This window comes from Oreochromis niloticus, linkage group LG16, assembly GCF_001858045.2.
Source record: "Oreochromis niloticus isolate F11D_XX linkage group LG16, O_niloticus_UMD_NMBU, whole genome shotgun sequence".
NCBI classification, from domain to species: domain Eukaryota; kingdom Metazoa; phylum Chordata; class Actinopteri; order Cichliformes; family Cichlidae; genus Oreochromis; species Oreochromis niloticus.
The window spans coordinates 22,345,104-22,468,159 of NC_031987.2; the positions used below are offsets into that span (position 1 = coordinate 22,345,104).

At 42.6% G+C, this 123,056-nt stretch overlaps 4 protein-coding genes and 1 long non-coding RNA gene across 15 annotated transcripts; all 5 read right to left on the minus strand.

Annotated features, from left to right (window-relative positions):
* Window positions 1–19,382: 19,382 nt before the first annotated feature.
* impg2a (interphotoreceptor matrix proteoglycan 2a) lies at window positions 19,383–43,637 on the minus strand. Of its 2 annotated transcripts, XM_025904109.1 has the most exons (21): window positions 43,325–43,637; window positions 42,994–43,224; window positions 41,733–41,899; window positions 41,619–41,644; window positions 41,473–41,505; window positions 39,931–39,977; window positions 39,545–39,606; window positions 39,302–39,457; window positions 38,177–38,235; window positions 35,206–35,414; window positions 32,873–32,916; window positions 30,747–30,918; window positions 29,658–30,598; window positions 29,276–29,563; window positions 28,950–29,169; window positions 27,984–28,194; window positions 26,258–26,446; window positions 24,105–24,306; window positions 23,543–23,622; window positions 22,893–22,956; window positions 19,383–21,901 (listed from the first exon to the last, which is right to left on the minus strand). In XM_025904109.1, exons 1-20 carry the CDS (start codon window positions 43,401–43,403, stop codon window positions 22,914–22,916), a joined length of 3,459 nt encoding a protein of 1,152 aa, XP_025759894.1. In that variant the 5' UTR covers window positions 43,404–43,637; the 3' UTR covers window positions 19,383–21,901; window positions 22,893–22,913. The 2 variants fall into 2 exon arrangements, with proteins under 2 accessions (XP_025759894.1, XP_019207978.1); XM_019352433.2 differs by lacking the exon at window positions 41,473–41,505.
* A 1,535-nt stretch (window positions 43,638–45,172) lies between these two features.
* LOC100709622 (SUMO specific peptidase 7) lies at window positions 45,173–64,196 on the minus strand. Of its 10 annotated transcripts, none has more exons than XM_025903856.1 (23): window positions 64,058–64,196; window positions 60,609–60,693; window positions 59,689–59,754; window positions 59,497–59,610; window positions 58,477–58,733; window positions 57,951–58,075; window positions 57,497–57,600; window positions 56,229–56,562; window positions 54,158–54,306; window positions 52,996–53,136; window positions 52,874–52,907; window positions 52,064–52,291; window positions 51,551–51,945; window positions 51,267–51,394; window positions 49,312–49,428; window positions 49,082–49,198; window positions 48,569–48,664; window positions 48,285–48,472; window positions 48,130–48,176; window positions 47,999–48,042; window positions 46,973–47,041; window positions 46,707–46,857; window positions 45,173–46,623 (listed from the first exon to the last, which is right to left on the minus strand). In XM_025903856.1, exons 1-23 carry the CDS (start codon window positions 64,159–64,161, stop codon window positions 46,468–46,470), a joined length of 3,249 nt encoding a protein of 1,082 aa, XP_025759641.1. In that variant the 5' UTR covers window positions 64,162–64,196; the 3' UTR covers window positions 45,173–46,467. The 10 variants fall into 10 exon arrangements, with proteins under 10 accessions (XP_025759641.1, XP_013130767.1, XP_005475542.1 ...); XM_013275313.3 differs by having other exon boundaries at window positions 58,477–58,731; window positions 59,489–59,610; XM_005475485.4 differs by having other exon boundaries at window positions 58,477–58,731; window positions 59,489–59,610; window positions 64,001–64,175.
* A 3,969-nt stretch (window positions 64,197–68,165) lies between these two features.
* LOC112844219 (uncharacterized) lies at window positions 68,166–69,655 on the minus strand. Its single transcript, XR_003216950.1, has 3 exons — window positions 69,510–69,655; window positions 69,153–69,242; window positions 68,166–68,797 (listed from the first exon to the last, which is right to left on the minus strand). It is a non-coding gene; the product is annotated as an uncharacterized LOC112844219 (long non-coding RNA).
* Window positions 69,656–70,422: 767 nt separating this feature from the next.
* atp6ap2 (ATPase H+ transporting accessory protein 2) lies at window positions 70,423–75,576 on the minus strand. The gene is made up of 9 exons (XM_003451603.3): window positions 75,420–75,576; window positions 72,949–73,079; window positions 72,711–72,839; window positions 72,523–72,618; window positions 72,292–72,429; window positions 72,133–72,186; window positions 71,887–72,036; window positions 71,671–71,790; window positions 70,423–71,281 (listed from the first exon to the last, which is right to left on the minus strand). The coding sequence occupies exons 1-9, from the start codon at window positions 75,493–75,495 to the stop codon at window positions 71,087–71,089; spliced, it is 1,089 nt and encodes a 362-aa protein (XP_003451651.1). The 5' UTR covers window positions 75,496–75,576; the 3' UTR covers window positions 70,423–71,086.
* An 8,148-nt stretch (window positions 75,577–83,724) lies between these two features.
* Window positions 83,725–117,611, minus strand: bcor (BCL6 corepressor). Its single transcript, XM_025903729.1, has 14 exons — window positions 117,591–117,611; window positions 106,618–106,699; window positions 103,278–106,424; window positions 101,722–101,778; window positions 101,017–101,176; window positions 99,636–99,974; window positions 98,272–98,556; window positions 96,662–96,945; window positions 94,887–95,171; window positions 88,037–88,203; window positions 87,126–87,271; window positions 85,117–85,194; window positions 84,790–84,943; window positions 83,725–84,686 (listed from the first exon to the last, which is right to left on the minus strand). Coding segments are annotated over exons 1-14 (5,517 nt in total). The 5' UTR covers window positions 117,593–117,611; the 3' UTR covers window positions 83,725–84,355.
* Between the last annotated feature and the right edge of the window lie 5,445 nt (window positions 117,612–123,056).

Sequence of the window (123,056 nt, forward strand, 5' to 3'; positions counted from 1 at the left end):
AGATAAAACAAGAGCTTTTAGTCAAAAACTTGGGTGTGCAGTGCGTCCTTAAAAAACTGGGGAAGCTGGACAAGAGGAGGAAAAAGAAAGAAGTGACAAAACTATCTACAACAGACGAACAGTATCTAAAAGCCCTCTCCTTGGGAAATAGGACAAAAAAAATCAGCAATGACTTGACATGGGACCTGGGAGATACAGCTGGACCTTCATTGGATCTACTATCTGCTGTTCACTGAATACTCATCAGACATGGTCTCAGTGGAAGGGTGGCTGTCAAGAAGCCATTCTAAAGGAAAACAGGGAGAAAAAGATCAAGAACGCCAAATTACGCAAGAACTGGAATGAAAACCAGCAGCAATAGGTCTTATGGATCCAAATTTGAACTTTTGGGTGAAATTGTCATCAATATGAATGAAGGAAGTCAGAAGAAAGGTACAACAATGAGTGTCTACAGCCATCTATAACAGCAGTCCCCAACCTTTTTTGCGCCACGGACCGGTTTATGCCCAACAATATTTTCACGGACCGGCCTTTAAGGTGTCGCGGATAAATACAACAAAATAAAACTAGTACCGGTACCGAAAAAAAGAAGATTTATTCATAACACACGTGAAAAGACCCAGGAAAACCGAGTTAACGATAAAAACGATAACAAAATAACGCTGAAAACCATACATTTCACACCCGAGCCTCAACTCTCGCGGCCCGATACCAAACGACTCACAGACCGGTACCGGTCCGAGGCCTGGGGGTTGGGGACTGCTGATCTATAAAACATGATGGAGTTAATGCATTTCACTCAGTGATGCTAGAGATCTTGTCCAAAGTGATGGTATGGATGCAGAACCATCAGACTTCACCCATCTGGAAATCATCTGATTGGCAAAGGCTTAATTTTTCAGGATGACAATGAGAGCGTAGAAGGATAGATAAACATAGTGGAACACCATCAGTTATGGATTGGCATCCCCAGAACCAAGACCTCATTGTTGAACCAGAACCAAACATTGTTGAAGCAGTGTGGGATCATCTTGATAGAGAACAGAACAAAAGGCAGAATCTTTGAATCTCCTTCAAGACGTCTCGAGAACTATTCCTGAAGACTACTTAAAGAGATTATAAGAACACTTCCCTAAGAGAGATTGTGTTGAAGAATAAGGGCAGTCATACCAAATACTGACTTTTGTAAAGTACAGTGTGAAATTTTGAATGTCACTAAAAGCACTATAAAATTCCAGTCCATTTAGTCTATGATCCTGCCACAAAAACATAAACATTATTCTCAGTCACACAAACACTGAAAACCCTATCACACTTCCATAAAGATTAAAGCATAAGGATAAAGTAAATGAGCACTTCTAAATCAATGAGCTTTAAAGTTTAGATTCCCATATGTCCTTGCACTTGCCAAAAACAAAATACTGTATTACTGTACACTAATGCTGCTGATGCCTTTGAGAAAAACTTTCTTCTGTAAAAAACACAAGTGAACCATTAGAGTTCTGGCACAAACCCTAACTTCACCTAAAAATGAACAACTGTATCCAGTAAAAAGAGCTGTGAATAAATACACACCAGAAAGGCCCCTACGTAAAGGGAAGTACAGTAGATTGCAATGAACTGCAGACAACCTGACAGCATGTCCAGCATGTGGGAGATATTCTCCATGGCAGCATTCAGATCCAGGTCTGTAACGACCATGCTAATGCTTGATTGCGTTTAATTTGATACAAATGAGGACATTATCCAGCAATTTACCAGGAGCAAGTTTTACACAATATCTCACTTCATTACCAAACGGGATAATATGACTGGCAGGTCATCTCTAACATATGTGAAAACTGAACTGTGAATTTCTTTAAACCTTTTTCTTTCCCGCTCTCTCAGGGGACTGTACTCGAGAGATGTGGTGCTGGTGTCATAAAGTATGCTTCCCTGAAAAACTGCTGAAAGATTTCTGACAGAAACAGGCCAACATCTAATTGGACCTGGAGAAAAGGAGAATTCTAGCTCTTAACTCTTTTTTTATTCATCCCTGTGTTTCCCATTAAAATAGTTTCCAGCCACTGAAAAGAGGATTTGAAACAGCCAGCCTCAGGTAGTACCTGCTAGAGCATTTGCCAGACCATTGGGATGAACTCTAGACCTGGTTCTGACGTTTAACTCTTTCCAATAACATTTAAAGCACATTCAACCCCTATTTTTTAGGCCACCACACACTGAAAGTAGCCTTTTTTTTGTGAAAATATGTAGTGGTTATCTTCAAAATCAGAGAGCATAATATATGATATAAACAATAACAACAGACAACACAAAAGTCTTACTTTCATTATCTGTTCTGTCACTTAGAGCTCTAAACATAAGGCTTCAGTAAATCTAAATCTAAGTTAGACTAGCAACAGATGTTTAAACGTTAAACAGAATGCGTCTCATTGTATCTGAATTAGTCTTAGTGCAGTTGATAGCCATGTGGAAAATGTGTTGTGTGTGAAAATAGGACATTTGACAAAGGAAAGAATGTACAGTAAATGGTTCCAGTTGTGGGGGGGCTCATGATTTTGATCCAGCTGTCAGAAGAAAATTATGTTTATGGGGCCATTTTTTCACTAATTTGAATCAGCACATTAGAAATGCAAATAAACAATAACTGTAGGAAAAATGAAAAGTAAAATAAAATTAGAAAGTAAAAGTGATAGATTTCAGTTTAAAATGTTCAGGTAATATCCTATCCCTCACAAAAATAAGGAACCACGGACCTTTTATTCTCTTAACGTGTAGACATCTGTTTCATTACAGCTCAGTGTGAAAGTCTCTAGTGTGGTAGTAAGCAGGACATAAGGGTAAAACATACATGCTACCCCTCAGCCCCTTGCAGACACACCTATGGTAGCAATTTCAAAATCCTAGGTGACTTCGTTCTTGAGTTATTGAATTCACAAGATTTTCAGCAAACTTGACACCTGACCTTTAATAAGTCGAGATCAATGAGATTCAAACTCGTCCCAAAAATTTTGGTAGATACGCCTAAATTATCAATTTGAAGTTTGAGGGATTCCTCTTTCACTCTTTCTCACTCACACACACACACACACACACACACACACACAAGCAGCAGTTGGAGACCCAGTGTGTCTCTTTACTTCATCCTCGACTTTTTCCCCCACCCCCATTCTTCTTTCTTTTTTTCTCACCCTTTACTTTTTCTATTTCAATAACAAGAGGAGGCTACAGAAAGTCTACGGTGTCCCTCTTGGGAAAGCAAATATGTTTCGAACAACAAAGCAGGAAAGGACAGGTTAATAAAAAATATATAAATAAATTTTAAAAAAAATTGAAGCTCCTACGTCACCTCTTTTTCCAGTTATCGCATTTACAAAGTGGGTCCACGCCACCCACCGGCTATTTAGGGCTGAGAGGTAAAAAGGAGTGAAGCAAAAGAGCAGCTGAAAGAGAACCAGACAAATTTTATGACAGCTTTACCTTCAACTGAAATTTCCCTACTTCTTTTCACAAGTTAAAGTACGGTGAATCAGTTGTGGCTGTATATAATAAAGGTTTGCTGTGATCTGATGCTCTCTTGCTGCCACAATCATTACTTTCTGTTGATTCTGGAAGCAGGAAATAAACTCACTTGTGTGTCTTCCTCTCTACTTACACCAAAAATAGTTTGTTATGTAGAGTACAGAGCTATTTTAACCATGTTCACTGTTAATGTGCTCGTAGAGTGAACTCAGCTTTGGAATATTCTTAAACTACATTTGCAGCATGCATTTTGTCCCAGTAAATAAAATATTAAAATCTCTGTGAAAGGTTTCAGAGAATAAACAATTTGAAACCGAATATGTCCATACTCTGTCTACATGTACATTTAGTAGTTGACAATGTGTACATTAGGTACAGCTGTTTAATTACTCATTAATGTATATATGGAATCAGCCAATATAACATGGCTGGAATTTAATGGATATAGGCATGTAGAGATGGTCATGACAAGTTGCTGAAGTTCAAACTTATCCGAGTATTCCAGAAACAGCTGATCTACTGGAATTTTTCCACACAACCATCTCGAATGTTTACACAGAATGATCTGATAAAAAGAAAATTTACAGTGAACAGCAGCTCTCTGGGTGAAAATGGCTTGTTTGTGCTCAATGGCAGGTAGAGTGGCCAGACTGCTTTTAGCTAAGGAAGGTAATAGTAGCTAAAATTCAACTCTACCTGTTTAATTAAATTTTATTTATGTAGCGCTAAATCACAACAACCGTTGCCTCAAGGAGCATTATGTCATACAACCACTTGTCGCGACTGAGGTATGCAGAAGACGGTTTCCAACGCTTATTCCTGTCAGCTAAGAACAGGAAACTGAGGCTACAATTTATACAGGCTCACCAAAATTTAACAATAGAAGGCTGTAAAAGTATTGCTTGGTCTGTTAAGTCTTGATTTCTTCTTTGACATGGTATGGTCAGAATTTAGATGCCTTGTATCAACAGCTCAGATATTTTTTTGGCACGCTTTGGGCATCTTAGTACCAACTGATGATCGTTTAAACTTCCAGTAGGATGACATGCCATGTCAGACAGCTCAAATAATCTTAAACTGATTCACTGAACATGACAGTGAGGTCACTGTACTGATTTAATGGAACAGGAGATTCACATCATGGATGTGCAGCTGATGAATCTGCAGCAACAGTGTGATGCTGTTACATCAATATGGACCAAAATCTCTGAGGAATGTTTCCAGCACCTTGTTGAATCTGTGCCATGAATAATTAAGGCAGTTTTAAAGGCAAAAGGGGCTCCAACCATACTAGCCTTGTATGGTGTCGATATATGTTTGAAAGCACAACCATGTCGCTACATGACTTAATATGAAAGTTTAATTCTTTGAGTTAGTATGGTTAGTAGTTTCTGAACACACAGAAGAAGCATAGAAGAGGAAATACATCTAGGTCTAATTGTAAGCAGGCGATTAATGTGCAGACTGGAAAAAGTGTCTCTGCTTCCAAGTGCCACAATCACCCCAGCTGGCCCTTCTCTCTCGCAGGTCTTTTACATTTTTCATAACATTCTTTAATCCACCTGGCCGACTATGCACACAGCATATCCAGACACATGCAAACATATGCACGCGCACACACACAGATGCAATTACTTACTGTAAGTTTGCACTGTATTCCCAGTAGATGGATCCGTGACCTCGCAGTGTCAACAGACCATAGAGAAAGATCCTTCAGCAATCAGTGAATGAAGGACGATGAGGACATGAAGAGGTCGCACACATAAATATATTGTGTTACATTATACATGATACATCACACAAGTGAGTTGTTTATCTCCAGCTGACAGGTTGGTGTGCAAGCGGCAATGTCTTGATTTCATACACACACACATTGGTTGAAGACTTGGAAAATGTATTTGGGCACAGGATCATCTGGTTTCAATATGTCTGTCACAAACAACTCTTAATATTGGCCAGACAGCAAAAAGATTTTTTAGCACTGCTAAGATCAGCAGTTGGCTAAAGAGCTCATCACTTCCTAAACTGAGCAGAGAAAAAAGAAATATATGCCTTTATTCATTCCACATAACAGCACATATATCATATCAAATGAAAATGTGTATTAGCTTCAGGTACTTATTATACATTCAAGCTTTTTTTAACTCTTAGTAAGATATGAAGATCGCTTCCACTCTCATTTCTCATCATTCTAGTTACTGCTGATTTGGAATAAACAAGGATGATTTTATTTCTATGATGCTAGTAAAATCCATCAATATTTTTTCAGTTTTTCTCTTATTTGAGTAGGCCATGCATCTATAGTATTGACCGTCCATGTATATTGTGGATCAATGTTAGATTTTTTTTTTAATATGTCAGAGAACAATGGTATTTATCACCGATTTACTTGTTTTCTACCCTTTCACTCGAATTTTGAATGTTCAGTCGCTTACCCCTGGCCCTTCTCATCTTGTGCTTTCCCTACTGGCTGCCTCGCTGGCTATGTTGTTGTTGTTCGTATCCTTAAAATCAGCTGCTTCCCCAGAGAGCATCTCATCCCACCATCAGATGCACTCCAACTCAGCTGCCATGGACAGCAGCTGGAGGCAGCAGTCGTTCATCTTCTTCTCTGGAGATGTGCTGAGAGCTGGAAAGCCACCCTAACGTCATCCGCTGCAGTCCAAGACAGTGAAGCTGTTTGCTTAGGGTTGGTTATTTTTTGAAGGTTTTTTTGGATAAAATAATAGCAAAAAAAGAAACTTTAATGTAATGATTTGATAAATTATTTAAGAAAGCATGTACAGCACATGTAAAAGTATACACATGCACCACTCCCTGACTTCCTCCCAAAATCTAAATCTGTGTGAAATAATGAAAGACACACTATTTTTTTAAAAACATAATCCACCACATAAACCACGTGCTGGCTTCTGTTTAATTATGTGTTATGTTCTGGCATTTCTCCTGGTTATCTACCAAGCCAGCAGGAAGTCAGTGCACTCAACCAAAACCCAGTCAGACACATAATCCCCAGTAAAACCACAATGTGTCAACTTCAGTGGAGAGACTTTATTTTATTTTTTAAAATGCAAAACCCTCAGCCTAGACATTAACATGTACTATTAAACCAGATGAATGGTACCTAATTGTTATGACAGTTGAAAATCTGTTAAAACACACCTTAAAGTAATTCTGCCTTGCTTAAGGTTACATTGTCTAAGGTTAAGATAAGATCAGATACATTCTGCAGATACCATCCCTTTATCACACCCTTTTATCATGTCCTTTTTTACAAGGGAGTGTAGGCAATAAAAGACAAAAGAGACTTGGGCAATTACAGGTGGTAGGAAAAAGGGTAAAAAGTTAGAGGGAAAAGCTACATGAACCATGATACTCTTTCAAACGGTTATTGTAATCACTGCTGATGTAAAACATCCCCTCCTGTTGAGCCCAGAATGTGTTTTTATGTGTTAGATTTGTTGGTAAGCTATGGTTTCCTCCACAAAGCACAATGTATCTAAAACATTATCACTCTTGACCGCAGATATGATGAGACGTACCTTAACAGAAGGGCCAAGCAAAACAAAGTGAGGGTCTGAAACAGAGCAGTGGTACAGAATCTGCTTTCCTTCACCTCTCTGAAGTGCTCCGTAAGTGAGATCACATGTCCTCCTTAATGTCTCTGCTCTTTTTTTAGACAGAGCCTGCACTCAGCTACCTTAGCTTAGCATAGCAACTGGAAACAGGAAAAACAGCCAGCTTGGTTTTATCCAGAGGTAACATCTGACTAGGACACACTCAAAAGCTCACTTTATATCTATATGCAAGGCTAGTTATGTGAAGTAACTTCCTGTCAAACCGTTCCTTCCAAAGAATTCACTTTCCAAATATTCCTGGCAAAAGGATTCATTTTGTTCTGATGTTTGTGGTGTTACAAACGATGATGTTATGGCCTATTTGTTGATTAGTGAACTTAATATGACTGTCCCAAACATCAGTCATCATTAAGCATGCGATTTTTTACTTTTGCAACCATACCTCATGATACAGATCTAGGGAAATTAGTTTACAATGGGGACATTGCAATATGGTGATTACAAACAGTGGCAAGTGCCTAGTAGAGAACCATGATTGGCTGGTCGATGCATGTCTAAAACAAAAAAAAACACAAAAAACTGACTGTAATGTGACATGCATGGTTATTTTGTGTTCAGGGTAAGAACACACAGTAGTGAAGCAGTGTGAGCGTGTGAGAGTTTTCTAATAATGAATTTTGTCAGGTTATAAAATATAGTTCAGTTTTCCAGACTAAGAATAAATTCATAATTTTAAGTGTTAGGTGACTATACAAAAACAAAGAGATCTGCTTTCTATAACTATTGTTCGTTTTAACACTGGCCAATAAAAGATTAATTCCTTATGCACTTTTGGTGGAAGTAAATAAGAACTCAATGTGAATTTTTTTTAAAAAAAAGAAAAAAAAAAGAAAATACTGATAATAAACTATGGGGAGAAACTTTATTCTTTCAGAAATAATGGTTTAAAAAAAGAAGAAGTGAATGGAATTAATTAACCCATTTCACCCTGAAATAAATTTGGCTCTCGATGGTTTTGCGTGACTAGTCAACGTCAAAAATCTGTTACAGCAAACAGAGGCTGAGCTTTGGCTTTGATCATCGTTCGACTTTAATTTTAAACACAGTTTTCTCACAGATAAACTATACTTAGGACAGACATTCATCCACTGATCCACTTTCTGCCGCTCATCCTAGGCTGGGTCGTGAAGGCAGCAGTCTAAGCAGAATACCCCAGTTCTCTCTCTCCCCGGCCACCTCCTCTATCTCATCCAGGGGGACATCAAGCAGTTCCCAAGGCTGCCAAAAGATATCATCTCTGCAGAATATCCTGAGTCTTCTACAGGCCCTCTCCCTGTATGGACATGTCTGAAACACCTCAACCAAGAAATGCCCAGAAGATTTCAGTGTGGTGAAATAGCAGCTCTCCCCAGTGACTGAGCTCCTCACCCTATAGCTGCTTGTATTGGCATTCTCTTTCTTTCAGTCACTACTTAATGCTTGTCACCATACATGAGGGTAGGAACATAGACTGACGTGTAAATTTACAGTTTTGCTTTCACACTCAACTGCACCAGTCAAAGTTCTCAGTCACCCAACCCTGAGATTCTTAAGCTCTTCCACTTGGGGCACTTTGGGGCATTTTCCAGCTAACGTCTATGGGCTCACATTTGGAGGTGCTGATTCTAATTCGAGCCGAGGTCCACAAAAGCAGGGATGGGATCCTGAGACCACCTGAGTGGAAACGTATCACCACTTGGTTACACCTAGATATTTTATCCATGGAAGCCATGAATCCTCAGACAGAGTTTTGTAATTTCACTCAGAAAGCTGAGTAAAAAAGGAAGAATGTTTGAAACTTTGATCTCACTTTGAGTGACCGTCTTCCCTCATTAACAGTACGGAGCAGACTGTTCCAACCAAAAAGAGATCCAGATGTCATAAAGCCATTGCTTTAAAAAACTATAACCTCACATTCAGATGTTATTAAGGAACTTTGTTACTTTGTTATTAGGGATTTTTTCCCCTATTTTTAGGATTTAACAGTGTTGCTACTGAAATCTAAATAGGATAAGACAGTGAGCTCAGAGGCCATTTAAGCAGCTTCTTCCTAATGCAAACAAGCAATACGTGTCTCCCTCTATAAGCTGATGCGTCAGAGGTTTCCCTGCAGCATCCTTTTCCCTATGAACCATTTCTTCCCACTCGCCCCTGAGGACTCTGCTGACAGAAAGTCTGGAACAAGATAGCTGAGATCATGTTTTTCACACTCTTGTATTTCCAGTTCAGTTATAAATAATGCAGTCTCCATTACACACATGTAACTGAAAAGGATCATAATTGGAAAAAGTGTCGGAAAAAAGTATTCACTTTGCATTTTTTATGTCACTGGGGACAAATCCCTCACTACATCAAAGGTTTGGGTTTTTTTTTTAAACCTGTGACTATTCCAGCCTATGACTGAACCTTTAGTGTTTGAACAACATACCAACAATCACCAAAACAAAGGGACAAATGGTGCCAACAAATCAAACTGATACTGAAAAATGCTCAGCTGGTTAGTGTTGCTGCCAAAAATCCTGCTCCGAGTCTACCCCTGATTAAAGAAGGATGAGAATCAAAGCTGTTTGTGACAGAAAGACTTGTGACCTAAGATAAGCCTGTGCTTCTGTAGTGAAGGTATAGCAGATAATCTTAAAAAAATCAGTTACTACATGAAAATTAATAACACCAAATCAGTGTTAGCGAAGAAAAATGACTTCCTGCGAGCTCCACACCACCTGTGTGGGCAGCTGGACTGGAGCATCGGACTTGTGAAAGGTCAAGCACAGGTGAGGAAAGCGCAAAACTACAAGTCAAGTATTTTCTGAGTGGACACATCTCACTCAGAGTGTGGCTTGAGTTCATCTGACAATGCTATACATTTGTGATAAAATCTTTGACTCTAACAATGCACAACCGCACAAATTTGCTTTGTCTGGATGCTTTTAGGATGGAATCGCATTCCTCTGAAGAAGAAAAAAAAGAGTAGAAAACAGTATCCTAACTGTTTTCCTTTCCGACTTCTTTGGACACCTCTGTTTCACAGCTAAAGGCATTACACTCATCACACAGACACTGAACTACTTCCCAAGAGCTCATCCCAGAACATCTGTGTCATATAAATCACTCGCAGAGAAGTTACCTCGCAAAACACCAGGTCTCAGGGTGACAGAGCGAGAGCGAGAGAAGCCCTTGGCTGTGACTGCCAAGCAAGAAAAGGAATCTAACACGCAAAATGCAATACATCATTTTAATCGCCAAAATACTGGAATTATGCTCAGAGAGGGATTTGTGGATGAGAAAGTAGATTCAGGCTGAAAAATGAGGGATGCAACAACAAAATGAAATCAACACGTTGTTTTGCTAAAATGTATCTCCAGAGGCCTGCGTGACTCTAGTGCAGAGACATCCAAGGCAGATCCAAGGCTAAACTCTATAATGAATTATATCAAGCAAATATTCTACCTGACTGATATCTGGATGAAGCCCATCTACTGCCTAAGATTCAGTGTCAGCATTATGATCCAAAAAAGTTTTTATGGAAAATCAAATGCAGAATGACACATATTTATGTGAGTTCATGGGCCACGGAGCAGAGGGGCAATACAGAAAAGAGTGAAGAGTCTGATGATGGCTTACAATATTATTATTATTATTATATTATAACTATTATTATTGTTTGTTAAACAAAATAAACTTGACCAGTCCCATTAGCAAGCAAATCAGGAAAACTCTTACACAGTCCAATGCTATCACATCACCTACCAATAGGTTAAAATGGGCCATTTTAGCATTTATGCAACACACATTATAAAAGTATACTGTCCATGTCTATTAGGGAGCAGTCTTCTCTCTTTTCCTGCCTTTCTGGGCACATTCATTCCAACTCATGGTACCACCAGTAGGACACTGCCTCATTTCAACAACATATAGCTAAGATACAAACAAAATAGAGAACCGCTTATGGAAACATGAGTCCATAGCGCCGCTGGATATATTTTTTCTCTTTTTCTTTTTTTAAATACTGCAGAAGTAAAAGGCCATTTGTTTCCCAAAGTTCATCCACACGTAAGGTTTGTATGCTTTGACAGTGATTAAAGAGACGTGAAACAGTGACCTAAACAATGCCAATTCATACAACCATCTGTTGAAACTGAGGCGCTTGTTCTGGTTTTAAAACTGAGAAGGCTGTGGCCTGTGGCAATGTCCATCAACTCAGTGAGACAGCTAAAGGTGACATAGATGCATATGAACTTTTGGTTACCCATTACATGCAATACACTGCTGGTGAAGCACGTGGACTGAAACAGAGAAGTACTAAAGCCATGTGCCTTTTCTGACTCTTTCCTTGATCTGATTTGCTCTCGCCTTCCATCTCTCACACTCACTCCCACAAGAGATACACTGGAAACAATTATGGGTCTTGATCAGGCATACGGAGAAAAAAAAAGTGATGACAAGAAGGGACCTGGTGAAAGGAGCAGCAAAGACTGAATAATGAAGAAAGACAATGCTATTAAAAGTGATAAAGTTCTAATACAACTTGATCATAAATGTCTAAGGCTGACCCGAACACCATTTCTTTGGCTCCAGATATTTTCGCACAGCAGGAGTGCAGACTGACAGGAATATCATGGAATAATAAGTGTCCACCACCAGCCTGCATGTAGGAAACAGCTTCAGCTAGGAGGAAACTCTTTTTCACATCTACAGGAGACAAAATGCAACATGTTTCATAAAAGGGTTGTTCACATTTTCCAAAATTTCTAGTGGGGCTGATTTGGAGTCTTTGCTGGGCCATTTTTGGCCTTATGTTTGACACCCCTGATCTGACTGCAGTACTTCACTGACAAGCTGCTAATAACCAAAAAAAAATGATGCAAAACACCTGTTTATGCTTCAAGGGATGCTGTGAATTATAGTTTGACACGATGGATGCTCATGTGCTGTCCCTGTTTGATGTGTGTGAAATTACTGATCCAAAGATAATATAAATTGAAAAGAGGTCCTGCAAGTAGTTAAAACTGCTCTGGAGTCCAGCTGCTCTGAAGGCCAGCCACTTTGAAGTATAACATACAACACAGTACATTAGCAGGCTTCCTCCTGCGGTACTAACCACCACCTACTAAAAGAGGCCAACACAAAGGAAATTGTTGGATTTTAGAAGGAGGCTTAATTTGAACCCCATTCTAGAAAAGGTAGAGGTGGTGAAGAGCTGCAGACACCTGATTGTTCACCTAAAACAACAGAGTGGACTAGAAGTACAACACTGAGGCTGTGTACAAAAAAGGACAGAGCAGGCTCAACTTGACAAAGTTTAGATCTTTTAATGTGTGCAGCAAAATGTAAAATGTTGCATATTTTCTACTAATCTCGGTGTTGCCAGTGCAACTTTGCAGATGGGGTAGCATCACAAGAGCCAGTGACACCAGGAAGCTAATCAAGCTGATTAGAAAGCCTGGCTCAGTGTTGTGTAGCCCCTACACTTAGCAGGCTCCCTAAACTACAAATAAGCACAGAAAATAGGAAATCTAACTTAACTATGTAAGGATTTTAAGACACATTAGTTCATTGGGAAAGAAAGCTGTAACTCACTGTTTGATGTTAAAGTCCGTTTTCTTCTGTCGTTGATGGCCCTGCTGCAATGGTTGTTGGTTATTTTGGTGACAGCATCCCAACACTGCTAGCTAAAATACAAAACAAAAAACCGACGCTAATAGCTGCCTGTTTCTGTTTTTGTTAGCTTTCTTTTGGTAATAATGAGGCCACAGACTGACTTATTTCACATTTAACTTTTTATTTTTCTCCACAATTTCACACTGACGTGGTACTTCTCGCGCCTGATAATTTAATTCACAATTGCCACAGGTTGTTAGTACACTAGTGGTGGGCGGATCAATCCAAATATCGATAGTATCGATCCCAAGTCGGGATCAGTATCGGAGCGATACTAGCCTGGTTAGATCGATTCTTTACTTTGAGTTCTGCTTGTTTGCTATGCTGTGCTTTCAGCAAAAACGAAACAGCCAGGTCGCTGGACTAGCCGCTCCTGTGTCAGCGGAGAGCAGGCACACTTTGCTCCCCCCGCCCCCCCTCTCTTATGTTTCGGCGTTGCGCTGACACGTCACGTGACTTAGACACTTTGGGGGTTATTAAGTTCTTTACATATTAATTATATTTTTACCAATTGTTTTTGTTGTTGAGAATTTTAATTGTAATTTTCGTATTATAGTTTATCAACACTATTTGTTTTAATTTGTTTACTGGTTTGCATGCACTTAAGATTAAAAAAAAAGAAAGAAAAAAAAAAGATCGCCACCACGGCAGACCCGATGGCATTTTCATGCTTCGCCGCATCATTTATTCTTACAATAATCACTAGTGGTGTGCGATACTGCATATTTTGGTATCGATCTGATACCAAGTAAATACGGGCCAGTATCGCCGATACCAATACCGATACCGATACTTTTCAATAAATCAGGTGGATGCCTCATTGAATTGCTAAATCGCAATTAATTTTCATGACCTTAAGTGTTTTTTGTGATTTTTCCTTTTGTATTACTAATTACTTAAAACCCAGGACATAATTAGGAGAAATAATTTATTTATAATTAAATAAAAAATGCTTTATTATTGTGGCGGGCCGTGGTCTGCGATGCTGCTGCAGATGAGGTGGACTCACCTTCACTGCATCTACAATCATGCCTCACCGGCTTAAAACCTGTGCGCTGCTTGTGCTGTTGTTGTTTTTGGTGTTGATGTGTACAGCTGGCAGCAGGAGGGCTGCCGCCATTGAATGTAGGCTACTGTTACAGCAACCGTGTGATTATTGTAAGAATAAATGATGCGGCGAAGCATGAAAATGCCATCGGGTCTGCCGTGGTGGCGATCTTTTTTTTTTTTTTCTTTTTTTTTAATCTTAAATGCACGCAAACCAGTAAACAAATTAAAACAAATAGTGTTGATAAACTATAATACGAAAATTACAATTAAAATTCTCAACAACAAAAACAATTGGTAAAAATATAATTAATATGTAAACAACTTAATAACTCCCAAAGTGTCTAAGTCACGTGACGTGTCAGCGCAACACCGAAACATAAGAGGGGGGGGCGGGGGGAGCAAAGTGTGCCTGCTCTCCGCTGACACAGGAGCGGCTAGTCCAGCGACCTGGCTGTTTCCTTTTTGCTGAAAGCACAGCATAGCAAACAAGCAGAACTCAAAGTAAAGAATCGATCTAACCAGTCTAGTATCGACCCGATCCCGACTTGGGATCGATACTATCGATATTTGGATCGATCCGCCCACCACTAATAGTCACACGGTTGCTGTAACAGTACATTCAACGGCTGCAGCTCTCCCGCTGCAGCCGTACACATCACCACCACCAAACCTGCAGCGGCATCGCAGAACACGCCCTGCCACATACCCCCATCGCCCACTTCACCCCACCCCGCGCGCAGGCGAGGGAATCGGCCCGGACCATCGGCACCCCATGCCCCAGCCCAGCGACGGGGAAGTGTCCACTCTGGCGGTCGCCCGTGCCTCCAGCGGAGGCCTGATGGCCACCCATATGGCAAGCAGAGGCGGCGGAGCAGGAGTGGAAGTGAGCCGGGGCTCAGAGGCAGCTGGGCAGACGGCCGGCACACAGGACCATGCAGCCTGCGTGCCGAAGTGGACAGCATGCCGCCCTCAGGCAGGACCCCGCGCACCTCGCGCACCTCGACCTCCATCTCCAGCTTGGCAGATCCCGCTGGCACGCCAGCCTCCGGCTCACCCCGAGCCGCGCGCTGTCCACCCTTACAGTGATCACCCGGTTGCTGTAACAGTAGCCTACATTCAATGGCTGCAGCCCTCCTGCTGCCAGCTGTACACATCAACACCAAAAACAACAACAGCACAAGCAGCGCACAGGTTTTAAGCCGGTGAGGCATGATTGTAGATGCAATGAAGGTGAGTCCACCTCATCTGCAGCAGCATCGCAGACCACGGCCCGCCACAATAATAAAGCATTTTTTATTTAATTATAAATAAATTATTTCTCCTAATTATGTCCTGGGTTTTAAGTAATTAATAATACAAAAGGAAAAATCACAAAAAACACTTAAGGTCATGAAAATTAATTGCGATTTAGCAATTCAATGAGGCATCCACCTGATTTATTGAAAAGTATCGGTATCGGTATTGGAATCGGCGATACTGGCCCGTATTTACTTGGTATCGGATCGATACCAAAATATGCAGTATCGCACACCACTATAGTACACCTCCCCTCTCTTAGATAGAGGTCGGTTAGGGTTGCAGTACCAGATCTGACCACACGCCGGCTGACTGCTACTTGCCGTTACACTCGAGAGGGGCGCTGTTTCACTAATTTTGCAAGTTTTGAAAAAGTTGTAGAGTCGCGAAAAGAAAAGAATTATTTCATGAAAAAACGATTCAGTAAGGAGAAAACCAATCTTAAAAATTTAAATTTGTAATGTACTTATCATATCAGTAGCTTTTTAAAACAAAATGCTCAGTATTCTCTAGGATTTTAAGCGTTTAATTTAGTTTTATGATATAGAGCCAAATCACAACAGCAGGGCATTTTCTACATAAATGTAAGGATTTGCTGCTCTTCAATATGTGATATTAAATTAAAGGCACCCTCCAAGCATGGAGAAATAATCCAGCCAAGAAATTCTAGAAATTTAATTATGTTCATCTGGGTTCAGCAGTTTCTCATGGGAGAAATCCTTCATCACTCATCCAGGTAGTTCTTCAGTCTCAGCTGACAGCAGGTTTCCCCAGCCTAATAAACAGTAATCTTTTCCAGGTTACAGGAAAAGGGTGATATATTTTCTGAAGCAGTTAGAACAGGACATCGCTACTGACCGGACCCTCAGAAGAGGGCTATATTATCTTTGATATGCTACCACAGAACACCACCGAGCCACTGTCCCAGGCATGTGGATGACACCTGTGTGAAAAACAAGTCATTGGACATGCCACACTGAACACATTAACTCGGTGGACAAACATATCAAGTTCACCAGAGAGGATATAAAAAAAAGACAGACTGGCATGACTAGAGTGTGAAATTACCATTTACCATTACCATAAACCAATGCGTACAGTATTTGAAATTTGACTCTTATAATCCATTGGATCACAAAGTGGGTGTCATCTGGACACAACAACACAGAGACACAGTGGCAAGGGAAGCAGAATATCCTGTCAAAAAGGCCCTGAGTAAGTGGTTATCCCAGCTGGCCATTTGTCAAAACTGGGAAAATGCCTAAAGAATGCTCCAGGCAATCCAGGAGAGAAAAGGGGCAACTCCTGCCTAAGTTAGAAACTAGGAAAACCAAACAACTTCTGGCTAAGCAGATATCACAACACAAAAGAGCTGCCTCATCAGAGCCGGTTTAAAAGTACATCTTTCCTGACTTTACGGTTCTGTGATTGCTGCCATTCCCCAAATCTGTGTGAACAGTACTCATAGCCAGTTTGGCAGTTTGCATATTGACAATAACGAAACTGAGCTCGTTGTTCATTATTAGGCAGGGGTGCTAGTTTGAGTCATTGTGAAACTGTAGTGTTCGTATGGCTGGGAAAACCTTCAGTAAACCGAGACTGAAAAAGGCAAATGTTCAACTGAGGAAGCTTTTCTCCCACTAAAACCACTGCGTCCAGATGAACAAAATCAACTTTCTGGCACCTGCACCTCAGCTAAAATCCATAATGAAACAATATAATACATGTACAATAGAAACATACATGCAAATTATTTCAAAACTGATGTCAAGTTTAAGTGAACTCAGAGAAACTATGAAACAGATAAAATACACAAAAAGGCCATCTAGTCTCAAGACTGAATCTCATATTCCCCTGTTTTCACATTTTATAGGCGTTGACACCCACTGATCTTCACCCAAAGCCACCAAATGGTCCGAAGATGATAATTTATTACTCCTCATTTTACTGTGATTACTCATACAGCAGGGTTACAAGGTTTACGAAAATCCAAACTTTTTTTTTCTGAAGAAATTGGTTTGTCGTAAATTAGAGACACCAGCATAATTGGCAGTAGGTTGAACAGACGTCAGCCACAGCGGTTCAGGAGTTTCCCCTCACTGCTGGAACTTCACATGTGTTTGTCAATCTTCTAATAAAATTACTTGGTGTTTTCCCTTTTTCACTCATGTTGCCCAGCTATGAAGCAACATCAACCTGATAAACAGACCAAACTGGAAATGATCAAGATTCATTCAGTGGTCCTTCCCATTTTTCATTAATATTTAACACTCTGAGACCCAAAGTAGGCACACCCTCCTGCTTGATTACCATGGCGATTCAGCTTTTCTAATATTAAAATTAAGTGATGTTATTGCTGGCAGCTAGCACACTGACCTCACCAAACCACACCAAATGCAATCCAAACCTCTGGAACAATAGCTCATACCAAAAACATAACAAAAAGAGGGCAGCTGGATCCAATTTTCTATGTATGCAGCACATTGACACGCTGTTCAGATCTGTATTGTTTCACCAGACTAATGGTATGTTTACACAGTGTCCCGGGCTTGCGCATAGGCGTTAAATTACGCAGCCAGATCCTGGCACATCTGTATATATGTGTGTGTCACAGACTGATTACTCATACATACTAATTTAGAAACTGTCATGTAGTAGACAAACCTGCAGTGCTGAGGTTTGTCTGCTCTTCAGATTATGTGGGATAGCCTCATACTCTTCAGGAGAAAGTAAAATTATTAGCGAAATCTTTGTATAAGCAGCAATGGGAATATTAATATTTAAGTGTCTGTTCAGAACTGTACTAATATAGTCAAAGTTCTATCTCATTTTTCTCAGAGTCAAAAGAGACTAAAATATAGTGTTCAGAATGTCGGAGAATTATTGAGTCTGTTATAGGACTGTTGCTATTTCAGCTGTGTCAACATGCAAGCAGCATTTTTTAAACATACTCCAGACAACGTCAAACTCACCTCTCAGTCCTGGCAGATCAACTAATAAAAGCTGCTCTCAGTGCCAGCACACATCATGTAGTCATTCAGCTTCTTCTACATTCCTTCTTCATATCCAACTGGCAAATGCTATATAAGGCACACAACTTCAGCTGCCTTAGACTTCCTGCCAGCAGTCGCTGCACATATGCAAGCCACTTTGCAACCCACCTCCTCCTTTTGATGTCATGTCTGACACCTGCGAGGTCCGCTGAGCTCAGTATGTTTGGGTCTTGCTTCAGCTGCTGTTCTGTCTAAGGACAGAGCCATGCCACCAAATATAAATGAAAGCAGATATTCACTCACTGCCCACTTGAAAAGGTACATTTTGCTAGTACTGGGTTGGACCCCCTTTTGCTTTTATAACTACCTTAATTCTTCATAGAATAGATGTAACAGGGTGCTGGAAACAATTGTTCCATACTGGCATGATAGCAGTAGATAGATATGTCAGCTCCACAAGCAGCAGCTTGAACTGCATAGATCCATGCTTTCGGAATGACTCATCAGACCAGCCAACGTCTTCTTTGTCCAATTTTGATGAGTTGGTGAAAATCCTTACTTTCCTGTTTTTAGCTGACAGGAGCGATACCAGGTGTGGTCTGCAGCTGTAGCGCATCTGCTTAAAGATTTGATGTGTTTTGATGCAGTGATGCTCCTCTGCATACTTGTAACGGGTGGTTATTTGACTTACTGTTACCTTCCAATCAGCTCAAAGCAGTCAGGGCATTCTTCTCTTACTTCTGAAATGAAAACATTTTCAACCAAAGAACATGTAAGATATTTATTCCCTTTTAGAGCATTCATTGTAAACCCTAAGATGGTTGTGTGGGAAAATCCTAGTAGATCAGCAGTTCCTGGAATACACAGGCCAGCCCATAGGACACCAACAGTCATGTCACGTTCAAAGTCACTGAAATCACTTTCCTTTCTGATGTTAGGTTTGAAATTCAGCAGGTCATCGTGACCATGTCTGCTTAGCTAAATGCACTGAGTTGCTGACATGTGATTGGCTGATACACATTTTCATTAACTGCAGCAGTTGAATAGGTGTACCTAACAATGTGGCTGATGAGTATAAATAACAATGTTCTTTTAACAAGATTCCTGCTGGCTGAAATGACATCGTAATTTGCAGACAGTGTGTAAAGAACGCGCAGCACAATGGTGCTAAATGGAAACTAAAATTTTAACATAAATGTGCTTTGTGATTCTTCACACAGGAGTGGATTCTTCATTTTATAATAAAATATTTTATTTTTGTACTTGTTACACCTTATTAGTCCTTTACACAGCTGCACAGCATGATAACACTGTTAACATGGTGTCATCAGTATAAAAAGAAAATGTTGAAACACTGCAAACACACACAATTTACATCCTACAGGACAACTGCTATTTTAATGGCAGGACACTGTATGTGATGGTTGGCTTGTTTGTCCAGGTAGCGGATGTTATAAATGGTGGTGATAAAAACTGTATGCAGACAAAAAAAAGCATGCATATACAAATTGAAAATAAGTTGCAAAAGGCATGACAATATCATAAGAGTCCGTTCCACCAGTGTTGTTTTTTTCACTTGTGTAGCGCTCTAACAGAAGACCAAAGGACGGGATATGTGTTATGTAAACAAGAAGCTAGGACATTATTTCTATCCAACATTATATTATTGTGGCCTCCTATGACAGAAACAGCAGACAAACTGGCCAATGATAAAAAGTAACTGGGTTGTAGCTATTAGGGTCCTCTAAAAGGACCAAAAGGGTCAAGTCCAACAAATCCAGGGAGGAATGGATGGGAATGCCAAAGAAAGCACTGGGTTTAGTCTGTCAGAAGGTTTCAGATTAAAGAGGAGTATCATGGCCAGATAAGCAAACAAAGGACAGATCACTTTTTTTTTTTAAACGTACAGCTTCTCTCGGCAGAAGACACAGCTTGAGGTCATCGTTCCAAAGAGCATATGTTGTTTATCAGTCTGCTCTTCCTAGTTTTTCCTGTTCTTCCAGTTTGCATTGCATTTGACATCTGAAAGCACACCATTTGGTCAAATCCCTGGGCCGCTTGCCTTGGAGCATTTTTCCACTGAAACGTGTTTTCACTTATTTCTGAGCTGTAGAAGGTTCATGCTCTCTGCCTTTCTTCCCTCACCAGCGTTTTTTTCACTCTTGTCTGCCTTGTCATACATTATAAACAAACACCAAAGTTTGTCATTTATGAAGAGAAACAGAAACAGTCTAACACTTAACAACTTCGCTGCTTTTGGCCACCTTAAAGGAATAGTTTGATTTTGTCGCATACATTGTTCCTGGAGTACATTTAGAGGATATCTCTTCAATATCTGCACATCCAAACGTACAAAAACTGAATATAAGCAGAAACCTTATTGCCTGGCTCTGTCTGGAGCACCGCTAAAGGCAAATCCACATATAAAGTTTTTCAAGTGGTGAAAACCCTCTTTTTATGTTTTTGTTCTTTGATGCACATAGTGAAGCAGATTTTTCTGTAGACAGCTATAAAAATGTAACAAAGCTTCAATATTTATATAACACTATATGTAGAAAAGTACTTGCCCACCTACACATTACATCTGGACGACCTGCTCAGCCAATGAGACCTATGACACAAAGCTCTTGGCGCACAGTTACGGTGCTGATGTTAACAACAGAGGAGGTTTGGAGTTTTTGTTATACCAACTTCAGTTGATTGTAGTGGGAAGAAATTTTATGAAGTGATTTGTTGTACGGTGGCATCATTTTCTCAAATTCAGAGAACTCATTACAAAGACCCATTCTTTCACCAATGCTTGTGAAGGCAGACTGCATTACTATTATTCAGCTATTTCACCTGTCGCAATCGGACTGAAGACAAATGAACTCAAAGATTAATACTGTTCTCTTTACACATAGTTGTAGTTGTGGCCTTTTAGCTTTTTTTCAGGAATGACTGATCAGAATTCCACTGCCAGCTTTCTGGTTTCACTTTGACAAGTAAATTTCCCAAATAAAATGAATGAAACTCCACGTAAAAACACTGCTAATTTGTTCCTCTTGAGTTTATATGTTAAAGCCAGCCTGACAGACTCTGTCAGAAACTGAGAAGCGTACATCTGAAAATGCTGAACCATCCTTTTAATGTAGGATAATATCCAAATATACATAATTGATTTATTGGTGTTGCTTTTAAATTGTAAAAGCAAATCATTGCACACCTACGTTTCATATTTCATTTAATATTAAAATAGCACCATTTACTAAAAAAGTTGCTTTCTCTGAGAATCCCTACTGTAAAGAGAAAAATCTTCCCTACCAGACATCAGTTTAGCTATTTACATACAATACATACATATTCACATGTATTTATGTTCTTCCCTTTTAAGAATGGACAGGTAGGCGTGATGAAAAGAGCCCATTATGCCACACTAAATAAAAATACTACTTGGTGCAGTTCATCTGTCAAAATTTCAAGTAACAGGATGCGGTCCACTTTTCCTTGCAGGGAAATGTCCGATAAATAAGCAGCAGACGCATCCCGTGATGTCACAGCAAGCTCACCCAGTCAAGAGAAGGCACTGAGGGCGGAGGAAGAAGCATCAGCACCTCTGCCCTCACACAGGCAGAGACGGACGCAGACTTTTTGTGGAGATTGTAAGAGACGTATGCTGTGAGACAGTCCAGTTTAAACAGTGCAATCCAGGCTCTGAGAATTGTGGCAAAGAAACGATGACAGTCTTGACGGGGAGCTGTGACGTTAAGAAACACAGGTGCGTTTCTGTGAAGGGTGAGAGGAGTGTCAGTATGAAAGTTACAAACAAAACAAAATATACAGTATGGTACACACTCAACACTAAATAGTTATTATATTTTGCCTTTGAATGTATTATCTCTAATGATTGAGCACATGCTCTTGATTCAGCAAAATGAATTTACTATTAAGCTTCAGGAAATGCCTTATTTCTCTGTGATTCATGTGCAATATGCTGTGAGTGCACTGGTGAGCCAGGCTTTAATAGTTTGGAATTGTTGGAAATATGTAAACTTGCTTTTTGGGGACAGATGAAAAGACTGATATCGATCTGATTTCTCCATATAAAATATCAAGCTGAATCCAGCCGCCACTTAACTGCTCCTAGACCAGTAATAGTGCGGTACTCAACCACTCATAAAAAAAAGAAAACAGTCCAATGTTTTACATGTTATTTTAGTCTGCACTAAATTAAAAAGAATATAAAAAGCATACATTAAAAAATGCTGAACAAGTTCTTGAAAATCATTTAAATCCTGAGTCATTTTAATTTCTTCCACATCTGCAGAGAGCCAGTAACCCGTGGGTCATTGAAAATGGAAAAGCAAAATGGAAAACTATGACGTCATTTATCATTATCTACTGCATGCTCAGTTTCTTCCCATCTACAGTGCGGTTTACACCAACCTAGGCAATCTGGTCTGGTAATCCATCAATTCGCTTGGAGTATTAAACCCCCCTTGTCATTTACTTGCCCTTTATCTTTATGTTTTGTTTTCCTGCTCTTATGTACAATATAGATAATAATCAGTTTCCTGAATTCTCTTTATCTAAATTTTATTTACTGAAAAAGATAAATTACATTGATATTCCATTAATAAGTTCAGAATTAACCTCTGGTGCTGTTCTTAAATGTATGAGAAATTACATTTCTTTTCTTACTTGATCACCATTCTTAAGAACTATATCGAGGAGTATTGTTAAAAAAAGAACAAGCGTTCAGATTAAGGCAAAATACCTCACTGTTCACAGGACAGCTTCATATCTGTGTAGAGGAGCTCTCTCTCTGGGTATCCAGGACACTGTAGTAAATGCAGAGGCAAAGAAAAACATATATTAACCTTTATTTATGCAAGAAGTGAAACTCTTATTTTTGGGAAAGTCTTGGGCTTGGATGGGCAGGATTACATGGGGGAGAGCACACACACTCCACACAGAAGGATCAAGCTTGGGTTCAAATCCAGGACCCCTTTGCTGTGAGAAAACAGTGCTAATCACTGAGCCACCATGCTGTAACATTAGATAATATCATTAGATACTTCTGAGGTTGATAAGTTACTTTATTCCATTAAACATGGACCTACAATTTCACTCAGCTTGGTTTGGAGGTGATCTTTTGCCAGATACGGCTAAAAAACAATCAGTACCACAGGGAAACTGCTATCGCCAGGCAAGCTGGCAGTGGAATACATGTCTGCATCTTGTAATGGTTTCAACCTCACTGTATCAGTTCCAGGTCTGGCTGGTGACGATTTAGGAATGATAAATGTGTCCTGTCAGCCTCCTGTATCTCGAACTCGCTTCCCCTTCTCCTCACAGCCTGGTTTGTTTGGCCCGTTTCTTTATCTGATCATAGTCCAAAAAGAGGATAACAAGTGAGCCGCTTACGCTTGGTGCTGCCGTACGAAGTCTGCAAACTGCCGGTCCTTAGCGTAGAGCTCAATGATGCGTATCCTGTCTTGGATTTCCTACAGAAAAACAGGATATATGTCCAGAAGGAACATTACATCACAGGCAGATAAACAGTAAACTCAACAGGCTGCAGCTTAGTGAAAACATGACATCACAAAAAAGCCACAAAGAATTCTAAGTCAACAAAAGGCAGATGGGGATAAAAACCTGATATTAATTAATTTGATCATAGACAGGTAAAACGTGTAATTAATATGTATTGCCCGTGGTGTGTAACTTCCCCAAATTTCCCAACTGCACTGCACTCTTATTTTGTTTTTTGGCCCAAACAGCAACAGCAATTTTCTCACAAAATTCGAGCCAAACAGTCTTCAGAGTGTTGTATAAACTTAAGCCTGGTGTTTTATGTGTACAGAGTAGACAGGGTGACTTAGGAATGACCTCTGCTTACTAATCCAAGAGTTAAAAGAAATAATGAGGTAAAGAAAAGACACCCTCTCTTCTAATTCAACCACTGGATTGTAGTTCTCTCACGAACCTCCCTAGTCAGTTCGCTGTTCTCATAGATGTGTCGTATCTCCTCGCTGCTGAAGTCAGTGGAGGCCTCAGCGCTGGCACTGCTGTACACGGGAGCTTCAGGGTAGCGGCGGTAGTAGTGACTGTAGCCTGTGGTCGCTTCACTCTCATACATGGGGTTGTACTTGGTCGCCCTCTCTAAAGATGGGAGACTCTCTGCTCGCCTGCAAAATGACACAAACAGTGAAGTCAGTCGCATGGTAGAGAAAGGGTGGGAAACAGAGTCACACATCCAGGCGGAAGAAGCCAGGAAAAGAGCTCCGCGGTCATGAAAAATGTTATTGTATGTTTCATCAATAACTTGTGCCCATTAGAAAGTAGCACATGGGAATAAGAAGTTGTAGCACTTATTGATGAGTGGCTATGAGAAATGCAGTCTGTTGTTGACTCACTATAGCAGCCAAGCTCCATAGGGCTATTACAACACGTAAGGCATGGATGAATTTGACAAATGTTGTTTAGCAGAAGCTTTAAATAATGACAAAAACAGATGTGGAACAGATATGAAAATATTGCATGCAATATGCTGCAGTTTTACAAAGGAGAAATGAACCTTGTCTACTTCTCGCTCGCTGAACTAGCACACTCTCTCTAATGAGGGTGTTCTGATTGCTCTGTATAGGCTCCAGTGTGTGCCAAATTCAAGCGACTGCCTTGACATGTGATAGGGTCAAATGAATTCAATAATAAAGCCTCTCAAAATCAAAATATAATGGAATTAAAACTAATTTATCCATGCTTCATGCGTAATAATAGCATTATAGAGTTCACCCAGTGTGGCCAGTAAACAACAGACTAGTTATCTTGAGGCCATGCATTATTAACACACACATACACACACGCATTTGTATTCATCAGCTACACAATGATTTACATCCTCCGTAACACTGTGGGTCTCAGTAAATAAGATGTTATTGTGGAATAGCCTTTATTAAGCTTAGATAAGCCAGCGTGCTTGTGCCAGCAAGTCAGATTCCAGACTAGTAGAAAGCCTAATGTGTTATGTGTTTAAGGCTTTTTAGAAATAGATCAGCACCATATCTGATCAGTTAATTGGCTGAGGTCAGCACAGTCATTCTCCATGGACAGGTCTGGGATTCATGCCAGACAGATCTTTGTGTGTGTGTGTGTGTGTGTGTGTGTGTGTGTGTGTGTGTGTGTGTGTGTGTGTGTGTGTGTGTGTGTGTGTGTGTGTGTGTGTCTTTAAAAGAGAGAGGAATTCAAGAAAGGAGCAAAGCAGGACACTCCAACATCCAGGCAGCAGGAGACGATGGCTGTACCGCTGTAAGTTAAGAAGGATAAAGAGATGGTACAGTGGAAACTTTGACTGTGGAGACTGGCCTGGGATTTCTCAACTTAGTCTGTCCCCTCAAGAAAATAACCACGCTGATTGCATGGAAGAGGGTTGGTCATCAAACAGTCTAAATTTAAGTATTTCTATTCACTATCAAACAATAAAGTATGGTTTCTTTCCATTTAAGACTGACTGACAAAAGGATTTTGTGTTAATTTTCCTATTTTAATCAAATTTAATATTCATTTAAAGACTGAACCATGAAATAATTGTCAGAAAATTCCATTATTTTTTTGAACAAATAAATAATAAATTGCATATATGATTTTTTATTTGTATCACACAAAACTCAGGTATCAAATACGACAGACTAGGTGTTAAAGGTTAACATTTTCCACTATAGCATGCACCATGCGCATTAAATACAGCTCCAAATCTTAACTGAAACTCTATTTAAACTGTTAAATGTGGCTTCAGTGGATGCATCTTTAAATGAAAAACTGAAGTTCTGTAAAATATGCATTATATTGATACTCAGGTGTGGAGTGCACTGAAAAGCTGGTTTCTCAGTCGTGAACATGCCCTTGAGCCTTCTGAATGTTTTGCCCACTGTAGAAATCTGAATCCAACAGCTTTACAGAGAGGCAGCGAGATTAAAAGCACAGTCATAATTACTAAAGTCAAACAACATTACAAATATCCTGTAAACTCTTAACTGCAACAGAAATCCCAAATTCTTTCATTATTAAACCATCCCCATGTGCTCTGTGGTGCTGAAATGACTCTTTGGGTACAAACAGCATTTGACGTGCACTCCTTACCGTATGGGGTCCTCTGACTCATCCTTGTCATACTGATCCCGTAACGTCCTGGCCAGGAAGAAGATGACTCCAGAGGCCACCAATAGGAAGCCAGCTACAGAGGCAATCGCTATGCCAACAACCAGCGGCTCGGACACGTACTCCTCGCAATGTTCTCCTCTGTACCACCAGTTCTCCCCGACGCGACATCTGGGGATGACGATGGAAATTTTTCAAAACTGCGATAAAATTTTTTTCCAATGCTCAAAGAACGACAAAGACGAGAAGCATTGGAAACAGCAGAGGATGAAAATGCTGCATCCCACATCATGATTCATACATACGCATCATGCATCATTTTGTAACGTCTCTTTCTTTCACTGAATAACAAAAATCTTTAAAAAGTCATCACTGACGACAACAAGTCATTAAATCATTAACACTTTTGGAATAAAGACTCAACAATTCACACCACTCGCTTGGAGCACCACAATACTTTTGTTGGACGGTGTGAGGTAAACAACGATCCAACAGCATCTGGAGCTGCCTGTGTGTTTTATGATGTGGTAGTGGGTGTGAAACAAATGTTAAGCACTCATCTTGGAACAAAGGCCCGTCTTTGTCTGTTCATAATCACTCAAGTTAAGCACACCACATACAAAATCGTGAACATAGCCACCGGACATATTTCTGTCACTGATGTTGGATTGTTCTTGGCACGTCATCTTGTGCACAACTTACACACCACATGCAAATTTGCATGTTTGGATATAGATGCATATGCACAGATCTTTACTCACACAAAACAAAACCTGTGATCATCAGGAATGTCTTGGAAAATATGTAAAAGCATCTAAGGTAGTACACAATTTAAAAAAGGGTTTGGACCTTATTGCATTAAACTGAAATCTTGTATCCTGGAGCAGAGAAAATTAATCACCATGTTAATCACATCTTAGCATTACTGTTTTCAAGTATGTCCAGGGCGACCACAACGAAAATAATGTCTTCTGGTGTAGATATTAATATCTACATATATATATATATTAAGACTGAATATTAACTGCCAAAGTTTTGAGCCTTTGCAGATTTGCTAAAATCTAATACATTTTATTTTTAGGCACCTTTAAAAACCCTCAAGGACAAATTACATTAGTACAGCAAATTAAAAACATATACACAACAATGATCAAAGTAACAATTGACTAAGACCATGTTACAATGAATGGTATGCATTTCTGAACAGATGGGTTTTGACACATGATTTAAAAATAGAAAGAGAATTTATGGTGCCGAGATGTGGTGGAAGTGCACACCAAAGTCATGGGGCAGGGCAACGAAAGGCTCCGAGTCCCAAAGTTGTCATATGAGCAGATGGAATAGACAAAAGAGAAGCTGAAGCGGAGTATTGGAGAGGGTGAGTATTTTGACCCAGGTCAGAAAATAAATCTGGGCTGGTCTAATTATATTTTGTACCCAACAAAGATATAAAACATAATCTTCATTTTATTTACTTATTTATAATTTGTAAGGCCAGCTAAATTTATGGGGAGAAAGAAAAAAAACAGACATAAATCACTACCCAAGCAGACTAGCTTTAAATTTAGAAGACTCAGGCTTACTGCATGGACCCAGCTTGAAAATCTGCTTATGTGATGGAGTACTAGCCTCACAAATCTGCAAACTCAGACACTCTTTCCAGCACACACTCTCAGATCACTTCCCCTAATCCCCGCCTGCCACCCACCTGCAGATGGCTCCCTGGCCAGGGATGACGTCGCATTTGCCGTCATTGAGACAAAAGTCAGTCTGCAGCTCACAGATGCTCTGACAGGGCAAGCCATCCACGCTGAAATACCCAGCATTGCAGACGCACTCTGCCTCCCCAGACCACTTGTTCACTTTACACTCAGCGTACTCGTTACACGCCTGGAACTTACAGGGATCGGCCTGGTCACCTGTAAAATAAAATAACCTTCTCAAATGTGCATGGTCAAGAGAACAAAGACTACAAATGAACTACAAATTGAAATAGCTAACAACAAACGGTCACGTACTAGTTGGCTTATGTAATCCAGCTGAACCCTGGAGTTAGTTACCATACCGGGATATGTCATTCTACTCACACTAATCGGTTGGTCAGAGTGAACAGTAGATAATGATATGTGTCAACATGGCTGCAGTCCAAGGAAGCCTGATTATCTCATTCCAGCTTATCTGTTTGTGACTCTCAGCTCTGCCACAAGTCACAATAATTCAGTTCAGTTCAGTTCAATTCAATTTTATTTACATAGAGCTAATTTTAAACAGGAAGAAACCTTCAGCAGAAGCAAACTCAGCAAGGGGAAAAGGGGTTTGGCAAGGTTTTGTAGGCTTTTGCGCACTGTGTCTTGATGCCTTAATACTTTGCAAAGCAATATTCTAAGGTGACAATAAAGTAAGTGTTTAAAATTTATGGAAATAAGCCAATTGCCTTCTTTTCATGAGTTTGTTATGCAATGCGAGCATGAAAGCATTTAAAAAGGCTAATTTAGATCCCCAAATACATGCCAGGAAGTAGCTAAAGATAGCTGGTGACAGGTTAGACCTTCTCATAGAACAGTGGTTCTTGGCAACAAAAACAGAAATAGTGATTTCTTTAAGAGACCTTTGACAGGAATCTCAAGAAGAAGTGCTGTCCTTATGACAGCACTGGTTGTCAGTGAGAACATACCTGATTCAACATCCAGTGAATACTTGTCAATGGCCAGGTTCATGGTCTGGTAGGCTGTGTTACAGAAGTCCTCCAAGATCAAGTAGACAGTTGTTGTGACACCACGAGCCACAGGCTTCCCGAATTTCATCCGGCTGTTGACTACAATGCTCCCATTTCGGAAGTTCAAGATCTCCAGGTTCTCAAAGTGACTGAGGTTGGATTGTAGGTAGGGCACAAGCTAGGGAACAGTTGAAAAATGTGCAGTTTGATGTTACAAGCAAAAGGATTTTACACAGGATTGTGAATAATGAAAATAACAAATACTACAAGATGCAGGCATTTACCAGTTCAAGGAAGCGTTGCTCCAAAGCCTTGTACTCTGGGGAACTCTTGTTAAAGAGATCCTCTGAGAAGATCATGTTGGTCACCCTCAGACTAAAGAAAACCATCAGTGCTCGTCCAGGGTTTACAGGCATGGCAATACTAGCCTGGTCTGTGCCGTGGCCCACACCTATTGGGAATCCGGTGCTGCCCTCCTCTGTGTGGTTAACCAAACCATAACCATACTGAACCACATTATAACCATGGTCTCCAGTGGTGGTATCATCCAAGCCATCATCAGTAGTCTGGATCTAGGCGATAAGAAAGTAAAATGATTTGGTTATCAGATGCAGACAGCATACATTTTTTGTTCAAAATAAATCTTGTTTGATTCTATTGCTTTACCTCCACCAGTAAAGGCTTGTCTGTGTCAGGCTCATCATCAAAATCAGGGTTTACGTCAGAGATACGGGTAAAGGGTGACTCCCTCTCTGGAGACAGAGCAGTCGGTTGGGCAGGGCCCAGAGAATCTATCACTGGTGGTTCAGGAACATCTTTGTTAACCAGTAAGATTTCATCATCTGTAAGATCTTCTCCTGAGATCTCTGGAGTTTCTGGAGGCTCTTCTAGTACAACTGGAGCTTCAGACAGAGCCTCTTCCTTTCTTTCCTGATTCTGATTTTCTATTGATTCCTCCAAGCCATTCTCTTCAAATACAGGTTCCTCGGGGCTGGCCGACAGCACAGTAATGGCTGCATCCTCAGGTTTTGGGGTGTTAGCCTCCTCATTAGCAGGTGGAACATCTGCAGGGTTAGACTCTTCTGATGTCCCCTCAACGGAGTTATCGCCAACAGGAAGAAGACTCATCTTCGTTGGCTCTGGCTGTGATGCTTCACTAGTTATATCTACAGCACCTGGAATTGGTATTTGGGCAGGTAGACCTTTTTCTTCCTTGGTTTCAGTTATGACAGTAGAGATTTCAAGCTCCTCTATAATCTCAACAACATCATCCGGATTCTCATCTTCCATAGGTACAGCTGTAGGTCCAAATGTCTCTTCCTCAGCTCCAGATGTAACATCTGCATTTATGGTGATTTCTTCTGTTTTCACCTCTTCCTCTGAAGCAGTTTCCCCAAGGGACATTTCCTCCTCTTCTGGAGTGGTTGTAGATGGTTCAAGCAGCCCCTCCAAAACATCTGGGACTGAACCAGAGGCTTCAGTTTCTACTGGGGGTTCAGGCAGGGTGAAGCTTCCTGGCAGTATAGCTGGGAGGTCTTCGGGTGGAGGAGGTTCTACAGAAGGAATCTCCACAGTATCCTCCAGCAACAAACCCTCCTTCTCGATCCCTGAAAAAACAAAGATAAGAAGAAACTCACTATCTATTATAGAAAATATCTGACTTAAAGAACTAATAAAAAAAGGTAGTCTTGTATAGCTGGAATGCTATGACAGAAAAATAAAGCATCATACGTAAAGTTGCCCAAATAAACTTACCGGCAGCTTCAGGTATAAGGAAGGTCGGAACAAGAGCAGGAGATGCAACTTCACTCTCCTCTAGAACAATAACATTATTTTCTGTTGTTGCCACTGTGTTGGTTTCTGAAGATTCACTTTTGATGTCCTCTTCCAGGGTCAGGACCTCTGGCGGCTTATCAACAGCACTGATCTGCATCACAAACAGGAGCTCTGATTGGCCAGTCACCAGAGGCAGAGATTTTTAATCTTATCCCCAAACACCCTTTGTACTTTGGTGACAGTGGGAAGGAAAAACTCCCTTCCAACAGGAAGACGCCTAGATATATCATGAAAGTTAATTACAGTAAATGCCTGACTTAATGCAAAGCCAGACACATCAGGAGGATTATGTGTGAGCCATGGCAGAGAATGGAGTGATTGCTTAATGCCAACTTTAAGGATACTGCTGGTATGTTAGCCAAGCTTTGTTGTGAAATACCGCTTAATCATCTTTTATTAGAACCACATCTAGTGTTGAGGTAAACACTGTGTGTGTAATTAAAGACTGAACAAAGTTAGTTGAGAGTTAGTTGATGGTGATGCGGTGTTTAACACTGTTGCCTCACATCAAGAAAGTCCAGGGTTTGAATCCATTCTGGGGCTTTTCTGTGTGGGTTTTCTCTGTGTCTGTGTGGGTTCTCTCCAGGTACTCTGGCTTAGGTTACATGGTGATTGTAAACCAACCTTAGGTGTGAACGTGAAAGTAAGTGGTTGTCTGTCATTCTGTATTAGCCCTCCAACAGATTGACGGCCTGTGCTGTGACAGGTAAGACAAGCTCAAGCCCTCTTGCAACTCTGAATTGAGTAACAGAAAGAAAGTGGATAGATGGAGCTTTCAATATGTATTCTAATTAATGTGTCTTTGCATTGCATATACTTGTTAACCAAGAGGAAATGTTGGTGCCTGGTTAAATCACGTTACTTTAGTGAACTGTGTAATGATTAAAGTCTGCACAGCTGAAAATTGAGCTACTTTACAATAATGATCATACCACATGTATATGTATATATGTCTGTACATCTATGTGTCCTATCACCTCCTTATAGGTTGGCATATCTCAATGAAAATTTGCACAGACATAGTCACACATACAGCTATCATTAACATTTTTTTTTAAAGAATTACATACAGTTTTTGTGAGTTTTTGAGTGTGTGTGTGTGTGTGTGTGTGTGTGTGTAGTGGGGGGGGGTCCCACTCGAAAAACCAAAATAAATCGCACAATGCATTTTTAAACAATAGCTTTGACAAACCTCTGCAGGTAAATTTAGATTTTACTCTTTGTCCAAAAGCAAAAGGTATAAGCAGCTTAGGTGATTCCTTGTACTCTTTCTATTAGCTGCTGCTAAATAACCCAAGTCTTTCTGAATCTTGAGTTTTTTTTCAAGATCTGGATCAATCTATATTTCAGGGAATTATGTTCTTGTTCCTGTGCTTCCACATTAAGTCTTGCTTTTGCTCATGGACCTTGTGTTTTTGTAGTGCATTAAGCTAATTCCCTAATTCCTTTTTATAGTTAAAGAATTTCTACTATACTACTTTTGCTATTGTATCTATTTAGTTTGATGGCTTATCATAAGATTCATATTTCTCATAACAACCAAATGAAATCTTTATTTAAACCGTTCCAACTTCAAATCGGGGTAGAAACCTCATACCTCATACCATGTGTCAAATTATCAGGCTATGCTGAAAATGTGACCAAAGCAAACCGAACTCTGATTATCATTAAAAGCACACTCAAACACAAGAGAGCACGAACAGAGACATACTTTAGATGGTATTGCTTGTCTAGATAAATTCTCATGTGCAGTCTATGTTGACTCATGGCGCTGTGGCGCACTGCAGTCTCTGCCCGAGAATAGCAGTGGATTATTACAGCAAGAACCAAACTAATCCTCAAAGCTTCACTTCATCCTTGCTAGTGAGCTCATCCCCTACCTGCGCTGGTGTAGTCTGGATAACATCTCAAGGCAGTTACGGGTCTTCACAACAGCAGTTATACCAAGGTGTCTTTTAACAAAAGCGATGTACAAATTCCAAGCAGCTGGATCTCCTGGAGAGAGATTGTTTTCATGAAAGCTGTGGAGGTAACTTGTTACTCACCACGGCTCCGTCTTCAGTGTTGATCGAGTGAGGAATCTCAGACACTGTGGAACCACAGAAGAAACAAACATTAACAAAAACTGACATACAACACACAAACGTGCCAAATAGCCTAAATATTTCTGCCTGCTGGCGTATTCAAAATTCTGTTAACTGTTAGTGTTTCAGCACAGACTGCCTGCTTTTTGACGGCGTCACCTCCAGGGGTAAATATCTACAAATCCGTGCTAAAATCTGGAATAAATATCAGCCACTGTGGTCCAAGGCTATTATTGCATCACCACCAAGGCAGAAAAACAAAGCCAAAGCTGTGTCTTTAAGTCCCCAAACCACATGTGTCAACCATATGAGAATGTTTAGCCATTATTTTAGATGTCACAGCCTATAACTAATATGGAAAGGAGAGGGCATCCATCTTTAAAAGTGCTTGCCTTCACAGTAAACTAATGACCTGCAGTCTTTAAAAACACGAGGCTGAAGAAATCTCACAGGAGATTTCTTTAATTATATGTTAACATATAATTAAATGACCAAATAAAAGGTAGGTAGGATATTGACTGCCTGAGTTTTTAGGTGGCTGCGTCCCAGGTGGTGGAGCAGGCCATCTACCAATTAGTAGGTTGGTTCATTAAGCCTCGGCTCCCACAATCCATGAGTCAAAGTATCGATGAGTGTGTGTGTGAATGTTAGATAAAAGTGCTTAGGTACATATTTTTAAAAAAAAATAAATCATTGTATAAAGGTGTGTGTGATTGGGTGAATGGGACGTGGTCACAGGTGAGGCAACGTCTGTTTGGCTAAAGACAAAGATTTCTCCATTGCAGTGTCGCCAACATTTAGACATGTTGACTACTCAGTAGTACTTTCTGCAATATTACCATCTGCAATTTTGTTTTCACTTTGTGAGTCTGTTTGCATCTCTATGTTGAGATCATTTGGGGGAAATGAACAGCTCAAAACACTTACTGCAGCAGAAACTACCACAAAGCTGGCTGCACAGCTGGATCAACGCCTTTGCAAGATGGACTGTAGTTACCGTATATATGTACTCATGGATCGGAAAGAGACATTAGAAGACAGATGCAAGGGATTCAAAGAGCCTAGAATTGAAATATGGTATGCATTTTTTTTTTTTTAATCAGACCTGACCTGTGATTCTGTATATGCAGTTTTTATATCCCACTGTAGTCTCACAGGACTGGCTTATAGTTTCAGTTGGACCAACCAAAGTTTGTGACCCAGTTTTGCGCTGTTGTCACGTCTTGGCAAAGTCTACAGACAACATAAAGAATTGCAAAAGTACTCAAAACAGTCGTTGAGATAGTTCTTGCCACAGAAGGTGTCTCCAGGAGCATATCTTGCTCGGATAACATATTCACAGACTCACAAGGTCAAAATAATCCCCGCTTCAGTGTCTCAAAACTCAGACATCTGCATAAATATGTAGAATCTGTAGACAAGGGACGGGATTTTGGGGAATAAGTGAAGTAGTGTGAATGCTATTGATTAATATCTATGATAAACTTTAGAGGAAAGCAGGTAAACAGTCCACATGGAGAACAAAACAGCAATGACATTAATACACACCCACTGATTAACAATGACTGTACGTATGTATTCCTGTATTCTGCTCTCTCTTATTGTATTTTCAGCACCATGGTGCATCGTGGGTAATGTTATCATCACGTTTCGACACTTCAAAAAAACATAGGGAATAAAATAAACCATATCTTTGCTTTTAATATGCCTCCTTCCAGTCTGACTATCTTTAAAGGAGAGCAATGCTAAGTAGGTGAAGTCATTTTTTTAAGAGTTCACTGTGAGATCCAAAATATGTAAGCCCAAAAAAAGAAGGATTACAGTAAAGCCCAAAAAATTTAAAGCTCAGATTTCAAACATCCTTTCTGCTAAATTCTCCTTTGCTGACCATTTAATGACAAGGATTTAAGTGACACACTGAATAAATACACAGTTCCTATAACTGATGACTGTTATTTGTCCATTAAAAATGGCCCAATGGTGGGACTGAAACTTGTCTCCGTCCATTTGACAGAAAGAGAGTCAAATAAAAAACAGATGAGACTATTAAAAGCCTGGAATGTTTTCTCAAGTGGCGAACGGTGTGTTTTAATATCAGTGCAATGTCAACAGCGTCTCTATTTGACATGACACATGTAGGTTTGACCTGCGATGCACGCAACACCTTTTCCAGTGCATTCCCAGTGACTGCACTGCCATGCTGGCAAAATAAATCACTGCAGTATAGTGGAAATATGAGCGTATCAGTTTAAGGAATATCTTTAGGAGACTGGCAGTAATGCCCATCATCTTACCGCTCTCCAGCTTTTTGTCATCTAGGGCTTCAATGAAAATGTTGTTGTCCTCACTGATGGTGAGGACCACGGTGGGGTGCTCCTTGATCTCCCGATAGGAGTTCTCCACTTGGTTCGACTGTAGGGTCAGGTAGTTCAGTTGTTCAGCGGTCACTCCTGCTCCATTCACCACCACTGTGACGGCATAGTCCACCACCAAACCACCAAACCTGCTGACACAAATATGATGTTGTTATATTATATCCAGTTCATATAGTGATCCAGGTTAGGCCTGGGGAAAAATTTGATATAATTTTCCTATATTTTCCTATATTTTGGGTAACTGCACTCTCATATTGTGCTTATGTTATGCTGATTATGATTTAATTCTTCGCTATTAATATATTACTTTATTGATAATCCCCACCTCTAATCTCTCTCCTTTAAAGCTCCCATTACCGCTCCACTACAGCAGCAAATGAGTAAGACGCCTTGTTTAAATATTTAATTTAAAATAAGCAGAGCAGGTTTCTCATCCGTTTTCATGAGCAGTATATTATTATCCCATTCAATAGTTTACATTTATCCTTTACACACAATTACACTAAAAGTATTAGAGGGAAAGAGGAAGAAAATTGTTCAGGCATTAGCTTGATTTAATGATAAACCTTTAAAAAAAATTGTAGAACGCTAACATATGACTGATGAATCGTGTGATTTATTCTTGCTTGGAACGCAGGAGTGTGACTGTATAGCGCTAAAGGAGCCGAGTCAGCAGAATGATCAATATCATCATGATAAACATGGAAACCTCACAAGAGATTCCAGAGCCTGGAAAAAGCCATCTATCAGGCTTCATTTGACTACTGGGAGCCCTCCATGCTGACCTAGTTTGTTGGGTTACTGGCAGACAGCTGAGCACGTGCCGACCCAAAGTCAGCCCCATTTAGAAGGAGATCCAGTTTTCCCCCCCTGTTAGTTTCACAAATGGGCAGTCAGGCAGCGCTCTGCTCCTGCTGCGCCCTGTAATTTGGAGTTAGAAGTTGCATGCAAGGTTGATTACAGCAATAAATTCATTTCTTACTCACCTATTTAATGTATGTCCATAATTTCATGAATATATAATATTCAGAGTACAGTTACCAAAAAACTAATGACTGCTTATAACTATTATTATTCTAACTTTATTCAGGTATTGAATGTGAGCAAACATACAAGGTTTATAAACTTTGATTTCATTGCACCTCAACAACAAACTTTGTACCCTACAACATTTATCAGTTTGTTGTATTTACAGTGTTCTACACAGACTCATACATTGAATAATAAATGAATACTTCAAACATTTTAGACAACATGTGTTGTTTTCTCTTGTTTTCCAGAGGTTGTGAGAGACACATTACTCTCAAATCTTACTGTTAAATATGAAGCCCTGACCAGTTAGCGTAGCTTAGCTGTAAACAGCAGGAAAGATTGTTTTTATACAACCCCTTTGCAAAAATGTTTTGGCGCTGTGTAAAATGTAAATTAAAAACAGAATGCAATGATTTGCGGATTTCATAAACACAAATTCACCGCTGTGTAAACAATCTTTAAAATGCCTGTGAACTGAGCTCATGTCTACGTATGGCTTCTTTTGTGGATGGCAGAGCTTTAACTTGTATTTGTGGATGTGCCGGGGAAATGTTCTGGAAATGTTCCTGAGCTCTTGCATTAATTTCCATGAAAGAATCGTACCTATTTTCATGCAGTGGCATTTGAGGGCCTGAAGATAAGAAGCTTCCAATACTGATTTTTGGCCTTGTCCCTTGTGTACACCCAGTCTTTGTATCTTCGGATGGTATTATTCCATCAAATTCAAAATTATTTAATATTTGTCATGAAATAACCTGACTTTAAGTATTTGATATGTCTCCTGTGTTCTGCCATGACTTAAATATGGATTTATGAAATTTAGAAATGTTAGCGATTTGTGTCCCAACCCTTTACACAGCATCATAAATGTTGTGGAATTGGGTTTATATGTCCAATGATAAAATACCAGCACACCTAAAGCTCAATAATCAGTGCATAACAGCCAATGTGTTTAATCTGCACACAAAAAATGTCTAACAAAGTTGCATTTTATGAAAAGTTGCATCAAAGCTTCTAGACGCTGCTGGATTTAACGATTCCTGGAAGTTCCTCGTTCCAGTCAACGATCCAGCACAGCATATTGCAAACTAAATTCTTAAACTGTCATTTATCCCCTTCTGCTTTTGTTCAGCTCAAACAAACCAGATGAGTTTACCTTTCCAAATAGCCATTTCCCTCTGTTTCCAATTTTTGTTAAGCTAAACTAACATGGTGCTGGCTGAAGCTTTTGTACCAGTCCCACATAAGCATGAGACCTCTCATCTAAATCTCCACGAGGGAACGTACAAGCAGATTGTTTTACCCTGCATTCTGTTTGTTGTCCATTCACTTGCCTTTTGTAATTCCCTTATTTTTCTCCATTTCACCACACAAACAGGTTATTTTTGCCGATAACTCCACTCATTTCCATCCTTCCAGGTAAAGCTCAGATTATCGTCTCTATACAGGAGCACCTGCTCACTTGGTTCGACCCACCCTGATCCCACTTAACAGGTGAGTGACTGCGCTAAGTCCATTAACACAGGCAACTAGTGACACAGCTTAACACGTGCCGACGCTCACAGGTAAACACAGCGTGAGATGAAGCTGGGGACCACACACATACACAGTTCTAGTTAAGGTTGATAGGGATCTGTGGGCTTAAACACAACACAGGATGGGGAGAGCTATTCAAGGTCGAAGTACCGGAGTGACTACTGATGACTCACCCCTCTGCGTCATTTTGCGGTCTGTGCGAAACAAGCGAGATCTGTTACACTTCTGCCGAGAGCTCAAATTGTGATACAAGTGTTACAAAAAGAAGCGGCTTTAAAAGGCCATTTGTTGCGACAGCCATAATCATTGGAGAGAAGCTGACCTGAAGTCAGTTACAGACACACTTTTAAATCCAGGAAGCCCCTCCAGCGCGTCCTCTATCTGCAAAGACAAAGTTGACCAGGCATCAGAGTGGAAACCGCAGTTAATTTGTTTCTTATTTCGAGCGGTTTACAATGAACTCGCTTCCCAAAATAAATCTCGTTTATTGTTCCAAAAGGACTCGTTTTGTTCAAAGTAGTTGAAAGGTCGTCCCCGGATTATTTTCCTTAAAAGACAAACTGCTCATAGAAAACAGCTTGTAGTGGTTTTCAAGGCCTTGCTTCACCACACTAACATAAAAAAAGAAATAGATATAGTCGTGTCGTCCTCCAGACTCACTGACCCAGTTTATTCAATCTTCCAGAGATGAAGAAGTATGCGTACAGGTCTCCAGGGTCTTTCGTCTGCTGACTTCTCCTCCACTTCCTCTTTCTTTACACTCATTTACCATCAGCCCCTATCCTACCCTGCACTCCACTTTTCTTCTTAATCTCTTCAAGGCACGCAAACTTGCTTGTATGCATGACGTTTCTTGGTATAGACTACGGTATGTCAAGGTGTATGCAGATGTTGGTTGTCCAGGAAATCCCCGCAGAGAATAAAAGCAGCTCAGAAATCAAAAGAAAAAAAATACTGAAAGCATTCATCAAACGCAAAAAAAGTGACATGAAATAACACGTGTGCGCAAAGACACGCACAAAAAAATGCACCAAATGGTCTGTTTAATGTTTTCATTTGCAAGGTTTTGTGCACTCGCTGCCAGGGAAAAGGCCTGTAGTCATGTTTACTGAATCTTCCGAGTACCTGTAAAACCGCTGAATACCTGTGCAGCGGCGTGCATGTGCGGAAGTTTATGTATTCTCAAGACATGAGTCATAAAGCTGGATTTTCAGCACATTGTTATTTCACCCAAACCAACTGTGTATCATAAAGTCAGTGTGTTTTGAGCCCTTGCCTAACAGTTTGAGTTTAACTACTGCTGTCATTAAAGTGTGCGTTATTAAAACTAACAATGCATCAATCACAGACCATAAACCAGTAGATATAGAGAGTCCAGGCCAGCGCCAAGACACAGAGGGGAGATATAAAAGGAAACAGACACGAGGAGCCAGAGCTAGAGGCAAACCTTTGCAGCGAGCTGTCTGCTGAGTGTTTGGTACTGGAGGCTGGCCGGATCAGCGAGGCTCTCGTTGTACATTTCTCCTGACAAGAGGATGCTTAGCTCCACAACCTGCTCCAGTGGAGCAGGAGTAGGCGGTTGTACAGTTATATCATTGTAAAGCTGAGTAGTGAGAAAGAGATAAAGACACACTTTAGTTAAGGGCAAATGATCAATCCCAGTCTGCAAGCAATCTGTGTTTACACTCACAGGACTCTCCTCTACTCCTGGTGAAATGGCAGGGGAATCCTCCTCGTTTTCAGCTGTGTCTTCTAGGTGGTTAAGTTCATATGCAAAAGAAAAAGGGATTGCCGGTTTATTTGAGGTGGATGTCAGCTTAAACGTTTGGCAAGTGCCACGATTAGTGATAGTTATATGGATTAGACTGTCCTTACCCTGACTTCTTGCTAAATCTAAGGGCCAGCTGGCCTAAAGCCAAGCTCACATACCGAGCACTTAGAAAGATGCACACTCCAAAATACAAATCTGAACACTAGACAAGGGCCAGACACAAAAACAGCAAGTCTATGTCAGGGTGGTTAAATAAAAGGGGTATTTTTGCTACAGATGCCAGTATGATCAGGTGTAACACTGACCTAGCTCAGGAGCTTCAACGGATTCTGGTGTGTCTGGTGTTGGAGTGCTGTGAAACACAGGAGGATCATGTTAACGACCCCGATACAACGTTACACAATTATGATTTAATAAAAAGGCAAAAAGCACAACTAGTAATGGATTATGCACACTGCATGTAGGGTCGGAAGAAGAAGTTAATGGAAGCAAATCCAGTTTCCCAGTGTCTGAAAATTGAAGGTTAGATTTTTGTCTATTAATTTAGTTTGTTAAAAAATTTAAAAAGAAGAAAGTATAGCCAGAAAGGCAAAGACTGAGATCCAAGCAAGTCAGAAGCAGTCAAGCTATTTGTATTTGTTTATTTAAATTAGATAAACTGCTGCACCATTGGCTAACGGGACTCGACCATATCGATATATAATCACTACACTATAAAATAAATAAATAAATAAATTCTTTCTTAACTTCCTTTCAACTAATTCAATTATTTGCATATTGTGTATGCAATTGTGTTACAGAAGTACGGAGTAAAATGTTAAATTTATGGAATCTCGTCAAATGAAATGTACTGGAGCAAATTTAGAGCATCTGAATAAACCTTTGATTTTATATATTTCAGATGAATTTGACTTTGTGTTTATTGGGGGGTGAAAAAAAACATTTTTTAAGTGTGCTGTTCAAATGAGCTGTAAAAGATAATAACTATATTATTCTGGAAAAAAAAAACATGTGTTTCATGTGTTTACCAAATACCTTCAAACATTTGGTGAAATCGATGCTGTTTATACAACTGTGAATGTTACTGCAGACACATTGTTTGGCATTTCTGGGCACGATGTGGAACATGTGATATCCAAAGCATGTGAATGTTGCTAACATCTGATTGAAGACTAGGGGAGATGCATGTATTACGAGGTCCTAACTTTCAAAACCAAATTTTGTACCAACTCAAACTCACTAACCAAGAAAAGGTAAGCCTTCAGCAGATACTTCAACGATTTTTTTTTTTAAATTCCCAAGATAATCCTGACTCAGTTTTAGGACGGCTGGTTTAGTGGTTTCTGTTTAAAGAGTCAAAAAAATAGTTTTTATGAACATGGTGAAACAAAACGTTTTTTTTAATAAAAATCTCATATTCTTTAAACATCAGACAGCAAAGATGTAGCTGGAGTAAGAAAAAATAAAATGATGGAAGACAGCTGACTTCAGGCCAAGCCATTTTACAGAACACTGCAAAGACAAACTGGAGTTTCAGAGTCTGAGCATATGGGACCTGGTCAAACTTCATGTTTCCAGATGACATTAATAATAAAAAATGATGAGAGAACAGGTACGGTTGTATTTCAACTGCTTCTTTGCTTGGACCCCTGTTAATATTATCCTTTAAAGAGGGAACTCAAACAGACAGTGAGCATAAAGACACATACCTAAGTCTATGACACATAAATTTAAAAAAAAAAGAAAAAAGAAGAAGAAGCCAAAACAAATAAATGTGAAAAATCATGTTTGGTAAGTGATGAGTGGGAATATGAACAGGTAAGGTTGGAGAGCTTTGACAACCTTACCTGCACATATGTTGCCAGGACCTGGTGGGCTCACTACAGATAGTGGTAAAAATGACACATTTACAAAACACAGACTTAATAATGAGATCGTGAATGCATCATTAAAAGGTCACTTTGGGGAGAACAAAGCAGAGAGTTTCTTTTACCTCTTCAAACTGGGCAGCGACATTCTCTGGAAGTGGAAAACAGTTTCGTGAGCCAGCTCCAGAGAAAATGATGTTTTGTACTAATCGCATATCCTTTTATTGTTATTTAGTTACCTTTTTAGCCAGAGTCTGATGCTCCTCTGACTTACTAAAGTAGCTGCCAATATCCCGTGCAGAGACTATGCCCTCCTGACATCGACTCATCCAGCTTTGGTACTCTTCTTGCTCTGGGAGGCGGTCCCAGAAGATCTTAAATGCCTCCCATATGGTCTCCTGGCACACTGGTTAGACCAGAGAAAGACAGCACCCACTTAAAAAATAAATCTGGAGAACTTTCTTTCAAGTTATTTTTATTGGGGTGAAACTTGAACCCTAACTTAAATGTATGCTTGTTTGACAAGGAAACCGCGAAACACGTTCATTAGCTGAGAAATAAGATCATATTTTATGAGTTTGACTCATTTACAATCTTGATATCATTAGTTAGAGTTTCTGGGGATCCAAGCTAAATCATAAATCTATCCATTTCCATGTTGATGTCGTGACATAACTCTCATGAGTCAGCCTACTGGGCGCTGATCCAAAATCAGTGCACAGACATATGCTCCAATCTTCCTTCTAATTAACAGTGTCCACAAGGCTGCAGTGATCACTTCCAAATCCATATCTAACTTACATAACAAACCTGCCCCTGCACACATATAAGAAAGAGTTAAATGTCTGTTTTTACTGTAACTTGTGACTTTTTAGAAAAAATCTTTTTTTTGTTGTTTGTGTAATATTTGTACTCTTTGTCAGCGTGAATTGCTCATTTTATGAACTATTCCAAGCAAAGTGCTTCAAAGCAGCATTACCTACTAATATGCAACTTGGCTGTCAAATTGCATTGTGGGTAACTGGTGGGTAATATAAAAATATATAATGCAGTGCTAAATGGTGCAATAATCCTTTAAAAGCACACCAGAACTCATCTGCAGGGCTGGTAAGACGCAGTGTAGGTAACAATGGCTTCTTTTAATGGAGACCTGGTGTTGTGTAGATGCTACCAGTGTATGCGGTGTAATGTTATTTCAGTAAACAGGCCCAATAAGTGGAGCAATCTGTTTTGATACAAATCTAATGAAGTCTAATTGAGTGTGATGGTTCTAATTGCGTAAACCCAGCAAAGGTTAACACTCTCGTCCACTGGCGAATTAAATCTTTTCACACTGGAGACACGCAAAGAGGAAGATACAGAGGGGGTAATCTCACAAAATCAGTTTGTTTTTTTGGTGCCATCGTCACACCTTGGTGTTTGCACTTATCCAGCCTGAAGATGACAATGAAACTCAATTTACAATATTCATTTTTAACACCGATTCACACTGGATCTTACCTCTGAGATGAAAGTAGCTCAGATGGTTTGCAATGACTTGCTCGGCGGTCTCTTGCACGCACAGTTTGACTCCACTTGGAAAAAGGATGTTCCTTTTCCGTCGAGAGATAACCGCATGGCTCTCATGCAATGGCTTCACCTCAGATATGTGAGTGATGCGTGGAAACACTGCAGGCTCCTGAGTATAAGGCAGATCAAGGTAACCCATAGAGGAACCTTCCATCGTTGCATCTGGGGTGCACAGCAACAACAACAACAAAGTTTAAAATATAGAGTTTCCATTTTGGTAAGTAGTGAATGCTTGATTTTTAAGTCAACTAATGCCACGTACCTGTCTTTAGGTCCAGAAATATGACCATTAAACCAAACACAGCAGGGTAGAAAACACATTTCCACGAGAGGATGCTCATGTTAAATCCGCGATTGTGCTTAAATCCGTGGCCTTGGGAAAGGATCAAGGAGATACGCGTTTCGTCTCAAGTCACGCAACAGCAGTAGGACAAACTGAGTACGAGTTTGCATATTTCAGAATTCTCCAAAGAAGACCCCAAAGAATAAGAGAAGCCCAATCACAAACCATTTGCTGACACAGTCACACTGTGGGCTCGCGCTTTCCTCTGTGCCCGGGGAGAGGTGTGTCCCATGGTGCTGAGAGGACAGCTCCTGGCTCAGGTAGATAGGCAGATGGCACTTGAGAGAGAGGAGGATTTTTTAATGCTCTCTAATCCTGTTTACAGTAAGTCTTTTAGGAGAGCTCACCAAGAAGTTACTGGAGCAACACTGGGAGGGGAGGGTACTTAGTGTGGAGGAAACGTGGTCAGAGAGGAGGTAACAATGGCTACATAAAGGCCAAAGAGCAGCCACATGCACTCTATGTTAAGAGGAATGTGAGGCAGGTTAAGGATTTAGGTGGCCTTTAAGGTCATTTTGGAAAAAATTCAAAGAGTCCCTTTAACTGGCAGCCAGTTGAATGTGACATTACCCAAAGTCTGAAAGATATCCTCAACCTGTATGCAACACTATCTGACAGGAGAGGTGCCAAAGATATGCATGGATAAATAACTGATGTGACAGTAGTCTTACACACAGACTTGACCATTCACCCACCAACTAAAATCCTCTCTGTATATATAGTGACAGCACTCAGACTCATGAGCTCAGGAGATGACCTTTAGCCACTTGCTATTTCGATGAGGTTTAAACGGTTTCAAACTGGAAATCTGCTTCTTCTTACCTTTGAGTAGACCAACTTTTTGTAGCATTTACAAAGAGTAAATCTCAGAATAATTTTAAAAAAAAACCATGAAACTCTTAGTCACAAACTAAGATCATACTGGATTGAGAAAATATGACAAGCTGTACAGCAGATAGTTTAACTCAAACAGAACAAAATGTTGGAGTTTCCATCTGGGAGTCCAATTAAAGCTGAGAAAACACTTTCATTAAATATTTGGATATTTTTCATTTTTGAGATTTTGTCTACCTGTTATTTCAACACCTGCTGCCCACGATGGGTGTGATAATTCAGGTTAAGTTTAAAATATGCTAAGAACAAAGAATTTCATATCAAAATTCCTACGTGATGTCTTTCTTAACACTTTCAGAAAACCTCTCTGAAGATTTCAGAGTTTTCAGTTTGAAAACTCTTACGTTGCTTTGTTGGGTGACAACAATATCCCATCTCTCTTTCAATAACATAGCGTGTGTACCAACTCACCAGTCAAAATAAAATGCTTCACAATGCACCAGTTTGTAAATCATTCTTCACAAGGACCAGACTGGGCTTATTAACTTAAGCAATTTAGTTTCAAATAAAAACAACAACAAGAAAGCCACATCAGAACAAGCATAATTTTTTCTACAAGTTTTAATATACAAATGAAACCAAACATATTTTGGAATCAGTTTCTGTACATTCATCTGACAAAACTAAAAAAAAAAAAAATTCCCAAAGAGAACACCATAAAGGTGTTACACAAGAAAACGACAACTGAACAATCTGGCAAAAAGGGAAAACTGAGAACAGTAATAAAGGACTGAACGGGTCTTCAGCAGGTCATCGAACGTTACACATGCCAGCGTGTGTGCGCCCTTAAACTTTTTTTGCAAGGTGTCTTCATGTTAAATTCATAAAATTATCTATTAACCAGGACATGAAACTCAAGAGACGAACAACCAATTCTGCAGGACAAACCCCCGGCAGGATAACAGCACTAGCCAGTGAAGCAATTTGATATGAAAGTAATGATTTCGAGAACATGATGGGGAACATTTTGCACGAAATTCTTTTCCTACTGTGTTTCAAAGAATCAGACATCTTATTAACAAACAGATGGCATTTTGTCATGACAGTATACAGTAGGCTGCACTCGCGTTAATCTGCAAATTTGTGCACAAAAAAAAGATATTATCATCTGAGACTCCTGTGGATTACAAAGAGTAGAGCCTGACCGATGTATCAGTAGGCCAAAATAATTGGCTGATATTAGCCATTTGGTGATATGAGTATCAGCATTTGTAACACAGAACAAATGAAAATACAAGTAAACAAACATGTCTGAAACGCCACAAACACAACAGCTGGCAGAGCGTAAACAAGTAAATCTGTTTATTTTTCACAAAGAAAAGAAAAAAGATGACCGATATATCGGATTAGCAGAATTTTTTCAAATCAAGTATCGGTCGGGCTCTACAGAGAGTCACAGACACATACTGTTATACAGACTTTGTTAGAGAAGTGGGTGACTGCCGGGTCTGTCTGTAACTGGGAGGGAGAGGCACAGTCCTGTGGTTTCAATCATATATTTTAATAATGAAATTCAGTAAGAAAACTGCTGTCTATTAAATACCACACTTACGCTTCTTACATTTTGGCTAAAGTAAATCTCATCTAATAAAACTTTGATACAAAAGAAGGCAACATCAGGGACTACCTGGATTAGAAAAACACACAACTGAGATCTGAACTGAACTGTCAGTCGGATAATACACGAAATGTCTACCAGATGCCAGCAAGCTGAATTCAAACTACAATAGCTTAAAAGAAACCAAGGATTAAACCAAGGGGGATCCTAAAAGAAATAAAAAATATATTTTTTTTAAAAATATCACTTTGCAAACTAGGTTTGACCACTGTTATGCTTTCACACATTATCTGCTTGGGCATACTACATAGAAAATTAAATTTTAATATTTCTTTATAAAATAGTTATCAGCATAAAAACAAACAGTAAAAAGTCTATGAGTGATTTATGTATCTAGATATGCTTTTATGTTTTTCTGCCCTTTATTTTTAATTAGCCAATTCTTTTATATTCACTAACAGGATCCCCAGGTAGTCAAAGGTTTACATGTTTTCAAGTTAATGCATAAAATAACTGAATCTGCTTTAAAAGAAATATTTTCAGTTCACGCTGAAATGACTGTCGCTCAGTATGAGCAGTGATTTTTAATGGCTACAGGAATGTGACGTGCTCAGCCGCTCAGCTGCTTTCCTAGTCTATTATCTAGGTTCTGATGTCGGTAAAGGTTAAGTACGAGATCTCGGATTTCATCTCGTTTCCTTCGCACCTGCTGCCGTGGAAACCATCGTTCTAGGTGTAGTGGGAGGTCAAAGTGCACCACGGGGTCCTGAAAGCAGAAGCAGAATTAATTATGTTGTCCTTGAACGCATTATTGGCTAAACTAAATATGATGTTAAAAAAGTGCTTTACCTTCAAAAAGCACTCAACGTATTGTAGCAGGTAGAGGCCACAGTCGCTGCTGTTATCCTGAAGGGGGACGTGGCAGTGTGAGCTTTTCATCTGATCAGGACCAAAGTCCCTCGGTGACCCACGACGCACCTCCCATTCTGACTGCAAGTATCTGACAGACAAATGTGTCATTAAAAAAAAATAAAAAATACAATAAAATTTCCCACAGACCCATACCCAAGCACATACACAGCTTCAAAATTGTGGATTTAAGGTGTCATACTTACTCCCGCAACAGTTTGAAGACTCGTTCATGAAGAGAAAGTTTAAGGGAATCCATGATAAGAATACACGGCCTACAGAGAGGACAGACAGCTGCAAGTCAGTGTTTACTTTTACATTAAGCTTTCATTTGTGTAGTCTTTTTGTTCGGATGTGTTTAAATACCCAGAGACCAGGGGGGAAAATAAATAAACTTCCAAAACACACAAAGACCATTGCCTCTTTTCCGCAAGTGCCTACTTGGCTCAGCTCAGCTGTTAGGGGTTTTACATTAAGTGGTGGTGCCTTTTTAACCACTGTTGTAAATATATAAATTCCTGCACCATCTCATAGTATAAGAGCCATATCCCTATTATTTAACTGTGTTGTTTATTATTCTGGATTGAACACTGTACTATTTTTACTCTTTATCATGCTGCTGTAGCACAAAAATTTCCCTTGTGGGATCAGAAAGTATCCAACTATCTACCTGGTAGCAGGTACCTGCTCAGCCGGGGCTCCAAACAAGCTGAGTCGATCCAAAAGTGTGACATCATACTGCATGCCACCGATTCGTCGGTCAAAGGCATCACTCGATGACTCATGAGACCAAGTCCTTCACAAAAATCTAAACCACCATTTTTGAAACCCAGCAACAAGGGAAACCAACACAGTGAGCAGCACAGTGAGTATGACTGAACTCAACGGGTTAAATCAGCCAGTGGTGGCTGACCAGTAACTGTAGACGATGCTTATGATTTCATTAGACGCATGTTGGAAGCAGCTTTCGGCTTAAACATATGCACCTAATACATTTTGGATAGAAGTCATGTCAAGCTACACAAAGCAGATGAGCCTGGCAGGATGTCACACGCAGCCACAGTTTAGAGCATTAGGCCGTTTTTCCTAATAAAACACCCCATCTAGACCCACCCTACTAAACCACTATCAGTGCATGAACATAAATGGTGTTAAGAGGTCAGAAAACAGATGATCAGAGGACAACAGGAGTTTCTTTTTAGAATATGGACTAAAAAGGTGCAAAAACTCACCTTTTGCAAACTGTCTTCTTTTGCCAAGTTAGCTCTGTACAACTCTACAAAGACAAAAATAGACTGAGCTGGTTTGCAGGAACAAACAGACACTTTTAAATATTGTTATATGTAACTGAATTATATCTTACTACTGGATTAGGTGGTGAATCTCTGGTGAATTCTTCCTGGGTATTTTCTAAAAGACACAAAACGACACACAACGATTACCTTCACCTTCCTGTCATCACTGGTATAAACACCACTTATAAACACCAAAGACAAAGAAGGTATGAGTCAAAAATACCTGTCTCTGTGTCTATATTGTCACTGCGCATAGGTGATTTCTCCACATCATCATTAAAGCTTTTACTTCCTTGCGCATCATCTTGACTCTCAGACTCCTCCGTCACGTCGCTGCACTTTCCCGTCCAGCCCTCGATTTTAGGCTCATCCAGTCCGGGAAAGCAAATGACAACTAAATACCAGTGAGCTCTAAATGGAGAGAGTCATGTGATGTGTTTAACAGCATTACTGAAAATTAAAAAGAGAAGAAAACTGTGCAAATAACACCTCCTGTGCTGAACTTACTCCTGATTGACAGGTACAAACAAGAAGTCCTTTTTGAAGATGTCGACGTGCCGTGTCCATGTCTTCACGCGTTGGTGCCGCCTCTGTCTCTGGCAGCTGAATACAAACAAAAATAAAAACAATTTAACAAAACAATAAAAACAAAACTTTTTTTTTCAAGGTTGAATACACTTTGAAGTCGTGCCTGTAAGCATGAATCTTGATTACAGGATATATCAGGTCTAAATACTTTAAACATGCATTGCATTTTGGTCTTTGAAGCTTAGATGGTGTAGATGTGTCTTTAAGACACATCTACACTAATGACCAATGCATCCAACTCAAAAGGTACTGTAGGTTATAATACTGTTTAAGGAGGATGTAGTGCATCTTAAACGGCTGGCAGTTATTGTGATAGCATCTTAAATCCAGTAAAGTGTAAGAAGGTAAGAACTCCTCTTTTTTTTAAGTGAGGACATTTCACACAATCAGTACACCCCAAAGCAGACTGCAAACTCTATCAGGGTTACTTACGAGTCGCTGTTGCCACCTTCACTGGCATTGTCCCGCCGCGTCAGCTGCTTGTAGAAGAAGCTGCTGAAAATGTGGGAGCGCTCGACCATTGAAGCAGACGCGTTCTGGAGGAGGTATCTGGTTTTAAAAACACAAAAATCCAAAACGATCAATTTAGAAGCATCTCTAACCCTAGACTCAGAATCAGTTAATGCCTTTTGTTTAATGAATAAAAAAATAAAAGTTTGTACTTGAGGTAAAAGTCAATGATAACATCGTTAAGGTATTGCCCACTGTCAAGGCACTGCAGGTCCTCCATTGTAACAGTGATTCCTCCTTTCATTGGCGGAGGAGGAAACTGGATCAACCTACGTAACGAAGCAGGAGATAAGAATGATCCGTTATTTAGATCATCAGAACTTTTAGGTTATAAGGATGCACTGATCTCATAAGTCAGATTAGTATTACGATAAATGGGGACCTTACTTAGTCATGGTAGTATTAACACCCCAAACAATTTGCAGTTTGTTTATTCATTCACTTTTGGAGTCAGTGATTGATCTAAGAATTAAGTTAGTTCAGTCAAAATATTCCCTGCTCTCCTCTTGTCGTCCATAAATATAATCCCATTAAGTTCCTCGCAGTGTTACAGCTTGAACATTTTAAGCATTTTGCCTCTGGACATCACCACAGTGGATCTGAAATTAAGCAACACAATGTGATCAAAGTGGAGGCTTAAAATTTATTTGAGGAGCTCAATAAAATATTATTTTAGCAATTTAGGATATTACAACATAGCACAATTTTCAAAGGCTCAAAATTAACTAAGAATTATACTTTGCAGTCAATTGGCATCCCCAGAGGTTCCTCCTTTGAGAAGCTCTGACAGTATTTACTGCAGCTGTGTTCAGCTGTTTGTTTGTGGAGCTCTCTGCTTTCAGTTTTGCTTTCACCAAGTGGAAAATAAGCTTGGGCTGAGATCAGTTGACTGACTTGGCCACTTGAGAACTTTCTGTTCCTTGTTTTCAGGTAGTTTTAGCTTTGTGTTTGGGGTCATTATCCTCTTTATTAAAGGTCATCCAGGTTTCCGGCTTTTGACTGCATCCCAGTAGTAAAGCATCATACAAAGAACTCATGCTGCTACTTCTATCAGCAGTCACATCATCAATCAGCAACAATGACCCAGTTCCACTGGCAGCCATACATATCCATGCCATCAGATTGTCTCTACTGTGTCTGACAGATGATGTGGTATGCTTCAGATCACGAGCCCTTCCTTTTGTTCTTCATACTCTTCTCTTCCCATCACTCTGGTTCACGCTCATCTGGACTTAATCTTTCTGCAGAATCCTACTCCACAGCTGGACCAGATGTTTTTTAGATGTTTCTTAGCAAAGTCTAACCAGTTTGTTCTGTTCTTGACCAATACTAGCTGTTTGAATCTTGCTGTAGCCCCTCTGTATTTACTGTCACAAAGGCATCTTTTGATTATAGCCCTTGATGGTGATACAGCTACTTCTTTATAAATATTCCCGAATTTGCTAGATGTGTTGTGAAAGGGTTTTCCTCACCTATGAGAGTTTTACGATCATCCACTTAACCTGTTTTTCATGGTCAACCATGAGTTTTTGGTGTTCCTCAAAAAATAACCAGGAAGAGAGCCACAACTATCCACAAAACTGCTCCAACCTCCCTGAATTAACACCTACATCAGCCCAGCGAAGACTCCATTCATGCAACAGCAAAGTAATTAACTAACAGATAAACAATTAAATAACACAAAAGTTCCTTGTTTTCCACCATTTACACTGGAGCCACAGTTTAAAAATGTAAAAAACATTTCTATTCAACTCAATTTATAATATCAATTTATAATAACAGGACAGTCTGTATAAGGAACTACCCAAACTTTTCATCATTTAGTCTCACTTGTCCGGCCAACTTAAAATCAAAGTAGTCCCCATATGTAGCAAACGATGTAAAATCAGTTTAACATACCTGACCTACACCTTTAATCACAGCTTAATTGCTGTATTTCAAATCCTCTGTTTTGGTGTAAAGAAGCAGAAATTATAAAATTTGTGCTACTGTCCAAATATTTAAGGACCTGTCTGTACAAATATTTAAAATATACTGGTGGTCTGTATGAACAGATCTCAAACCTCCACTGATGAATCTCATAAGCATCTTAGCTTAGGCTACTTGCCTGTGAGCCAGACCCTGATGTTTATATTTAGTCCAGCTGGAGCCTGGTTTACACAGTGACACAGAGTAGGATCCTCTGGTTCTACGATGGCACATTGTATACACAGGTGTCGGTTCCTCTTTCTCCTTCTGTGGAGGGAAATGCACATCATAGAGCAGTGGCTGTCAGGTGGTTGTGAAGTGGGCACAAGCTAAATCTGCAGGCTTGCAAGTTGAATACCAGTAAAGAAAAAACGGTTCGGGGGGGGGGGGATATTCTTACTGAACCACCCAGTAGACACTTACATCAGAGGGACATTCAAGCTTTTGTTCTTCCTGATCAGGCTTTGGTTTGAGCAAAGAAGCTTCTGTTTCCGGCTCTGGTGCAATCTCGGTCTCTAAAACTGAGTCTGTCTTTTGTGCTGTGGGCTTTTTGTCTTCTTCAGGTTCAGTGTCCGTGTTTGTCACACCCAGCATGGAGAGCAGGAAAGAGTCTAGTCCAGTTCTTTTAATTAGCTCTATGCTATCATCCAGAGAAAGAACAGGAGACACGTCTCCCAACTCACTAAATCTGTCTGTACTGTGCCTTAAATTGGTTTGATCATTGAGACAGACAAGGTCCAGGAGAGAGCGAAATAAAGCTCCCTCCATTCCCACCAGAGGTTCTCTCAGAGTCAGCAGGATGAAAGGGCTGGCTTTCCCTATTAAAACAGAACGCAATATGAAATAATGCTGAATGCTGGCACTTTATAACAGAAACCTTCAGCATTTGTAAGTTTAAATGACCAAAACCCTGAACTTGTCATCCAGCAGTCTCACCAGTGTTCACAGCTCCATCTTTTTTGGCCGACAGCTGGCAGAGGTCCTGCTGTACCGAAGCTGCAGCAGTTTCTGACACACAGAATAGCAGCACAGCAGCAGGGGTGGGCTGCTCATCACCCTTAAAGTGCAGCTGTCGTTCTTCCAGTTCCTGTCGCTCCCAAACACTGTACCTCTTCAGCTCCGTACGCTCAAAGGTCAACTTCACCTCCAGCTCCTCACTGATGTCTGAACACAAGATGAGGTCGTAAGGAGAATACAGTTTTACAAAAAGCTTTACACTTTATTCTTGTTTCTGGTATTTTACAACAATGTTTGTCTTGTTAAATTAACAAACAGCTTGTATATTTTGTGCAAGTATTTTAAAGTATAAGGTAACAATTTTGTTCTTGCCTTTTATAAATCTTTTTCTAGCTAAGTAATAGTTTTGGTTTTAATGCTTTGGAAAATAATGTTCAACCACTCTTCTTTAATAGAGACATGGTTTACGCACACAAAGGCAGGCTAAAATGTCATTAAATGAACCCATAAATTGACAGAGTTTCACAGATTCAGAGGTGAAATTCTACTGGGATCTTGAGGGTTTGATGCATTAGCACAAAGAAGCTAAGCGAAATAAGTGAAAAGCTGAGAGACGATATTGTGCCAAAACAAAATGAGGTGACTTGTTTTTGTGTCAAAGCTTATACAACCCTGCCCAAAGGCACAAAAAATGATCAGAAAAGCTGATGGAGAGACGTTCTCTTTAAAAGTTATTAAGAAAAGGACCACAAGGAATTACTTAAGATCAAAACATATTTACAATATTACCTTTGAGTGGGATGATGATTTCTTCTTCCTTTATCTGTGAACAAGGACAAAGATGCATGAAATTTTCAAATTCTGTGCATGCTTAAGGCACAAAGCCCATCTTTGCATTTTATTAGGGTTACCGCAATGGGTCCATTTGCTTTTCCGTGATAAACTCCACAGTGCAGACCACAGAAGGCCAACTCCATGCAGGAATAGTCTATATCGAGACTGGGAGCGGAAGTCACTGAAAGAGTGGAGTCGTGCACAACTAACTGGAACACCTGCAAAACACAAACAGACACACACATGCAAAGTTTACAGGCAATAGAGCAAAGGAGGCTGCGCAGCCGCACAACGACACAAACAGATTAATACACGGTAATGTCAGGATAATAACCACACTACAAAGATAACTAGTTGCATGATTAAAGGGCAGCATGCAGAGGCTATATAAAATTGTTGCTTTGGCACCATCTGGTGGTGGCTAAAAGAATGACATGGCAGTTTACAGGTATTGCGCTGTCTATTTAAAAATAGTATATCGAGATATTTGTCTTGATATGTTGCTCAAATGAGAAAGAAAGAGATGACGCAGGAGGTCACCTGGTTGTCTATTCTGCAGGAGTTTGTTCAACCTTTTTATGGCACTAAATGAAACTGATCTGTGATATTGTGCTACAGCTATAGAAGATACACAAATATTCTCACTCACTGCATGCACTGCAAAGCTATTTAAAGCTGAATTCAGTGACTTTTCCTGCCAAAATTTGATGCATGTGTTAAATGCATTGACTATAAACCATTGTTAATGTACCATGTTTGAAACTCTTGATGTTCTCCTTATAATGCCATGATCTTACTATAGTGGCAGTTTTTGAAAGCGGCTGTAGAGTGATCTTAGTTCACGTGACTGTGAAATCGATAACATAATGGTTTAGAAAAGAACAAGTTCTTCCTTTTATTATATCCAGACATCCACGTGCATGGCTCCTCTCTCCCTTCATGTCATTGGGTCAGATACAAGACTAAGTGGCTGCAGCACAGGCAAAGTATTGTCATTTAATTAGCAGTTGGTGACTTGGACACCCTGGGGTGAAGTAAAACCTTAGGCCCCCGGATCATGTCTGTAAAACACCCTTTGTGATGTCATGTTAATCTGGGCATTAGCTCAGCTCAGTTTAGAGGCATGTGCGAGGTTGTTTTCTGCACAATATAAAAAAGGAAAAGAAGATATAAGGGGATTATAAAAACTGAGATCACATATGAAATGTGTTTGTGCTGGACTGAACACACTCTACTAACCTGCATGCCAGCAGTGTGTTGCTGTTTGTCCTCAGCTTCCTGTGACGACTGCCCCTTTATTACTGCGTCTTCCACAGCGACCAGTGTGCAGACTTGGCTGCAGCCCCGAGAAACGTCTCCACCCTCCTCATCGTCACTGGACAGCACAACTGAAACACAACCATGAAGACAGCATGAGGCCAGAGTGAACCTTTTCTTTGGAATTTTGTAATATGCTCCTCTAAAAGTACAAAACCCTTGAGGACACATAAGCCCCTATCTGAAACTGCATGATGGAAATGTAATGGGCTTTAAAGCCACAGTGAGGACAGTAGTAATCCGGGAAAAGGCACGTGGGTAATCTAAACAGTGAAAACATTGTAGCTGCTAATTGTATTTTCACGTGCTCCCGGATGGCCCCTTTTCCTGAGTCAGTCTTCAGTGTGTTCATGTGCTTCGACCATAAACAGAGAAAGAACATGGATGCTACAGAGAAGTTGTATTTTAGTGTTTAAGGCATTAAAACAACAGCTTGTTAACTTGATAAATAAGTAAGTCCTCAGGGTAGCTGACATCTTTGACATTTTTGGTAACTTTTCAAACTAATTTTAGTGAATGTATGCAAAAAGCAACTAATGGTAACAACCTAATAACATCCTGCTTCACAAACAAAAGAATCAGCTGAACTGGTTCAGGCATCTGACTACTAGGATGCCTCCTAGTAGGGATGGACCCCAAAACCTGGTTTAGAATGAACACTGGGAAAAAAATAATTAAAAACTGGAGAATCAATAAGCACCAACATTATCAGTACTGCTTTCAGCCATGGAGAAATAAAAAAGAAATAAATTACATGTATTGATTGCTACATAAAAGTTATCTTTTACATTTTATCTGACCATCTCCATTACTGATTATGAGATTAGTTTAAGATGCATTTTAACTATTCCAACAGAAAGCGCCCTCTGTGTCACACGCAAGGGGGAAGCTCTGTGTCACACATATGCACACACAAATCCTGGTCTTTGTGAAGAGGGCTGAGAGAATTAAACACTCAATAGTATAGCTGTACTTTGTTAGAGTGAAAGGGCTCGTCACCACAAATGCAGGTCTTTTAATCTGTTAAAACAATTAGCAAAGGCCTATTTCTCCATCACATTCACATAGAAAAATGAAGGGTTTTTAAACTGCTTCGTTTGTAGTTCATCTGTCATTGTCATGGATAAGAAGTACAGCTAAGACTAATAGTGCCATTAATATTGCCATAAATATTTCTGGTACCAGAAATATTATGCCTCTTGGCTGGCTTGGGAATGACTCTGTGTCCCCCCCCCAGAAGAGGCTGAGAAGGTGGCTGGGGAGAGGGAGGTTTAGGTATCCTTGCTTAGACTTTTTCCCGTGTCCCAATCCCAGGTAAGGGGCAGAAAAAAGATGTAAATCTACACCACATTTTCACATTTACCATACCATCCATCATGCATTTGTGTATGGCTGACTCAAAGCTGCAATCAGGTTAACTTTCCAGTTGGAAACAAAGTTGTCCACCCTATAATGCACACAAGCTACAAAATCAAACGTCAGAGAAAAACTAACATACCGTTTTTTGAGTTTTTCAAATCCATAGACGTCTTGGTTCTCAGCATTAATGCTATGTGCTTATCCCAAAAAAAAAGATATTTGTTGTTGTTTAACTCCATACACTTATGTTCATTTTACCCTAAAAAAATCCAGCATCAATAAAGCTCCACGTATAATGAAGTCTATGCTGTAAATAGGCAGTAACTTTCTCTCTCATAATCAGGAATATTGGTTGTGCAACTTTTCTGACTAAGAGCCGCTTATAAAATGCATGACTTAGTAATACTTTTATTTTGATGACCGCTATTTCAAGGTAAGTCAATTTCAGAGTCACTGAGCAGATGCAGCACAATTAATTACTGAAGTTTTGTTTAAATGAGGCCCTCTCACACACACAAACACACACACACACACACATAACAAAAGAGCAGAGTGGTATTCATTTGCATGGATCCAGCCTGCTCAGACACACTCAGCAGTGGACTGAAGCCACACGTGTGTTGGGTGTACTCACTGGGCTCAGAGGGACTGATCTGATTCCCGTTGTCCTGTGTGGATGATAGGCTTTGTCTTGGGCTGCCAGTAAAATCTTCGCGTTCCAAATCAGGGTTGATGACTGGGACAAGAACTTCTGTTCCATCGTCTTCACCCACCGTGAACTGCACTATGCAATGCTCCAAGCTCTCCAAGTCGCCATCCTCTCTACTGTCCTTGTGACAAATGGGTGCAGAGAATGCTTCTCCATCTCTTCCTTCTTCTTCTTCTGTGAGGGGAAGAACGCTCTCGCAGTGGCGTTTGGGGCTCTCCGTTCCATTGCACTGGGACGCCGAATCCCTTCTTTTCCTCTTCTATCACACAACATAAAGTATAATGTGTCACTTCTGCTGTTAATAAACTGAAAGATCACTGAATGCAGAGCCATTTTTAGAATACAGTAAAACAAAATAAATTCTTAATCTCACTTTTTAGACACGGAATAACAACTGCTGAGTCTTAAAGATGTTGGTTGGCAGGTTACTCGTTTCCCAGCTTTTGTTCTAATCTAGTTAACTGTAGCACTAAATTTACTGAAAAGATACAGGGGTGGAATTCATGCAGTAACTCTTCGGCTCAGGTCACAGCATGCTAACATTTACTGGGAAGTAAGATGTGCCCTGTCACTTTATCTCCTCAAATATTCCTTATATCACTGAATCTCTTAAATTCAAAGAGGAAGTGAGCTTCTGTCTCAGCCTAATCTGTCCAACAGTCACATTTTCTATTGGTTGCCAACACCTTTTCTCTTGTCACCTGCCAGTTCTTGATCACTGAGCCTGCAGTTGGTTAGGATGCGTCTCTGCTTTTTATCTCTAACTTTAGAGCTAGAATCTCCCCACTCATGATCTCATTTTTTATGGCAAGAAAGTATGCCAATCAACTTTGGCTTTCAGTTTCTGTTTTTCCAGTGTTTCAGACTCTGACTGGTGTTTGGAAAACATTTTCTAAACCAGTTTTTAACAGTGGCCTCACAGGTTGAAACATACAAATGACGACTATTTGCTAGCTGGCTGCAAAAGCATTTAGTTATCTGTGCTGTGGTGAGGTGAGGTGAGGTAAAATAAACATCACAGCTCGCGTGGAAAGGACTCAAAGCCTTATTCAAAGCACAAGGCTGACAAGAACATTTGCTATCATGTTTGCATAGTGTGGTGCACACTTGCTGATCTCTCCGGGGGATTGGTTAAGTTTAATCAAGGTTGATTGTTCCTGGTTTGATTTTTGAGTTTTAAAAGTGGTACTCACCAGATTAGGCTGTGCATCTTTTTCTGAATCAGTCCACCTGTCTTTGATGCTATCACAGGGCACTATATTCTCAACAGGCTCCCAGCTCAAAGACAACCCACAGTCTGCATGACAGACACACATATAAGGTTAAAATACACTCATACACCACTGACAACCTATAGATGGAATTCCCTGTCCTCAAAGGAGGTCAAAAATAGGAAAACAATTACTAAACTTTAAACACTGATAAGTAAACAGAGTAACATGTGATGTCCTTTGCTCTATATAACTTCTTTTTTTTTTTTTAACCTACTCTGGAAATAAGACCAGCAGTGGATGGAACAGTAATGTCTCGAGTACACGATCTATTCACAGTTAAATCCAACATTGTCTTTATGACAACAAAGTCAGTCACAATACAGCGGCAGCAGCATTAAACCAACAACTGCATCAACTCTTCATGTTTACCCACCTACAACTTCAGCAAATCTGTCATCTTCTGTGTTGTCCTTGCCTATTATCACCTCCTCGATATCTTTGCTTTCTTCTTTGTCCTCTTGGTCGTCAACATTTTGGGGTCTTCTTCTGAGGCTCAACCTGTGGAGGAAAAGATGTTCTGATTATGCTGTACAGTTTATTCCTATTTTTAGCAAATTCTAAAGATGAAATTGGGCATTTCCATTCAGTTCTGTGTTTAAAAAAAAAAAAAAAAAAAAAAAAAAAAAAAAACTATGCTGCCTTTAGTGTAAAGTGTGTTGTATGTAAATATGTTTCCCCAATTAAAAAGAGCTACTGCAGATTCTACAAGCCTCTAAAGATGTAAAATTAATGAAAGTGGCCAGAAAGACATACACTTTTTTACTTACTTTCCCCCCTTCGTCTTATTGGGTTGGTCGGTGTTTACCAGAACTTACTTCTCGTAAGGATATTCGAGAGAGACTGACTGCTTCATCTAACTAATAGTCCTTCACATTACTTCTTTTACAATGCTATCCCACCTTTGGGAGGTTGGAGTGACAGTCCTCTGGTTGCGCTTGGGTGTCACACTCTTGCTCCTGTTATTCCTGGTTTCCCTCTGACTGGATCTAGTGTCTCTGTAGGTCGGAGTTTCCTCTCTACACTGACCGCTCTCCCTCCGCCTACTTGGCGTTTGTCCTCTGTTCTTCGCACTATGAGTCTTTTTTGTCCTTTCCATATACTCCATGCCGAATTTTGTCTTCAGGACATCTTTCAGGACCAGAAGAGGCTTCTTCCTGTGGGAGAAAGCAGAGAATCGTTGATTCACAACCTTCCTCGAGCGACGTCTTCTCCGCATAGTGTTCCCATCAAGCCCACCGAGGTATTCAGGCTTAAAGCTCATCTATCTCTGCACGTGAGACTTTATGTGTGCCAGCTGATCAACAGGGTGTGGTCTGCTGGTGTAGATAAGTCACATGTGCAGAAATGATAAGCTTGGCTTTGAGTCATGGTGTTTGCAATGTTTCCTTTATGGACGGCAATTCTGACCACTGTGCAAAATTAATAAAATATATACAGAAAAGGCAAATATGTCTGGGTGGCCCAAACAGGCATTTTAATGGTCGTATATTAACTCTGCAGCATCTGTCTTAAAGAACAATGCCCACCTCCATCTATTTAATTTATCAGCACTCTTTACCCTTCTTCTCCTATTTCTGTTGCTCCTGCAAGTGTTCTGCAGAGAAATTATATTAATCTAATTTTGCAGAAATACTGCAGTGACACTTTTTTATATTTGTTGTCTTGGAGTAATGGAGGTTAGCTTAAGAGAGACCTTGGAGAACTTCATTATTAATTGTGAGTGCCCCATTTTATGAATGCTTAAGACTGCAAAAAAATTTATTTATTTATTTACAGAGAACATAAGCGCAGTACGCTTCAGTGTAGACAACAGCACATATTTATGAGTTTTAAATCATGAGCAGATATTTCAGTGCGCAGTCCGCAGTTTACAAAAGTCAAATCATCACACGACACTTCTTGCCTCCTTACCTTTCCATTTCCATTTCCAGTGCCATCATAGCTGCATTGCTGTGATCAAACTTTGTGGATCCGTTTTTATGTGGCGACTTGCGATGTCTGAATTTGCAATCTGCAAACGCAGTCCAGGAAACCTTGCAAAGAGGAGACAGACACTGTTAGTTATAAGAATAACCCCGAATAACCATGTTAGCATAAAGATAATGCTGTACCTGTCTTTCTAATTTCCCATACTCTGATGAAAGACATGTCATGGGGATTCTGAGTGGATTTTCCATCTAAAATTAATATGGTGATTAGTGACCATGCTTGTATGAAACATATTGTAATGAACAACCAAAAGCGCAAGATTTCTTTCACACAACTACGGAAATATGCTAAGCTTGTTGCATGCAGTTGCAACTGTCAGACCAACTGCTGTTAAAGCGGTGTGTATAAACTGGCGTCTATAATCCCAGTTCAAATACAATGATGGGTAGCAGTCAAAGCTCCCTTACCCATGAATTGTTGGACGAGTCAGCTAACAGAAAATAAATGGGCACCTATTTAAAAATGTTGACTCTCGGGAAAAAAGACCAGCATTGTCCACTTTCAGCTGTTTCTCAAGAAGCATCTGTTGCTTCTCTTTTTGTGATTGTAAACTAAATCTAGACTTCTGTTAGGAGAACTTGGCATTGTGGTATTTTAAGAGGTGTTATTTTTGCTAGTTTTCTGATATTTTACAAACACCAGCAATGAATAAGTTCACTGAAGACATAATCAGCAGCTTCAGTGGGAGTCAAAGTAACTCTTAGTTGCAATCCTTGTAACAGCTTTTAAGCGTTGATTATGCAAGGAAATCCACTAAGTACAGCTGCCTATCCTCAATCAGTCAGGTCTCCAGCCCTTACTAGGGAGAGAGTGGGCTCACTGATTATCACTCACAAGAGCAAACCTGTGAGAAAGTAAAAGAATCCCAATTTGCAACATGCTTGTGATCAGCAAAGGGTATGAATGCAGCAATGAAGCCATCAGCACCACAGGACTGGGCCAAGAGGAAATGCAATTAAAACTGCACACTCACACAAGTTCACAAGAATGAATGAATGAAATGGAAAGAGGGTATTTCATAAAACATAGGTGATACATATACCAGTTTATCCTTGTCCACTGTAAATGGAATAGTTAAGGCTCTCCTTTGCTCCATCATGGTCCACGGGTAAGGCACAGCAACAAGACTGCAAGAAGCAAACAAACAGACAAATGTGAAAAAAGCCATATAGTGTGCCATTATCATTATTATTATTATTATTATTATTATTATCATTATTATCATCATCATCATCAAGAACAGTAGCATGTGAATGTGAAAATTGTATAAATCTAACAAACAACAAGTTTTGTTGGAAGAAAAACTCCAACTGGGTGGCTCAGTCAAATAACTTCCAAAAGATGGACATGCTAACAGATTCCTGCCAAATGTTAATAAAATTTAGACAAATGTGATAAAACAGAGAGAAATGTGCGGTAATGGGAAGACTAATGACTTCCTAAAACAGGAAATACTTGCTGACATATAGTTTTATGACCTATAATTAGCCGTGAGACAAATATTAACACAGGAATACAACATAACTGCTTCCTCTTGGGATATGTTTTCTGAACATTGAAACAAAACACCTTTTCCAGTTTTTATGGAATATTTTATGAACAAAAATGACTGAGCCGGATTTAATGAAATGTGACATAACACTGTGTGTTTTGATTTGCTCAGGCAAAAACATCAGTACTTCATGACTTGTTGTGGTTGAGCACACATGGTTAAATAAACAGCAGTTAATCAGCTTGTGGTTAAAAAAAGAAAAGAAAAATGAGGGGGAACATGGCAAACCACACATTCAGCTAAACACTCAAACATTATTAAAAGTGAATAATAACACCAGAATATTACCACAATAAGCTTTCTTTTTTTTTTTTTTTAATTGTGTTATACATACATTCACCGGCCACTTTATTAGATACACTTTGTTACTATCAGGTTGGACCCCCACTTCAGAACTGTATTAATTCTCCATGGCATAGATTCAACAAGTTGCTGGAAATATTCCTCAGAGATTTTGGTCCACATTGACATAAAAGCATCACACAGTTGCTGCAAATTTAATAACTTCGCATCCACATCCCACAGGTGGTCTATCAACTGAGATCTGGTAAACTCATTGTCAAGTTCAAGAAACCAGCTGGAGATGATTTGACCTGTGTGACATGGTGCGCTACCCTGCTAGAACCAAACCTGAGATGATGTTTACACTCTGGTAGGGCTGCCACAAACGATTATTTTGATAGTCGACTAGTCACCAATTATTTTTGCGATTAGTCGACTAATCAGATCATCCATCCACTGGACGTAAAATGTACAGCTTATTGCACCAGCATGTGTCTGCTCTTATATAACTATCATTAGCTTACAGCTTGAAGTGTTTAAGGTATGTGCTAACTAAAAATAAAGACAAGATGATAGTTTATTACACTTTTAATGAAATTTGCAGATTGTTTCAGTGAAGTTTAATAAACTCAGCCGTCTGCTCCTTGCTATCTAAAATATAACAGGACACCGGAGTATATTCTCGAGCATCTCACACTTCTGATAATCAGTTATCTGCTTGACGTTTATTCATCTGTGCAAAAACTACAACTTTATTTCTCAGCCAAACCAATTTACTCAGGAACAAATAAAATACTAGAAAAAAAAGCCAAACAATAACATTTTTAAGTTATCTAAGTGACTTATATTACATGTTTAACCTGAGTGGCGAAAGACAGCGGTGAGTTTGAAAACGATTTGCCGGGAGTCCGGTGTTCTCACCGGCTCTAATGAGCCTTGAACCCCGGCTCGCTATGGAGCTGGTGGGTAACAGACGTCTCCGAAAACGTCGGAGCGCTTTTGAAAATATGTGGTGTCTTGATAGACTGAGCAGATATTTGAGGTTTACACAGCTACATTCTCACCTGAAAATATGTTAAACGTTTATTTTGTGACCCAGAAAGAATAATAAGAGTAATATTAAAACTAACTAGCTGCCGCTATTGTTGACAACTGCGCTGGGCCGAGCTATGAATTCTGGGACACATTCTTCTTCTTCGGGGTTTAACGGCAGCTGACATCCTTGTACATGCAGTGCTGCCATCTTCTGTTTCAGTCCGTTATTACACTCTTAAATACTACTACTTATTCCTGCGTCTTTTGGGATCTTACAAAGCTTCAAACGACGCGTCGACTATTAAATTAGTCGTCGACGATTTTAATAGTCGACGTAATCGTGACTAGTCGACTAATCGTGGCAGCCCTACACTCTGGTCATAAAGGGATGGACGTGGCGAGCAATTCTCAGGTAGGTTGTGATGTTTAAACGGTGCTCAGTTGGTACTAAAGGGCCTTAAGTGTGTAAGAAAATATCCCCCACACTATTACACTTCCACCACATTCTTTCATGTTGTTTACCTTAAATTATAATACTACTAACAAAATGTTGCAGCAGAAACCAAACCAGAATCGGACAATAGAAGATTAGCCGATTCTGGTGAGCCTGTGCACAATGTAGCCTCAGTTTCCTGTTCTTAACTGCCACTCCGCTGTGGTCTTCTGCTGCACCTTTGTTCCTCATTCTAATGCTAAGTTTGAACAGGTCCTCTTGACCAGATCTACATGAGGAAATGCCTCAAGTTGATGCCATGTGATTAGATGTATTTGTTTTTAGTGAACGGGTGTACCTAAAAAAGTGGTCAATAGGCATATATCATTATGCATCTGACGTAAATGCCTCTCAGAGTGTGTCAGACTGCAGAATATTGCAGATACATTGCCCACGTTGTTATCCTGGCCAGTGTACCATGATGACAGTATGTTAAGTGACTTCAAACCCTGGAAAAAGTATTATTCAGTAAATAAACACTCTCCAAAAGGAAACTACATTAAATGTTGCTGTAAAAGAAAAAAAAGCACTTGGCAGACCAATTGCTGCCAAACATGATCAAAAGAAAATGTACTTCCTACATGTTTAAACTCACATGCATTTCCTATTTTGCATCAGCCACCATCGACAGATCTTATCAAGTTAAATGAATTATAAATCAGTTTCTGTGTGGACTCTCATAAGGCTAAATGATGAAATGCAAACTCAGAAATATATATAAAACTCAGTGTTGTGACTGTAACAGTACCGACTTGCAGCTAACCATAAGCGACCGACACTGCCAGTTCAGAAAGCAACACTCCAGCTTTCTTTTGTCACTGAAGCTGATGTTTGTGATGCACAGATAGCGCACATGCTGCTCCCAATCCAAACAACCAACCTTTATTATGGTTGTAACACAGCACATTGTAACCTCGGAGGTCACCGTGCAGACCTCGTGTTTATTTATGTTTATTTTCTCTGCCTGAACACAACAGAAAGTTGACATCTGATTAGCTCTCGGCTACAGCTAGCAACGTTATGCTATGGCTTACCCATGATGCTAGAAACACGCAGGAAAGCTAAAGCTTACCCCAGGCCACAGCCGCTCGCAAGTGCAACGCACAGTATCAGGAAACTGGAAACCTACTTTCCCACGGACGTGTACATCTGCACCTTACAGTCACAGAAAGCACACATTTTCCACAGTCCGATAGTGTACTCAACGGGCGCTGCAATATTCCTTAGGAACATCCGGTGAAACCCGGAAGTGCATCCAGAGTAAAACAAGAGCGTGAAGAGCAGCGCCGGGCTGAGACTGCCTGTAATTAATTCATAACTAGATGTACAGCAAAAGCTGCAAGTACTAGCTTTGTTTTAGGATTAATAATGAATTCGCATTTAAATGTAAACAAATTGTGTCATGATTTAATGACCAATAATTATAAAAATAATTTACTAGTCAAACAAATACATATGTTTTAAAGGGGATATATTAAGCTAATAATAACAATAACAATAACAATAACAATAATAATAATAATAATAACATTTTAAGATTTTTTTTTATCACAAACTGTATTAAGATTACAAGGCATTTACGATTTACTTTTTACTTTGTTCGCTGTTTTCTCTTTCCTGTTAAATACTAGACTTGATTTCCCGTCCTCTATTTTAGTAGAAATGTGGTCAAAACTTAGGTTCCTTAAAAGACACTATACAAATTTCAGTTACTATTATTATGAAGTCTTTCTCTCTTTTTTACCCATCCCCTACAACTCACCATTAGTTATGAGATGTAGCATACCACAGTTACAATAACACAATAAACGCTACATCATGCTCATCAATTAAAGGGAAACTTGGCAGCTATTGTCTAGTATTTAAAGGATAAATCTAGTTTTGAAATTAAAAAAAAAAAAATTAAAACAGTTGAAGAATTGCATTTACATTTATCTTTTTATGAGTAGCTCCTATTGTCATATGTTATTCTACAATTCACTCAAGCGTTATGACAGATGTATGATCATTTCATTATTTTTTCATAAAATAAGCAGGTACATCTGTGCAATGACAATAAAGTTTTACTGTCTTCTAAAAGGTCTAGAGTTGATTCCAAGTGTAGTATTTACATCTGTTAGTTGTTTATGTGAATCCACAATGTGTGCACATTAAGTGCAAGTTAAACAGTCAGTCAATAAGATGAAAGCCAAAACAGATCCATCACATTTATTTAACTTTAGGAATATTAGGACATTAGCAGTGGCTAAGTCAACAGCATCTGGAACAAAGAAAAACTAGAAATTTTTTGAAAGTATTGAAGTACAACATTATGGTGTTTTAGAGGCAGACAGTCAATTTCAACTCAGTTGAGGTGCATTTCCCATGGTGAAGACAACTAACGAACAAAAAACAACTGAAAACTGTTGCAGTAACGCACTGGTAAACATGAGAAATAAGAAAAAAAACATTCTTTGCCAATGCAAAGACTTGGGTGTACAGTAGGTGTGGTCTTCTACATCAGCAAAAGACCACATTGGGTGCAATTCCTGTCAGCTAAAAAAAAAGGCAACAGAGGAAACAATTTCCATGAGATCCACAAAGTTTGACAAAGGGTGACTGGAAAACATTGCCTGGTTTTACAATTCCCTCCTTGGTGCTAACTGAATATTGTTTATTGTTGAGTATTGTTGCTGACCGTGTTCTGACCATGACTCCGGTGTGTACAATGAATCTTCTGATAAAACACCAGAGTCACAAAGTTCAAATCATCTGAAACTGGTTTACTGGCTTGACAGTGAGTTCACTGTACTCAAATGGCCTCAGAGTCATGAGATCGTAATCTAACAGAGGACCTTTGGGATGTGGTGGAATAGAAAAATTCCCATCATGAATATTCAGCCAGCAAATGTGCAACAACTATGTTATGCTATCACATCAAATGGACCAAAAAATGTTGAATCTGTGCTCTGAAGGAAAAAGGAGGTCCAACTTGGTACTAGCACAGAATACCTATCAAGGTGGCTGGTAGGTGTCAATAAAGAAATTAAAACAACCAAAACTGCCAACAGTTGTGTAGATCCCCAGCAAAATACTCATCTCGTACTCATACTCTCAACTCATGTGATGTTGCCGGTAGATTAGTCTCATTTCAGCAAATCTTGCAATTGATTTTATTGGATTTGGGTCTGGGAAAACTGATGGCTGTTGCCTTGGGCTCTTCTTCCAATTGGAAATATGGAAACATGGAGACGAATTTCAAGATGCAAAGTATCCCAGCAGAACAATAACTAACTTATAGTTTAATTGGTCTGCTACTCCAGCACCCACAGGACCCAAAATTCATATACGTAAAAACATATAATACCATCCACTTTTACAGTCTTTTTTTGTTACACTGCATCTATAAGGGGCAATAAACATACCAATGTTAGACCAGCAATAATACAGCTGTAAGTTTTACAACAGTTTCAGCACATGTGGTGCTTGAACTTAATTATCTACCTATCTATCAAATTTTTTTCCACAAAAAGATTTTTTACAAAATCTCTCTGTATAAATCTGCACAAACAGCAGAGGTGCAAGAGCAGAAAAATCCATGATGTAGTTATTAACAACTCACTCAACAATAAGTCACTCATGCTTTCTCATCAACATGGCTGTCATGGGACACTAGTGTTCCCTGAATGGAGCTAATAATGCTGCCATTTCTATCCTGTGCTTTTCCAGCTGGAAAAGTCAAAAGCTCCAGCACGAAAAAAAAAAAATTAGGGGTTAAACTCAGATTTTCACTTCATCATTATTCCATTCATCCATTCACTTTCTTTCACTTATCCGGGGGGAACACCAAGCCATTCCCAGGCCAGCCGAGAGATATAATTTCTCCGGTGTGTCCTGGGTCTGCCCCAGGGCCTCCTCCCAGTAGGACATACCCAGAACACCTCAGGCATGAGGCGCCCAGGTGGCATCCCTGTCAGAACCAATTCAAGTGGCTCCTTTCGATGTGAAGGAGTAGAGGCTCTACTCTGAGCCCCTCCTGAATGGCCCAACTCCTCACCCTATCTCTAAGGGAGAGCCCAACCAACATTTGGAGAAAGCTCATTTACGCTGCTTGTATCTGCAATCTAGTGCTAGGTGAGGGTAGGGATGTAGATCCACCGGAAAATTAAGTGCATCGCTTTTATGGTGAACTCTCTCTTCACCACAATGGACCAGTATAGCGTCCACAACACTGCAGCCATAGCAGCAAACGGTCTGTGAATCTCCCGCTTCCCTCACTCGCGAACAAGACCACAAAATACTTAACCTCCTCCACTTGGAACAGTTACTCGCCCCAAAACTGTAGTGGGCACTCCACCTTTTTCCAGCTAAGGATTACGGCCTCCGACTTGGAGGGGCTGATTCTCATTCCTGCCGCTTCACACTTGCGAACCGCTCCAGTGCAAGCTGGAGGCCATCACCTGATGAATCCAACAGAACCACATCATCTGCGAAAAGAAGAGATGAGATTCTAAGACTACCCAAGTGGAAGTCTTCCGCCACTTGGCTATGCCTAGAAATTCTGTCTATAAAAATTATGAACAGAATCGGTGACAAAGGGTAGCCCTGGCAGAGTCCCACTTATTACCGGCTATGTGGTCCAAACTCTTGCAGCAGTTGTATAAGGATCGAATGGCCCATAGCAATGGACTTGATGGATAAGTCATCCCCCTCATCCTCAGACTCTACTTCCTCCACGGAAGATGCGGCCCTGGGATTAAGGTGATCCTCTAAATATCTCTTCCACAACCTGAAAATATCCTCAGTCGAAGTCAGCAGTGCTCTACCTGCACTATACACAGTGCAGGTAGAGCACTGCTTCCCCTCCTGAGTTGCCTGACAGTTTTGCCAGAAACTCTTGGAGACAGTCCGAAAACCTCTCCAAGCTCCTCCCACACCTGAGTTTTTGCTTCAGCCACAGCCTTGAGCAATAATTGAAATAAAAAATAAATATATTTTCAAAAATGTAAAAATCACAGAGCAAAATTGTTTCTGAAAGCTGTAAAAAATTAAAAATTAAAAAAAAACAATGCCATTCGTCAGATTCATCCTGAACTCTCTAACTCAGTGAAAGAACAGTCACTCACTCATTTATTACTAAAAATAAAATAATTGAAGATTTCATTTTTAACATAGATATTTTCATTTTTCACAATTATTGTGAATGCATGTTTACTGGTACACTCTTATTCCTTATAAAAGAAAATATGACCACAAGAGCATTTTTATAATTTATTGATGTAACAGCAGAAACATCAGGCCAGCTCAGCCCCTGGAAAGAGGTTGGTGAGCCGGCCTTCAAACACTGCAGCAGATAAAACTTAGATTTTACTTACAGAGAACATGTTGACCTACCACTCACACTTGATAAAATATCCATTCCTTTTTTTTTTTAACAGATTTTGGTTAATGTTATTATAGTGATATTTTTTATTAGCTACGCCAGTACTTCATGGTGTGGCAAGTCAAAATGTCTCCAGTAAAAGAAATTTGACCACTGGGTACAACATGGACAGTGCTGGAATAATGTTTCTTGTTTGTTTGATGTTTGCTTTTGTGTAAAAAAAAAAAAATAACAATGTAGATCTTCTCACATAAATTGTTTAGTGTATAAAATGAATGAGTACTCCAAAAAAAATGAAATGAAATAAATCACAGATTATTTATTTCCGTTGACTTGTCCATGGTCCTAGTGTCCAGCGTAGTCTTTAACATCAGGAGCCACATTTCTGCACGGCTGTCTCTGATGACGTCCCCGGCCCTGCTGCTTCTAAGACGCCTTCATCAGATCCTGGGCTCAGTGATGCAGTCGAGGCTTTTTCTCTCAACCCCTGCCCCGCTCTCTTTCCAGCTAAGATGAGAAGAGAAGCCTGAACCACTAAATATTTGTCAGAATATCCAAATTCTTTTAAAAACTGACTATTTAGCGAACCTTCTGATGTAATTAAAAGTATAATTTGTATCATGTTTGCTAAATCGGTAATTTTCTATGCAATTTGTTCCTTAAAATGTATCATGCAATTTATTTTGTTTTTTCGGGGGTAAAAGAAAAATAAAATCATACTAATAACGTAAAGGTCGCAAAAACTCGCAAAAACTCATGACACACTTGGCTTTAACGAAGATCTGTGACATCCACAGTCACAGACATTTTGAACTTTTTTCCTGCTTGCAGTTTATTTCCATTAGTTGGTTATTTGTCTTACCAATAGCACTACATGGTGTCAGGATGGGCTTCTCCTGTTGCTCTCCTTCAGCGATGGAAGCCCGGATCCTTCTAACCACGTAGATGCTAGCTGCAATATGAAACAACAACACAACAACAACATAACAACACGAGTTACTATGAGTATGAGTGTGCTGTGTGTAATGTATTGTTTTGTTGTACATATCTATCAATACGTGTGTGTGTATATATAATAAATAATATATAAATATACAGTCAAGCCACATGTATAGACTGTATATACAGTCACATAGATAGGTAGATCTTACTGTGGAAAAAATGTAAACACCGCGTGGTCGCGAAACGGTTTAACAGGGATTTCAGAAAAATGCCCTACCTTTTATTAGCAGTCACACCATGGTTTCTGTCCAGTGTCAATCTGTACTTCTCGTAAACTTCTCCGTAACAGGCAAACACAGCTTCCTGTGTCCTCTAATATAAATACGCGAATGGTTACAAAAGCTCACAACCTATTACATATCGTGCCGGAGGCGGGGTTTCAAGAAAGCCTGCTTTCTGATTGGTTAAGCTGTTACGAAAGCTGAACATGTAATGAAGAATATTTGCATTGAAGACGATGTGCGATGAGCAATACCTGTGCAGTGATGACATAAGAATGATTATACAGAATTGGGGTTAACGTAACATTTACAGGATATCTAATAAACTATAATAATAATCTTTACTTATACAGCAACTTTCAAAACAGATTTTACAAAATTTGATTTACCTTTATTATACCTTTATTAGTCCCACAAGGGGAAATTTCATGTTAAGGCTGCCGACCTATTGCAGAAGGCAAAAGGACTTCATAGAACTACAAATTCAAAAAAAACTAAAAGGGTAGGCAGGCATTGAAGCCAGACAGCGACACCAAAAAGAATACAAATATAAACAAATACAAGCGAGTCTATTGAAATGGGCTGAAATGGGAAGCGATTTCCTCAGCTGGATCATTTCAAAGTTGAGGAGCCCTGATGGCAAAAGTAGTCCCTATAAGGGCTCCAAATGTGGATCCAAGGCAAGTCATGCTCATATGGGGTCAATACTTGTCAGCAGCTTGGGGCCAAATCCAGAAGACTTTCAAAAGTGACCAGTAAAATACAAAAATAAATTCTAACATGTGCAGGAGGCCAATGCAGAGAAGCCAGGAGAGGGGTGTTGTCTATTAGATACTAGATAAAACCTTAATCAAGCTTTATAATTACGCACAGTGTGTGTGATATAGGAGTAAATAAAAATCAGGGTGATCCATTTAATAATTTATTGTCATTCACATATTGCAGTTTACAGAGCTTCATTTATTCGTATCCAATCCTAATAAGCAACATTTAGATCAAGTATTTGTGTCCCAACACGTCTGTAATCTAGAATAGAAGCACGCTGAAGTCTACTTGACATCTTTTTACAAGAGCACAGCCGTTTCTCATACAGTTGCATTTGTATATTCAATATATACACATAAAATTTCATTTAACTTAAAACTGTTTCCCACAAAAGCACAACAATTTTACAGAGAAACCAGATAAATCTCATTCTTTCATATTACAATGTATTTTTTACAACCACAACAACAACAAAAAACAACTTCAATCACCAAGAAAAACAGATGAGACACAGAGAGTGAGGGGTTAAATTTATAAGGAATGCTGTGAGTTTGTAGAGAGGAAGTCTCAGTTTGTTCACCCAGGACATGAAGAACGATACCACTGTAGATAAACTGAGGAGCCGCTAACGAAATGTTAATATTTTTGTAGGTTCTGTAGCCAGAGTTGTAAACAAAGAAGTGAGCGGTATTACGGTCTTCCTCCCATCAAGACTCTCACAGTTTATTCACTAAATGAGACCTCACACAAAACACAAACATTCACTAGAGGGCTCTAAGGGGACAGCAGGAGATTTGACAGGCAGGACTTAGTCCATCCTGATCTTCTGATTGGTCATCCTGTAGATGATGCTGTCGTAGCCCGGGTCCATGTTCCACAGGTTGTAAGCGATGGCGATGACAGCGAGTGCCAGAACGATCATGAGCCACAGCACGATGTTGAAGACCACGGCGTACTCGAAGTTGTACTTGTAAGCCAGGTTGTAAGGGCTGCCTGGGTTACTCTGAAAAATGTTCGCAGTAGTCAAGAAATTAAAAACAGCTATTTGGAACTAGTTTAAAGTGTCAGTGTAGGCAGCTAAGAAACAAAACAGAAACTCAGAATCACCACACAGTTGAATGAACGCCTCTCTAAAAAAAAAAAAAAAAAATTGACAGAGAAAAAATTTGCTGCTATTCTCTGCTACCTGACGCAGACCTCTAAACTACATGTTTTACAGAAAATGTGCTTGAAATGTAAATTAACCCATTCTAATCTGGTACATTTATGTCATATTCAGCAAGTATCTCCTCTAGCATATATATGTAATCATCAAGTGACTCATTATTATTGCCTTTTTGTTGGCACGAAACAGAAAATCAGAAAGTAAAAAGTAGGTTGACCCAGACTTACAATCTGTCTGGATTCCAGTATTGAGCGCGACTTCCTGGTTAAAGGAGCTTCAAAGGCCTTCACTGTAACGACCTCCACCACAGAGCTGTTGCCATAGAGACCATACACATCCTGCCCAAACTGAAATGAAAAAACAAAAACACACACGCACACGGTTAAAATGTGGTTAAATTGTTAGCTGAAGAGGCGTATCGCTTCTTCAGATCTTCTCCTAACCTTCTGAAGGACAGAAGCGAGAAGGGCCGTGGCGTCGCGGTACTGAGGGGAGTCTGGACCATAGAGCCGGCTCAGCTCCTCCAAGCCAGACAGCTCCAACGAATACAGGTCAGGGGAGTGGTCCTTAGCCAAATGTCTGTGTCTCTGCAGCTACAGGAGGGAAAGAAAAGATTTGAGTCAAACAACTCTTTTTTCCTTTTTTTTTTGTAAGTGGAAAGAATTGCTTCAGTCCGAGCAACAACTCACCAGAGCGGTGATATCATGCAGCACTTGGACTTCGGACAGGAAGAGCAAATCGGCCTAACAAAAAAAAGAATAAAAGGTAAGAAAGGCAAAGGAAGGAATTTTGGTTAAGTAGGGAGTAAGAAATAAGTCTTTTGGTTTTAAAGGTGGCTAAGAACTGACCTCTGCATTTCTGCTGAGGGAGTTGAGGGGAAGAGAAGACAGCACAGAGCCATCCTGGGACAGACGGGCCCGGATCTGCTGCAACGTGACGGGTAAGTCCTCGAACACAGCATTGGCCTTGCCGAGCATATAGAGCCGCTGAAAGAAATGAAAGACGGGTCAAAGTAAATAACTAACAGTGCCTCAAGAGGGTTGTCTCAGATAAGAAGTACGTCAGCAGACTTTTATTACCTCCTCACTGGGGGCCAGCTGGAGGACTACAGGGGTGTCCTCAGCAAACAAAGAGTGCACAGTCTCTGCAACACTATCCAGGGTGAAGGGAACGGGCTGCAGGAAAGAAGATAGCACCCTCATATACAAGTCTACACTTCTATTTATACCAAGATAAAAAGCTGATGCACAAAAACGGTCATACTCACATTCTCCAGGGGATATGAGGCCACGCTCTGAGGCAGAGCCAGGCTATCTACTCCTCTCACCACCACAAGAACGTTGGCCCGGGGCCGCTGGAACAATGGACCAGCCTGGAGGCCTGGCCACGATAGATCCTGTGCAATTGGACACGCATAGTGGAGCTTAAGCTGGCGTAATTATGAGCTTAGCCTTCTTCTATTACACTAATAAAACTGTGGAACATAAGCTGAAGTAATGAATCACCTCTTGAACTGAGAAGCCCATGGTTAAAGCCACCAGGTCAGGAATCTTCTCTCCAGAAACCGGCCAGTCACCTTTCTGGAAGGACACAAACTCTGGAGCCTGCAGCACAGTGAAGCTGTCTCCATGGACACCTGAGGGGAAAAACAGCAGGACTGTAAATCCAAGAGTAAAAGAATAGGATACAGTTTTGTTTTTTTAAGTAAGACAAAAAAATATCACCACCTACAAATATAATTATTAGCTTAGAGTTTGAAGACACTATCTGTTGCCCGGTGCACTTTCTGTATCCAACTGATTGCTCAATTTTGTATTTTAAAACGTGGCCATTTTGCAATCACAAATTCCCACAAAAGGAACAAAAAGAAGCGTCACATGGCAACATGCACGAGTTTTTGAAAGAATGGCACATGTACTACTTTTTCGGAGAATGACTTAAAAATTAAATTACAACGAATTCTGTCCAATTCTGTCTGGAAACTTCTTTTGCTGCTCAGCCCAGAATAAAGATGTGATTCTGTACTGTATACTGATTCAGTGAATATAGCATTACTTAAAATGTTTACCATCTAGCAAGAACTTTAGCTATCACCGAGGAGGGATGCACATGTTGAAATTCTGAACGGATTATGTCTAACCCTCAGGCTAGTTTAGTGAGTAAAATGACTCAGTCGGGTTACACAGTTATACTTTCTTGTATTGTACCATTTCTTTTAGCTGTCACAGATACCGAGTGATTTTTATCATCATTAAGTACTAAGCATTAAGATAAGATAAGATAACCTTTATTAGTCCCACACGTGGGAAATTTGTTAAGTATCTGCTTCAAGACTTCAGTAGCAGTAAATCTAGATCCTCTAGATCTATTAGCTACATACGAAAGCAAAACACTACAATATAATTATGAAAAGTGGGACATTACAATAAAATCAAAGTCAATGATATTTACAAGGGTTAATGACTCCAAGTAAATTTCGTTTTTTCTTACCAAACCAGGAGGGCCAATATTTGTTAGTGATAGAACCAGACTGACACATTCATGGCAGTAAACTGTTCTACATCTATAAATATCACATGTGATTCATAATGACACAGATATTTTTTTGCTGTTTTTCCAAAGAGGGCAGCATTGCGGCCTCATTGGTTTGTATCCAGCCCATGGAGTCTGCGTGGGTTTCTTCCACAGTCAAAAGACATGCACAGGATTACGCTAACTGTAGACTCTAGAGTGTCTGTAGGTGTGAATGAGAGTTGTCTGTCTGCGTCTCAGCCCTGTGACAGACTGCACACCTGTCCACCATGACAGTACAGTGGCGACCCTGAGTTGGACATGCGTAATTAAAGAAATTACCTGTTTTGCATGACTCTGCCTTAGTGTACCTACATTATAATCAATCCAATCTTTCTTGGCCACTGTGATAGCCATTTCTACTACCCTACTGGTCAGATATCTCTTGAGAAAGACATTTTTAATATAAATGATAAATTTTACTTGGACAAACAGAGGATATATAGACTTCTGTCTTCTTCCTTATGACAGGAATATTCATTCTGGCTCAAAATGACTTGACATTATTCATGAGAGATATGTTTGACATATTATAGGTCAACAAGTCATTTGCAACAGTTTAAATGTGGGCAATATTTTTTTGGCAGACAATCACTTTTTGGTACAATGGCAGCCCCAAGCCTGGATAAATGGGAGGCCTGGAAGCATCGGGAACGGTATACAATTTAAAAATCTCTGCAAATCCCTTAGGAATAAGGAATCAGTCAAAAGTATTTATATAACCAGTGATAAGGCATTAACACTATAACTATTACTGACTGTCAGCCCTGAGCTGCTGGAGGATGGAGCACAGTTTATCTCACTGTTACAGCAAACACAAGAAGCAGCAGCCTGCTCAGTAACTATCGACCCTCACCTTTCATGTGGATGGAGGAAGAACTCGTGACAGAGAGCTGATGGTGAATAAAGGGGAACCAGTGGCGTAGAGCATGTCACGTGACCGCCCAGGCTTCTGTAAAATCGTAACCCTCTACCAGGAAGCCGTATATTTAGTACTTTCTTCATTTTTACATGACCTGGACGAATTTGTCAACCTCGTCCTTACGAATATTAACCACGTCCTCATCGTCACTGGCAGATTTTAAGAAGCTACTGAGCTAAAATCTCCGTTAGCAGCAAGCTAACCCTATGGTCTTCCGCTTGACGAAAGTCCAAAGCCGAACAATGACTCCCAGCATCCGCAGAGTTATTATTCCACTTATCCTCGTTTATATTAGCACGACCGTACGAGTCTGGTCACAGAAATCTTACAATGAGTTAAACGGCAACGCTAACAATGTTCCGGGCTCGGCGAGCGACCTGCCTTTCAGCGCATATAAGATACTGTACTATTACACGTAAATACGTGGGGAAAAAAACACCCCAACACGTCAGTAATGAAAAACTACTATTATGTATTTCTTACCGACTGTGAACAGGCAGTAGAAGGTCAAAGTGACGGTAAAAACAGACTCCATCCTTCGCAAGATCTTCACAGACATCTCTCTCTCCTCTACTGCAGCGATCAGCTGACCTGCGTCTCCCTCCTGTAGGACTTCACGTGCGCTACCGCCGCCTGCTGGACTGGAGGGGAATCAACACTCGCTGACGACCAAACGTCGCTATGATGTTTCTCCAAGGAGATTTTATTATATCATAGTTATACTTCAACTAAACTTTACATCCTATAGCCACCTTAATCTTATCTAGTATTCTCTGTGCTTCTGTTTTACTGTATTTCTTTAGCAATTTATTGTTTTATATGCTTTATTCTACTTCACTTGATTCTTTTCCCAATGCTGAGCCACTACACAGCTCTTAGAGTTCCCCTACCTGCTGAATCCCACGGTAACCTTGAACCCCTTGACTGTACTCATTTTATCGTTAGTAGTGTAGTCACTTTCTACAATGTACGCAACAAAAAATAGTTATTGTCCTAAATTATCTTTCACTGCATGTGTTCTACATCACACATTCAAGCTCATTACAATAATTAGAAATAGAGTGTATATTTGAATAATATTTGTATTTTCATGTACTAATATCATTTTATTATTACACTAATATAGCACAAGGTTCAGTTACCTTTGTACAGAAATGCTCAGAAGAATTGTCCTTTAAGGAGCTAATTTGTACTGTCTTACTTTAAGTACATTTTGGAGCTGGTACCTTTTATTTTTAAATGAGTAAAGAAGTTTCTTCAGTACTTCAGCGTTTACTGGAGTAAAGTTGTTTTGTTTGTTTGTTTGTTTGTTTGTTTGTTTTTTAACACGAGTATCTGTACTTCAACTCAAGCAAAGAAGGAACTTTTGCCACCTGTGGTTAACACTGGGTCAACATTACAATGAATTGAGTTTGATGAGGAAAAAACACGTCACCCAGCATCTAAAAAATATGATATAATAAGATATTTTTTAAAAAGATAGAACAATATAAAATTAAACTCCACTAGAGACAGAAATAACGTTTAAAAAGTCACAAAAAATAAATATTCTTAAATTTACATGTTACATGAGGTGTCATGGTGGATATGAATTCATTACTGTGTGTTTACCACCACTTCATCCACACTGTTAGCTGATGGTCAAAGTAAGCATTCATTTTACTGGAATCCTTGAGTCGCTCCCTTCCTAATTATCTCCTTCCATCTAATTTTTTACCAGGCTAATTTCACCTCTTCCTTACGTTGTTGGGATTCCCTCCTGCACTTCTCCATGGATGGTGCTAGCAAGAACAAGAAAAAGTCCGAATTAAAAATCTGATTTTTCTCTCAAAATTCTGAGATTAAAGTCAGAATTCTGAGAGAAAAAAAGAATTCTGAGATTAAAGTCAGAATTCTGAGAAAAAAGTCAAAATTCTGAGAAAAAGGTCAGAATTCTGAGAAAAAAGTCAGAATTCTCACTTTAATCCCAGAATTCTGAGATTAAAGTGAGAATTCTGAGAAAAAAAGTCAGAATTCTGAGCGAAAAAAGAATTCTGAGATTAAAGTCAGAATTCTGAGAAAAAGGTCAAAATTTCTGCAAAAAAAAGTCAGAATTCTGACTTTAATCCCAGAATTCTGAGCTAAAAGTCAGAATTATGAGAAAAAAAGTCAAAATTCTGAGAAAAGGTCAGAGTTCTGAGAGAAAAGTCAGAATTCTGAGATTAAAGTGAGAATTCTGAGAAAAAAACAGAATTCTGAGAGAAAAAAGAATTCTGAGATTAAAGTCAGAAACTGTGTCCCAAAATGTCGGCTGCATCCTCCGGAGGTCGCATTTGAAGGCCGATTACGTCACAGCCAGGCAATGAAGGCTGTCCCAATTCGTCGACTCCTTCAAATGCGGCCAACAAATGCATCATTCATTTCCCCAAATTTGAAGGATGGGTCGGGTGTGTCCTTTGTGGCCCATCATATCCCAGAATTCACAGCACGGCCCAGCCAATTTCAGTTTCCAACAATGGCGGCTGCTACTAAGTTTTAAAATTACTCTTATTAATCTTTCTGGGTCACAAAATAAACTTTTAATATATTTTCAGGCGAGAAAGTAGCTGTGTAAATTTCAAATATCTGCTTGGTTTATCAAGACATCGCATATTTGCAAAAGTCATCTGTTACCCACCCGCTCGATAGCAAGCCGGGGGGTTCAATGGTCACTGGAGGCGGGGAGAGCAGCAGACTCCCGGCTTCATCGTTTTCAGACCCCCCGCTCTTTCGCTACTCAGGTTAAACATGATATATAAGTCACTCGGATAACGTAAAATGTAGTTGTTTGGCTTTTTTTCGGTGTTTTATTTGTTCCGGAGTAAATCAGTTTGGCTGTGATCAAAGTTATTAGATTATTAGATTAAATAAAACTTTATTAATCCATCGGGTGGGTTCCTCCGGGATTTGTCTTGATTGAAGTCAGAATTCTGACTTTTCTCTCAGAACTCTGACCTTTTTCTCAGAATTTTGACTTTTTTCTCAGGATTCTGACTTTAATCTCAGAATTCTCACCTTTCTCTCAGAAATGAGACACTGTTGAGAATAGCAGCACAGGTCAGCTGATCACAGCTTATACACAGTAGAAATCCACAGGAGCTCACAAAAGAAGTGATTCTCAGGTGTCATTCTTTTCCCCACACTGAGCCACTACAGCCAAATTCCACTTTAACCCCTTTACTACCTGGCTACCTAGCAATAATAATAATAATAATAATCATAATAATAATAATAATAATAATAATAATAATCATCATCATCATCATAATAATAATCATAATAATAATAATAATTTCAACTTCTGTAACAACATAATTCCTAAAATATGCAGTAAATTGTTTATTTAAATTATTATTATTTGTTATTTTGCTTCTCACCTGAAAGATCAAGACTAAGAGGAAACACTGTGGTGCTGATGAATAATCTTATGTCAGGGCATTCAGAGTAAAAATCTTTGTTAAACTACACATGCATATCCATCTGCTGTGGTGACCTCTTACGAGAAACTAGAATAAGTTTCTATTTTGCTTTGTTTTTTCTATTTAATTGAGTTCTTTTGGGGATTTTTTTCGGTAATTAAGCTATATTGTTTTTTACTAAACTGCTCTACCCAGTTAAAGCTATTTTGTAATAATTATGTTCTTTAGATGATTCAAAACTGGAATTTTCCACCCCAACCTTTAGCTTAAATAAAGCCTTTCTTACCCTATCTTAAAAAAAAATATCCCCTGTAAGGCTTACAAGTTTTTGTGAGATATATGAGATTACTTACTCTGCTATAATTGTCTTACTGGTGTATAAACACAGGTCTTGTACACAAAAAAGTTTTTTAATGACTCGTTGTATATCTGCAAAAAACTGTAAATTCGAGGGCATTAATAATATTTTTCATTTCCTCTGTAAATTAATAGTTAAATGATTAAACCAACAATATTTATGGCTACACAAAACAGTGCAATAACCGTCCAGGTTTTTTTCCCTCTTTGTTCCTTTGAACATTATTATGATCATTGGAGAAATATAGTTTGTAAACAGACATAAACCCATAGGCCACCACTATATGCTGACAATCAACAGTGATAATCAATAATCAGACACATAAAAAGCATGTGAATATACAGTATAGACAAAAACACACAGACACACCCACACACATAAAATAAAAGGCAGCAAATCGAGCCAAAAATAGAAACGCTACTTAATGCTACTTTCCATTTAAAACCAGCGGCAAACTTGCTGTAAAGTGCAGGTGTTGTGGTCTCCATTATGTTAGAGATTCAGTCTTTCAGGAATGAATGGAATCGAATGCACTTTGTCTTTATGTTTGGGAGAAGGTGTGTGTGTGTGTGTGTGTGTGTGTGTGTGTGTGTGTGTGTACATGTTTAGACATGTTACTATACTTGTGGGGACCAACTGTCACTTATGGGGACCAAATGCCCATCCCTATGAGTTTGAAGGCATTTTTGAGGCTTAATATGTGGTTTTAGTGTCAGGGTTACAATTAGGTTATGGTTAGGTTTAGAGGGTTAGAGTTAGGCATTCATTTTTGATGGTTAGGGTTAGGGTAAGATGCCAGGAAAAGCATTATGTCAATTAAATGTCCCCACTAAGATATGAAAATGAGTGTGAGTGTGTGTGTGTGTTCACTGCAGTTGGTAATTCCTCTTTTTCATCTAAACGCCTTGAATTCTTAACTTATGACTTGATCAGAGGGTTTCCTCAGAAAAAAAGGACTGCAGAAAAGCTGGTGATAGCTCAGCACTTAAAAATGTATGGTAGAAGAAATGACATCGAAAGATGTTCAAAGGGATGGAAATGGTTCTACAGCTGCACTTTGTCACCATTGTTGGGAATCAGGTGTAACCAGGGTCCAAATCAATGTAGTAACCAAAGCACACAAAACTTGCCAGTTGTGCATATGTTCAATCTGTATTTGACCTTTATTTTATTTGTATTGTGGGCCTATTACCGGTTTGTTTAGAAACTGGCACAAAGCAAAGCACACGCTTGTTTTCTGACTTGGCCTAAGGTTCCATATTTCCACACGTTCAGTGTTAAGTCGCCGTGATTTTATCCTTAAGTCTGAGGGCTGTGTCAAAATAAGATAATCGCTCCATCATCTCCAGAGATGATGATGCGGTGAAAAAAGTCATCTGGTATCCGTTATGCTGTCTTAATTCTAAAATGATTACAAATCATTCCATGCAAAGCTCGAAAATGTAACCCAAGAAATGTCTGAGAGAAAACACGACTTTTCGTCAGAATGCCGTGCCAAACAGAGAGAAAAAAAATGACTGAGGTTAAGTAAGAGCGTGTCAGAATTGTGCACAAGCTGAAGTGTGTCCATTTGCATCCCTGTAGATGTCAACAAGCCATCCAAATGCACTTTGACAGGAAAAGGAAAGTAGAATGCATGCAGAGTGGCACTCAGAAATGGCCCCCTGGTTGGTTTGCCTTTTAGTAAGAGTGGTAAGCTTTTCTTTCTGTCCTTTGTCAGGGTTGCAGTGGCTGAAAGACGTTTCAGCGCTGATTTATCGACACTGCAGATCAAATTTTATCACAACACTTGCTTGAGATTTTTCAGTTCCATAAATCAGTTAAATCATCAGACTATTTCTGGGAGTTCATTAATAATGGAGAAAACCCCCAAGATTCAGACATTACCAACTAAATCGAGCTGCACGCAACAGCTCATTTTTCAGTCTGCTTGGCTCCATTCTGATGAATTTTACTGACAATTAAGAAGAAACAAAGCCTTCACCATGGGTGACGAGCATATCCACGCCATATTCTGTGTCATCCCAATTTTTCCACTTAATAGTGCCCATAATAAGTGCTTATTAGAGGTTTATATTCAGAGACAAAGCCCTTATCTGCAATTACATCCTGCTGTTGAGTAAAGTGGGAAGTTAGTCAGAGTGGAGATCCTCTTGACACTGAGTGTGACCCTCCTGCAACCTCTGCCTCAGGATATGACTCTTCAGAGTCTCGGCTGACAAACTAACGCCTTCAGCATCTAAATTAGCTGTCTGACAGACTCTGACACCTGACACGAGTCTGACACCTTTACCTGGATATCTGCAATGGGCCGTTTTCTCTCTACCTGCATGCAGAAAGGAGTTCATCTCAGACATTCCTCCCCTCAACAAAAGCAAGCAGTCACACGGAGCATTCTGAGTGATGTTGCTGGACCTAAAAAGAAGTCCTAAGATCATCCTATATCCCCACAATGATATTAGTTTGTCTTTGTCTTTATCTTTGTCTGAAGAACTGGAACTGGTTTATGCTCATGTACTGCAATTTGCTGTTTCCATCCGCAGCAGTCTGTCTATCCAGATATTTATTTCCTGAACGGATGTGTCGATGTTAATCTAAACATTTAGAGAATGTGGAAGTTGTGATGCAGACTGCAGATTGCTTCACTGTGGGGCTGTGGGTTAGTCCTACGAGTCCAGCAAACCCTGTAGCATGCATGCAATCATTGCTTATCTAGTAGAATGCACACAGCTGACAATTGCATTGCATTTTTTAAATATATTTTATATTTTGCCCGCAGCGCTGGATTGCAACTGTTATTCCTATACCGTAAAAGTGCCTGTGCAGTCTGTCAGAAATGCTCACCGAATGCTCAGATGCCTTAGGAAACCCCCCTTTTCCACACCTGTCTGACTTTCTGAAACTACCAATTTGACATTCACCACCTTCACTGGCTATTGGCCAACTGTGCAGGGGTTGGAAAGCAGCCAGAGTTTGAAGTGCTCTTCTTTTTGTTTTTGAACAAATTTACAGCATTTCTGTCTCTTTTCACATGGAGTGAAACATTATAAATATCTTCCAGGAGACAGTGGCAGAAAATGTTGTCCATTAAAACTCCAATAGCACAAGTCTAGTAAAAATAACAAAATCCTGCAGAGCCCAGATGAGATTTTGGATCCCTCTCGGACCACTTGAGTAACAATATGCTGAAATGTTACCGTGGATTATTTGTTCAGTGACGCCAAACACATGTTGCTTATCCCTACGTTAACTCCTGAGTGACAGCTGGCTTACAGTACGAAATAACACTATCAAACACAACCTCGCCTTATCACCTGGCTCCAGTCTGTTAATCCTGAAATACACATATCCAGAATTATGTGCCACAGAAGCACAGCAGCACTACAAGATCTAAACGTCTGAATAAAGTAACATATACGTGCTCTTGGCAAACTCCCACTGCACGTGCCTGTGGTGCTTCCCTCTCTCGTTTTCGCGTTATGGAAGATGGACACTGTGGATTTAGAAAACATTTCTCAAACATTAGTAAATAGTGAATATATTTGGAACATATTGACATGAGCCCACAGAGTTTCTGGAGATTTTGAAGCTGCTTATCCATGATGTGAATCTCCCGTTTCGAATCTGGCCTGGTGACGATAGAGGATATTAAAGTAAGTTGTCGTGTTCAAGAAAACAGTTTAAGGTGATCTGAGCTTTGTGACATGGAGCGTTATCCTGCTGGAAGATGGTACACTGTGGTCATAAAGGGACGAACACGCTCAGCAACAATGTTTTCAGACCAAGTGCCGTTCCAGTTTTGTTGAGGCTGTGTGAACCGGAGCCTCAGATTCTTGGTCTTAGCTGACGGGAAGGGGAGCCGGTGTGGTCTTCTGCTGCTGTGGCCCATCTGCGTCAAGGTGAGACTTGTTGCGCATTCAGAAATGCTCTTCTGCATACTTTGGTTATAGTGTGTGGTTATTTGAGTAACTGTTGGCTTCCTTTGAGCGGACCTCTGGCATCACCAAGGCATTTTCACCCAGAGAACTGCTGCTCACTTAATATTTTCTCTTTTACAAGCCATTCTAAGCATTTGTGTGGGAAAATCCCAGTAGATCAGCAGTTTCTGAAACTCTCAGACTAGTCTGTCTGGTACCAACAATGATTCCAAGTTTAAAGTCACTTGTGTACAACAGTAGAGATCTGTAGCACAAATGAATAGAGATCGGCAGCCTCAGTGATACTACTCATTTGAAGGAGAGCTTCATTGCTGGTTTTGCTGATAGTAAGAAGATCATTAGGTGATTATTGCCATTTAAAAAAAACTAAATTTGGCTAATCAAGTAATCAAATCATGACACACACTCACATATTGTGTTTTCCTTGATGCAATCAAAAACCTCCTGGATTTCCATTAACATTAAAAACAGCATCGGCACCCACACAAAAGTTGGGATTTAGAATTGAAGCCCCATTGAATGGGTGGTGTTTGCAGATTTATACACTAGAGGACGCTGCAAGCCAGCAGCTGTTCACCACATAGGCGGCAAAGTTGGAGTTGGCACATTGTTCTCTCAGGGCTGCAGCAATAAATTGCACTAAACCTACAATACTTAAAATTTCCAAGAGATGGCAATAGAGGATCGCGGTGGATCGCACTTCCATCAGGCGCAGGAGTAATTACACACACAGATTGATATCGACAGGGCACCCATCACCGCTCGACTTCTCAGAATTCAAATGACTTCACGAATGAGTTAACAAGGAGCAGGACACGTAGATCATCTTGCGGTTTGTATATTTATTTTAAAGCAACTTCGTTTGTAAAATATAAATACAAATTATGAGATATTTTAATTACAAAGTTAGAACAAAAAGAACAAACAAACCCAAAACAAAACAAAACTGAACACACCAAAAATTACCTTACTGCAGTAGCCTCCTTGTTATGTACAAGCTGTGCCAAGGGGTGAATATCAACATTATCTTAAAACTTTATTATACAATTTTGTAGTTTGAATGTTAAATTACAGACTAAACAGGAAGCAACATTTGAACATCCAGAAAAAAAAAAATACAACAGAAAAGCCCCTGAGGCTCAAGCGACCACTAAAGTCTGAGGAGGGGATGGCGGGGTGGGAGAAAAACAGGACATCATGTGCTTCCTATAAACACAAATACCACATTCAATAGCACAGCCTCGGTACTATTCTGTACAACTACACACATGCACAATGTGCCGCGCGCTCACACACGCCATCCAGTCGCTGACAACACGCTTATGCTCTGTTGCCATACAAAATCTTTCAGAGGGGCGTGTGAGCAAAAAAAAAAAATCTCTTGATATTTTATATATATATTTATATATATCTATATATTTATTTATACATATATTAATTTATAAAAATAAGACCATTATTAAGTCTATTGAGTCACAAATATATTGATCCTCAGTTAACAGAGGGAAATGTTTCAGCAGCCCATCAGCCAGTAGGTCAGTCCATCTGTACAGTGCACCAGTGCTGGTCCAGAGTCGGGCCGAAACGCAGGAACTAAAGGTCAGGCTAAGGCATGTCGTCATAACCCCTGCTCGGTTCTAAAGCAAACTGCAGTCGATAATGATCAAGGTTCAGTGGGTCAAAGGGTCAGGATGAGCCCAACTTTCCCACAGCCTTGATTTTGTCCTTGAGTTTGTCACCGGGGTGATCCCAGCGGTCGTCCAGAAACTCCAGTGTGGAGCCCAGCAGGGCTGCGAGCTCTGCGCTGTCTTCCACCAGGTCCAGCAGCTCCTTGCTGTCGGGATGGAAGCCCTCCAGCTCTTCTGGGCAGGAGAAGAGCTGGGACAGAGACGCTTGCCGGTAAAACTCCGCCTCCGCTACCGTCACCACCTCCATGTGAGGGAAGGCCTGCCGGAAACCGCGAGCGGACATCCGCAGCCGACGGAGCACGTCGGAGAATAGCAGCCAGTTTTTTGGCCTGAGAGAGAATAATTAACCGACGTTTAGGAATATGAACTTTAAAAAACAAAAACAAAAAAACAGAGTTGAAAATGTAATCTGCTTTTAAGATTAATGCTCACCCCTGGGAGAGGGACACCTGGATGTTGTAGCAAGGCAAAAGAGGTCGGTCGGAGAACTCGAACTCAAACACCTCCCTTTTATCATCCTCATCTTCATCATCTGGACCTGGGGCGTCTGCTAAAATGTCATAGACACCGCCCTCTTCGCTAGACTCTGGACACACAGAAGAAAGGAAAAGCACGGATCGTTTTTTAGTGAGCGTCAACATTACCATAAAACTGCCTTGCCTAAAAGAGGCCAGTGCGACGTACAGACACTGATGATGTTTAAAAATAAAGACTTTGTAAGCACTAAAGGACACACACAGAGTGCTGATCAGTACTCACCACACACAGCGCTGCCATAGAATTCCCAATAAAGCCCTGGGTCGTCATCTGAGCGGCCCTGAAGGTCGGCAAAATAATCTATGGAGAGAGGAGAGGAGCGACGCCTGTTATTCAAGAGCCAGAGCCCCGGGGACAGGCAACGAGGCAAATACAATTGCCCTTGGAGAATACAGCAGAAAAATGGATAAAGAGCGCAGGAAAAAAAAAAAAAAAAGAGGGAGAGGAGGAGGGTGAGGGGGAGTGTCAAGAGAGAAAAGAGAAACAAACAGAGCAAATGTTTTTGGGGGGAGGAGGGGGAGGGCGGGAGGGCTGATGGTCAGGGGCCAGCGGCTCTACCACGGGGGAGGAGAGTGGCTGTCTCCGCTGGGTTAGAGCTGGCTCAGTGCAGAGCAGGGCTGCAGACTGCTGCCAGGAATCAAACAAGAACCACACACAGTCGCCGAGTGCGCACACACACACACACACACACAGAGCGATGGAAACAAACAGGCAGAGGGAGCTGGATAAGCACACCCAGCGAGAGCAAAGTGTGTATTCAGCACATGCGCGCGCACGCACACACTTGCAGAGTGAGAGCTGGGCTTTGTGCCAGTGCTGAGGCGTGGGGCGTCTGGCGTGTGTTTGGAGGGATTAACGGCCTCCAGATGAGTGGGACCAGGTGGAGGGAGGGCAGCAATCGCTTGCTCTCGCTCATTTTCTCCGGTGCTCGATCTCCCTGCCGACATCGATCCATCCACCCGCGTTCTCTTCAACATTCAGCACCAGCTTTCGCAGGCGTCTACCTACTCGCATAAACCTCCTCCTGCCACCTGTTTTATTTTTGCCTCCGTTCCGCGATCGTCTCTCCTGCTCGGTACGAGCCCCCGAGTGTCTCTCAGGCAATAGCTTTTAACTAGTTCAGGTAATACTAAGCAGCTGGCTACAGGGGAAACGTGCGCCTGTTTGTGTGTGTGTGTGTGTCTGTGTGTGTGCTTTCATTTCCTCCTCCTCCTCCTGCGCACAGATTCGTGTTGACTCAACCCGAGTACAAACATCAAGCCCTCACAACACACACGTCAGACTGTAGCGTGGCAGCCTTGCGAAAAGACAGGCGCTCACATGCACGCATACAAAAGCAGAGTCTCTAGCCAGAGCAAAGCCCATTTCCGCACGTACGCTGAGCAAACACAGTTGCCGTTGCTAAGTAACCAGATAGAGGAGCTCAGAGGCAGCAGCACGCACCCCGGCGGGCTCAGACTCCCTGTCTAACAGGTGGTCGAGGGAGGGAGGGAGGGAGGGGGAGAGGAGGGGTAGGGAGGTCGCTGGAGGGGAGACGGGGATGACAGCGACGGACGTGTCGAGCTGTTGTTGGGAGGATTTGCGGAGAGGGCCTCACACCAACAGGTTGGACAGAGGTCAAAGCGCTGAAAGAACAGCAAACAGCGAACGAGTCAAGACGGGAGCTTTCGGGAACCGGGCTTGTGACCGATCTCTTTAACAGTTTACCCTTGCCTCACCTTTTGATGCCCACACTCCGGTGTGGCTTTTGGGTTTTGTTTTTTTGTGTATGGGTGTGTGTTTTTGAAAAAGAAATCCTAGCTTCACGCTGGCTTTTATTTCCCTTTTCTAGCATCGCTGGGTTTTATGATCTGTGGTCAAAGGCACATTAATATTCAAATTTTGTGGCTTTTGCATTTCATTTTGTTTGCATGAGAGAAGAAACGTTCTACCTTTAGATTCACTCTAAAAAAAAAAAAAAACGCTAAAATCAAGTATATGGGCAACTTTAGCTCTTACTACACTGTGATTTTAATAAGGATCTTAAATTCCAAGTCATCTTTTTTTGTGGAGATCTGTTTTGTCTTTCTTCATATTGCATTCTTACATATGATGGTCTAACTCAGAAGGCCCCTTTGTTTGCAAGCCATCTATCACACGTGCCAAAATGAGACTCAAATGTAAGAATCTGAAGTCAAGGACTCAGTTTAATGTCAATTTCTTTCTTTCATATGTAAGAAAATCACATTTACCAGTGAGGAAGCGCTCCATGCTGTTGCTGTGGGTCATCTTGAGAAGGCCACGGCCAGAATACGTTGCCAAGGTGGGGTCGGCGCCATAAGACAGCAGGACTCTCACCACGTCCAGGTGGTCGTTCTCCACGGCATCGTGAATCGGTCTACACACACAGGAAAGTAAGTTTTTTTTGATTAACTATTGGAGTGGTTTACCAGGATGAGATTAGGGGAAAAATTGCATTTTGCATCATATCTTTACAAATACATATCAAATTAAAATTATAAGAGGGAAACGTCTTCTTTACCTTCTTCAGAAAATATTTTAAACTAACTCGGATCCACATATCCTTCAGAATCCATGGATAAAATTTATACATGGTGTGGAGGGAATTTTTTGGAATTCCCTTCTGATCACACTTACAAGAACGATCTAGCGCCACAAAATATATTTTCCTTATTTAGATTTTCCCTAAACTCAGACGTAGCGGGACATAAAGTAAAATGAAATTCAGATTTATAAGACTACCGTTGTTCTTACTGCAGATGCTGCAAATCTCAAAAGCAAAACTGCATGGGCAATACTCCTGTAAGACCTGAGCACAGTTTCCTAGAACAGACCCCCTAGTGTAAATTTTAATAACACTTCAATGAAAGTACTAGCCTTCCCTTTCCAAAAGTGCAGCTAATCAGCCAAATCACTGCGCTTGTACAATAATGTAAAATAAATCCCAGAAATTTTAGTTATGAGAAAGCTCACGTCACTTTATTGATGATCAAGCCCTGGTTTTCTTTATTTGGAAATTCACGTAAAACCATAAAAAAAGAAAAAGAAAATCCCTTCATTTCTGCATTTTCCTAAGAGGGGTGTTTATGTAACCGCTGGTGTCTGTGATCGAGTGTGCACGTGCATGAAAGAGTTCGTTTACCTGGTGCCGTCCTGAGCGCTGCAGTTGATGTCAGCCCCGTAATCCAGAAGGTGTTGGACTATGGTGAGCCAGCCGCGGGCGCACGCCTCGTGGAGCGCGCAGTAACCGGCGTAATCTCTGTGATTCACCTCACACACTCTGTTCTCCAGACAGTACAGCACAACCTCCTAAAAAAAAAAAAAAGAGCCAACAAAGAGAGCAGGGCTTAGTGTGTGAGCATCTGCGAAGCAAACACTGCAAGAGCAGCCACACAAGTCAGATGCATGCGCAAACAGTCCTTCCCTTTACGGTTCCTGAGGGAGAAAAATGAAGGAAAGGAGGAACTGAGTGTGTTTCCTGTGCTGGACAAACATACACGCTCGCACACAAATGCTCCATAATACTGGAGCTGGCGCCAAACACATCGAGGAGACCAAGTGTGACTCAACTGTATTTAGCCTGCCAGATTCTCCTCATGCACGTAAGAGAGTGTGTGTGTGTGTGTGTGTGTGTGTGTGTGTGCGTCTGTGTGGCATGGTTGGGCCTGGACGCCACTGTGGCAGCCAGTTACAATGGCTGGGCTCTGAACACAGCATAATGGAAGCGGAACAAAGAGATTTGATAGCGCCGCTCAAGAGCTGGAAGCGTTTTCTCTGGTCTAGGGCTGTGACAGTTGGAGGTCCAGCACTAAGTAGTCAGACTGGTTTTTATTGGACTGGAGCAGCGTCTGCTGCCATTAAGCAGAGACGAGCCAGAGAGACAGAAACCAGCCTGAAAGTGTGTCAATACAGGGCCCGTTCAAGTCAGACAAGTGTGCTTTTTTTTGGTTTGTTTGTGCCCTTGTGGATATGCAACTTAGTGTGGCACTGGCTATTACTAGTATTTGTAAACCCAAATAGATATATCCAGACGTTAAAATAGCTTTGAAATCCAATATGTCCTTAAATTCGCATGAAATGAGCAGTTTTGTGACCACGAGTGGCCCGTCTCCACGACACCAGTAAATTGTCCTTTTACTTTTGAGCCTGTGAAAATGGAAATGCCACGTAGAAATATAGAAAAAAAAAAATAGCTTGAACTCGTTAACATTTACACAATATTTGTCTTAAAACCCCTTGAATTAAAGCTGCATACCCGCACTTCATTTACATCTTTATTGCTATATTTCATATCGATTGTAGTGGTATACAGAAGGAAAATTATATATATAAATATATATTTTTTAAAACTTATGGATCCAACTGTAACCACACACACACACACACACACGTGACTCTTATATCCAGACACATTCATACCCTGTCCTGCTGACAGTCCTGTGCCGAGGGGAGCAGAGCTGCTCATCTGAACCTGGGAAATGACTCCAAACTTCCATTTCTATGCTAATTCTAGGCTGCCATCTAGTCCAAGTGTTTATCTCTCTCTCACTCGCGCTTTCAGAACAGGGTGGCTGGAGGGAGGAAGAGGGAAGGAAAGGCAAGCGGAGAGAGAAAACAGACTGACAGAGGGACGAGCAGAGGGTTAGAGAGGACGCGGAACGGGACAGACGAGAGGCAACACCCCGACAGATGACAGATAAATGAATCTGTGGATGAAATCTGCCGGGGCAGTCCTCTGGGCTGCAGCTGATAATAACAAGAGATGAAGGGGTGGGGTGTAGTGGGTGGCGGTGTGAAAACGGGGAGGGGTGAAAGGAGTGATAGAGCGAGCGATCGGATGAGCCAGAGAGGCGGGAGAGATAATGGAGAGAGAGAAGGAAGAGGGAAAGCAGGGAAGGAAGAAGTGCAAAAAAAAAAAAAAGAGGGAGAGAGAAATGAGGGAAGGTGGAGAGACGCTCCAACTGGTTTTCTTTCACTGCCAACGCTCTGTTTGCCTGCTGGAGAGAGATTCAGGAGCACTGTGCTCAAGCTCCCCTCTGGGGGATTCCACTCGCTGTGCCTGTGTGTGTGTGTGTGTGTGTGTGTGTGTGTGTGTGTGTGTGTGTGTGTGTGTGTGTGTCTGCGTGAGTGAATGAGAGCAAGTGTTAGAGAGACTGACGGGTAGAGAGTGTTGATATGCAGCTTTCCTCGGTCTGTGTCTGTGTGTGTGCGCTCGTGTGCCTTTTTGTGTGTGGCTGTGGAGGAGGCGTAGCGCTAAACCTCCGGAGCCGTGTTTAATATCGCTGGGAGAGAGCGAGGAGCTTAGCATGAGAGCCCCGGCTTCCCGCCAGACACACACACACACACACACACACGCACGCACGCACTCCTCCGCAGTAAAATGAGACACCCCTTCCCTTCCCTCCTCCTCCTCCTCTCGCTCTTTCGCTCCGTCCTCTAATCTCCCTCTCTAGAATGCTTCCCTGCGCTCGCCTGCAATCAATGCATCACTCAGACATTTAACCCCTCGCGGCTCGCAGAGTTCTCGCATACAGCACATGTGGTCATGTCGAGATGAATCACGTGCGCAGATGCACGAGTGGCTTTCCTTTGAATGATGAAGTCTAGGCAGCAAAGTTTGTGCGTGCTCGGAAAAGTGAAATGTGCGGATGATTGAGTGCATGTGTAAAGTGTGCGTGAAAGCCCGGCCCTCGTAGAATGGCACCGCCGGAGGGAGACGGGAAGCCTCAGTATACAACTACTCATGATGTCAGTCAGACTTAATTAATCTCACACTCAGGCACACGTATGCCATTTAAGCCAACTTAAAAATAAGAATGAATAACAGGAGGATGTCCCATTCTCATCAGTAACCTGCACATTAAAGCTTCTCCACAGGTGTCTTTTAAATGGGTACGTCCACATTAATCCAGTTTCATTTTAAAACTTCTGCCGCTTTCACATCCACTGTCCAAAATCTTCAACCGGTTCAGGAGCCCCGAAAATAAACCTTTGGAAGCTCTGCTGACCCAGCCTTTGTGTGAAAATGATGAGATATTGTTTTAATCTGGACAAACAACGATAATGCAACACCCGCGTTCATTGATCAAACCATTACAGCTAAGCTTGCGTACTTTTTTTTTTAGGTCATCCTTCTTGTGCCAATGCCAGTGGCTTTTACGAACGATGAAAAATGGTCCTGCCACTGTCCTTACATTTTCTCTGCAACACCGCAAAGTCTGTTTTGGTTTTCTTGTTGCCATTTCTACCTTACACCTTGTTAGTAGTCCAGGTGCAAAAAACGAAACCTCGTCTTGAATTTCGTCAATCCTGTTGTGCCGTTGCCTGCTGCAAATGCTTACCCTGTGGTATGCGAATGGTCTTGCAATAACCGTTTACTGTTGTGTTATTGTTGACTATATTCTGTATATTAAACATAGATGGCCTCACAATTTTTTTTCTAATAACCAGCAGGGGGCGACTCACCAGTTTCAGTCGAGTTGTACTGAAGCTGATGAGAAGATGCACACGGACTTCCCCATAGACTCTCATGCTAAACATCTGACGATGAAATTTACGTCAAGTCCCAAGCACACTCGGAAGTATAACCCCTGCTTTATGCTTCTTTGAAGTCCACCACTTTGTGAGCATCCATAGCTGCTGCACTGTAATGGAAATTCTCCTCGCAGTCACCAAAAGCAGGCAGACACAGACGTCCCCACGGAACTTCACACCCACCGTCTGATGATGAAATTTACATTACTTGGACCCAAGCAGGCTTGTGGATACGGAAAGCATAATCCTTAGTCACTCAGAGATTAGTAGCTATTGGTATCTCGTTGGATCAGAAGATGACAGAGTGCAAATGTAAGTTTGTGAAAAACTTTGATGTTACGTCCGAAGCTAGTTAGCAATCTTTTGCTAACTAGCTCTAGTTAGCAAGCGATACTGCTACTACCCAACAACATGATGATGCGAACCCGCCAAAGCAGTTGTCATAGCTAGCTGGCCTGCGACGAGTAAGCTAACGACCCTAACGACCTCAACTTAAAATGGTTTAGTTAAAGAGATGTGCAGTATTAGTCTGTTTAATGAAATGCAATACAGTTAGTGTGATAACGTGTTAAATTTTGGACTTTTTGGTCTGTAGTTCCATCAAAGGTCAGCACTGTCGGGACTGCTTGCCATCGGTCAAAGCTGAACTTTAAGTCACTGTGGATGTACTTTACCACAAAAACCACTGATCACAGTGATTTCATTTTCCAAGTTTTTCCATCACGGTTTCTGGTCCAACTAGGCACTTAAAATGCAATCCAGTTTTTTCCTCTTTGCTTGGATCATACATGGATTTGAGGAGAAAAATCAGAAGCGATTCATGGGGAGAATAAATGACAGATTGCACCTTTATCTGAGCTTTCAATGGGCAGAGAGCTGAGGGGCCCCGAGCCCCAGCACTAGAGGGATGAAGACATCCGCAGAATCTCTGCTCATTACCATTTCAAATGCTCAGAGAGCGAGGCAGACGAGGGAGAGCGAGAGAATAAAAGGGGAGTGAGGGAGGAAGGAAGAGAGAGAGAAAGAGAGAGAGAGAGAGTGGGCTTTCATGTGCAGAGGCACGGATTGCAAAACTAAATGAACATGAAATATGCACAGTGTCGGCCCAGGCAGCGAGAACAGCACGGAGAAGTGCATGTGTGCTAAAATTGCATGCATGAGGTGATTCTGCATCCTGCATGTGCCGATTTACACACAAACACACACACAAAAAAGATGCAGTGGTGTATTTAGTGGCTTGTGCGTGCATGAGGCGACTCTGAATTTGCATGTGCAGGTCTATGTGGGTGTGCGACAGCGAACGCCGAGAGTCGTCTTGTCTGTGCGGCATATGGAGAAGAAACATGTCAGGATGCCTGTGCATGTGCTTACTGGGTCAGAAAGTGTGTGTGTGTGTGCGTGCGCGCACGTATTCCGTCGCATGCTCATAATCGGCATGTGAGCTGTGTTCGTGTGCGTGCCTCCGTCTCGCAGGCCCTCATATCTCTCTGCCTGCATGTGATAAGCCCAGAGCTTGCGGCGCTTAAACACCAGCGTGAGACAAGCGCTGTACGCATCTACAGGCTTGTATGCAAGTGTGTGTGTGTGTGTGTGTTAGTCCTTATGCATAGTTGGTGTGTGTGTTCCTGAGCACGTCCTTGTGTGTGCATGTGTGGGAGCCCCAGGGGCCTGCCCCAGGCTTATCGCACACAGGCAGTGAGAGACGAGCTTCCTGAGAGAGAGAGAGGGAGAGAGAGAGAGAGAGGGAGGGAGTGAGAGAAAGAGAGAGAGAAAGAAAGGGTGGGAGAGAGGGGGTTGTTTGCGCAGCGGTCAGCGCCTTGTTTGTGTAGTCTCAGGTTTTCTCCTCCCTCCTCCTTCATTCCCTCTCCACATGCAGAGCGCAGGAAGGGAAAAATGCGAAGGGGGAATGAGAAAAAAAAAAAAAAGGAGAGGGAGGGAAAAAAAACGTTCGAGAGAGACGCATAAATCAGAGAGACGAGCCAGCTTCTCTCCAGCACGGCTGACTGAACCCTGCTGCTGCGCTGCACCCTGTTTGTGCGCGTGTATCTGTGTGTGTGAGAGTGTGTGTGTGAGTGAGAGAGAGTAAGAGCGAGCCAGGGAGAAAAACAGCCGCCGCCACTGCTAACCACAGTCACCACGGCACATTAGAGGGCCATTAGAACGCGATTATACTCCCAGTGCTTACCTCTCATTCACACTCTCGCTCTCTCCCATTCAGACTCACACACATAATCACTGACACACACACACACACGCGTGCGCGCACACGCACGCACCTCATCATCATAAACGTGTCCAAACACACACACAACCATAAAGCAACTCATGAATGAGCAACAAAAGAAACCCACACCTATTTACAGTTTCTGAGAAGATTCCTCTGCTGGTGATAAAAATTATCACGCACGCACAAAGGCAGCATCAAAGGAGATAGCGAAGGAGTGGACACGCACACACGCGCCCACATACGCGTGCACGCACACACACACACAGGGTGAGAGAGCAGGAATCCGCAGCTCAAGTAGCATTAAAACTACTCAGATCAATAAATCAATTTGTAACATCTGTCAACAAGGGGGAGAAACGTTTAGGCTCGCTAAGAGAAACACGGGGGATGAGGGAGAACGAGAGAGTGGGCCATCCAACTTTAATTAAAAGCTTTCGGAGCAATGGGAGTTGAGAGAGAGAGCGAGAGAGAGTCGGTAAAATATACACAAGTCTCATTCTTTCTTGCGTGTGGGGAGAATGAGAGGATCTGGTTTAGGAGCAAATGATCGGCAGCGACACACAAAGAAAAAAAAAAAAACTCCCGATGCTACGGAGAGGCAGCGAGCATCAGTCTGCGCATAATGATCCCACCGATCCCCTCATGCTGCCTGCGCGTGCTCGTTTCTGTGCGTGTGTGCGCGCCGGGGTGTGTGTCACACTTCGCCTCACGGAAAATTAATGAGATGTGAGAGCGGAGCGAGGCGAGAAGAGAAGAGGGGAGGCTGTGTGTGTGTGTGGGTGCACTTGTGGGGAAGAGGAGGGGTGCCAACGACAATCTGAGTCACAAAGAGAGGAAGAGAAAGAGAGCGCTGAGAGGAAAGGGGGGGGAGGGAGAGAGCGGAAACCTGAGAGAGAGAAAGAGAGTAGAGCGGGCGAGAGGAGCCGAAAAGATGGAGCATGTGAAGTAGAAATCGCGAGTGAGGGCGAAATAGGAGGAAATCATAGAAGAAGGAAGAAGAGGAAGAATAGGACAGATGAAAGAAGAATCTCAAAAACTCTGAGAAGAAGAAAAAGAGTAAAGCGACGTCTGGCAGAGTCACAGACAGGAACAAAGTAGGTGGAGAAAATGAGCTCAATTTAAGAAGGGAGAGAGAAAGCGAGAGATTTGGAAAAGACAAAGTCTGAGGGTGTAAATTGCGAAGAGAGAAAGCAGATAAGAAGGGAGGATGACTTCGACTGAAGCCTATTACCTCGTAGCCCAGTCGTGCCGCTCTCTGAAGGAGCGTCTCCCCGGCGTTCTTGTTCACAATCAGCCGACGAGCCTCTGGCGGGATCGGACGCACCACGGAGGGCTCGGCAGGGGGAGTTCTGTGCAAGCCCGCCGGCTCTGGTGGAACACCGCCCGCTCTGTCATTAGCCTGGAGCTGCAGGGAGGGCGGACAGAGCGCGGTGGGGGAGCAGGGCTTGACTGGAGAGCAGGGATAATGATTAGGAGAAGCGGCTCTCTTCCTCGGAGCGCTGCACTGCTCACTCAGCTGAGGAGAGAGTGAGAGATGGGGAGAGAGCGTTACAGTCCCTGCCACGAAGCAGACGGGACATTCACAGACACACACGAGCACGAGCATTCAAGGGGACAGGGATGAGACTACGCACACGCGCACAGAGGGAAATTAAAATGTGCATCCATGCACAGGAAATGATATCCACTTTTTTAAATAAGTTAAAAGAAGAATCAATTAAAAAGGTGGTTTAAGTATTCGAATCAGGGCCCAAAATTCATACTGAAATTTGAAGCTTAAATCTGTTCTTAAGCCATGTGTTTAGACCCCCCTCACCCCAATGACTTAGACTTAGAGAGACTTAGAGCTTTTTATTGTCATTGTGCAGTTTCTTGCACAGCGAAATTGGGTAGCTGGACCACAAAGGTGCTAAAATAAGAAGACGAGAAATCAATATACAATAAGGCTGAAAAAATTAAAAAAAAATAATAAATAGAATAGAATAAAAAGCAGTGTATATGTATACATATGTGTGTGGAACTATATACATGGTGTATGTGTAGGAAACTATCCTCACATGACTTCCAAACTACCTCTTTAACAGCATACCTACTGTATATATACACTCAGATTGATTTTTCATCAACAACATCTGTGTTTATATATGACTTTTGTGTCTGGGAGACACGCTATGCATCGCTGAAAACACACACACTCGCACACAAAGCTTTCACGCCGAGTGTTCACGCCCAAAAACAGTGCAGGTTGGCACGCCACTTTTCTTTAACTGCTAAACCAACAGAGCCCTCTGAACACAACGCACGAGAGAGGGAGTTGCCTGCTTGAGTGTGTGCGTGTGTGACTGAGTGTGTGCGTGTGTGACTGAGTGTGTGCGAACACTGCGAGCCCTCTCAGTGGAATTCCATGTCGAAGCAGCTGTCAGGCTGAGGAGGAGCAGGGGAGGAGAGCAGCACGGGCGGAAAACGACTCGCCTTCTTTTTTCTTTTTTTTCCCTCAATTTTTCCCCCGTGCTCTTTTTTTTTTCCCCCCTCCTCCTCCTTTTGAACTCGGGCGTTTCAAACGCTCAGTCGTAGCTGCCACATTCCTCATTGTGCGAGTGAGAGAAAGTGTGCGTGTTCAGAAGTGAGTGTGATATATAATTGCTCCAGGGTTTTTGAATGCTTGCGAACACGCAGACACTCACACCCCTGTCTCTCATCTACACACATATATATATATATATATATATATATACACACATGTACACACACAAAAAAGATGACACGCGTTCGACAATTAAGGCCAGAGACACAAACACATGCACGCGGGGCCCTCCGCAGGGAGCCGCTGAGGGCGCAGGGAGGTCAAAGCTCCAGCAGTCCTCTAAACATTGTAAACATACTTCCTTCCTCAGTCCCTCCCTCCCTTCCCCAGCTGCATAATCAGAGGCGCCAACAGGCATACTGAAACAGACTCTGCCGCTGCTGCTGCAAACATCCACACGCCTGCGTCTTGGTCGCGCTCACCTTGTCATCCTCAGCTTTACCCAGCTCAGTCCCGCAACGCTGGCCCGGGCTGCTGGCGGCTGCCTCTTTCCTTTTCTCCCTCTCCCGCTCTCGCTCCCTCTGGCTGGTGTGTTTGGTCTTGCACGGCCGCTTGCCCTTGGGTTTGTCCGTGTCACTATGGCGACGGACCTTGAGGGAGGGGTACCTCCCACGGACTGCTCTGGGGCCGGAGAGGGGGGCCCCTCCTGGACTCCTTGAGGCCACGGTCACCTGAGAAGGGGTTCGGCGGGTGCGCTCTGTCCTTCAGCTGGCTGGGGGGAGGGGAGCGACGGCAGCAGCTACTCCTGGAGAAGGAAAAGAGGGAGGCAGAGTGAGCGAGTGCGAGGATAGGAAAGTATTGCAAGGCCATCTCTCACCCTCTGTTGGTTTATTAATGAGCACACAGAGCTGTCTGGGAGCGCAGCATGCCTGCTCGCCCAGGGAAAAAAATAAAAAATAAAAAACACACTCTCGCACGCAAGCTCGCATAAACACCGCTATAGTGATTCCTGTGCACTTCTTCACTGCAGCAAGGACACAGCTAGGAGTAATCTCCTTAAACAAATGTGGCACTGTCTGGTTTCGGCCTCTTATAGTACATATTTACACAAAAATAAAAAAGCTGCCCTTGAAACCTCAATGTCAAAAAGCTTATTGGAAATACATTTGCTCCTAAGGATCGTTGCAAACACGCTTTAATCTACTCCGCGATGTGGTCTAGGTCTGATTTCTGCTGCAGTACAACTTTTAGAATAACAATTTAATAACAGCAATTTGTTGCAGAGACAACAGCCTTTTACAATGCGATACCCTTAACAGGCAGATTTATGCATTTCATGTGATTAGTGGTTTTCTGAAGGGGGAAAAAAAAAAAAAAAAAAACACACACACGGATAGACACAGTGGAATAACCACAGTCACCATCAACACAACCGTTGTCACAGGTGAGAGGTAATTAAATAAATATATATTATTAAAAAGAAAGAAAGAAAGAAAGAAAGAAAAAAAAATCAGTGCCCAGTAATGGTCTGTGGTTTCGACAGAAAATACTCAAACCCTCTTCTGCTTTATTCACTTCCTTTAATCTCTCCACTGCTCTTTTATTCTCTCTTCTGCCTCGGAGACGCCATTTGGCGTTTCTCATAAGGGAAAGCCCTGGCTTTAGTAAGACCCCTCTACCTCACCCACCCAACAAAGGGGAAAGAAAAAGAATAATTGATCACACATTAGTCACACTACACCTGCCCACACATACCTCCACCAGCCACTTCCCCTCATTTGCCTTTTAATCGTCTTCACAGAGATTCCGCTGCAGATCAGCTCAACATGAAAAAAAAAGCCTAAATCTACACGCACCGGGAGGGTGGTGAGGGGCATTTCATCTTGTGGTTCTCTGCGTCCCCCTTTTTGTGATTCCTCAAGCCTTTACCCTGGCAGGGGAAGAATCCCCCCCCCCTTCGTGCTCTCTGGCAGCTTTTGGGAAATCCCCTAAAGACAGACTGCTCAACAAGAAAGTGAAACGTGAGCCAAAGATAGATTTCCGTTACCCTAGCTGAACTCAGCGGTTTGTACGGCTGGTGGTTCACTCTTACCATTAGGCAGCTTCTCGCAGCCCCATTTCCTGTTGATCTCGCTTCTCTGCGCTGCGGCTCTGTCCTCGTGCTCGCCGGGCCTGATCTTGCGTTCACGCAAGCCCTGGGTAGGGCTAACCAATCGGGGCTGAGGCCATGGTCTCTCCTGCTTGATTTGGGACCCATCAGGGGAAGCAGCGCCAGCGGCGGGTTTGCTGAGTCGCAGTCCCTTGAGCTCTATGCAGACCTTGAGCTTCCGCACCTCCTCGTCGTCGTCGTCGTCCGCGCTGGCTTTCTCACGCTCGTCTGCAGATGAACACAAACACAGAATGTTGCTTGAAACGCAACAATTTTATGGTTTTTGCGTTTAAACCTCGATGCAAAGATGTGAAGAGCAAGCTCTCGAGCCTCAGTTATTATAAAAAGGTCATTTTAAAAAAACGCTAGATAGTCTGAAAAATGCATTATGAGCTACTTAAAAGATTTCTTCTAAGTGTCTCTCAGTTGACATTTGGATTAAAAGGTTTTCTGCTTTCTAAAGCCGTCATTCTCACAGTCTGCAACGTGCAAAACTACTGTAGATATTGACATGCAAGCTACAGAGCACAAAGAACAAAGGCCATTAATCAGGACATTCTTATAGCTGGTAAAACCCCATCTAAGCCTTACATGTGACACACACCCAGGCAAGAGAGGCAGGGAGCAGGATGTAGAGCAGACAGATTGCGGAGTGAAAGGGGAGAGAAGTCAAGAGTCGGGTGGAGAAACAAAGCAATAAAGGCTGGAAAAGCAGAGGGAGGGTTCTCCCCCATGAAATTCACAGGGGACGGGTATTTGACTCGTCTGCCAGTGCCGAGGAGAACAAGCACGATACCGCATGCCAGCGAGAAAAGAAATAAAAAGGAAACCCAAACAGATGAGGGAAAAAAGAAAGGAGATGAAAAGAGAAGAAAAGAGCAGCTTTGAAGAGGGTGGGTAAGCACAGCGAAGGAACGGCAGTGCTGAAAGAAGAGAGAGAGAGAGAGACCGAGGGAATGGCTGTCCCTCTTCGTCGCTTCTCTCGCACTCCGCTCAAAGGCAGGATTAAACACTTCTCAGAGCTGGCTGCCACACAGAGCGAAACACAGGACAGAGAGCGGGAAAGGGGAGGAAGAGCGAGTGTTGTGATGGAACGGATGTGAGGTGGAATTGATTGGGATGGAAGTAGTGACAATAAAAGTGGGATTTTTTTTAAAAAAGAACAAGGGATGAAACGGTGCTCGGCATCACACAGTGAAGGAAAACTAACTGGGCAGAATTCTAAGGATGCATGGAAAGAGGATGAAGAGCAGAAGGGAATGCTATTTGAGGCATGCGAGATGCAGGCGTGTTTGTGAAATTCTCACCCGTACAAAGCTTGGCTCTTTTCTCCGAGTGGATCACCCTTTCTCCCTCCATCTCTGCGTCCTCCTCCTCCGCTTTGAGGCCAAGGGGGCGTTTCCTGGTGACCCCAAAGCCAGGGCTAGTCCTCTCATCAGGGAAGCCCTTTGATGGCGTCAGTGTGGGTGGCACACAGTGACCTTCCTCGCACTCTTTCATCCCCTTCCTGACACCATCCTTTAGCCCTCCTTGGCCCGGAACTCTGACCCCATCTTGGGCTTCATGAGGATGGGACAAAGGCTCCCTCTGGCCTCCACACCTCTGAAGGACTGGAACTCTGTTGTTTCCGTATGCCGGCCGGACACCTGAGCAAAGCAGAGAAGACGGGGGCATGAAGCGAACAGAGGAAAAATAAACATAAGATGATGGGAAGGGTGCAGACACACGGGAAGAGATTTCAGACAGAAAACAAGCAGGGAAACAGGGTGACACAAGGTGTGGTTAGTGGGGGCTGACGGAGCGAGAATGCCAGTTAAACACCAGCCAGCTTTTATTCTGCTTTAAAGACAGGCAGTAAAACTTTGATGAGGTAAAGACTTTTTAATCTGATGCGAGCCGAGCCAGTGGCCTGATGGTTCAGTGCAGCCGCGCACACTTCCAGCAGAGAGAGGCACGAAAACATCCTGCACACACGTTGTGCACGGCGACTCCCATCCCTCCTCCTTCTCCCTCTTTTCGTCATCCCCCCGCCCCCCCTCCATGACCGCACCACGCCCTTCTCACACAGAGCGTGACTCTAACCCCCCCCCCCTTTCCTTCCCCTCTCTCGTGGTCGACTCCCTCTCTGTCTCTCTCCATGCCATAATTAGGCTCACACGTCAGCTGCGGCCTCGCTCCAACACACAGCTGGGCTGCCAGCCAATGTAACTACCCCGCTCCCCACCCCACCCCGCTCTTTCCGTTGCGCTCTCCCATCCGCTTTCACCCACCAACTCCCCCCACCCCAGCTTTCACTCACGCACTCCCTGCCCCTCCTTCTCCCCCCTTGCCCTCCCCTCGCCATCGTCTCTCTGCGCAGATAAGCACAAAAGGCTTCTTGAAAATAAAACTCCCCCTTGCTGTCTCTCTCTTGCCCGCTCATTGGCTTGCGCTGCCTAGCTTGTGTAAGAGTGCGTGCACGGACGCGCTTGTGTGTGAGTGAGTGGAAGAGTGTCTTTTTTTAGAGTGACCCGGTCTTGCCTCAGCATTTGCTGCAAGTGCATGAGAGCGAGTGTGTACGCTCCTATTGTTTGCGTGCGTGTGTGTCCCTTTTTTTTGTGAGTGTTCACTTGCAGAGTGTCTGTGTGTGTGTGCATGCCTTGTATATATGTGTGTGTGTGTGTGAGTGTGTGGTGCTGGGTTACTCACCCTCCCTCTCTCCCTGCCTGGTGGTGTGTTGGCAGTGCTCCAGCACTCTCTCTCCGCGCTGGCCGTCTGCCAGCTCCCGTCCTGCTGCCGAGGCAGACACACACACACCGCTGCCCTCCTTCTCCTTCAGCTCCAGCTCCGAGAACCGCATCATTGCCCGCTGTGCGTACACACACAAAAATGCAGAGAAAACCCATGAAAACCACTCATCTGCCCACGCCGCGCACACACACACACGCACCTCTCTAAGCCTAAATCTGGCCTCAACAGCTACACAAGCAAAAAAAAAAAAAGCATGAGAAATCACATCGTCTTAAAAAACAAAAAAAGAATATGCCAAAAGAATTAACCTCCCCCCACTCCCCCCCCCACTCACAACACACACGCACACAAATACACGCAGGACACAAAGGAGGACAGATAAATCACAAGCACGGCGTCAAGACACAGGTTAGACTACTGCAGCCACTGTCAGTCCATGCGCTCTGGGGCTTAAATCCTGGCTTCTCCCTTCCTGAAACATAAACATGGCTTGGAAACATATACATCTAAGCCCTGAGGCGGAGAGAGGAGATGAAAAGGAGGAAAGGAGGAAAGAAGGGAGTGGGGAGGGGAAAAATAAAAAAAGAAGTGTGCAGCGATACACAGTACAAAGGAGACAGAGCCCGTCAGAGGCAGATGTGATAAGAAATGTAAAGAACTGACCTCCCAGTTAGCTGCAGGTTGACTTATATTACTCCCCTCTCGTGATATGACTTCCATCTAAGCAATTAGAACGGGGGGGGGCTCAATATATCTGTCCAGCATTTCATCTTTTTCTTTTTTTTTTTTTAAATAAATGAATTTACGTTACGTTTCTCCACATGTTTCTTTTACACAGAATAGGTAGCCACAATCCCAACAAAAATAACAATCAAATTAAAGTGAATCAACAGGTCAATTAACACTGCATCAAAACCATCAAATAATTTCTGAACTGCACCAGTGACAAATTGGAAAATTTGAATGGAAATAACACGGATATTTGAGGTATAATTGATGACACCAATTCAGTTTGAGCTGTCTCGCTTTTTTTCTTTTTGGTGGCGGGGGGTGATCCAAGCAGACCACATCTGATTTTTTTATGCATCCAGAAATCCAGTGTTTGATAGCTTTGAGTTGCAGCTGTGGATTGACAAGCATGACAAAAGACAAAAACCACAGTTTTCTAGGGTGCATTCACAACATAGACAGACATGTGCAACCTATTAACATTTCTGCCCCTGAGCCAGTGGATAATATAGCATAGTGTTTCTTTGTGTTTCTGTGCTCAGCATTGAGCAAAAGGCAACCCCGAAAGACATAAACAGTTTGAAATGAATAGCTCAGTGTGCATGTATGAATGACAGTGGATAATAGCTAAATGTAGGTGATACTGCTGTAATAGTATGTTTATAGAGGTCATGTGATCTTTGTTAGGAGGGCTGGTATTTTAGCCAATGGCGGGAGCGGGGATGAGGAGAATTATGACCTTGGACAGCAACCAGGCAGGGCAGGCCATCGGAGGGAGGTGGGTTGGGTGAGGATAGTGAATGGCGGATGGGGGCATGCAGAAAGCCGTAGAGGAACCCTGAAGAGGGCAGCTGTTGGTTGTTAAGCACACTGCAAGCCCTCCACTGGCCCTAACCTTGGGGTTAAGCGTAGCCAAAGGCAGTGTGAACTGTGAGGGTGCCACAGTCATGCTCCCAAACTACTGTACATGTCTCTTTAGCACACTCAGCACTAACATGCTTTAGCCCCAAGGCAGTCACACAAGGACAAGCACGTACGGAGACACAAACACGCACACACGCACAGAAATAACCTTTACAATGGCTGCTCACTAATCAACATACAAAGATGGCAGCTCTGGTTAACCTTTGAACTGCCACCCCATTAAGGAGGGTCTCGACTGGCCAGATCCCTAAGACAATGATAAACTAAAGGGACAATCAAATCTACGGCCAGGACAGTAGCGTGACAGCAATTATATTGTATGCAAAGTATGCCAATTCCATGCAAGGTTTGCTCTATAGGCTGATCTGAATATTGCAGCAGGGGAAAACAGAGTGGCCTTTGAGGTTTTATTCCTGTGTGGATGTTAGAAATCAAAGTATGTTTGAAATGTCTGCACATAAGAAAAGTTGCTCATAACAACCTCTCCCATCCCATCAATTATCTTAAACCCAGTTCATTACGTATTGCATGTATACACAAACGTGCACAGTTGTTTGCAGCCTTACCTGCAGAGCTCTCTGTTCACGGCTCAGCTTGCTCGAGTCAGCATATAGCTCAGTGGTGACACATTTAAAGCGGTCGCCAACGTAGCCTGAGGAGTTAGCAATCCTTTTGGCCAGGCTGGATCTACGAGAGTTTTTAGATGAAGTCTGGCTACCGTCTTCTTCCTCATCCCCTTCTCCCTGAGACTCCCCCAGGTCGACAATACTGTCTTCTTTTTCAGTCTCTCTCTTGGGGACTTTTTCCAGGTCTGATTTCTTCACCATATCTGTGCAGTGTTGTGTAAGGCGAGAAATTCTGCTGTCCCCCCTGTCCCCTTTGTCCCTACCAGAGCTGCGCTCCCCTGATGTTCGAGCACAGCGCAAGGTGCTCTGATCTTGGTCTTCAAGGTCTGGGCTGGGGCTCTGCTCCTCACAGCTCTCCTCTGCTCGGGCAACCAGGCCCGGAGAAGCTGGGGATATGCTAGATGTTGCCCCAGCACAGCCAGTGTCCTGGGGAACCTCTGCTCTCCCATAGGGAGTTTCTGGTTGTCTGTCACTGTGGTTGGGCTTAAGGTTAGGGCTCTGTCTGGAGTGGATCGGATAAGGAAGGGAAAGGTGGTGTTTTGGTTCATACTCAGTCTTTGTGAGATTTTGGTTACTATGACAACATTCATTTTGGGAAGCCTTGGTGCTGGTCTCTGCAGAATGTTGTTTGTGGCTTGATGGTGTAGTCTCCATATCTGTGTCTGAGTGTACAAGGTCAATGCAGACAATCTTTTCTCTGGATGTTAAAGAGGAAGAGGGGTGTTTGCTTTGACTGCCACACTGTCCTTGTGCTCCAGCTTCCCTGTCAGGCTTCATTTGGTTTCCTTCGCCTATCTCTTTCCCAGTGTTGTTATCTCTGTGGCTTCCACCTTCTTCAACAGTTCCCCGAGATTTCTCCTGTCCCCGGGACTTCAGTGTTGCATCTGCCCTTTCTGCCAGCTTGTTGTCAGAGTGCGTCTGCATCAAGGGATGGGCCATCTCCTGTGAATTATAAGTGAGGTATTCGCCTCCTGGACCAGGGAGATTGTGGTATGGTAAAGGGTGTTTTGCTGCCAGGTGGGTTGAATAAAGGCTGTTGCTGCCCAGCAGTACTTGGTGAGGGTAAACTGGGCCTTTTCCTCCAATTGGCACAGAATGTATTGTCATGTTGTCTGTGATGGGGTAGGGTAGGTATCTGTTGGCATAAGCCAAGCTGTGGTTTAGATAAGGTTCATTCTGTGAAAGGTACAGATGTCCAGAAGGATGACCGTTCTCTACACAGTGCCTCTTGTAAGATGGCATATCTGGGGTCGTTTCAGCTCTCTTACTGGTCTGGGAAGGCTTCTCTGTTCCCTCCCTGTGGTGACCCACAGCTGGTGGATGTTCTGACTGGCTGGGGCTGTGTTTGACCCACTCACCATTATGTTTGGGAGAAAGAGCCCTGGAGTTGACCACAGAAGTGCCAGATGGTTGAGTCGAAGAGTGGCTGGGCTCTTCTATCCTTGGACAGGATGAGCTACGTTGCTGAGGGAGTACTCTCTCTAGACCTTTACTTTTGATAACAGAGGGTGAGGAGCCTTTAGTTTGTGAAAGACCCAGGTCTGTATTAGGTCTCGGGGAGGTGGGCAGGCCCGGTGTGTGCTGTGCGTGAGAAGGTGATGGACTAGGTACGACCCAGGTGGAGTGTAAAGTGCTGATCATCTCTGGCCTGTCTGAGACCTTTGAAGAAGTGCTGCTGACCACACAATGTGGACGGGGAGAAGGGCAAAGGTTTTCTTTTAAGAGCTCTCTGTTAGGGGGAAGTCCATAACGTGGACCTGAAGCGTCCATCTTAACCGGGAATCCATTGGAGGGCAATCCAAAGTCTAGCATTCTTCCAGACAAATCCAAAGGCTTCTCTGCTGGGTCTTTGGTTGCCTGTGGTTGGTGAGCTGGCCTCTCAGAGCTGGCTTTGGAGGGAGACCTGCTGGGTCTTTTCTCAACTCCTGCATTTCTGGGTTCAGGGGCCCCATCTCTTGGCCTTGATTTGTGGGGGCTGGGTCGGGCAGGAGAGGGCTGCTCTGATGCCATGCTGCTAACAGAGAATGTAAGAGGAATGGACTGTGCAGACGTGGATGAGGCAGATATTGAGGAAGTGGACGACACCGGTTGTCCTATCCTGGCAACCGGCCTTTGCAAATCCAGTGAATTGTCGAGGAGAGCAGGAGGAAGGGGAGGTTGTGGCAGGCGAGAAGAAACACGAGGAGAGGAATCAGTAGGCAGGCTACTGTTACCACTAGTAATAGTACTACTTGTATTAATATTGTTGCTAGAGCCCTTCCTGGACGGAGGTCTGCTCGGTCTGATACTCCTGTTAGGTGAGCGGTCCCTGTCTATAGAAGCTTGATGGTGCTGAGAAAGAGGTGAGGGTTGGTGAAGCTGCTGTGCAAACGGAGGTGCAACACCAAGCCCCTTGTCTTGGCAGTGTACCAGTGATGTTGGGGCTACTGTGACTGCAGGAATCCTCATAGGTGGTGCCACCAGGGGTGAAGAGATGGGAGAAGCAGGATAGGGAGGCATATAATAGAGCCTGTCAGCAGCAGAGACCGCTGCAGCAGGGGTAACACTGCCTCCCTGGGCTGCACACAGAGAAGGATAGGCCAGGTGCTGGGGAAGATAGGGGTTGGGTTGGCTGAGCAAAGAGGCTTTGTACATGTTTAGAGCTGCATACTTGGATGTGTCCATGAAGGGATACATGCTCGCTTCAGGGTAAGGGCTGAGCCACGGCATGCGGAGGTAGCTGCTACCAGCACTTGCCAAGCCCAGTTCAGATGCTTTCTCTCCAGGGCCTACTCTGCGTTCCAAGCCGAGACCTTCGGCTCCAGGAACCAGCACGGGCTTGTGGAGACTTGGATGAGCGCCCTTGTAGAGGCCTAGGTATCCATTCGCCGTCTTACGACTGTCCAGAGGGCCATCAGGCTTGTAGATGAGTTCTGGGAGTCCATCCCTATTATAAGTGAGTGGAAGTGCAGGCGCGTCTCTGCCCTTCTCTGCCTGAAGTGCTCTGATCCCTGGATACACAACCCCACCATGGAGATGAAGCCCATCGTGTAAAAGAGTGCTTCGGTCCAGCCCCATCGCTGCCAGGGGCGTCAACCTTGCATCCACCTGCAGCAACAAAGGAAAAAGCATCTATTAGCACAAAAAAAAATAAAAAAAATCCTATCCGTACATCAGCACAAAAACAAAAGAAAAAAATACTACTAAAGATTGAAAAAGAAAATCTTGGCTTGTTTTTGCTAAAGTGACTTATGCGACAAATGAGTACAATCTGTACATGGGGATGAGCACGGGGACTTGCCATGTTTTGTGCGATATGGTTCCCTTGTCTTAGTTCCAGGTTGGTTTGTGCCTCAGCATCGACATCACGAACAGATGTTGCCCTGTGGAGATGAGCAAACAGTTAGCTGTCAGTGTCTTGGCTCCGTCACACACGCTCACAAACACACACACACACACACACGCAGGCATGCACCGCAGCTGTGTTGCAATCCTGCTGCAAAAGCAAAAAACAAAAAGAACCAAACAAACAATTACAAAAAAGCGAGTTCATAAGATTTCAAAAGAGAAAACACATTTTAATTCTTACCAGGACTTAAATTATGCAACAAATGTGTCTCTGCTAAACAGGGATTAAACGCAGTCCAGGGATGTGCAAGTGAAACGAGGCAAGAGCGACAAAATGGCACTGTCCACTGAAGCGCTCGCTAGAGATGAAAGCACAGTGTGGGCTCCCCACTCCCGCCCCTTCTAATCTGTCAACATCTCCCCCATCCCCATATCCCCCTCCCATTACCCCCAACCTGCCCACCCTTGGGCTAGACGTGCACTGTGAAGCTGCATCTATTCAGTCACGTTCCTCACACACTGGTTTTTCTGTGCCCTCTTTGACCTGCCCCCTCGGCTGCCTCAGCCAGCAGAGCGAGGGAAGATTATGCATCACAGACCAATTCGGTGGGAGACCATTTACCACCCGCCAACACAGAGCTTCAGATCAACAAACACTCACACCAGAACACGCACGCACACACAAACACACGAAAAGAATAGCAGGCAGCAAGAGAAAAGAGACGACTGTGCAAAATTTTAAATAAACCATAGATTTGAAAAATAAATCATAAATTTTAAAAATTAAGTTGACAATAGAAGGGGAAACTTTTTTTAAAGTCCAGAGGTAGTGACAAAAAAAGAAAGAAGAAAAAGAAATCTTCATCAAGACCCCCGTTTGTGTGAAACGTCCTTTAACGTCTTGTGTTTAGTATAGATTAGAGTTTCCTTAAAGTGCCAGAGCACAACAGGGTTATTGTTGTTGTATTTTTGTAATGATAGGGAAAATGTGAGAAGTTACAAGAGGATGGTTATCAATTATTCATTACTGCAACAAATTCTGAAGACAACAGATTCAACAACTGGTTGCTAAACCTGTGCTTTTCTCAGCTGGGTGCTGATGAGTCCGATTTCAAAAGGGGGAAAAGAACCAAACACGCCTAATTTAATTAAACTGCTGGGAAAGCAAATGTACAGAAACTTTCCGAAGAGCGAGGATTTTTTTTTTTAAGAGCAGTGGCAACCGACGTCAACCCTGCATGTTCATTACTGCCTCAGTGACATCACAATGCCCTGAAAAACAATGTGTCACATACCACACACACACACACACACACACACACGGTTTCAAATATTTTATTTGCGCAAATGTCAAAATAGAGATATTAATTAAATATTTTCGGACCCTTAACGGGTCAAGTGGTATCTTAACACCAACAGAATGGTCTGCTTCATTTCCCCCTAAAAATTAAAAATGTAATAAAACCATCAAACAGATGAAAGGATGAAAAAAATGTTTAAATTTGATCCCCTTTTCAGGATTTTGGAAATATTTTACTTTGAATTCTGACTCGATTCCTAATTACCGTAATTTTTTTTTTTTTTTCCTTTTTGAAGGGTAGCCGTGGTAAGCAAGCACACACAGGAGTGCGGTGAGCGACAGTGAGAGAGAAGAGGCTTTAAAGAGGGGAAAAAATGAAGCTTTGCAGAGAAACACGGCCCCTCGATCATTGCAGTAAAACGCCTCTGCGCCTCGCTGCCGCGCCGCTGGCACGCCACTTTTATTGCCGTGACCCGGGGCACATTAATCAGCCTGTTGTGGGCCCCTCGACACGGCTTCTCCGTGTCCCATCCTCCCCCACCACCACCCTGAGCCACAACTCCGCCGCCAGTCCACCATCAACATCATCCGCGTCTGACGGAAGCGAAACGGGTAGCGTGTGTGCGCGTTCGTGGGCAAAAGCGAGACGGTGTATACGCACGTGTGTACGACCACGTGTTCAGCTGCAGGAGTTTCGTCAGTGCACGCGGACGCTGTTGAGAAATCACATCGCTCCTTCCTCAGCGCGTTTCTCTGCGTGCCGCTCTCAAAGAGCGGATCGTGTTGCGCTTGCACTGAAAAGTCTGCGCTCAACCAGAGCAAACAGCTACAACAGCAGCGGACACAAAACACCCTCATTCAAACCTTTACCAGCGTTTCTGTCCAAATGGAAGAAAACTTCAGCCGCTAATACAGTAAAATTGCCCCTTGGAGATAAATAAAGTCTTTCTGATTCTGAAATGTTTCCCTTTATCATAAACACATAAATCTGCTGAGCTTCTCTGGAAGGAAAAAACAACAACTTGGAGATCGAGCGTTTTATGACAGTACTATCTCTACCCTAGACTATTTTTAGTCAGACTCCCGTTTCTTAGATGAAATGAGCAGCACCAGGGCCGAGATAAGAGGTTGTATCGGGGCAAAAGTCACGATGAGACACCTGATAAACGCTGGGGGGGAGAATGCGCGTCTGCGGACTGTCTCTGGCATGAACTTCAGAATTGCGCGAAAACGCTAAAGCTTTCTTTCTGCCTCCTAAAGCAGTGCTACATTAATGGGATATATATTCATATGTTTATGTTAATATGATAAATGGGCTGGTGTTTGTTTTAGACGCTTTAAAACCTGCTGCTCAGCTCACATCCACATCGCGTGTGCAGGCAGGAAGAGATTAAATCAGGGCCTACAGGCTATCAAGACGCCAGCAGATAAGGTGTCATTAGAACCCTGTAAAATAGGTGTTTGAGGATTTTCCGGGAGTAAGTCCTGACATACTTTCTCACTGTAAGTGGATAGATGGAAAGAAAAAAATGAAAAGAAAAGCAGGAGGTGGGAGAGAAGGGAAAAGGCAGCGTGTTGACGCCCAACCCCACTGGCTAAGAATAGTTTGCGCAACAAACAACTCCCGACGGCCGTCCAATCCATCACGCTGGCCTGCAGCAGGCGGAGGGAGGGAGGGAGGGGGGGCAGCGGTCGGTGCTGCTGCGTTTATAAACCAGACCGCTGGAGCGCAGCCCCGACGCGCACCATTAAACTGAAAACCACCGGGTGTTTTTTAGCGGAACCTGGTTTCAGCGCTGCGTTTCAACGGAGCAGCTGTAAACAAAGCCGAAGAGACAGACTGATGAAAAAAAGAAGGAGAGAGGGAGGAGAGGAGAGGAGAGCCAGAAGACAGTCCCGCTTCTCCCTCCTTTCTCCTTTGTTTCCCGTCTCCGATGACAGCGACTTGAACTCTCAGTGACCCGCGGCAGGCGCACCAGAACAAACACCGGCACCACTCATCATTTCCTCCAGGGCTGAGGCCTCTCCCCGCGCAGCGCAGTGGTTGCGTGCATACCAATAACGCGCGCGCGTGTGTAGGCCTCATCTCCTTTTAAAAGTTGATAAATGACCGCCTAGATACGTTTCAGTGAAAGAGCTCGGGACATATATTAAGCACGGCTGTTCCGTTTTTACGATCAGCCCGCCGCGCGACCCTGTTGTTGAATTTCTCTCAGACTAAACGAGGAAACCGGGCGGCGGGTCTCTGCTGTGCGCCGGGGGAGAGTGTAGGCTACATAGGCGCCCTCTCGCTCTTTGTCCCTGGAGCTTTGCCAGACTCTCTGAAGCGGCAGAGCTGCGATCAGCTCTGAAAAAAAAGAAAAAGAAAAAATGCACTGTGACGCAGGATAATCTCCGCAGCGACGGGGGTGGGGTGGGGATAAACATGGATTAAATACGGGTGCGCGCGCACACGCACCCGCTCTCCCACACACACGGGATCACCGTGACGGCGGTGTGTTTACGCGCACTCGAAACGAAAGGAATTTTTTTGCGCACACGGCGGAGAACATCTGCGGCAAAACACGTGAACAGCGTGAACAGCAACTACAGTCTGGCTACAAACTCCACCGCCTCAGGTCACCCGATCCCCGGCATTAACACCCAGCACCGTAATGAGCCGGGAAAGGGGAAAAAAAAAAAAAAAAAAAAAAAAACTCGGAAGAGAACGCCGGCCCAATTTTAATGGTTATTGATTATCGGGCCGACGCGTGCCAAATGGACCAATTGATCATCTCAGCGCAGGCTGCGCAATCTATGGAAAGCTGACACGCTGTTTCTCGCTGTAGTTTCAGATTTAACAGAGCTGTGAGCGCAAAGTGGAGGGAGGGGGTGGGGGGTGAGCAGGAGATGGAGGAGATAAATGTTGTGCGGGGACTCGGAGGAGAGGCGCGCTGCTGCCGGAGCGCGGAGCTGGAAGGAGAGATGGCGGCGCCTCTTCAGCTGTCACATTATTAGCGGCGCAGTTGTAAACAAGGGCCCCCCGCGTCCTCCCGGGCCGCTGCACAGCCGCACGCAAGTCGGTGCACGGTTCAGTTCCCCCCCGCAGCAACACGGCCGTCAACAACGGCGACATTGTGAGCCCCCTCCCCCTCGCTCTCCCTCCAGTGCTGTCACCAGGGCTCGGGCGGCGGCTGCTGAACTGGCTCTATTCATCCCAGGCCAAATGAGGACTAAATGGCTCTTTATGCCACCAAAGGACCCGATTGTAACAGAGATGCGCATGCACGAGCCGGCCCGCGTTTACCGGAGGTTTTTGGAAACGCTGGCATTGCTTTCATGTGTTTCTGATAAAAGCACATGATGATGAAGGAATGATCCTCTTTCATGTGCCCTCTATTTGTTCGCAACTTTCCAAAGGCTGAAGTTCCAAAGTGTTTCGCGCAGACGGAGACAAGAGGATGTTTTGCCTCTTTTCACACGCGCTGCTTAATTAACTGCGCCCTGTAAATTAGGCCAGACAATCTCTGCTGAAACAATTAAGTGTTTACCCTCACGGTACGACCCAAGTGACCACCCTCCCCACCTCGAGGTCAAAAGCTCCGCGGCCGACACAGGCTCGAGCGATGTTCCGTGCAGACAGCGCATGACGCATTCCTGGCTTTGAAGACTGTCGGCGTAATAAACTCCTGTCGCTATTAACCTGCTGCGTTGCCAAGAGTCTGTGGGATTTCGTCAGAGATGCCCGAGGCGCAACGCGGTCTAAAAAAGAGAAGGAAAAAAAGCTTCAAGACCGAGCCTGCAGAGACTCGGGAGGAAGGAGGTGAGGTGTGTCATCATCACTCTGCCGCTAAATCAATCACACCGCGGGCCAGAGCGAGGTCAGCAAACTAAATCCATTCAGAGTGAGATTTAGACTTTAATTACAGCCCCCTCCCCCCACCCCACTCGTTCACGTTACATTAAGCCACCACTGATGACATTTATCAGCGATCGCTGCTGTAAAATAAGCAAATGTCTAAAAAAAAAAAAAAAAAAAAAGATTACAAAAGAAAAATCGCTATTAAACCAACATCCCTGGGTCATCGGCGCCAGAAAGCAGCTGCTAGAGGAAAGAATAATGCTATGTGCCCCCCCTCTCTGTGTGGGTAAAGCAGTGGAGAGAGGGGGTGGGAGGGGAAGTGACCCGTGAGCTCCAGACCTCGTCGAAACAAAAAGCTCTCTCTCTCAGAGAGAGAGAGAGAGAGAGCGAGAGGAGGAGGGAAAGGGGAAGAAAAGGCGGAGGGGAGGGTGGGTTCTCCCGTTTCATCGCGAGGTCCCGGGAGGCCAGCATGGAGCATAGCTTCAATCAAACCGTGACGTCTCCTCCGGGAGCTGCGCAGCGCCTGGAAAACCGATCTCTCCTCGGCTCTCTGCCGTGCCTCCCGCTTTTGTTCACACGCATCTCGCCTCAGCAGCGAGTGCAGCGCCGGCAGCGACGAGCCTGTTGTTTTATATCCATGCGTGTGAGAGACACACACACACAAACACACAGACACACACAAAGGAGCGCGACAACAATAAGAGCGCCTTCATATTTCTGTCTGGATGTTTACCGGGACACAGGGCATTTCTTTTGACGAATTTTACCCCCCCCCCCCCCCCCCCCCCCTCCTCAGCTCGACTATTTAGAGCTCGGAAGGTTTGATAAGCAGGAGCGGGTCTCGTGATTGTAATGACACGCTCTCTCTGCTCACAATATTCCCCGCGTGGTCCCTATTGATTCCGGATTAGAAGCGGACAAACACCGGGGGGGTTAATTGGTTTAAAATGGAGGTGGTGAGGGTTGTTTCTATTCTCTTAAAAGGCAAGCAGAGCTCCAGCCCCCCCACCCGCCCGCGGAGCACTACGCTGACACACATCACTCAGCAGGACAATAAGTCCGGCAGTCCCCGAGGCTGCTGCTGCCTCTAGGTGAACTGTGCGCCCATCAGTATACACGGACCTCTGCGCTTTTTACAACTGCGGATTTCTCGACGTCTGCCTGCTCAAATGGCTTTAATGCTTCACACATCACTTCCCCACCTCTGCTGATTAAAAACCTGCACATGAATTGGCTGTACGTATGCAAGCGAGGTGACGCTGGCAAAGGTGAAAGTAATTAATAAACCCCCTCTTTTCTTTGCACGTTTCTGATTCTAAATGATGTCTAATTAATAAAATTAGCACCAGATGCAATCCTGTTTTGCTAAATGGGGGTGGGGGTGGCACTGAACCGCACTCTGACAGTTAATGGGCCTTGGCAATACAACACTGTTTGTGGAAGAAGTGTGAAGTCTTCTCGTGTGAAAAGCGCGAGAGAGAAAACTCAAGTATGTCAATCTAGCGTAAGCAGCCCTCCCTTTCTGTGTTCCGACACCTGGAAAACAGATCAGTCCCACACTGACTTCACGGCGCACAGTGGAAAAATGATGCGCAAAACAGTCCGACGAGCTTTCGCTAAAAATAAACTCGGCCCACACAAATGCGAAGTATTTGTTTTAGGCTTCCACGGCGCGCAGCGCTTGGGAACCAGACTCTATTGCAGACGAATCAAACTAAGCAGCCGTCAAAGTTTCTGCAGATAGTGTTTATTCCACGGGGCGCAATGAAATCCGTGCGTAACTGTTTTTTTGGACACCGAGAAAAAAAATAAACCCAAGTCGGACTAAACCTGAGATCGTCACTGAACACACAAGCAAAAGTTGTTGAACAGTTATTTCAATTGTAATAGAAGTTAAACTTAAAAATACCCTTTCAGTAAGTAATTAGCCCCACTGTCCTCCCCAAATGTCACGCAAAGTCACATTTAACTTCAAATAAATGCCTTCCAGATGTCCAGCTTTTCTCTGCCATCCCAAGTAAGACCGACGTTTAATTTAAATATAAACAGCTCTTTTATTCTGACTCAAAGCCACCTGAAACTGACCCCTCCACCCACACACCCACCCCTTTCCAGTGTCCCAACACGAGGTCCTGCTCCTGCAGCCTGCTGGCAGCCGTCAGACGTTCGCGTTATTACAAGTGATTCTTCGACCGTTTATCCTGCGCGGATTGGCTGCTGGGGCTGAAGTGGTCTTTTTAGTAGCTGCTTCCCTCACTCAGCTCGTCAATGAGCTGGAGCCAGCCAATATGAGGCACATCGATCGTCCTAAGAGAGCGTCCCCTAATTAGTGCATGCGTGGCTCCAGGACAGGCAGCAGGCAGGGCAGCACAGAAGGAAAACTCCCCAGATACGAATCTCTCTCACTGTCTTGTCTGCGGTGGAAAATGTGGTCCGATAACATCAACCTTCTAATAAATGAAAAAAACAAAAAACCCAACTTCGGATAAACGCTGCTTTGACGCGCGTGAAAAGCAGTCTGCGTTGCTCACAGAGGAGCTTCAAAGAATCGCGAGGTAAAAGACGACTCAGTTTGGAACGCATCCAACGCGCCTCGCGGCGCTTATTTTCAATTAAACTGCAATTGTGGAAGAAGCGGATCGCGCCGATTGACGTCGCGCACAACAGCGTGGGGAGGGTGGCGAAAACGATTTTTAAAGTTAGCGCAGTGTAAGTCAGTGGAGTGAGTGTGTGTGTGTGTGTGTGGGGGGGGGGGGGGGGGGGTGGAGAAAACGATCGTGACGGGAAGTTTATCATTATTATTATTAGTAATTGGGTTTTTTTTTTTTTTTTATTAAAAACGTCCCGGTGACACATTCTCTGTACAAGAGAGCAGCGCGTATCGGAGCTCCGGGAGGAGGAGAGGTGGAGATGGTGGGAAGGGGGGGGAGAGATCCAAACTGGCGCTACGACGAGTCTCCGTGCGCAAAGAATAATCCCCTGCATTGCAAAGCCTAGTCATACAGCAAGTGTGCCTGTATGAGTGTAACGCAAAGTCATATCCGAAAACACCTGCAAGACTCGGCGTGTGAGTGGGGAGAGAGCGAGAGCGAGAGACAAAGCGGTTTCCATCAAGTAGACACGAAGGTGAGCGGTGCAGCCCCCGCGTCCCGTCTCTTCCCCCAGCGCTATACCTTTGATGAGACAAGAGATCATCAGCGTCCACTCCGTCCAAACCAAACCTCCCCCGCGACACACACACACACACTCCGCGGCACACCAACAGCCCCCCCCACACACACACACATATATACGCACACACCACGGGGATGCCCTCCAACTGAACTGAACTGTGCATAAACGAAGCAGCAGCGCTCGCTCGCCTTTGGCAGGGCGAGGCTGGATTCCGTAACCTTGTTTAGCGCAGAAGCTCCCGTGTGCGCGCACGTACACGCGTACGCACACAAACACACACACACACTACCTACCTACCCTCAGCCCCACAGGCACACTCACGCTCTTCGTCACACAATAGGGTGCGAAAAGCCTGAATAGTCACCTTCGAGGACGGCGCCACTTTCAAGTTCGCTAATCTCTGGGATGTCCTTCTCACCTCTATCAGCTTGACAGGGCAGTTGTTAAAAGGGCAAACTCATGCTCGGATAATTGTGTGTGTGTGTGCGTGTGTGTGTGTTATTTATCAACCACATGCCACTGCCCCGCCGAAACGCACAAAGACCACCCTATGCGCTATTCTTAGAAGTGGCCGATCCTCTCCCCAGTCTGCGCACAACACTGGACGATCGCGCTTACATTCAGCCCCACGAGGGGACTGTTTTTAATCAAAAACAAACCACATGAAAACACAGGATCATTTAAAACATCTTGGCCGTTATACTGCCATTAAAAAAACTGAGCGCTGCACGTTTTCGATCGTCACGCGAGGGATTTCACATCAAAGACACACGTTAAAGAAAATAGGTTCTGATTTGCCATTGATTGCCTCACCTGGTTAATTGGTGCAAGTTCCAACCGTGCTCAGCGCGCCCCAACTCACGCCTTATTTTTTTCTTTTCTTCTTTTTCCCCCCTGTTTTTTTCCCAAGTTAACTGGAAGGGCAGCGATCCGTGCGTACGTAGACTTGCCCGGTCACGGTCCTGTCCGCTGGAGACAGACGATCCCGGCCAGAGGGAGAAAAAAAAAAACAACTAAAAGTGCCTAACAGGTTACTCACTTGTCATAAAACAAAACAAGTCTTACATATAAAGCTTTGGGTCTTTATTCTTTTGTCTACAAGCAGCTCTCATCCATTCCACTATGTTTCAAGCGGAGTTTTTGCTGCTGAAAATGTCACTTGGGTTTCCATAAAGCAAAAACAAAAAAAGATCCTGCGCCGAGCAAAAACAAACGGCAGGATACAGAGAAATCCACTAAAGAAAATCCGTTAAGGTCCTTTAAGTCGGAGAGCACTGCGCCGTATGGCCCGGACCCCTGAAGGATACAGGTGACGAGGTCGGCGAATTCGCGGAGAAATTAATTCAGCTCGGCCGTACCGCGCAGCAGCGCCATGTTGGGTTTCAGCGGAGCACGCCGTCCTCGGAAAAAGCCCCTTTCTCCAGCTCTCCGTCACTCCATGTCCTCTCCGACAGCGGAATCTGTGTCGCAGAGGGTTTGCTGAAGGTTATTCCGTGTAGCTTTCCGTCCCGCGCGTTTCCTTCGAGGATCGTAGACAACAGCCCGGTCGGAGCCCTCGGTTCGCACCGAGGACGCACGGAGCTGTACGGGGAGTGCCGCACAGAATGGATGAGCGCTGCCGAGACCGTGCGGCTCGTTCCACTCCCACTCGCGCAGCTCTACCCAGAAGGCCAGTCGGGAGACCGCAATTACCATAAGCCTCCAGCTCACGGCACTCACTGCGCGCGCACGCGCAAAGAGAGACACACACAGAAACACCGACACACACACACGAGAGCCGCCGAAACTCCAAAACAGGAATAGCTGAGGTTTTAACTGAGAATAATTCAGTGATGAAAAATGAAAATAGGTATTTGACTAAAGGAAAAGTTCAATGAAGGACTTGGGTTTCTAGATCTCAATGTGCAGTTTAGTAACAGATACACGGACATTTGTGTTTAAATATATAAAGAGACATAACGAAAAGTTACATATATGCATGTAAATCTGTTTCTGTCTCTTGAAAGAGTGAAGGTAATTAAGATGACCTGATACTCTAACCTAACCACACATACATGGGGGTTTATGTTTTTAACAGCAGCATCTTCTTAGCTTCCTTATTTCATCCACATCTTCGTGAATGTTCTAATTTTGACTCCACTGTTTTATTTTCAAATTAAATGCCAGTTTGGTCCCTTTTTTCCCTGAGATGAGATAAGGTAAAATCTGCAAAGCACAAGGCAGTGGAGACACAGAGAGAAGAGGGGGAGAGAGGGGGAAGCTGCTCAAGGCTGGGGCACATCTGTTAAGGCTCCCATGTCAAGTAAAGGAGGAGGAGGCTATGAATATCAAGCCTGAGGTGTGTGGATCGTGTGCCTGCATGGGTGTGTGTGTGTGTGTGTAGGGGGGGGGGGGGGGGGGGGGGGAGAGAGAGAGAGCTCCAGGCAGAAAGAGAGGAAAGCCAACAGACAGACACAGACAGAAAGACAGTCAGACAGACAGAAGCAGAGTAGGAGTAGGAAAAGAGGGAGACTTGGCAATGGAAGGTCTGGCTGCATTTGCCACAGCTGTTGAAAGTAGGAGTTAAACCAGACAGTCATACACAAATAAACAAAGCTCACAGAGCACTCACATATGGACGCGTTTAGAAGCTCAACTCATCGCAAAGGCCAAAAGTTTGGCGTCAGAGGCACGTGGATGAGAGAAGGGCTTCCTCTGCAAAATGAAAAGAAAAGGTAGCTGGGTAGGCGTACAACAAGAGCACCGCTTTTTCAGGCTGGACATAACTCGAGGTGAAAAAACCATGGTGCAAGTTTCTATTGCGGGCAATTTAAAGAGCCTTTTATTTTTTATTTTTTTCTCCCAAACCTAAATATCTTCAGGGTGAACTGCCGGGCACGTTTGCTCTGATCAGCTCCACCTGTACCTCTCAAAAATGAGACCTATCCCACTGCAACCACAGCTGCTAAACCACAAGACAGCTGAGCCCCGTGTTCACACTTAACCAAGTCGATGTGAAAGCGACGTTTGCGAGGTGTTAAAATCATTGTCATTCGCGTTGAAATGTTTAATCAATAGGAAAAATGGTTTAATTTCTTTTTTTTTTGGGTCAACAACCTATAAAATCATGCACCTCAGCCAACATCTGGCAAGGAGTGGGGCAGGCGGGTTACTCTGCTCAGTCTCAGCTGGTTAAACCTCTCTGCAGTTCCTTCCTTCATTTTATGACCACATATGTACAACCAGACACACTTCTTTTAACACTTCTTTTTCACCTGTGTCTCTTCAGACAAATGAAAAAGCTTGAGTTAGTGAGCTGTCTATGCTGGTGCTGCTGTACAACAAGGCTGCATTCAGAATAATTTCAGCATAGCGTGAAAAAAGGAAACGCCTTGCTTCACTTAAATGATGCTTGTCCACTGACACACCAGGTGTTGCCCTGCAGAACCTGAAAAAGTATAATCAATTCAGTGTAGTTTGATTTGTACAGGACCAAATCACAAGAACAGTCGTCTCAAGGTAGTTTATATTGCAAGATAAAGACCTTCAAAGAAAAGTGAAAGCGCCAAACAATCAGATGATACCCTGTGAGCAAGCACATGGCAACAGCGAGAAGGAAAAACTCCCTTTTAACAGGAAAAAATCTCTGTCAGAAGCAGGCTCGGGGAGGGGAAAGCTGTCTGCCTTGAGCAGTTGATGGTGAGAGAAGAGAGACAGGAAAAACATTCATAAAGAAGCAGAAAAAGTCTGACAAAGAAATCTAAATCTGACTCAGCTTTTATCAGATAAGGTAGCACGGGACTGAGTCATGCACTGTTGTTGACATAACTCTAAAGCTGCTGCAACAAGACTCCAATCAAATCACTACCGCTGTGACTGCAAAATGAAGCCATACCCTGACATTTAAGTTCACGGGCCACAATTAGAACATAAACTAAAATTTCACCCAGAGTGGGCTCTATTCACTTCAGTTTTATTTTGTTTGCATAAGGCCAAATCACAAGTGCAGGCGTCTAAAGGCACTTCACACTGTAAGGTAAAGATAATACAATAATACAGAGAAAACCCTAACAATCAGATGATCCCCATATGAGTAAGGGCTTGGTGATGGTGATAAGAAAAAAATCCTTTTAACAGGAAGAAACCTGTAGCAGAACCAGGTTCAGTGAGGGGCAGCCATCCACTGCAGCTGGTTTGGTGTGATGGGAGAGAGACAGTACAAAGGCACACTGTGGAACATTAATGAGAACTATTGATTAAACACGGAAAGTGGAGTATAAACACATAGTGAGTGAAAAGAGGTGGGTGAAGAAGAAATTTTCAGTGCATCATGGGAAGCCCCCAGCAGCTTAGACCTACTGCAGTGTAACTAAGGGAGGATTCAGGGTCACCAGATCCAACCTTAACTATAAGCTTTATCAAAAAGGAAAGTTTTAAGCCTAATCTTACAAGCAGAGAGTGTGTCAGTCTCCTAAACCCAAACTGGGAGCTGGTTCCACAAAAAAGGAACAGCCTTAAATGTGTTAAGAAACAGAAGTATGATGGGCTCTTTGCTCTCATTACAATGAAACACTACCATCGTGACCCAGTGAAACACGTGGGCACGGCCCTATGGTGTAACCACTGCTATGGTAGGCCGTGGTTATTATCTTTGTAAGCAGGAAAGTTTGAAAAATGAAAATGATTCAGACCTCTTGTTTGGATTGCAACACAACACTTCCTGGTGCAGGAAAAAGAAAAATGCAATGAGAAGTCCTGACATCCTCATCTGCCCTTCATTTAAAATCTTCACACTTTGGACAGATTTGGACCTTTTAGCGGACCACTTCTGAGCCCACAGGCCGCACGCTTGGCACCTTTGACCTTGAAGGTTAACGATGACAGAAAGCTTCACTGCCACAGAGCAGGTTCACGTCACGGTTTCCCAGGAGCTGTTGCCCACTCCTATTTCACCAGCCGGCGAGGATGTAGCTTGTCGTTCAAATACCTCACTTTAGGAGAGGCTGAACAGGAGCTGCTGACAGATGGGACCGTGTGTAACACATAACACACACCATCCAATAGACTTTTCATGTTGGTTTTAGGAGCATGACAATGAATGGATTACATTAAACAAGAATAGAAGAATTAGGCAATATTTGAGTCTTTCTTAAGAAAAAAAGAAGAGATAATGAACTTGGCTGAATGAGACTTGTAAGATAAACTTTAACGTTCAGTCACTGCTGGTGGTGTTTTGCTTTCTCCTCCACTTTTCCTGTGGATCTAAGGGAGGTAACGGAATTGCAATAACATTTTGAAAAAAAAGGCCCAGGACGCACAATAATCTTTTTATTCCATCAAACACAGCAAGCCGAGACTCTAAACTACGCATTCTGGACTATCCTGGTTAAGATGTATTATTTATGTAGTTACAAGCGGCAGCTGGCATGTGACAAACTGCCCTCGTAGCTCTGTAGCCAGATTTTGGTTCTGCTAAAATGTTTCTTTCCAGGCTAAAGAAATATGCCAACGTTTATTTCCCCCCACTACATATAACACCATCTTTAGCCTTGGCAAAGTGAGTGTCATGCTCTACACGTTCAGCCACATTGCACCATATGTCCCATTCACTTCTGCTGCCCAGATTTTTGCAGGTAGGATCCAACCTGGCAACCCTGAGATCTCCTAGCAAAGCACGGGCTGTTTGTGCTGTAGTGTAAATACTGGCTTATAAAGGGATTCGACGGGCTACTTTTCAGAACTGTCCAACTGTCCCAACAGTATGCTTTATTATGAGCCTCCATTTAATACAAAGTCACCAAGAAGGCTCTCAGGAAGATCGTTTACAAATATGGAAAACCTACAGTGCTCACGTGACAGAGTCTAGAGTCAGGAAAAAGGAAGTCAGAGGGCATTTTGGAAAGACAGACATCACTGCACACACCCTCCTCTCTCTTCTCTCCCCCTCCAGCTCTGACTCGAGGGGCGCTGATGGCAAGTGGCTCTCTCCATCACTCACTGGGAAACTGGATTAGGATGAATATTGCTGGGAGAAACCGCAGGGCAAACCAGATTTCTGGCGCTGGACACAAAAACACACAGCTGCAGCTCCAGAAAAACACCTTCGCTGACAGAGAGTCTGAGGGAGACACATAAACAGGTCTGGGGAGAGCGAGTCCAGCCCTTTTTTTCTTTTTTCATAATGGCTTCACTTTTATGGCTGTGTGTGAACTTTGCGGTTTGAAAAGCCAGCCCCGAGAACAGCATGTGCCTTTGAAAACCCTCTCAGTGGATGAGAGTGACAAAAACATCCCGCTTTAAACCGTGATGCCTTCCTCTCACTGCCATTTTATGTCATGTCAGAGAAGCACGCATGTAACGTGTGCATCTTGTTAAAAGAACCAAAACAGCGTGATCACACACACGCGCAGACACAGATGCATCCTGGTGTGGAAAGTGCTGCACTCTGGGGGGTCACAGCGATCCAGCCATCTGCTGTTGCAATCAGACACTGAAGCAGCAGCGGCCTGGCAAAACACGCAGTTCGCATGGTGAGTTCACATGTGCACCTTCGGCGCACGTTTTGTCAGATGCCTAAAAACAGAGACATAAAACCACACAGCGCCGACACACACGTTTGTTTAAAGGGGGGCTCACTGCCAACACACACGCACGCACGCACGCACACATACACACACTCCAGTTAGGCAGGCGGGCTCAGATTGCAGGAAGCTCTTTGCACGCAGCTCAGTCCACAGCAGCCGGTACTAATCAGCACAATCCACCTGCAGATCGTTATGGATCGCTTACTGCAACTCACACACAGAAACTTGCCTGAACACTCGCTAGCACGCACAAGCCCGGACATGTGCACGTGTGCAATCAATAGATCTATGCTCGCTTGCAGCACGCCGTTCACGACAGTCCACACTCGCTGATGTTTTGCTTTGTTCGAGTTCACCTTAAAAACGGTGACTGCACTAAAGCGTGGACACCGTGAGGGGGGGGCTCGTTTGCATATCTAATAACTAATCGTGACTTTTTTTTCTTTTCTTCTCCTTCCTAAGTGTAAGGCCCCGCCATCAGTTGCTTTAAATCACTTTTGTCTAATCTGCAATTCAAAGCTCCGCGGTTCGTGCGAGGACTCGAAATGCGCTCTGATACAGGCTACCGAAATATCAACACAGAAGCCGCTCTCTCTCGCTCTCCCTCTGTGCCACACCAGCGCACGATCACGAGCGCGCGCACGCGCTCTGGCACGCACATCCGCGCACCGCTTCCCCCCCACCCCGGTGTTGTAGGGCTAACCGGTTCCCCACAGGCGCGCCACGCTGTGTTAGCGCGGCCTCACCGGGGATAATTACAGCCTGGCGCGGCAGGGCGAGCGTGGCTCCGAGCCAAAACGCTGCTGCTCGCGAGAGAAGCAGAGCGAGCGAGAGAGAGAGAATAATTGGAGCGCTGAGAGACATTAACCTATAGATTAAGCCCTAATCAATAGGGCTGCTAAATTCATCGATGCGATCAATCAGTGGGCTCGTGACATAAAAAAATGCGATCCCTGTCACGCATTTCTTATTTCGACCTTGGATAGGGGGGGTGGTGATGGTGGGGGGGTGTGGATTAGAAACGGCAATCCCCGCTTCCAAATGCGCGCGCATAGAACACTGAACAGACCCGTCTCCCTCTCTCGCTCTTTTTTTGGAGAATATGAAAACCTTCAAACGAACCTTATCTGAGAGGAAGGAGAAGCGGTGGCGGCTCTCAGCAGCGCAGCACAAGAAAGATTCCCCCCCCCCCCTCCCTGCCTTCCCTCCTCCTCATCCTCCCCTCCTTCCCCTCCTTCTCTCTCGTCTGTCGGCCTCTGTCGAGTTCCGCTCATAACCTCGCCACCCACCCTCCCAGTTCCCCGCCTCTGCCTGCTTTCCGCTGCTGGCTGGGAGCGCACACACGCGCGCGCGCACGGAGACACGCACACACCTCTTTATAGCTCTCTCTCGCTCTGACACGCACCCACAAGCATGCACACACACAGACACACACAGACACACACACACACACACACACAGACACACAGGCAGGCAGCGTCAATAAAAAGCCCAGCGCTGTGAGAGGCCGCCGG

Bases quoted from the DNA above. Each gene is read 5' to 3' on its own strand.
- atp6ap2 (XM_003451603.3), bottom strand. From the start codon at position 75,495: ATGTCTGTGAAGATCTTGCGAAGGATGGAGTCTGTTTTTACCGTCACT. The intron at 72,619-72,710 runs GTGAGTATGACC...TCTTTCCTGCAG, and splicing joins CCTCATATCCCCTGGAGAAT to CCCGTTCCCTTCACCCTGGA. The intron at 72,187-72,291 runs GTCAGTTCTTAG...TTTTTTTGTTAG, and splicing joins CCCTCAGCAGAAATGCAGAG to GCCGATTTGCTCTTCCTGTC.
- LOC100709622 (XM_013275313.3), bottom strand. From the start codon at position 64,161: ATGTTCCTAAGGAATATTGCAGCGCCCGTTGAGTACACTATCGGACTG. The intron at 52,908-52,995 runs GTAACCCTAATA...CCTTGTTCACAG, and splicing joins AAGCAAATGGACCCATTGCG to ATAAAGGAAGAAGAAATCAT. The intron at 46,624-46,706 runs GTAAAGCACTTT...TTCTGCTTTCAG, and splicing joins ACGTTGAGTGCTTTTTGAAG to GACCCCGTGGTGCACTTTGA.
- impg2a (XM_025904109.1), bottom strand. From the start codon at position 43,403: ATGAGCATCCTCTCGTGGAAATGTGTTTTCTACCCTGCTGTGTTTGGT. The intron at 39,607-39,930 runs GTCAGTGTTACA...TTAACCACCTAG, and splicing joins CGTTGAAGCTCCTGAGCTAG to AAGACACAGCTGAAAACGAG. The intron at 30,919-32,872 runs GTGAGTAACAAG...TTTGTGATGCAG, and splicing joins ACACTGAAGACGGAGCCGTG to ATCAGTGCTGTTGATAAGCC.
- bcor (XM_025903729.1), bottom strand. The intron at 101,779-103,277 runs GTAAGGCTGCAA...CTAATTGCTTAG, and splicing joins GTGAACAGAGAGCTCTGCAG to ATGGAAGTCATATCACGAGA. The intron at 84,687-84,789 runs GTGAGCATTAAT...ATTCTCTCTCAG, and splicing joins CAGGTGTCCCTCTCCCAGGG to GCCAAAAAACTGGCTGCTAT.